Source organism: Raphanus sativus, chromosome 2 (assembly GCF_000801105.2).
Source record: "Raphanus sativus cultivar WK10039 chromosome 2, ASM80110v3, whole genome shotgun sequence".
In the NCBI taxonomy this organism is placed as follows: Eukaryota; Viridiplantae; Streptophyta; class Magnoliopsida; order Brassicales; family Brassicaceae; genus Raphanus; species Raphanus sativus.
This window is the reverse complement of record NC_079512.1, coordinates 6,615,508-6,741,302: the sequence shown is the minus strand read 5'-3', so window position 1 is coordinate 6,741,302 and position 125,795 is coordinate 6,615,508. Positions and strand designations below refer to the sequence as shown.

The 125,795-nt window shown below is 32.2% G+C and overlaps 12 protein-coding genes, 3 long non-coding RNA genes and 1 other non-coding gene across 29 annotated transcripts; 7 read left to right on the top strand and 9 right to left on the bottom strand.

Annotated features, from left to right (window-relative positions):
- The first annotated feature begins 11,595 nt into the window (after window positions 1-11,595).
- LOC108839993 (protein AE7) lies at window positions 11,596-13,102 on the top strand. The gene is made up of 6 exons (XM_056997544.1): window positions 11,596-11,741; window positions 11,867-12,011; window positions 12,102-12,205; window positions 12,293-12,392; window positions 12,634-12,679; window positions 12,831-13,102. Exons 2-6 carry the CDS (start codon window positions 11,886-11,888, stop codon window positions 12,935-12,937), a joined length of 483 nt encoding a protein of 160 aa, XP_056853524.1. The 5' UTR covers window positions 11,596-11,741; window positions 11,867-11,885; the 3' UTR covers window positions 12,938-13,102.
- A 6,023-nt stretch (window positions 13,103-19,125) lies between these two features.
- LOC108822688 (uncharacterized) lies at window positions 19,126-21,394 on the top strand. Of its 10 annotated transcripts, none has more exons than XR_008939660.1 (8): window positions 19,127-19,581; window positions 19,680-19,872; window positions 20,114-20,270; window positions 20,363-20,442; window positions 20,531-20,637; window positions 20,707-20,807; window positions 20,912-21,026; window positions 21,103-21,394. XR_008939660.1 is itself a non-coding variant. In XM_056996319.1 (3 exons), exons 1-3 carry the CDS (start codon window positions 20,726-20,728, stop codon window positions 21,219-21,221), a joined length of 342 nt encoding a protein of 113 aa, XP_056852299.1. In that variant the 5' UTR covers window positions 20,449-20,725; the 3' UTR covers window positions 21,222-21,394. The 10 variants fall into 10 exon arrangements, 1 of the variants encoding a protein (XP_056852299.1); XR_008939659.1 differs by having other exon boundaries at window positions 20,899-21,026; XR_008939662.1 differs by having other exon boundaries at window positions 19,128-19,581; window positions 20,531-20,596; window positions 21,110-21,394.
- A 1,268-nt stretch (window positions 21,395-22,662) lies between these two features.
- Window positions 22,663-24,137, bottom strand: LOC108836366 (uncharacterized pyrophosphatase/phosphodiesterase C725.05c-like). Its single transcript, XM_057003981.1, has one exon. The coding sequence runs from the start codon at window positions 24,029-24,031 to the stop codon at window positions 23,579-23,581; it is 453 nt and encodes a 150-aa protein (XP_056859961.1). The 5' UTR covers window positions 24,032-24,137; the 3' UTR covers window positions 22,663-23,578.
- Window positions 22,667-23,407, bottom strand: LOC130494545 (uncharacterized). Its single transcript, XM_057004027.1, has one exon. The coding sequence runs from the start codon at window positions 23,405-23,407 to the stop codon at window positions 22,667-22,669; it is 741 nt and encodes a 246-aa protein (XP_056860007.1).
- Window positions 24,138-28,643: 4,506 nt separating the features above from the next.
- LOC130494489 (uncharacterized) lies at window positions 28,644-30,602 on the bottom strand. The gene has a single exon (XM_057004026.1). It carries the CDS (start codon window positions 30,600-30,602, stop codon window positions 28,644-28,646), a length of 1,959 nt encoding a protein of 652 aa, XP_056860006.1.
- Window positions 30,603-34,937: 4,335 nt separating this feature from the next.
- LOC108841270 (uncharacterized) lies at window positions 34,938-36,012 on the top strand. The gene is made up of 2 exons (XR_008942911.1): window positions 34,938-35,336; window positions 35,599-36,012. It is a non-coding gene; the product is annotated as an uncharacterized LOC108841270 (long non-coding RNA).
- A 538-nt stretch (window positions 36,013-36,550) lies between these two features.
- LOC108831308 (uncharacterized) lies at window positions 36,551-38,820 on the top strand. Of its 3 annotated transcripts, XR_008939654.1 has the most exons (5): window positions 36,551-36,882; window positions 37,080-37,170; window positions 37,267-37,340; window positions 37,580-37,758; window positions 38,143-38,820. It is a non-coding gene; the product is annotated as an uncharacterized LOC108831308 (long non-coding RNA). The 3 variants fall into 3 exon arrangements; XR_001946334.2 differs by lacking the exon at window positions 38,143-38,820 and having other exon boundaries at window positions 36,553-36,882; window positions 37,587-37,960; XR_001946333.2 differs by lacking the exon at window positions 38,143-38,820 and having other exon boundaries at window positions 36,553-36,882; window positions 37,580-37,960.
- A 1,988-nt stretch (window positions 38,821-40,808) lies between these two features.
- Window positions 40,809-42,196, top strand: LOC108838380 (uncharacterized). The gene has a single exon (XM_018611329.2). The coding sequence runs from the start codon at window positions 41,045-41,047 to the stop codon at window positions 41,984-41,986; it is 942 nt and encodes a 313-aa protein (XP_018466831.2). The 5' UTR covers window positions 40,809-41,044; the 3' UTR covers window positions 41,987-42,196.
- Window positions 42,197-46,199: 4,003 nt separating this feature from the next.
- Window positions 46,200-49,265, bottom strand: LOC108832387 (myrosinase 4-like). The gene is made up of 13 exons (XM_056992887.1): window positions 49,015-49,265; window positions 48,828-48,888; window positions 48,605-48,663; window positions 48,438-48,513; window positions 48,264-48,341; window positions 48,084-48,171; window positions 47,682-47,925; window positions 47,463-47,581; window positions 47,108-47,319; window positions 46,988-47,019; window positions 46,791-46,887; window positions 46,585-46,693; window positions 46,200-46,512 (listed from the first exon to the last, which is right to left on the bottom strand). Exons 1-13 carry the CDS (start codon window positions 49,213-49,215, stop codon window positions 46,341-46,343), a joined length of 1,548 nt encoding a protein of 515 aa, XP_056848867.1. The 5' UTR covers window positions 49,216-49,265; the 3' UTR covers window positions 46,200-46,340.
- Window positions 49,266-51,723: 2,458 nt separating this feature from the next.
- Window positions 51,724-53,943, bottom strand: LOC130508489 (myrosinase 4-like). The gene is made up of 8 exons (XM_057004025.1): window positions 53,904-53,943; window positions 53,222-53,309; window positions 52,820-53,063; window positions 52,601-52,719; window positions 52,246-52,457; window positions 52,129-52,160; window positions 51,934-52,030; window positions 51,724-51,836 (listed from the first exon to the last, which is right to left on the bottom strand). The coding sequence occupies exons 1-8, from the start codon at window positions 53,941-53,943 to the stop codon at window positions 51,724-51,726; spliced, it is 945 nt and encodes a 314-aa protein (XP_056860005.1).
- Window positions 53,944-54,526: 583 nt separating this feature from the next.
- On the bottom strand, window positions 54,527-57,590 carry LOC130498928 (myrosinase 4). The gene is made up of 13 exons (XM_056992787.1): window positions 57,347-57,590; window positions 57,160-57,220; window positions 56,937-56,995; window positions 56,770-56,845; window positions 56,596-56,673; window positions 56,417-56,504; window positions 56,015-56,258; window positions 55,796-55,914; window positions 55,441-55,652; window positions 55,317-55,348; window positions 55,120-55,216; window positions 54,914-55,022; window positions 54,527-54,841 (listed from the first exon to the last, which is right to left on the bottom strand). Exons 1-13 carry the CDS (start codon window positions 57,545-57,547, stop codon window positions 54,670-54,672), a joined length of 1,548 nt encoding a protein of 515 aa, XP_056848767.1. The 5' UTR covers window positions 57,548-57,590; the 3' UTR covers window positions 54,527-54,669.
- Window positions 57,591-82,442: 24,852 nt separating this feature from the next.
- Window positions 82,443-83,504, bottom strand: LOC108840031 (uncharacterized). 2 transcript variants are annotated; one of them, XM_057004404.1, is made up of 3 exons: window positions 82,964-83,504; window positions 82,802-82,879; window positions 82,443-82,712 (listed from the first exon to the last, which is right to left on the bottom strand). In XM_057004404.1, exons 1-2 carry the CDS (start codon window positions 83,448-83,450, stop codon window positions 82,842-82,844), a joined length of 525 nt encoding a protein of 174 aa, XP_056860384.1. In that variant the 5' UTR covers window positions 83,451-83,504; the 3' UTR covers window positions 82,443-82,712; window positions 82,802-82,841. The 2 variants fall into 2 exon arrangements, with proteins under 2 accessions (XP_056860384.1, XP_018468345.1); XM_018612843.2 differs by having other exon boundaries at window positions 82,968-83,504.
- A 1,295-nt stretch (window positions 83,505-84,799) lies between these two features.
- On the top strand, window positions 84,800-85,458 carry LOC108832403 (uncharacterized). The gene is given in 2 exon segments (XM_018605894.2): window positions 84,800-85,052; window positions 85,055-85,458. Coding segments are annotated over 2 exon segments (492 nt in total). The 5' UTR covers window positions 84,800-84,863; the 3' UTR covers window positions 85,358-85,458.
- Window positions 85,459-85,612: 154 nt separating this feature from the next.
- On the bottom strand, window positions 85,613-85,714 carry LOC130508924 (U6 spliceosomal RNA). The gene has a single exon (XR_008943108.1). It is a non-coding gene; the product is annotated as a U6 spliceosomal RNA (small nuclear RNA).
- Window positions 85,715-103,912: 18,198 nt separating this feature from the next.
- Window positions 103,913-104,816, bottom strand: LOC108839828 (zinc finger protein GIS3). Its single transcript, XM_057004405.1, has one exon. It carries the CDS (start codon window positions 104,731-104,733, stop codon window positions 104,074-104,076), a length of 660 nt encoding a protein of 219 aa, XP_056860385.1. The 5' UTR covers window positions 104,734-104,816; the 3' UTR covers window positions 103,913-104,073.
- Window positions 104,817-111,216: 6,400 nt separating this feature from the next.
- On the top strand, window positions 111,217-111,882 carry LOC130505993 (uncharacterized). 2 transcript variants are annotated; one of them, XR_008941876.1, is made up of 3 exons: window positions 111,217-111,315; window positions 111,400-111,434; window positions 111,607-111,882. It is a non-coding gene; the product is annotated as an uncharacterized LOC130505993 (long non-coding RNA). The 2 variants fall into 2 exon arrangements; XR_008941875.1 differs by having other exon boundaries at window positions 111,400-111,480.
- The last annotated feature ends 13,913 nt before the right edge of the window (window positions 111,883-125,795 follow it).

Here is a 125,795-nt window from a genome sequence, read left to right as displayed (position 1 = left end):
ATTTTTAATTTTTTTAAAAAAAAATCGAAAACCGAACCGAACCGAACCGATAACCGAATTAATTTTCAAACCCACACCGAATTGAACCGAATTGAAAACCAAACCGAACCAAAAACCGAAAAAACCGGTTCGGTCCGGTTCGGCCCATTCGGTTCGGACAAAAATCGCAGGCCTACTAACAGCATTTCCAATGTCTTGTCCAGTTATAGAACTTTCACATGAATCTTTAAGAATTATTCTATTTTCTTAAGCTAAATTTTGGAGATTCCGAGTCTTTGATCCACAATTCTTTATTACAGTTATGATGCAAATCCCTCCCTACAAAAAAAGAGTTATACTAATAAGTACAAAATATTTTAAATAATACGTAGTAAATCAACATTAATAAGTTGCAGAGATTTATGTGATTTTTGTTAAACTACTCTAGAATATCACCTAAAACCATAGGATTTGAGTTTTAATTTTTTTAACTAAGAAACTCCACCCAAACACCCTAAAATCACCTCAAAACTTTAAGGGGGATGTATTCAACTGAGAGTTTCAGGTGATTTGTATTAAAATGACAAATTCACTGTTATTCAAACATGAATTTTAAAAACTTATTTAAAATCCACTGTTATTGAACTTGACATTTCGTAAAGTACTTTGAAATCCACTGTTATTGAAAATATTTTAAGTTGTGGGATTTTAAAGTTTTGAGGTGATTTTAGGGTGTTTGGGTAGAGTTTCTTAGTTAAAATAAATAAAACTCAAATTCCATTGTTTTAGGTGATATTCTAGAGTAGTTTAACAAAAATCACCTAAATCTCTGCAACTTATTAAAATCATCTAAAACTCCATTAAAAATCAAATCACATCAAATGCTAAATTGAATACATCCTCCTAAAACTCCACAACTTAAACTTTTTTCAATAACAGTGGATTTCAGAGTATTTTGTGAAATGTCAAGTTCAATAACAGTGGATTTTAAATGAGTTTTTAAAATTTCATGTTTGAATAACAGTGGATTTGACATTTTAATACAAATCACCTAAAATTCTCGGTTGAATATACCCCCTAATAGAATATGGTGGTGTATATTCTTGTTAAAATAAACAATTATTGTTGTGCGGATTTCACATTGCCACGACCATCACTAAACCTTGACGTTTCCTCACCGCTAGGTTTGTGTATTACTTTGTACCTTCAGAAGTATTGTTTCAACCACGTGGATGATCAGTTTAGTGGTCCAGATTCGATGAACTCTGAATATAATCAATCGGTGAAATAAGTTTCTTGCAGAAATAAAAAATGGTTTAAATTAAGCTTTGTAAAGGGAATTTACATTCAATAACCATAAAAGATACTATACTTAGTTCTATACACATAACCACTGCCAATGCATTATTTTGGGTTTCCATAGGAATTGTGTAAGCTTCGGGAAGCATTCAACATTTCAAACATAGTTTTTTTAAGTTAAAAGGACCTTGTTGGTTACCATTGTGGATTTTTTCCACATAATAACCTGATTTTGTCGAGTAGTTACGAGATTTCTCAAATAACCAAACGAGCTCATTTTCTAGTTGGTCTGCACTTAGAACCAATTTCATGCTCTGAGCTTTATATTGGGGCAGGTAGAGCGTAATCTCATCGACGTTCCAGACCGTCAAGTTGGGTATCATGAGGTTCTTAACTCTGAGATTCTGGTTCTGTTCCGTCAGTGGTCTTATGGGAGATAATTGATGTTCTCTCTCGAGTCATTTATCACTCCAGACCTTGATATTTTTACCATTGCCCACACACCAGCCCATGCCCTTCCTGAAAACTTTTCGATCCGCAAAGTTCCCTCTCCCTCCATGTGATGCAAAGTTTGGCGCTGAGCAGGATAGCAGGTCAGAACCTCGACAGTATTTGTTGAGCAGGGTTTATCTTAACAGAGAGGACGGGATTTTAAGCTGTCTCTAAGTATTCTTCTCTAGGAGGAAATCATTGAAAACTTCTATTTCTCTGAACCCCAGATCCCTCCCCCATGCACTCTTATGTCAATTTGTCCATGAGATTCAGCTCATCTTCCTTAACTCTGGTTTAACGTCCCACCAGAAACTAGTTATGACATATTATAATTGTTTGCACAGTGAGACCGGAAGTTTCTATTCACCTATCTTTGAGTTTGAATGATTTGTAGTCCTAGCAAAATTTTCTCTTTTTCCTACAATTTTTTTTTCTTCTGACTTTTGGATTTCTTTTAGAACCGGATGAAAAAACAAAAAAAAAATGGTTACCTTTTTTTTGTTATGTCTCCCGCGATTAACATTTCACAAATTAACTCTTTTGTAAATAACACAAACTAATTGTTTACTCAGAATCTAAATTTAGAGAAAAATTGAATTTAGACTCTCTAAGGCTAATAATGTGTTTACTCGATTTTCTCTATTGAAAGGGGAAAATATAATTGTTTCTTATGTTCTTTTAATTCATAAGCTATAAAACACTCCTCATAATTTTAAGACTGTAACTATACAATTAATTTTGTGAAAATATTAGGGAAAATTAGATTTTTAGAACACTTTGAACTAGGATTTGCCACATTGGGATTTTTACAAGATGTTTTGTCAAATTAGGATTTTAATTCTTGTAAATACTATAATGCCCTTAAAATCTCATTTTTGTAATTGAATTATAACTATAAATAATAATATTCGTTATTATAGAATTGAAAGACCACAATGGATCTATGCTAAGATCGTTAGATTTATTATTTAAAACATTAAGAAGTAAAAAAAAATTAAAAAGGGAGAACAAAATAGATTCCATTTATCGGATAAAAAGGATCGACACCCTAATTATTTTTTACCGTCTTCTCCGCCGAGCTTGCTCCCACGGCGATCTATGAGGTTTCTGTTTTCATCTTCTTCTTTATCTTCTGAGATTATTGTCTCCATCTTTGCTTGATGTCCTTTTTAACCTCTTTGATTTTGTATTGTGTCATGTGAAGATGGTTTATAGCCTCTTCGATTTTATTTTGTATTTGATTTGATAGCTTATTTTCTTTTGTTCTTGATTAGATCATTTGCTAATGGTGGCCATTAAATCGGAGTCACCAAATTTATTCACGTTTTTTAAGTTTTGAAAGCTTGAAACTGGAAGATACATGCTAAATCTACAAATTAAAACCATACCCAGCAAAAAAAACGCAAAATAATGGACTAAATCAATCAAAGAAAACATGGCGGTTCTGTAAAAACGTCTCTGTAACCCTAAAAACTGTTGAGGAAGATGATGACTTATTTACGGTTATGCCATTAGTGAAAATAAACGCTAAAAGAGCAAAATGCGTTACTTGGGTATCGAACCTGACAACCGGACAATGGAAGTTTTCATATTTTCACGATTTGCCTAGAATACGCATACTACCTACCCAGAACACTGTATAATAGGTGTGAACTGTATTCTACCTTCAGGCGTCATATAAGGTAAAAGGTATAACAGGTTATGACACGTAATGTAGCGGAGCTCTGTGACTGAGTTGTGGTTATATCTCGCTTTCTAGCTGAAGGTACACCAAAGACATCTTTCTTGATTATAACGTAACTGATTCTATCTTTGCCAGGGTATAGAAGAAAGGTTATATTATAGTATATAGCCTGGATATATCAGTGTTTTAAACTTAGAATCCGAAATAAACTAAGTAGACTGCCAGAATGAGTATTCTAACTGTAGCCAGAAGATAAAATAAAATATGATTCAAATTTTTTTTTTTAAAAATTAAACTTATATATTGTCATACTTATATTTCCTACAGTTTTAATATTTTTTATATTTTTAAAACTCTACCTACTATTTTTCTCATAAAACAATGGTAAAATATGTCCAAAATTACCAAAAGTATGAAAAGTTTTATTGTGACAAACAAAAGTTCAAAATGTCATATTTTTCCAATTCTCCCAAAATATTAATCTGTTATGTTTTTGTTGCCATATTTAACATGTTATACATCATGTCATGAAGTTAATGTGGGTGATTGGTTGAGATTTAACTTGGTACTTAACTTTATTTATTTTTAAAGCAACATATCTAACCAATCATGATGTAGTTTTAGCTTTAAACTTTAAAGTTACAGCAAAATTTTACAAATCAAGATGTAGATTTCTTTTTCAAAATTACAGCAAAAAAACTCTTTTTCTATTTATTTTAGTTCATAGTGCTACATCCCTATTATTTAGGTTGTAGAAGTTTTAGAAGAAAAAAACATTCGTATTTATTAGATAAACCTAAAAACATAAATTATCACTTAAAAAAATCAAACATCAAAGAAAGAAAACCCTAATGTAGAACTTATATAAGGACTAGTAATTGATCTTCTAATCTATCATCGTAAGATAGAAAAACGAGGGGTCGTTCTATACTTTTCAAATACAAGCAGTAAATCTTCGATTTTAATCTTCTTTTTTGTTTTCCGTAACCTTACATAGAATTTATTTTGACTAATTGTAAAACTCATTTTCTTCGTTAAGGTTTTGATGACGAGATTGCAATGAACTTATGGAATTTTGTAGGTAAAATTTATTATTATTTAAATAGTGGTTTTACTATTATTATATGATTTTTATTATAAACTATTAAGTTTCTGGGGATTTTAATTAATTACATAAAAGTTTTTTTTGTATATTACATTAAAATACTATAACCAAAATTTACAGCTACAGTTTTTTAATATATTGCCAATCATGTTTTATTTTGATAAAATTACAGCAAATAATTTACAGGTATAATCACCATAAGTACAGCAAAAATTTATGCCAAAAAGCTACAACAACAAATTTATAGTTACAGCCAAAACATCTACAACCTAAATTTTAAAAATAAAATTTTACAGCAACAACCCAACCAATCACCCACAATATATTCAAAAACACAATTCAGTCTGATGATGTTCAAAGTACAAACCTTCATGTGAGTGTTCAAGGGGTTAAATAAACATCCATAGGCCAGACTGAATGCACACATTCAAATTATTGTCAACTCGAAGAAGTATATATACCCAGATTTTTTTGCATAAATTAGCAGATTATTGCATAAACTGAAAGAAGAAATGGACAGTACATGATGTCATGTTTGATTTACACCAAGAGGAAAGTAGGAAACAGCCGATATCAATCGCATGCAAGGGCAAGACGATGATTCTATATTCAAGAAAAATTGACCGGCTTAGACCAATTGGTCTAACACTACTTATTAAGAACATTAAAACAAAATTTTGATTAAAATAAAAAGTTTCTGTTTTTTTTAAAAGGGCATAGAATTTCTAACTTTTATATCTTGATTTCCCTTTATCAAGATTTGTTTGAATCAATTTCACGTTTGATTTCTCTTTATCAGCAAGAATATTCCCTATTTCTTAGAATCATGGACCAAATCAATTCAGTAGGATTTTTCATTCACAAAGATTTGTTTGAATCATTTTCATGATTGACACCCCTGCAATAAATTCATAATTAATATTTTGGAAATAGAAATATGAATTAAAATTTTATTATGATTTTCCGTTTGCATGGAAAAAGTGTTTTATTTATAGAAATGAAAAGTCAAACAGGGAAAGTGTGTCAAACAAAAGAACTAACAGGGAAAGTCATCAGCGTATGAAATTTAATGTAGAAATAATTGGCATCTATAACCTTAGATGTGCCCATAATTAGGTCTCGATTGATATAGTTGATGAAGAAGCAATATCAAAATGCTGTAGAAGCATTATGCATTATGCTGCAGAAGCTGTATTTTTCATTAAATCTTTTAATAAAATGATTGGTAAAACAGTAGTATTATATAATCTTGTAATTATCAAAAAGTTAGTATATAATATATTTATTTAAAATAATGAATTTTATTTAATTTTATAAATTAAATTAATTTTAAATCTGAAATAGTATTATTTTAAAAAATAAAAGTAAAATTTATGGGTAGAGTCTAACTCATTATATGCAGTCAAGATGATTAACTCCAAGCCTTTTTAATACAAAATAAATTTGATATTATTAAATAAAATAAATAAATTATATATAATTTATTTAAAATTATCATTATTTATTTATTGGTAGAGCAGTAAACTATTCCTATATAATGTTATCACAAAAATTAATATATGACATTTAATTTATTTATTTCTAGATGATACAAATGTGTTATTTTATAATATTTATATATATATTATTTTATTTTTATTAAAAATAATGAATGATATATGTAATTATATAAATCTTATTATATTTTAATGTGAAATATTGTTATTTAAGAAAAAAAGTTAAAAATATTTAATCACAACTTTTGTTTTTTGAAAATATAAATTTATTTTTGATTATAAAAATAAATTTTATATTATTAAACAAACATAAATTAATTATCTATAATTAATTTTAATTTATATATATTTCTAGCTGCAAATGCTCTTCCAAAAGCTTCATATGAGAGCATTGAGTAAAGAGCATTTGGAGAGCATTGGCATCTTGTAAATGTTTTTCTAAATGCTTATATGATAAATGTTGATTGGATAATAAGGAGCATAATGTTAATGCTAATGCTTTGTCAATCAAGCTCTTAGAGAATTATCTCTCATAAGTAAAAAGTAATTTCGATTCTAATTTTACCCCTACAGCCTATGATCTAATCCTTACATAGGGTATGTGAAGTGTTAGGAATGTGAAGAGAAGGTTAGTAAATCAAAAGATATTATGAAATGAATAAAAACAATCGGTAAAGCCTTCATGTTCCTCCTGAAAAGATATAACGTTAACCAACTCAGTGATTTGAATTTGATATAACTAACTCAAAATACAATATTTAAATCTACACTAGTAAAACATGCATAATAAAATTTAACGTGTTACATTGACATATAGCCGATAACCAATTACTATATACAAATATGATTTATATTCCACTGAAAAACAACATGAAAATTAACAAATGATATATATTTTATTGAGTAAAACAAAATATTATATCTATGTTAATATGTGTGTTCGTTGTATATGTTACATGAGAAGTACCAGCTACTACCTATGTTAACAGCTACTATATTTTTTAAATGATACATCAATTATTAACAACCAACAATAACAATTATTGAATGTTAACTTAGTTGTATTACTCGGTAATTTAAATCTTAGTAACTAACTTATCTTTTAACGGATGAATAATATATTACATTAATAACTAATAATGAATTATAAGATTGTTATTATGTTACTGATTTGTTTAACACGCTACAAATAACACTTAACTTGATAATCAAATAAGTACTTTAAAAGATAGTATATAGTGTTAACATTTTTACCTTTATTATATTTCTATAATTATATGATAGTACATGTGTTCTAACTATTATTTACTAGAAACTCAAACATAAGAGAACTACTAACCTTCATCATCAATGAAATTACTGTCATGAAATTCACCTGTTTTTTCTAGATTTGACATCAGATTATCTTTGAATTTCGCCGGAACTTCAAGAAATTAATATTCAAAATTTCATATATTATCAAAAAATGAAACATCAATTAGCCAAAGATAAAAAATGAATAAAAATGAGAATCAAATAGGAAAAAAAGACTGGAGTTAAAAAGAAAAGAACAGAAATAATGAAGAGAAATAGATAGATCAGAAAGAAAAGGAGTGTAGAGTTAAAAGGGAAGAGAATGCCACAAAGAACAAACAATTACGAGAGAGAGAGAGAGAGAGAGAGAGAGAGAGAGAGAGAGAGAGAGAGAGAGAGAGAGAGAGAGAGAGAGAGAGAGAGAGAGAGAGAGAGAGAGAGAGAGAGAGAGAGAGAGAGAGAGAGAGAGAGAGAGAGAGAGAGAGAGAGAGAGAGAGAGAGAGAGAGGGTATAAATGTCCAATGAAAGCCAAAATAATATGAAAGTATGGCTTGTGTCAAATCATGTGCAATTATCTAATTTATGCATATTTTATGTATGTATGGCTAATTATCTCCTATATATTAATCTATATTAATAGAAAACATTTAAAAAGTTATAATATGTAATTTATACTAATTAAAAAAAATGCAAAACTGAGTTATCACGTAATTGGAAAACTAATTTATCTTACGTCGCGGTTCGAGAATCAATTGAGAATTTTGTTACTCCAAAATTAAATTGCTAGAAAATGTTATATTATATAGTATGTTCACTATATACCATTCATTTATCAAATTGAAATTTATTATCTATTCTTTCCTTCAATAAAACTTACAGAATTACCTAATATGATTAAAATATATATATATGAAAATTAGTGATTTTAAATAATAAAATTTGCTAAAAACTGTATACATTTTGTTTAATTCTTTATTATTAAAATAAATTACACAACTACTTTAATCATATAATAAAAATTTAGATTTTTGTATATATTGTATTTTGAATTTTCAAAATGAGTTTAAATTATTAAGACTGTTAAAAGTATCACATAAACTTTTATGATCAATGTTTAAATTTTATGTAATAAGATACAACGATTATAAAACCATATGAATAAATAATTTCATTTTAATAGGTGTTTATGTTAATATATTTATACTTCATATCGCTTAAATTAAACTATACATCATATGAAAATACATACTTATATTTTGATACTTGCATTAAACATATATTGAAAAGTTAATATTTTAATTTTGAAATCTTCATTGTTTTTAATGATTATAAATTATTGAACCACTAAATATCCCACATTAAAAAACAAGTCGTTGGTACAAAATTTTGTTACACAAATATACAAATAATCATAAAATCATACAAGTAGAAACCTCATTTAATAAATATCTATATTAAAAGTATACTATATATCTATGTTAATATCATTTAAACTTAATTATACATCATATACATAGATAAAATTGATTGTTTTGATATACTTACCCTAAAATGATTGCGAACAAACAAAAGTGACCGTTTGATTTATATGCACACACTAGTTTGTTACATAATTGTAACTGATTTCCTAGTTATTTAATATATATTTTTAATTATTTAATTAATTCATAATATGCAGAAAAACATAAAATAAGTAATAAATATAAAATATTTATTCTGCACCAGACGCATATCTTAACCTAAGTATGTATTTCTTTAATAACATTTCTAAATGTCAAAAAAAGAAACAATGAAAATAAACTCTAAAACCAATATTCATATCGAGCAATAACCAAAATGAAAAAAATGACATAAAAAGAAAACTATGGAAGATAGATAGGATTAGCACGTGAACGTAAACTTCTTATAACCATAATTAACTTTTAAATTGCTAAATCATAATATAAAACCGAACTGGCATAGTTTCATTGTAACCAAATAGTAGGCCGAAGAATCGTTAGGTTCTTATGCGATAAGTGATTTTTGACCTAAAATATTTTTAAAAATAGGATCAGTCATTAATAAAAGAAATTATGCAATTAACAAAAGAGTTTAAAAATTATTTAAGGACCAAAAATATTAATTCAATCAAGAATATAAATTTTACTTTTCATACGATATTTCTAAAATAATTTTCATATAAATTCACCTTACGCAAGGCACAAGTCTTATCTTAGTTACCAAATAAACTGAAAAGATTAGGTGGGATCCATGTTCAAAAACGCGGCCGAGTTGGTCGATTTCTCGCCGGTTAAACGTGATTCGGTGGTGTTCCTCCGCGAGTTTGATCTATTCGGACAAAAACTCGGATTTGGAAAAAAAATGTATATTATGGTATTTTCAGGCTCAAAATCGGTAGTTTAAATATAGATCTATCATATTTCATTGACAACAGTTAAGAATCAAAGCAAATTGTAGATGAAAAGGATGATTTGTGTTGAAAACAGAAAAAACAGCTGTATATTAGGGTTGGGAAGAAGAAAAGGTCGACATGAAGAAGATGAAATTTAAATTACGAGTTTGCCCTTTATTAATGAAAATGTTCAAAAAAAGTATTACGGGGTTTCGAACCCGTGATTTTGATATTAGTTTCACATATAATGTAACCACTAGGCTACTGCAACGTTTTACTGATGATAACTCGAACAAATCGTATGTATATTATAACAAAAACATTAAATTATTTTTTTTTTGAAAAGAATTACTTCCGATTACTCTCCGATTTTTCCCGAGTTTCTCTTAACTCGCTAGGCCCGAGGTGAACGTACATGTTGCGCCTAGCGCATTTTCGAACATGGGGTGAGATCAGTTAACCTCCCTAGCTGGGAGTGACCATCCTGGAGTCTGGACTTCTGCCCAGTGCCAGTCCAAACTTATTTCGTGCCTAAAGCGTATTAAAAATAATACTTTTAATAATAACAAAATTTTAAATGTATTTTTAAGTTATGTAGTGAAAAATAATGCAATCTATTATCAAAATCTTTATTTGTTAACATAAAAATAAAATGCAAAATATAAAATCATATTATTAATGAATCATAATGTTTTATGGATAAACTCCATATAACTAAAATATTTATGCCATGGCTTGGTTCTATTAAATATCATTGGGAAACCATTTGTTGAATACTAAACTTATTTTTTGTAGCAATTTCAGTAAATAAAAAGCATAAATTGTACAAATATGGCAACATATGATAAAAATACGTTAACATCAACATCATTTTTCCTTTGTGAATGTCTCACGTATTATAACCCTATTTATGTTAAATTTATTTATTCAGATTTCATAAATTCTTTAAAAAATTATTAAAATTTTCAAAATAAAAAGGAATAAATAGTATATCTTATTTACACAGCTATTTATGTGAAGATCGATCAAAAATGAAATGTAGAATATATATGAGTGACTGATAAATTAAGTACTTGGTTATAGTATATCTTGTGTACACAGCTATTTTATTAAACAAATAGAATAAAAATAACTAAAGTTTGTTTAATTAAATGATTTATTTAATATAATATTTGTTTTAAAATAGATTAAGTCAACTAGAAAGAATACTAAATCATTTATGGAGCAATTCTCTCCATAAAATAATTCTTGTATAGAAGTGCTAATTTCTCTAATTATTTTCATTCTCCAAAAAAAATGTAATAAAAAAAAAAAAAGGCACAAAAGCATAATTGATCTCGTCACCTATCACCTATATAACTAGAAGAGAATGACGCAAACCACTAAATTAAGGTAATAATTTTCGAAGATTTGGTGCCTAAACTCCTTGTTTTAGAGCATTTACAATGCCGATACTGATGGTACGATAACCTAGTAAATTTTTTTTATTATTTTATTATTTTCTTTTTCAGCTTTAAAAAAAATAGTATCTATTCGTGGGTTCCCACATAGTAATGGAGCCGCGCACAGTAACGTGTTTGCCTAACCAATGATTCTTAGCTAGATATTTTAAGAGGTAAGTTGGCACAGATTCTTAAATTGTATGAACCTCACAAATTATTTTAATAATTTAATTTTAAGGATTGTGGGTTAAGAATCAGCGTTGCTGATGCTCTTATGGGCCTTAATCCAGGACTGGCTCTGCCTCTGCCTATTTTAGAGAGTGACAACAAAGAATAAACTAGAGGAAGACGAGGAAGCGTGCCACCGATCACGTGATGATCCATATAGAAGCCCACGAGGCTCTACTTGGAGAATTCAGTTACATGGGCCTGGTCCAGCTTCGAATTTTCTGCCAATCATTATTTTCTCCAATAAGTTAATTATATATGCAAGAGGAGAGAGCTCCAACACCATCGTCTCCGTCTTCCATCACCCTCCTCTCGAATTACGCCAAATTAGGTATATAAAACTTTTGCATATATTTGATTTCGTCTTAGATATCTCTACCTCTTAATTCGATTCCTGCTGCTTAGTGTTTTTTTTTCAAATTTCAATTGAAATAGTCTTTTGATGTGACTCTGTAGTTTTGATAGTTAAATCATAATGGTTTCTGGGTTAATCAACGAGAACCCAACTGTCTACGAGAGAAAAGAGCGTCGTGTCCGCACCGATTCCACCAACACGGATGAGTTTTCAGTTGAACCTATCGACCAGCTCGAGATTTTTGATATCCTTTTTGTTCGATTTTCACTGCTTTCATCAAATAGTGTTCTTATGATTGAATTTTTAGTTTTAAATCTTTAACATTTGTAAGTACATCATATAAGAGATATAAGAGATCCAGAGCATCCTTACTCTTTGGAACAACTCAAAGTTCTTACTGAAGACTCTGTTGAAGTTGATGATGGCAAGAGTTATGTCAGGTAATTAAAAAAAAAAAAGAAAAAAGAATATAAACCTTTTTTTGGTTTTTTAATTGGATGGAGCCCTGAGGTTTGCTATTTGCTCAGGGTTACATTCACACCAACGGTGGAACATTGTAGCATGGCAACCATTATCGGTCTTTCTGTCCGCGTTAAACTTATGCGAAGCCTTCCTCCTCGCTACAAGGTACATTACTGAGCCCATTTTCCTACTGGTAGTATGTTTGATTGAACATAAGGAAAACAAAAACATTTGTCTAGATATCATGTTCATTTAGTATGCACTAAATAAAACATTGTGAACGGAACAAAGAACCTTTTTTTTTTTTAAATTGCTAAGGTATTGTTCTCATACTTGGTAAGAGAATATAGCTTGAGCCTCTACTAATGTTCTATGTGCCTCAATCCTTTGGATATTTTCTTTTCAGATTGATATAAGGGTAGCACCAGGTTCTCATGCAACAGAGGCTGCACGTATGTCGTTTTTCTATATCCTTGCTATTCTTTTTTTTATCGACCTTGAGTGACGGAGCATGGTTCAGTTGATTCTCAAAATAGCAAATGAAATATGCGCAAAAGGACTAGATTTATAGAGGTTTCTTGTTTCTTGTTTCTTGAAATGCAGTCAATAAACAACTAAACGACAAGGAGCGTGTGGCGGCTGCACTAGAGAATCCAAACCTCGTGGAGATGGTTGATGAATGTTTGTCTCCATCATTTGATGATGCTTGATGTTTTCATGGTACACTATCATAATATGTCTCTGCTTTAGTCTGCAAAGATTTTGATCCACTAGGACTTGCTTTCTGTTCAGTTTCTTGTTAGTTTTCATCTTGTTAAAGACTGAGAAGTTATCCAGATAACGAGGTATTGATTGGATCCTCTCTCATTGTTCCATTTGTTTCATCTTAAATCGCACTTCTGTTCACAACTGAACCTGTTTACCCACTAGTTCTTACACATTATTTTTCCATTAAACTAACAGTTCGCATATAATGTGGACTCGAATTTTACTTTAAACATGAGTTTGTAAAGTAAGTTGGTCCCAACATCGATTAATCAAATTTTTGGTTAATTTCAATTGGCAATTTAAATATCCAAAATTAGGGTTGAGCTATCGGAGTCCTAGTTGGATTTCAGTTCGGGTTTTGAGTTTTAGGATTTATGAATTCATTCAGTATTGTAAAAGTTTGGGTCAGGTTCCTTTTGGTTGGGTTTGGTTCAGATTTAGTTAGATTTAGTTACATGTCCAAAATCTGGTTGAATTAGAGTAATCTCGATTTTTGGATGATAACAAGTTACTAATTCCAAAAATATTGATTCGTACTTGATTAAATTCAATATAATTTTAATCGAAAATTCGGTCAAAAAAATCATGAACTTTGCATGAATTGCCATAATAAATACAAACATATTGGCTGGCCAAAAAAACATCAAACTATCGTTTTGAGATGGAATGAAACGACGTCGTTTCACCTATTTTTATTATCAAAAATATATTGGTTGCGTAGATCGAACTTGAGCTCATGGCCAAATGACGAGGTTTCTTGCTACTAGACTACTGTCACTTTTAAGAATATCCATAATATGTTTTTTTATTGAGTATCAAACAAATCTCAAAAATATAAATTCTTTTTAAAAAATTCCAAAAAATCTTAAAAATTCAAGAAAATTCTGAAATGTAAAATTAAAATTGAAATTACAAATAACTTTTTTAAAAAAAAATCAGTACATTAAAAATTTCAAAAAATCTAATATAATTCAAAAAATGCAACGAATTAAATTTAATGATTAAAAACTTGAAACATATTTTTAAATAAATTAACGTATGTAATATAAAATAAAAATGATATTTATCACACTATAGATTTTAGTATGAATAATTTATTTAAGATAAAATAGACAAATGAAAATTAAGATACAATAAACAAATGATATTATCACAAATTGTTTTTCTAAAATATGATAATAATTAAATGAAAAACATTTGTAGTGTGATAAATATCATTTTTCTATTTTATCTCAAATATATTAATTTATAAAAAAGTATGATTAATGTATTTAAGATAAAAAACTCAAATGATCTTAGATACATTAATTTTTATAAAAAAATAATGTTTTGATTTTTTTAAATATTTATAATTTCAATTTTAATTTAATTTTCAGAATTTTCTTGAATTTTTAAGATTTTTTGGAATTTTTTAAAAAAGAATTTAGATTTTTCGAGATTTGTTTGATACTCAATAAAAAAAACATGTTATAGATATTCTTAAAAGTGACAATAGTCTAGTGGCAAAAAACCTCGTCATTTGGCCATGAGTTTTTAGGTTCGACCCACGCGAACAACATATTTTTGATAATAAAAATAGGTAAAACGACGTCGTTTCATTCTATCTCAAAACGACGTCGTTTTACTTAACGTTGATTAACCACCGTCTTAACTGTTATTTAACGGTGTCTTAATCTGGTCGATCAATCAAAGTTTCTTAATAAACTGATAAAAGTCAACAAAAATTCAGGCTTTTTTGGCCAGCCTCGAGTTCATGTTTCTTTTGGTCATTCTTGCCATGTTCAGTGTTTTTTTGGCCGAATTCCCAATTTTAATCTTTTCAATAAATTTATTTCTTTTGGTCATTCTTGCCATGTTCAGTGTTTTTTTGGCCGAATTCCCAATTTTAATCTTTTCAATAAATTTATATATGAGTAATTTTCTTAAACCATATTGTTGTCATTCAAAATAATTTTAGAAAATTTGTCTATCAACCATACAAAACTTTTTCTTGAATTAAATGTGACAACATCATATATTGTGACAATCAAGACTTTGTACAAACGAAAAATAATACATAATGAAACGTAAACAAAGTATTTAACAACTATCAACTCTATAAATCTAAGAAACATTATTTCAGCTTTGAAAAGAACAACATTGTTTAAACTTCCGGAAGCAAACTTATTCATTGAACTTCAAAGCAACTGTCAAAGCATAAAAATATAAATAATGACCAAATACCAAAAATCTACATTGAAATAACTATTTGAGTTAATTATTCATGTAGTAAATTTTTTTTTAGATAATCAAAAATATTTTAGTGTATTTTGGATAGATATCTATACTATTAAAACAGAAACATTCTGAAAAATTCTACTTAAACAAGATTGTTGGACTCTTTTATTAGACTTAACATTTTTGGTCTTACCTTATATATTTGTAACAATTAATAAATAACTCCCATATATCTATCCGATGATTACTCATTTCTCTAACAATAAGATAGTATAAAATATCTTTACCAACGCAGAAAAAATTAAATTACAGAAACTCAGCCCCTCATGCATTTTTATGCATGCAACCGTCCATATATACTATTTATATAGTATTGTTTATACCTTTTGATTAAAATGAAATCATATCCGATTTACTACAATATATATATATATATATATATATATATTATTTTCATGATAGGCTGTCTATAATGTTATACACTATATTTTTTGCTCATAATCTACAATATTTAGATATTAACTTTTTTTTTAATATTTAGATATTAATTATTAAAATGAGTTAGCAATATAATTAAGTATATTTTACCATGTTATCTTACATTATATAGTTTCAATTTTTTTTTAAGTTGATAAAACATGTTCGCAAATCATATGTTAAAATAAAATCATATATATATAGTTTTTATAAAAAAAAAGATTAAACATTAGATTAAAAAAATATTAAGAGATTTAATAAATATAAAATGCCCTACAAATATGTCTATTGGATTAGCTAAACAATCTACCAATTAAATCTTAAGTCATATCAATTTTAAAATATAACTTTTATAAAATATGTACAAAATATAATGAGAGAGTATGTTTGGTTATTCTGGTCGGTTCATTTCTATCTTGATTCTTTGGCTCCTAAACATTCGGATCCAAGTAGATATTTAATTTTTTTACTCAGGTTTAAGTCGGTTCTTTTCATGTCTAGATCGATTAGGAATCATAATTCAAATAATGTAAAATTCATTAATATTTGGGTACAAAACAGGTCTAGGTCGGTTCAGACATTTAAGATCTGAAAAATATTAGAAATATTCGATAACCTGAAAAATTATCTGAATCTTGAAAAATATCTGAAAACCCAACAAATACCTAAAAATTTATTTCAAATACCTGAAATAAATCTCGAATGCTTCTTGAAATATAACCTGAGAAACCAAAAAATCCAAACTTTTATCTAAATATCCGTAATATATTTTAAAAATTTTAGAATTTTACCTAAAACCTGAAAGTATGACTGGAAACTCAACCCCCCCCCCCCAAAAAAAAGAGAAAAAAACATTTGTAATACCAAAAACATATCTGAAATACCCAAATATATCTAATATAATATATACAAAACATTTCATGTATTCAAGATACCTGCACGGGTCTTGGGTATGATCCGTACGGAACCAAGATCCACTGATCCAAAAAACCCAATATGTACATTTCTTTGGACTCGGATCTAATCGTTTTTTTTTGGACTCGAGTAAATGCCTAGGTTTAAAAGAGTGAGTTATATAAAATGTACATAAAATCTCAAATAAACTAATTCATAAATTATGTAATTTTAAACAGATTATCTTCTTCGATATAATAAGATTTTGTAATATAGCAATGTACAACAACTCCAAAATATTAATTTATATCAAAATTTGTTTCCAATCCAAAAAATTCACGCTTCGAAAGTGTGGACTAAAATATAGTCTATTCTATTAAAATATGAACATGACCTATTAATATAGGTGTGGTCTATTTATTTTAATACAATTATTAAAACTTCTTATTAATTATTTAAGAGAAATATTATACAAAGAAAAACACAAATATGACTAAAACGTATAAATATGAAATTAACTTTTTTAAAAATATAAAACAATAACTATACCCGCCATTTTAGGGCGGGTCAGAATCTAGTCTACTTTATTAAAAGGAAAGGAGTTTAAATAAATCTACATATGAAAGTTGTTTTGAACTCTTTCATTTAACTAATTAGATACATTGGTCTACCTATTATTTTGGCTAGCCTATTTGTTTCCATAAATTATTTTAACAATATTTTAATACATTTATTTATTATACCCATATTTTTTGGTAACCGATGATATTGTACCTCATCCCAATTCTATGCTTTTTAGTGGAATTAATATTACACGATCATATTATACCAAATACACATAACACTTAATCTATGCTTTTTAGTAGATCTTGTATTACACTATAATATTATACCTAATAAACATAATACTTCATTTAGTTGACGTAAAACTATCATCTAAATCCACACTATATTTATATTTTTATATAACACAAGCATACACTAATGTTTATATATTATAAATATTCACATATAAATCAAACCAATGAAATATAAATGCATTAGATTCTATACAAAATGTTAAAATAATGAAAATCATCAAAATTTAGATTCAATTTCGTTACTCTTAGCAATTTATCTCCGAAATTTTCAAATAATAACATGATCCATTTAACTAACTATATTCCATATTTTTAGTAAATAGTTAACATACAAACCACGAATACGTAAAAGTCAATAAATCATTTCGATTTTCTATGGTATATTATTAACCAAATATACCATCTTGAACGAACTATACATCGTTTAGAGAAAGTATATATACTATTTAAAAGAAAACGTTCATGTATCTGTGACGTATTAAGAAAGCTCAATCCAACAACTATAAATTTAATTTCATTAATATGTTTAAAACCATTGTATATTTCTAAATAAAAGAAATAAATTATCTACATTAAAACTGTAGTAGTATTGATCATTTCAAAACCTATAAATTAAAATGCATAAATACAATATATTTACATTATATGACAACTAAAATATTTTATGTAATTTTATTGACTATTATAAAGTGTATGAGAATTGTAATCATTTAGAAATATATATATATATATAAGGTTTTTCTGGGTATTTTCTGGGTCAACGATGTCGGTTCACGGGTTAATAATAAGCTTTTAGATTTTTATCCAATTTTAACTTAATAGGTTTACATTAAATCCAAATTTTGTGGAAACATACAGTTGGTTGAACCTATGATAGAATTCTACATGAAGAACATAAGCCGGTCTCGATTATATACAGGTTTGACTGAGAGTCCAGATGAGATATAAAAATACTACTAATATCTTGGTTTGTCTACAAATCACATACCTGAAAACCGAGATTAAACCGGTTTGAGCTTCGGTTCCTCGAGAAATGAGGAGGTCGATGTTTGGAGTCTCCGTCTTGATTTGGTAACCGAACCGGAAACCGTCGCTGGAGATTAATAGAACCACCGGTTTGGTGAGCTTCTTGGAGGGTAGGGATGATGGAAAACTCGAATCATCGGCAGTGGCAGCTACGACGAGCAAGAGGATAAAAGAAAGATTAGAGATAACTTGCACAAGGGGTAACCGGGAAAACCGTACCGGACATGCTTAGATTCCGCCATTGAGAGAGAAAGGTTTTGATGGTGATTGAGCTCAACAACGTTCATACTACTTATATAGCCGTAACTTTCCTTTGTATATAATAATCTCTTGTTTTTAGTTTTTCTAACTTAAACTATTCGTAACTTGTATAACAATCTAATCGAATTATATAAAAAGTTACCACATGTAATTTGATATGCGTTACAAACTTGAAATTAAATCTGTCAGGTAGAACCGTAAGTTGTAAACCAGAACACATATCTAATACAATAAAGTTGGGAAATCTATCTCCTTAGGCTATCCACGTCATTGTTTAGCATAGGGCAAAAGATGCCACGTGTCGTGTCCTTTAGAAAAACAAAACCAGCGTCTGTTATATATATATATATAAAGTTGACAATTCTGGCACTTCAAGCCACCCGCTTGCCTTTTCTGAGTGGGGGGAATGACGACACGTGTCACAACGACAATGGCTTAGCTTTTTTTTTCTCCTTGACATTTGACTGAAATCGCTCAATCTATTCTCCCCCTTTCGTTTGCCCTACTCTGTTCACATCCCATCTAATCTTTGCTTTGAATTCACTTCTCATCGTTAACTCACTCCTTCAATCTCTCCCACTACGCTGAATTCAGTTACCTCCTTCCCAATCGTTTAGATGACCTATTTTTTCTACAAATCTACAAATCTCGCTGCTTCAATAGAATCTAACCTATTTCTTTCTTACAACACTACCTGAAACAATGGGGTCTTCCCAAATCTTTTTCTCTGATGTTAAGTCGGGTCGTTGTTCCCATTTCGTCATCACGCCCCTCCTCCGCTTAAGGGAAACACATAACGTGAAGAAAGGTGGGGAGCAATGGGAGTTGACATGTTCCGCCTTGATCAAAAGGTATTTGTCCTTAATTCCCCTCACCTATTGGTTTGAAATTTTATATGATTGCTTCTCATATACTTTGAGACTCGCTTACTGTGTCCAATTCCTCACAGTCAATGCTTCTACAAGGGTCCATCAATGTTCATTGCTTTAGCAATTTCAGACATCTTTTGAAAGAGTGGGCAATTTACAAAATCAGTGGGCAATTTCAGACATCTTTTGAAAGAGTGGGCAACAGCCATTTCTTTGTTTTTTGAAGTCCAGACGTTGTTCTCAGACGGGGATGACGAGTCTCCAGCGTTTCTGGTAACACAAATCTGATTTTGACCATATCTAATTGTTTTCAATAATTAGTTCTCATTCAAAAATTGTCCAAAATTAAAACTGCATCGTAACCGAGCTCTCATCAGCCAAAACTGCATCTCCTGAAACAGTTTGTGATGCTGAGATTAATACTAAAGCAAGTTCCAACCTCTGCCGTTTCACTTTAGTCTCAGTTTTATAAATCTTAAAATTCTAAAAAAATGTTCTAATTGAAAAAATGCAGGAATCACTACATCTGATATGGTAGAAGAAATATTTGTGTCAGCTGAGGCCAACGTAATGAGTAATGTTCCTGAAAGCAAAATTATCAAAGCCCCAAAAGCTGGAGCCAAAGCTTCTAAAAAAGCAATATAAATATGGACAGAAAACGGTTTCTCTAAGTGAGTACTATATAAGTGTTTCTCTATAATTGAAATTTGGTTTCGGTTAATACATGTCGACACTGATTTGCAGTTTATTTATGGATGCACAGGTCCAAAACCCATGTAGTTTAGTTAAATAAGTATTCTCTCCAACTCTACTCCCTATGCAATATATCATCAATATTAACAGGTATGTGTCATAAGAAGAAACCTTCTCAGCATGTTTTGGTTGTTGTTGTGCATAAAAACATAATCTCTTGATGATGAAAATTTCACAGCCTCTGACAGAACCTTCAGTAAAGGAAGATGGCCATCAATATGCAAATAACAGAGCCGTGTATCATGTATCTTTCTTTGTCCCAATAGATATATCATTGGTCGAGAGGTGTTGTTGAGATATTAAAATTGGAACATGCCCAAAATGGAGTTGCTGACAACTCACCCTCACATGCAGATGAGCTCTTTTGGAGGCTATGTTCTCAGCGGCATCAGAGTCTCTGCCACTTGATTATTATCTCCAAACCTCATTCTCTTATTATATTTTCAATAACAGAGGTTTGCTGTTTGATCTTTACCCCATCAAAATATTGATTATTGGCATTTTGGCTCTTACTTTATGATTAATATTCTCATAATCTAATGGGAGGCTTGCCCGTCAGCAACGAAGAATAATCCGCGCAAGTTGCGAGGCACCCCAGCAAGACATACAATACACCCAAGACACTATCCTTCCTGCTCAAGATGACAACATCTATGTTGCTGACTCAGAGCGAGGTAATAACCCACCAAATCATCACAGATCTAAACCGTGATCCCATAACTCACTTCACTATATTAACTTGAGTTCCAGCTAACAGGAGGACATGTATTCCTCTGGAGGACATGTATCTAAACAACATGGCAAGACTCAAACCACCACGAAGTTGCGACCTCCCAAACGTCCAACATCTATGCAAGAATTGTTACTAATTCTTAAGACTGGAGAAATTTGTCCACTACATTACTCAGAGATAGAAAGTTATGTTTTTGTTTACTAACCTTTTTAAGACCAAGAGGAGTTTATAATACTTCTACAAAGTTGCTTTTTTTTGGTAAAATACGTCTACCAAGTAAATTTAAAATAAAGATTGAATTATTCTGCATTTTACTTCTTTGGAAAAAGTAATAATCCCATATGTATTGCCTCCTGTTATCAAATTTCCGTTAAAGATTCAACCATAAAAATATGCATTTTGTTTATTTTGCACGTTATATGTTAACCACCTTCGTTGACTTTTAAAAGTTTGTTTGTGTTTTATCATAAACAATTTGTACTGAACAGAAAGAATTCCGCATCACTTCCATTAGTAAAAACATTTTACCATTCAAATTCATCAGCAGGTGGCCAAAAATGCATTTACAAGACGTGCAAATCCAAGGTTTGCACTCTGATTTCTCTCAACAAACAATTTACTTCAAAAAAAATAATAACAAAAACATACATTTACACTTACACTGTTTTGCATTCAGAACCTTAAACAGATAGAACGTCCAAACCCGGCGCGTAGCGCCGGAATACCCCTAGTACACTATAAATATATAAAACTGTGAATTAAACACACAATATATAGAAAGATTTACACTTTAAGTCACATTTCATCTTTTATATTACACGTTGGGACACTTTTGTCTACACTTTTTCTTAAACATCAGCTGATTCTTAACCGATCTAGTCTGATTGTAGTGACTATTTCACTAACTAAAAAAATCAGTGTTTTTTTGTTTTGGCGGGTTGTATCCTTGGCCCTTGATTTTATTTCGATTGAAGGGACCAGATTCATCAGACAAAATATGATATGACATATATCCCAGGGCATATATCTACCATCTAATATATATATTATGTTTCTTCTATAATAATCAAGATTCAAGACAGCTGACTGTAGATGTTGAGTCTGTGACATATTGACATGTATCTTTTGGGGGTTAATTTGGAAGTTCTCGGTGTAGACGTCGTCTAGACTTATATATATTCCACAACGAGAATCAAATTCGTATCCTCCTAGAAATCTGCGTTTTTACTTATATGGATTCAACCACTAATTCGATTTCACGTGGTTATGTTCTTGTTACCTTTTGACACATAAAGGTAAAAAAGTATGACTTAAAAACTTTAGTATAAACTTTTGCTTTTAACCGCATTATGTATAAACTTGTATATCGAGAAAATGACAAGTATAAATATGTAGAAACAATTAGGTAATGGCTAGATATAATTAGCTGATCTTATTCATTTATTATTCGTTTCCACATGCAATAAAGAAAAATGATCAAGGCTAGGAAAGTAGATTAATTATAACCAATAGGAAAACACAATCATCAGCTAATTATCATATTCATGCATGAGTGCTTCCTGAGCAAAGGGCTGTGAAGCTTCATTCAACCTCCACAGTTCCTCCAAAGGGCGAGAGAATGTTTCTAGTGAACAAAGAAGAACCGTTGTTCGAAGCTGGTCGGAGTCCAAGAATCTCAGCAACAACATTATAGATCTGAACATTCTCAAACGACGGCACTTTCCTCCCTTTCCTAAACCTAGGACCATGTCCCATAAAGATAGACCTCATTGAGAAGTATTGGTTGTCGTATCCATGATCTCCGTAACATTCATGAACGCCTGTTCTGTTCTGTCTAACTACGAGACCTTCTCCAACCATTCCTATGATGGGTGGAATCCTAGAACTCTCGGAATAATGCAGCCTTTTCGGTAGCTTCTCCTTCAAGTAAACCTGCAAATACTCTCCGTTCTCTACCTTCCCTGAGCTCAAAGCTTCGTTCATCTTCGCCACGAGTTCTGCATTCTTCTCCCCTGGATTCTCCACATCTTTTCCCCAGCGTGGGTTCATCGCTAGCACCGGGCTATAAGCATTGATCCAATCCGCGGGTATCTTGACCCAATCTGCTAAATCCTCAATGTAAATTGTTTTTAGGTCACAGTTAGTCACCATTCCGTGATCAGCAAGCAAGATCACATGAACCTCGTCGAAGATCTCCCTCTTCTTCAGCCCCTGAATGATCCTACCGATCATTTTATCGATCCTCGCAACCGCCTTTGTAACCCTAGGATCATCAGGACCATAGCTATGTCCCGCTCCGTCCGGTTCATCGAAGTACAACATCATCAAGTCAGGGATCTCTTCCTCAGGGAGATCGAACTGCTTCAAGATTGTATCAACCCTTTCTTCAAAAGGAATCGAAAGATTGAAATTTGGACACAACTCTTTAGGGCAAGTCCAAGAATCTTTGGGAACTTCAGAGCCTGGCCAAAAGTAAGTCAGAGCCTTGCGACCTTAGTTTGTTGCGGTTACCCACAACGGCTCACCCAACCACCATTTCGGGTCTAAGCCTTTGTTAAACACTTCTCCGGTTCTCGGATCAGTGAACTTGTTCATGATAATACCATGGTAAGCAGGGTAGAGTCCAGTTGCGATCGCGTAATGGTTTGGGAATGTCATGGTGGGGAAAACCGGGATTAAACCGAGTTTGGCTTCGGTTCCTTCGGATATGAGAAGGTCGATGTTTGGTGTGTCGGTTTTAAATTGGTAACCGAACCGGAAACCATCGCTGGAAATCATTAAAACCACCGGTTTGTTGAGTTTTTTGAAGGGCCAGGGACGCCAGGTTTTGGACAAAGGAGCATCTAAACCATTGGTCGCGGCGGCTATAGCCGTGGCAGCTACAATGAGAAGATTAAGAAGGGTGAGAGATAGTTTGAGGGATAGAACATGATTGGATTTTGCCATTGGAAAGATTGTTTTGTGATGTGGTTCTTGCAGCTCGTGCTATAGAGTGAGCAACAAAAAGTCGTCTATTTTGTTTTTCCCCTTTTAGAAAATAATACTCCTACTAAATTGCTTTTAAAAGCTTGAAGCGTCGCCATATAGTAGTTATAATTTCTAAGTTAGGTATATCCGTGAGAGTTTCAAAAAAAAAAGGTATATCCGTGTAAACAAAATAAAAGTAGACGTAGCCTACGATACGGTGTTTTTAGTATTTTTTCAAACACTATATCACACTAGCGAATTTTCTAACACTTGATTATAACTAATGGTGGCAATATCCTCATTAATCCTCTTCTTTTAACCAAAAATACTAAGGGGATGTATTCAATTATGAGTTTTAAGTGATTTGTATTAAAATGACAAATCTACTGTTATTCAAACGTAGATTTTAAAAATCACTTTAAAATCCAATGTTATTGAATTTGACATTTTATAAAATACTCCGAAATCCACTGTTATTGAATAAAATTTAAGTTGGAGATTTTAGAGTAGTTTAAGTGTTCTAGAGTGTTTAAGGAGAGTTCCTTAGTTATAAAAATAAAAATCTAAATCCCACTGTTTTAGATAAGATTCTAGAGTGTTTTAACAAAAATCACATAATATTCTCTAATTCTCCTACAATCATCTACAAACTCATTAAAAATCAAATCACTTCAAATTTCAGATTCAATACATCCCCCTAAACTACTAGGTGAAGGTTCGCGAACTAATATATATATATATATATATATATATATATCCAACTAATTATAATTTTCATGTTAGTATTGCATTTATGTAAATTATTAAATTCGATAAAATATTAAATTGATATTTTATTCGTTCAGAGTTTTATTGGGTTTTAAATCTTAATTGATTGTTTGTGGATTGTTTTATTATTGTTTATGTTTGATTTTTCATTTTGAAAATATAAATTCTCATTTCATTGAGTACACGGATTAGGTGCGGATTAGGTGCTATTTGTAAATCAACAATTGTCTTAATATAATCATCACATGTGTTATTGGAATATAGAGGAGGTTACCACAAACTTAACGAACATCATCGTATCATCCTTGAAAAAGGATACTACCGCCAATTTGAAGTTTTAATTATTTTTCAATACCCAAGAATAAGTGCAGCTAGGGGAAGGCTGTTAGCCTGTTACTACCCACTTATGTGCTCCTATGTTCCAAGTTCGGTTAGATCCACTACTATGTCCACTCTGTTTTTCTTTCATGTAACTTGAATCAAGATCAGTTAATAAAGACATAGTTTTTAACTTGAAGAGTGACGGAAAGGTTGAGACATAATTTTCATTACGAGAAGTTCAAATTTTGAGAACATATACCGACCGAGCTACTCACTCTAAAGAAAGGTTATGTATAAAAGATAATATAAACTTTTTCTTAACATACTTTCTGGCTTACTCATTGCACTTGCAGGACATCACTAATCCTATATCATATTACATTTTCCTCAATAGAAGAAGAACATCCTTAAATATTTGGGCCAGTAAGTTTTATGGTCCCTTTGTAACATTTTTACATTTAAGCCGGCAGATACTGGTGTCAAAAGAATAAAAAGATAAATGCTGGCAAAAGAACAGTTAACTAATTACTGGTCGTTCTAAAATAATCGTAAGTGTATCGTCATTGAATTGAACCAAACAGTGAGTTTCCTCACTTTTTCGTTTGTAGAACAATAGCATTTTTTGTCGTTTTGGTATTTTTAATTCAATTTATACTTTATCGTTAAGCAATTTGATTTCCTTTTGTTGAGATATGCCATACAATCTTATTAACCTTATTCTACGCAATAATTTAGCTAAAATATTGTATTTCTTTGGTCTGCCCGATAAAAGAATTTTGGTTCATATATCAAACCAATATTGTATGGCCATAAATTTAAGTAGCAAACGAAACTTTTTTTTTGTAACACAACGAAACCTATTTATTGTTTAAAATAAACACTGTAAATACGCCTATTTGTATTATCTTTTGAAGATAGACGACATAAAAATGTGTATTTGTTTAGAAATACACAATCCAAATTTAAATTTAAAATTAAATTAAATTTAAAAAATCCAATTTAGAAATACACAATCCAAAAGTAGTCAATTCTAAAACATAAAAATGTGTATTTGTTTAGAAATACACAATCCAAATTTAAATTTAAAATTAAATTAAATTTAAAAAATCCAATTTAGAAATACACAATTCAAAAGTAGTCAATTCTAAAAGTATATTTGTTTAGAAATACACAATCCAAATTTAAATTAAATTAAATTAAATTTAAAATTAAAAGAAAAATCTCGGGCGTAACCCGGGCCGACCCCTAGTTAGAATAAAAACATAACATATTGATAAATGTTATGTTGTACTATGTATTTTATTTATTTAAATGATTATTTTATCAAATTAAATTTGATATTAAACATAAATATTGATTACAAAAAAATTCAAATATGAAAATTAAATTTTGTAGAAAAAAAATAAAACAAAAAATATATCCACTAGTCAGAATCTAGTTTGTTTATAAAATAGCTAATAGTAGAATACAATATGAGCTTTAAAATTTTACTAACAAATGAAAACTTAGGAAGATTCTTTGAATATTCAAAGGTCTGAAGGATATACTTAAAACAGCAGTTTTTGTTTTAATTTTGTTTTAATTTATAAACAAACTAGATTCTGACTAGCGGATATATTTTGTGAGTAAACTTTTAAGCTCATATTGTATTCTACTATTAGCTATTTTATAAACAACTAGATTCTGATTAGCGGGTATATTTTTTGTTTTATTTTTTCCTAAAATTTAATTTTCATATTTGATTTTTTTTGTTTATAAAATAGCTAATAGTAGAATACAATATGAGCTTAAAATTTTACTGACAAATGAAAACTTAGGAAGATGCTTTGAATATTCAAAGTCTGAAAGATATACTTAAAACATCGGTTTTTGTCTGAACCGAATGAGCCGAACCAAACCGAACCAAATTTTTTCGGTTTTCGGTTCGTGTATGGTTTTCAATTCGTTTCAGTTCGGTAGGATTTTGGAAAATAATTCAGTTTTCGGTTCGGTTTTTGATTTTTTTTTAAAAAGATCAAAAACCAAAAATATCCAAAATAACCAAAAAACCAAACCAAAATTAACCGAAAAATCAAAAAATATCCGAACTTAACCGAAAAACCAAGTTTAACCGAAAATATCCGATTTTAAAGAAAATTATACCAAAATTAACCGTAAACCAAAAAAAAAGTTTATTTTCGGAAATAAATCTGAAAAACGGAAATAACTGATAACCAAATCGAACCGAAATTTAATTCGGTTAATTTCGGAATTGATTTTAAAAAAATTGGTAACCGAAAACCGACAGTTTGGTTTCGGAAAACCGAAGTCGCAGGACTAGTTTTTTTTAGAATTATACAGAGGTATCCTGGTTCCACCGAAGTGGTCGCAGGGCTAGTTATACTATTCAAACTTCGAAGTCAGGATAATTAGCTGTCTTTCAGAAAATGGCGTTGAAGAAAATAAAATAGATGTCTTCTAGCTTTACCATTTACATCAATGTTGCAACTTTTTCTTTCCCACGGAAGATATATATTGATTCATACTCAAAAGTACCAAATTGAAATACATAAACTGGCGGAAGATGAAGATATCCCCAGGAACATAAGTCCATAAGAAGGACAGCTAGGACCCAACCATGGGCAACTGAAGAAATAACTAAAACCATTCAACTTTACTCTCAAGAGAAACAGTAAATTCTCGAAGTGGAAAGGAATTAGAGAAGATAACTAGAGTAACACCATTCGGCCAGAAGCTCGGACGAAAGAGCTATAGACAGAGTGAGGTAGGCCACCAACAAGGTATCAAAACCCAAACCCAAGAACCTTGACAGCCAATCCAAAAACCAAGAAAAGAGCCTCAGCCAAGATATATTGCTGAAGAAGCTAATTCTCATGGTTCCGTGACATGAGTGTCTACTGTTGAATGATTTTGCTGCTTTATGTTCTTTGCAGAGAACATAAAGTTTGAACCTTTTCTTGTTCCTTATGGTGGATAAGGTGAAATGACGTAATGTTTTGCCTCCTAAATCCTAATGCCATTGTCTCTGCTGGCTCTGCAAACTCCTTTTGTACTGCTAGCAAGTGACTTTAATCTGAACTGCCTTTTACATCGTGAGTTAGTCTTTATGTTCAGATATTTACTTTTCTGTTTTATTTTTGTCTTATGTCAAGATTACACTGATTGTGAGTATTGCTTTCTAACGTTTTGTAACTCGTTATGCAGTGGGTGGAACTTGCGTTGGATGGATTCAGGAAGCTTGCATCATTTTGTTGGTGCGGATAGTTCTTGCATAAGCTGGGGTTATCAGGCTCAGTGTGGAGAACTTGGTTATGGTCACTTGAGATGTTTCTTCTTTAGTCTTTTTTTTTTTTTTTTTTTTTGAATGAATGCTAAATTTTATTCATCAAAAAACTTTTTTACATCAAGTGAAACCTTAAACTAAAGACTGCTACTCCTATATCTCCTTTATTGCCTATACAGCTTCCTATAATCAAAACCCAACCAAGAGTGCAGAAAATATTTACATTCTTGTGCTAAACCAATATTGCAAAATTCCTTCATATCCCTTTACTCCTTTAGATTGAACCAAACTGAGCTTGTTCCTGATAGACTTATCCAGGAGCTTTGTCAAGACCAGCATTGGCAGAGCTTTGTCTCCATGATGCCTTTTGTTTCGTTCTCTCCATAGAACATATAGAGTGGCCTGAAATGCATATTGGAGACAGAACCGTTTTTTCTTCTCCATTGTTGGGAGGGTGATCAACCTAACTATATCAACCCATCGAGTAGAGAAGGACCTGTGAAGGATCCCTTTTGTGAGCAGCTCCCAAACCTGAGAGGAAAATGAGCATTCAAAGAAGAGATGATTTCTTGTTTCTGAGGTGGTTTTACACAGCACACAGGTAGTGACAACTCCTTGGTTCCAACAAGAAATTCTATCCATAGTGGATAGCCTATCTCTCATTGCAAGCCAGGCTATGAAGGCAAATTTCGGAGTAGCCTGCGAGAACCATATGCTTTTACCCCAGGGAACCCGAGCACCAGCCTCTCTAGACAACTGCCATGTCTCATGTGAAGAAAATTTGGTTTTAAAACCTGTGATCTCTCGCCACATATGTACATCCTGAGCTTCATTTGACTGCTGGCTTCTGATACTCTCCAGCTCCTTCTCTATTTCATAGAACATACTTCTTCTATGCCTTCTCCTCCTCCTGGTATTATTAATAACCTCCTCCACAGTGGCTTCTCTTCTTATACCCAAATCGATAACCCCTCTGTCACCTAGAAGGTCATACATCACACCCAAATCCGACCATTTTTCATACCAAAAGGAGGTATGTTTGCCATTACCCACAGCCTTCATATGAAAAGATTTTGCAACCTCCCGCAGTTTGAGCAGCTTCTTAAATATCCAGGAGCCTATCTGAGTAGTCTCCTTTATTTCCCAGAAGCTTTTCTTTTTAAGGAGATAAGTTTGAACCCATTTGCTCCAGAGCGAATCACCCGTCAACATTCTCCATATGAGTTTCAGCCCACACACCAAGTTCACCTCTTTTAACGATCTAATCCCCAGCCCACCTTCTGCTGTTGGCTTACTTACATTCTGCCAAGCCACTTTAGCACTTGTAGTCTTCAATTCCGGCCCCGACCAGAGAAAAGCCGCACAAAGCTGTTCAATCTCTTTGATACAACAGCTTGGGAACCGGAACACCGCTGACCAGAAGTTGACAATGCTCACCAGAACCGATTTGATCAATTGAAGTCTCCCAGCGTACGAGAGAAACCTGCTCGTCCAAGTACTTATACGACCCCGGATTCTTTCAAGCAGAGGGAGATAATCCTGCCTTTTCATGGCCTTAGTCATCAACGGAAGCCCCAAGTACCGAACCGGAAGATCTCCCACTGAAAAGGGAAAATTATTCAAGATCCTGCTCTTCTCAACTTCAGAAATCCCAGCCATAAAGATTGTTGATTTCTCTAGACTGATAGAGAGACCCGACCAGACTTCGAACTCATTGAATACCATGAGAGCACCTTCAACTGATTCCTTTGAGCCCTCCACAAACACTATCAAGTCATCCGCGAAGCAAAGATGCGTGAGATCAAGAGACTTACAGCGTGGGTGCGGACTGAACTTCTTCTCCCTCATTGCTTTGTCTATTTTCAGAGATAGCACATTCATGCACAGAACGAACAAGTAGGGTGAGAGGGAACACCCTTGTCTCAGACCCCTGGCGCTCTGAAAATAACCCGCAAGCTCTCCATTTACTTGCACTGAGAAAGAGGGAGAAGTGATACAAAGCTTGATCCAGTGTATAAACCTCTCCGGAAATCCCATAGCCAGTAACCCGTTAAGCAGAAACGACCATTGTACCGAGTCAAAAGCCTTAGAGATGTCTATTTTCATTGCACACCTGGGCGAGACTGAATCTTTATGGTAATCTTTCACGAGTTCTGAGGCCAGTAACACATTCTCCATCAGCAGTCTTCCTTTCACAAAGGCAGATTGGTTGACAGCAATAATTCTTGGCAGCAGAATCTTCAAACGGTTTGCAAGAATTTTTGACACCACTTTGTATAGCACATTGCAGCACGCGATAGGCCTATAATCTCACATCTCCTGGGCAGTTGGCTTCTTAGGGACCATTGCAAGGATCGTTGAATTAACACCTTTAGGAAGAAACCCCAACCGAAATACAGATTGCACCGCAATGATGAAATCCTGAGCTATCACTGGCCATGTAGTTTTGAAAAATTCGCAGGGAAACCCATCTGGTCCCGGAGATTTGTGAGAGGGCATGGAGAACAGAACCACTCTGATCTCTTCCGCCGAGACCTCCGCTTCCAGTAGGCGACAATCCACACCAGAACACTCAAAATTGATCAACTCCCTCAGATCCTCCACAGTGGCTCCCTGAAAAGTTGTTGGGACCTGATTCAGAACATCTGAGAAGAACCTTTCTGCCTCAATCTTGATCTCTAGATGAGAGTTCACAACTCTTCCATCAGGACATCTGATCTCTCTCATTGTATTTTGAGCCTGCCGAGTTTTGATAGAATTATGAAAAGTCTTGTTACTTTGATCTCCCACCTCCAACCAGTGTAACTTGGACCTCTGCTTCAGGAAATCCTCCTCCAACTCTGCAACATGTAACCACTTCTCATATGCCTCCGCTTCCTCACTCATTCTCACCGGAGTAGGATCAGCCAGTGTATTTTTCTGCTTGTCGCAGAGAATAGTATATGCTTCAGCGGTTCGCTTTGTTAAATCTCCTAACTGTTCCCTTCCCAGTTCCCTGATCAACGGCTTTAAACTTTTTAGTTTCTTCGAGAACCTGTACATGGCAGAGGTGGAATGGAATAGTTTTTCCGTTGCCTCCCAATACTCCTTGACCATAGGCAGAAAACTAGGCAGCTTCCCTATGGCGTTGACATATTTAAAAGGTCGTCGAACCTTGTCAGTAGCTTGAATAATCTGAACCTTACACCGCATATGATCTGAGCAGCCTCCCGGCTCGAACACAGAGTAAGCATTCACAAATCTATGCAACGCCACATCATTTATTAAGACCCTATCCAGCTTCTTGCAGACCAACCCTTCTTCTCTCTTATTACACCAGGTGAATAATGGCCCCTGATACCCCATGTCAGAGAGATGACAGTGCAGTGCCATCCTCTGAAAATCTCTTGTACCATTCGATATTCTCCCCAAACCATCAGCACCCGAGTGTTCACCACTGTCTAATATCTCGTTGAAATCCCCCATGATCATCCATGCTTTGTTTCGAAATATGGGGGAGTTGTGATGGTGACATAAGTCATCCCATAGCAGCTTCCTTTCCTCCACTGAATTGCTAGCATAAACAAAGGTGCAGAAAAAATCTTCCTCCTCCTCCAGAGCCACAGAAACAGTGATCAACTGCTCTGTTTTGTACACTGGAGTTAAACGAACAGAATCTCTCCATAGCAACCAAATCCTCCCACCTTTACTGTGCTCGTAGTTAGTCATAGAAGACCAGTCCCGAAACACCGAACTTAAGATTCTCTCTGCCTTTTTTTCCTTCACTCTTGTTTCCAGAATACAACCAAACTTCATCTCTGAATTTCTAAGCCACTCTTTCATCACGGAATGTTTTACTGGCTTGTTGAACCCACGTACATTCCAGAAGAAACTTGACATAATTAATGATGACGACGAGAAGACCTTGTGCTCATAGCCACTGAACTTGCATTCTGTGACTTTGCCTTCTTCTCATTTGCCTCCCGGGAATCACCTTCCACACACTGCTTTTCCTTCTCATGAGATCTGCTAGTCTGCACTACTAGCTGAGCATCAGAAGGAGCTTCACTATCCACCATATCCCTTTCTACGTTTTTGTTTCTTGCTGGCTGTATCTCTGTGTCAGGAGGCTGAACAATCAAATCATTTATTTCACCTTCCTCCTGTTCTTCATCCACACTTAACACTGAGAACTTTGATACTGAGATGTGGAGCGTTCCTGACTGGTTATGGGTTTCCTTCACTGGGGACCTCCCCACTTTCGATGGAGAGACTGGCAACCAATTACTGGCCATCTCTAATGTTTCATCTGCCCCTTTTTCTCCACTTACTTCTTCCCTTGGCTTCTCGGCTCCTAATTGCTTCACAACTTCCTGCTGCTTCACAACTTCCACAGCTGAACCTACATTTGTCACTTCGTCTACTGTCTGATCAACCAGAGGAACTTCAGGGACCGGACCATTTGTATCCTCCTTACCCAAGTCACGGGGTGAACCGCCTTCCTTACTCTTCCCTTTCGTCACACATACTTCTTCTGTGTGCCCCCACTTGTCACAACTCCCGCATCTAGTTGGGAACCAGGGAAAGTGAAAGTTCACCAAAAAATCCTTACCGTTCTTTGAGAAGTTGATCTCCTTTGGGAGCACCTTTGAGACGTCAACGTTCACAAAGACTTTCGCCTCTTCAAAGTTGGAGCAAGCGATGGTATCCGGGTGAAGCTTTACTGGAACCCCCACTGCACTCGTTATGAAGCTAAGCCCTTCCCAAGAGTACATGTGGAGAGGAACTCCCCGAAGGTGAACCCACATTGGTATTGCGTCTTCCTCTTGCTTCTCTTCCTCCGACCGTGGAGTCCACTTCGTCACCACCATAGGTACACCGGCTATGTTCCACATCCCTCTTTTAATGATCTTCTCCCTGGCTTTAGGATTGGAGACCCGGAACCTCATTGTTGTCGCATTAACTTCAAACACTTCAATCTTCGCAGCAAGTTCCCCATACTTCCAGATTTTATTCAACACCATGTGGACCTTTGCAACATGTGGAGAGATGTCGAGAAACTTCCCCACTACAAAGTCCTCCCACAGCGGTGTCGCATCCGTAATAATCTCCTGCAGTATCACAACTGAGCATAATCCATCTTTATCAGTGACTTCTACATCATATTTCCTCAGAACCTTCTTGTCTTGGACGATAGAGACCCAACTCGGGACAACCTTCTTCGAATCGACCTCCAAATCTGCTTTCTTAACTGTGGAACCCTCGTCATGAACTTCTGTTTCCTCCTTATCTCTCGTCGGAGAGATGGGAGAACCCGGCGGCGCAGCCGAATTCATCGTCGAACCCTAACTCCAAATCACCCCCAAAATCGCCTTCAGAGAGAAAACTAAAACGGTGCGTGTGGCTGATTATCACAGGTTCGAGCTATATTGTTGGATCCTCCTTACTCTGGCTCTGGAACCATTACAGATCGTCCGGTCTGGATCATCTCCTTCCTTCTCATTCAGCAGGTCTCAACTGATTCTTCTCTGTGTGTATGTGTGTGTTCTATAACAAATTTGTTCTTCCTTCTCCTTTGTCCTTCCTTTGCTCTAAAACAATTTGTTCTTCCTTCTCCTTTGTCCTTCCTTTGCTCTAAAACAATTTGTTCTTCCTTCTCCTTTGTCCTTCCTTTGCTCTAAAACAATTTGTTCTTAATATTTTTTTAAGAACCTTAAAATAACACTACAAAAAAGTCTACATTGATAGCACATTATTATAGCACATTTTACTGAACTGCTAGTATAGACGATATAATTTTTTCCGTATTATATCATAGCGTTAGATAAACGCTATAATAGAGCCGGACCTAAAATAACACTTAATTAATGCTATTTTAAAAATTAAGCGAGCGGGAAAATAAAAGCACTAATTCCGCCAATACTTACTGCGAAATTAGACTTAGGCGCCAAAAAACATCATTTTAGCGGCTTCATCAATGCTATGAAAAACATATAATAGCGTTTTTCTAATGCTAAGAAAAGTTATTTGAACCCCTAAACCATAAACATGTTTTAAACCCTAAACTCTAAAGATAACTCTTCAAACTCTAATTTTTTCATATTATAATTCCAAATCTTAAAATTAAACTCAAAATTTAATCTTCTTAATTTTAAACTATAATTTCTTAAACACAAATATCTAATCGTTAATCAAACTCTACTCAAATTCCTAACTTCAAACATAAACTACACATTCCATACTCTAAATAAAACTTCAAAAATTATTAAAAATTAACTACAAATCTTATATATAGTTTTCAAATCTACTTTTTCAAACTTTAATCCAAATATTTGCTAAAAATTAACCCTAAACCTCATATTCCAACAACCAAACCTTAAATCAAAAATCTATACTCTTAATCATAACTTTTTATAAACCATAAATCTAAATTTCAAACTTTTCAACTTTTGAATCAAATATTCATATTTATAAACAAATTATAAATCAGATTTATGTGTAAACATACCAATTTAATTATATTATAAACTCCAACACATAAATTTTATATTATAAAACCACTAAACAATAAACACACAAAAGCACAAGAAATACTTTCATTTGAATCTTTTTTTATCAAATCAGTTTTTAGATCACATAACCACAACAATTTAAATGCAAACTTTATTTTCAGATTTTATATATAGTTATTTAATTTAGTCATTTTTAAATAATTATAGATAAAGGAAAATATTGTTTTTATTTGTTCTTTTTTGGCCCTTGATTGATTTTGATCCAAAGGCTGAAAATCACTCTTTTGTGATCTTCGTACTTCCTTCTTATTGGTCCATTCTTCAAATCTCAGATTTCACTCTCTTCATCTCTCTCACGATTCATCTCATCTCACACACAAATATCTTCTCTGTATCACTCTCTTCGTCATCTCCTTTCTCTGTATCTTCCTGTCACTCTCGCTCTCTCTCTTTTTCCCTTTGTCTCTCTCTCTCTCTCTCTCTCTCTCTCTCTCTCTCTCTCTCTCTCTCTCTCTCTCTCTCTCTCTCTCTCCCTGTCTCGTTATCTATGTCTATGTCTCTCTCTCTATCCCTCTCTCTGTTTGTCTATGTCCCGCTCTCTCTCTTTTTCCCTCTGTCTCGCCCTCTCTCTCTCGTTATCTCTCTCTCTCTGTTATCTATTGAATCTAATTTTTTTCTGGTAGGTCGTGAGCAGAGATGCTGGTCCGCGGTTGTGACCAGCGCGGTTGTGGGCAGCGCGGTCGTGAGCAGCCCCTGAGCAGAGTCGCCGGAAGTGGACCTATGACGAATCAGAGACTCCGCCGGTGAGGATCAGAAGAATAGGAAGACGCGGTGGCCACACCACTCAATCTTCATGTTTCGTTGGTGAAGGAAGATGAAGAAGCTCAATGGACTTGGTGGTTGACGGCGGCTGAGTTAGAAGATATGGAGTTTTTTTTTTTTTTTAGGTTTAGATTTTTTTTGGTTTAGTGTAAACCTAAAATTAGGGTGGTTTGACTTTGTTTTTTAATTTTTGGTTTAGTTGTGTAAACCGGAATGTATATGTAAACCAATTTTAATCTATAAATAAAATTATTTTATTTTTAATTATAAAACAATATTTCGGCATAATTATCTATTATTGTATTTTAATTTATATTATTTTTGATTTATTGTAGAATGATTTATCATAGCACATAATAATGAATTTGTAACAAAAAAAATAGTGTTACAGTTATGTTAATAATAGCATTCGGTTATTGTTATCGTATCTGCATATTTTATAGCATTTCGAAAATGCTATCGTAGAAAAGGTACCTACGATGGCTGCCGATATCATAGCATTTATGAATTCGCTATGAAAGACCTATTATAACATATTTCTTGTGCTAAGAATGTACATATTTCTTGTAGTGTAAGAAACTTGCATTGGACCACACAATATTCCCATCTCTTAACTAAGTTTCTTAAAATCACTTTTTCAACTTAAAAGTATTTAAAATGATTAAGAGCCCTTAAATGTCTTTTAGGGATAATGATGCTCTTAGAGCACCTTTATCCGGGTATGCAACTCCCGTCTCTTAGCATTAATTGGATTTAAAGAAAAAGAAAATTAGCATAATTAAAAAGAAACGTCTATTAATTTGGGGAAATAAGAGACGTCTTCTGAGACACGTGTTGTGTTTTAGTTGTTCTTCTCCTTCTCTTCTTCGCCTTCAATTTCTCCTTCTCTTCTTCGCCTCATCTTTTCCTTATCTTTTTTCTGCTGCTTCGCTATTCATCTCTATTTCGTGGATCGAAAAACTAAAGCGAATGGACAAAGGCAAAGCAGTGATGGGTACTGGCCGGAGATGGGCCGTCGATTTCTCCGATCAATCCACCATTCTATCTTCCCGCGACATTCTCGATCCCCCTGACTTCATATGTGTATATCCTCCGCCTCTTCGAGACTGTCTCTGATGTCTGCGTCGTTGAGGTTAACGAGACCGGTTAGCACCTTTTCACCGATTCTAAAAGATCCTTGCTTTCTTTGTTCCCAGCTCAAGAAACTTCAATTTGGAGTTGTCCATCTTAGGATACTTCCATTGTTCTTTAATCGAACACTTAATTGGAAAACTAAAGAGGTAGATGATATTGTTTATGTCTGTATTGGTTACTGGTCTTATATGGTTTTGTCCTGTGGTAGGGACACGATTGAAGTACAAGCCTGGAATTATAATGGGAGGGAAGAACTTGGTTCACAATTGTGTCCTGTAAATCCATCAAACGCTAGAGTTGTAAGTAGTTGGCAGTGTGAGCAATCATTCTTTAATTTGATGATGATGATGATGATGATCATGATAGTAAGCTTATCTTTGTGTAAATGATCATAGGGCGGAACGGTTCGTGTTCAAGGCTCTGAGTTTTGGCATATGCCTAAAGTTCTAAGATTGAAAGCTGAAGACAGGTAAACAAACTTCATTCATTTGTATCATGCCTCAGTCTTGAATATTTCTTAGTTTGTTTGCTTGTTTCTACATAGTTCAAATTTTTTTCTTCCATCGTTATTATTTGTGGGTTTATATTTTGTGTTGATAGTAAATCAAGAAGCCATCGTTATATGAAAAAAAATAGCTTTGCAAGGGTAGAACTCTTTAATGGCAAAGGAGGTTTGGTAGAAAATAATAGCTTTTATTGTCTGTCTAGTGATCAGGTTACAGAGCAAGGGAGAATTGAGGTTTGAGAAGCACAACAGAACAAGAAGGAACCTAGTCATCCTCTGTAACTGCAGCCATGGCGCTTAACCCTAAGTTGATGCCGAACGGGATGTCTGTTCCCTTTGCTAATGAAATGTTTGTTCTTGTCCGAGATGGGGTTGAGTTTGGGTTTGTCTTTCCTTCTCATCTGCTTTATTGTGGGTTTGGTAGATTGTTTTTTGTTTATGACTGACACTCGTAGATAGATAGTCACACCACGTTAGGTATGCAACTCAATTTGTTTGCTTAAGGATAGAGCTTGGAACACAACATTATGACTGACACTCGTAGATAGATAGTCATCCTTAACTCATTCATTATTCATCAATCATCTTAATTTTCTTTTAAGAACCTCCAATTAAGAGATTTGCATTGGAGCACATAAATGTTGGGGTCTTTTAACGGTGTCTCTTAACACACGTTCATTGCTTAAAAGTAATAAAAAATAAATAAGAAACCCTAAATGAGTATGTGGGATAATGATGCTCTTAGTTGCTCTTTTATTTTGTCAAGGTTGGAGTGAATCCATCCCGTTTTTCCTCTGTTTCCGGCCATGCATCGGCTCTGTCGGTGGTGGTTCGGCGTCTGTGTCTGGGGCTGTACCGGTTCTTCCTTGGTAGTGGTCACCAGCTTTCGAATCTCATGGAAGTGTGTGAGCTGTGTTCAAGTTGTGCTTTGTGGAGGAAGGTGGCCGAATTCGGGTGTGAGATTGGCGGAGGCGCTGAAAGCTCCCTGAAGGTCGGGCCGTTGTGTGTAGACTCCGATTCCTTTCCCTCTGATATTGTCGTCGGAGGTGGAATTCGGTGGTCGTGATGAGTGTCCCGGTGGTTCCGGTGATTGAGTTCGTTCTTATACAGCGGTGACTTCTGCATGAGAAAGGAAGTGGTGATTCACGACTCCGGCGAGGTTCCGGGTTTCGGCTCCGGCGGCGGCCTCCGGCTCTGCGAGATGACGAAGCTCCCACCTTTGACATGCATCCCTGTGGTTGGTGTAGAGTCAACACGTGGGTCGTGGGTTGGCGGTGATTTTCTTTGGGCCTCGTTTCTTTATCTCTTTGGGTTTGGTGGTGGGCTTGCGCGGGCTTGTGTAATAGTATTAGTTTTTGTACTTTCTGTTTGGACCGTGTTTCGGGCTCTGTACTGTTTCTTCCTGTTAATAATAATTACTTCAGATGGCAAAAAAAAGTGGATATTACTGCGCTTGACAGATATATATATATATATATATGTAATAAAAAATGGGAATTCGGCCAAAAAATCATTAACTTTGCACGAATTGCCATAATAAATACGAACATATTGGCTGGCCAAAAAACAGTGAACTATATTTGACTATAAACTTTAATCAGTAAGTTATCGCTGACTAGCCAAATTAAACACATCGTTACAGAATAATTAAACGACGTTTGCAAAGATCGTTAAGTAAAACGACAGTCATTTTGAGATGAAATGAAACGACATCGTTTTACCTATTTTTATTATCAAAAATATGATGTTCGCGTGAATCGAACCTGAGAACTCATGGCCAAATGACGAGGTGTCTTGCCACTAGACTACTGTCACTTTAAGAATATCCATAACATATTTTCTTTTATTGAGTATCAAACAAATCTCAAAAATCTAAATTCTTTTTAAAAAATTCCAAAAAATCTTAAAAATTCAAGAAAATTCTGAAAATTAAAATTAAAATTGAAATTACAAATAAGTTTTTTAAAAAAAAAATCAATACATTAAAAATTTCAAAAAAATCTAAAATAATTCAAAAAATGCAACAAATTAAATTTAATGATTAAAAAACCTGAAACATATTTTTAAATAAATTAACGTATGTAATATAAAATAAAAATTATATTTATCACACTATAGATTTTAGTATGAATAATGTATATAAGATAAAATAGACAAATGATAATTAAGATACAATAAACAAATGATATTATCACAAATTGTTTTTCTAAAATATGATAATAATTAAATGAAAAACATTTGTAGTGTGATAAATATCATTTTTCTATTTTATCTCAAATATATTAATTTATAAAAAAAGTATCATTAATGTATTTAAGATAAAAAAACTCAAATGATCTTAGATACATTAATTTTTATAAAAAAAATTTAATATTTTGATTTTTTTTAATATTTATAATTTCAATTTTAATTTTAATTTTCAGAATTTTCGTGAATTTTTAAGATTTTTTGGAATTTTTTAAAAAAGAATTTAGATTTTTCGAGATTTGTTTGATACTCAATAAAAGAAAAATATGTTATGAATATTCTTAAAAGTGACAGTAGTCTACTGATAAGAAACCTCGTCATTTGGCCATGAGTTCTCAGGTTCGACCAACGCGAACAACATATTTTTGATAATAAAAATAGGTTCTCAGGTCTTAACTGTTAGTTAACGGTGTCTTAATCTGGTCGGTCAATCAAAATTTCTTAATAAACGAATAAAAATCAACAAAAGTTCAGGCTTTTTTTTTGCCAGCCTCGAGTCCATGTTTCTTTTGACCATTTTTGCCATGTTCAGTGTTTTTTTTTGCCGAATTCCCAATAAAAAATTATCTATGATATGGCAATGATCAAGTGCAATGTATCAAATGACACCGTCGGGCTATTAATTATAATGTATCAAATGATACCCTGGGGCTATTAATTATTGTGGTACTACGTAGAATCCAATACAGATACTATGATCATATGTCATTTCCAACAAAAAGGTAAGAGATAAACAGAAGGAATCACTAGGTAATTGTATAGTTTTGCTATTCGAGGACCTCAAAGTGATCGACATTCAGTGTATTCGTGCGACTTACAGCATAAGTGTGGGACACATTCTTCATTTTTAGCAAGTAAAATATAAATAACAAACAATAAAAAAATTAATCTGTCAAACGGTTACCAATATTTACTAAAGTCGGTTAGATTCGATTCATCATTAACAGTTTGATTGAATTAATAGTTTGTTGCTATATGGATTCTGCTGAACACATCAACAATATTTTATGTCGCATAAACTGCCTAGCTACGTTTTAAGCATCTTTCACGACCAAAGACAAATATAATAGGTATCTTTTTATATTGGTTTGGGCAAACATATCAAAATCTAGACGTTACTTTTTTTTTAATTTGTTCTTTACCTCCCTCCACCTTTATCTTTTCTTCTTTTTCTTTTTATTTTATTGTGAAACCAAATAGGGTAAACAAACATCTGATTAATCCTTCCATCTCATATTGTCTCCTCATTATTCTTAAGACAACCTACAAAAAAAAGGTTGAAGCAGCCATTTTTGACTTTAGAAGCTTCATTTTTCTTCCTCTATACTTTGACTTCAAAATATTCATCATTCTCCATTCTTTTAACGCTCTTTTCAAATCATCAGGGTCTCTTTATACTTTTCCCGGGCATTGGCTCTTGAATGATACCAGAAGAAGGCAGGTTAAAAGAGAGAGAGAGAGAGAGAGAGAGAGAGAGAGAGAGAGAGAGAGAGAGAGAGAGGAGAGAGAGAGAGAGAGAGAGAGAGAGAGAGAGAGAGAGAGAGAGAGAGAGAGAGAGAACGCGTAGGGAGGTTATGGCTATTGAGGTTTCTTGCTCGGAGGCTCCTGGTTCTGGAACCAGCCCAAGAAACTCTTTTTCCTACGATTTAGACTCGACAGACGGTGAAGTCAGATTAGACTCAACACTTCTTGATTCAGGTTCGGAGATTGATTTCTGCTTTGGCTCGAGTTGTTCTGTTCAAGAAGTGTCTCCGGCTGATGAACTCTTCTCCGATGGCAAGATCCTTCCCGTCCAGATCAAGAAAGTAACCTTTCAGGTTCAAAGATCAGCTTCGCTCTCATCATCATCTTCTACCTCTTCCTCCTCTTCTTCATCATCGTTCTACAACGAGAGATCGGCACCAGAAAAGAAGATCATGAGACTCAAAGAGCATCTGTTGGATCCTGACTCTGATTCTGAAGACAAGCCAAAGGGACTGTTCTTGCAGTTCAAGAGAAGCATCAGTCTCAACTACGACAAGAGCCGAAATAGCATCAGATCGCTTCATTTCCTGTCACGAAGCAACTCCACAGGCTCTGGTCTAAACCCTAAACATAACTTGCTCCCCAAGGAATCTCATACCCCTCACAAGACCCACAATCTTCCCAAACAAACTTCTCTTAGAAGATCATCTTCGCTCTCATCTTCACTCCCTTATAAGAAACCACCCGCCAGAAACAGCTTCGGTAACGGAAACGGTGGCATTCGAGTTAGTCCGGTCTTAAACTTCCCGCCACCGGCGTTCATCTCGAATGTTGCCGACGGATTTTTCAGCATTGGATCACTCTGTAATGGTAACATGAACAGAGAGACAACATTATGAAAATATCTTTTGTCTTTTGTGGCCTGAGAGGAGAGAAAAATGTAAACAGAAAATCTCTATTTTTATTTTTTTTTTATTTTTTTTTTATATTTACTGTTTATTGTATAATGATGGAATATCGACAGCGCATGTGAAGATTAGACATCATGTGAGTTTTGTCTATATTTCCAAAAAAAAAAAAAAAGAATAGGAACGCCTCGTTTGATTGGATCTCTGGAATTTAGATTATAGTATTATTAAAGGGAAAATTCCCAAAAGAGAAAAAAAATTAGGTTGCTGTATTTTTGGTATAAAACCATTTTTATCCTTTTTTATCTTTTGTATTTTTGAAAACTAATGAAATAAATAATTTTGTGAATCAAAAAAGTTATTAAAAATATAAACAATCAATAAAACACCCACATACACAAGTTGGTAATTTTTTTTGTTCGAAAACTTGATAAACAAATTTTTTAAAATATGTTATACTAAAGTAGAATGCGTCTTCTACGAAAAATGGTTTAGTAAAAAATAATTTATAAAATAAACACATTCATCTACTTCTTTTAGAACGTCCATTATACTATTTACTAAATTTCTAAATAAGAGGAATCCTCATTTTACTAATCGCAAAGATATCCACTTTCCTTCCGAATGCATCTTCTACTTTTATAAAGTGTTCTAAATTTCGGGTAATGTGTTTTCTACAATTTACTCTTACTTCTACTCAAAGTAGAAAGTATTCAGGATTTTTATCATTCTTCTAAACTTTTAGATTGCGCCTTCTACGGATAAGAATACCTGATTATTTTTTTGCGAAAATTAGTGAAATTTCAGTTAAGAAAATATTCTAAAAATCTCATAAAAATATTATAACTTCCTAAAACGTGTTATGGTCAATTTTACTTGTGAAAAAATGATTTTGCATTTTTTCTTCATCAATCTATGATATCCCCATAGTTTGTCTTGTGATTTTCACAAGCTCTTGTTCTATTTTTTTTACATTTTAATAAAACTAACAAATTTACAAATGTTTTAAGTTTTTTATAAAAAATAATTTTTAAACGTTTTTTATAAAGTTTATTTAAATTTTTTTACTAAAAACTTTTTGTAAAGTTTTATTTTTATTTTTATAAAGTTTACAAAGTTTACTTTTATTAAAAGAACTAAAATTTTTTATTTTTATTAAAAGTTTGATAAAATTAAAAATTTTACAAACATTTTAAACTTTTTATAAAAAGAAATATTTGAAAAATATTTTTTTAAAGTTTGTTTAAAGTTTTAATTAATTTTTTTTTTTAATTTTTATTTTTATAAAGTTTACAAATTTTATTTTATTAAAGTTTTATCAAAAAAGTTTTAAACTTTTTATAAAAATAAAAAGAATTAAAAAGTTTTTATAAATTTTATTTAATGTTTTTTATTAAAAACATTTAAAATTATTTTTATTTTATAAAGTTTATGAATTTTATTTTTACTAAAAAGTTTTATTTTTCTTTTCCCTTTTTAAAACGTTTTTAGTTAAATTTAAAAAATTGGATTAGTTTAATGTGTTTAATTAGATTAATCAAAAGTTATTTTTGGGATTAATAAAAAATATACTAAAAGAACAATTAAATGATGGTTTTATACTATAGGGACAACCATGCTTAATTTTTGTTCTTTTTTGGCCATTTTCCCACTTCTTTTTATATAAATCAGAGTTCCAAAATGCGGTCTAGATGCCTGTTTATACGGCGCTTAGGCGCTATTTGTTTGTTAACGTACTATTTTCATATTTTACAATGTTTTATGCAGATTTATATAATTAAGATGAATATTATAGCTTGGGCGAACCATGCTGTCTACACATATTTTAGGTGAGTTTTAAGCATTGATACTAAGACTTAACTATTAATATTATTAATAATATTTTGTTAATCATATTATTGATATTAACTGTTATTAATTTTATTTATTTGTTTATATGGTTGTAGCTATTAGTTTATTTTTTTGAAAATAATTTTAAAATTTCTACATTTATTATCTTTATAGATTTAAAATGTTATTATTATTTTATTCAGTTTATAATTTAAACCTATATATATATAATTTATTATTCTACATAAAAATTGCCTTAAGTAAATGTTTTGTTCAGTTTTCTAAAAATAATGTATATAATATGCGTGTATCTCCGTCTATGCTCGCTTAGATGATGACACGTTAGAGGTTCATACGTCGCGTAACAAGCACCTAGCACATTTAAAAACACTCTAAGACACTTATCGTTCTTCACTTAAGGGTGAAATGATTAGTTTAAACATAAGTTAAATATTTCAAGACGAACTTTAAAAGTCATGTTTTTTCCTTCGCATAATTTGTAGTAATGTCTAATTTATTATGCAATAAATAAAAATTTAAACAACTATATTAGATTTAGAAATCGTCCTTAAATATATTGACCATCAAAAGTGTTAACCAATTGTAAATTTATCAAAAACCATCGTTTTGGATAAACTCTGTAAACAATTAAAAATTTGTTACTTCTCGACTTAAACTCGCACATTGAAACACAAGTAATAGCATCTTCACCGCTAAAATAATATTCTTGTATATTGGGGTAAACATTAAATTATATAATTTTTAGTTTTATCAGATAAAACTTAACAAATTCTTATTTTTAAGTCCTATATAAATTAATAATTTATAATCATTTATTTTAAATTTACAAATCCTTAAAAACAAACTCCTTTTGTTCTAGCTTGATTCTTATCTAGTAGATTCGTAGTATAACCTTGGTCTCTGAGGAAACCAATTCCTACTATCGTGCACTTGCAGTTGGTTTTAGTGGTAAGACCTGAGTACATAAATGTTGAAGAAAGCAAAGATTTTATGGGGGTTTGTATTTACTACAGAGCCAACGATAAGTAATCACAAATATGCTTAAAGAGAATTACTATAATAAAAAAAACAAATTTAGAAACAAGAGACTTTATAATTGCGTATGAGCGTTCTAGAGAGATTATCTTGGATGATGTTCGTCCGAAAGAGAGATTGCACGGAAAATCAAATAGCACAGGCAGTAAAATTATATCTAAGTTCGCTAGAATAGCCACCAATATCAAGAAAAACCAATGCGAGTCACAATTCGTTTAACAAAAGATGAAAATAAAGCCTAAGTTCCTAACTTTAGAGAGTTTCGGTAGCTAATTGAATTTATAATTTATAATCCTAATCGTCCAATCTAACAAGTTTAATTTTTTCACAAGTTCCCTAACAACAACTTTCGTCGGTTATGAATACTTGCTCATCTAGATTCGTTTCAAGAGTTAAACATTCACTTTCGGTGCATTAAACAACTAAGAGATCATGAACTAGTCGCGCAATTCAGTTCAAGCAATAATATTAATCTAGATGAACAACCAAATGATTTATTCCCTCTCTAACATATTGGTTTGAATGATTCATGGATTCCTTAGATTCACCCTAGCCTAACTGATGTATTAATTACACATGGAATGAAGAACACATAAAATAACTGAAGGATTCATTGATAAATAGAGTAGAACGAGGGTTCAGAAAAGCTTCTCTATGAAGAATTTAGATTTCCCCGCCCTAATGCTTACAATCTCCGAATCCAAAGAAAATCCGATCTAAAAGTAACGTATTCTGAAAAACTTCTAGGAAAACTGAAAATATAGGTCTAAACACGCCTGGCACGAATCTCTAGGTTAAACCGGCTCACAAATTGAATTAAACAAAAATATGGTTTTTGCTCACGTAGACCGGTCAGGATCGACCATTCCAGAATGGGATCGGTCTGGATGTAAACGATCAATTATTCTTCTTTTGGTCGATCAGAATGTACTCCAAAAATTTCACGTCGAACTGGATCAATATGGATTGATCGTTCCATAAGTAGATCGATCGATCGATCTGGCCTTAAAATGTCTCCTTTTCAACAATTTTCTCCAATCCTTGATCCTTGTGCCCAAAACTCCATCCTAATGCATTCCAACCTGAAAAGACTCTATAGCAAAAAAAGACTAGAAAAAAATGAAAACATGTGTTAGAATGCGTTAAAAACGCAACACATCAACTATAAATTTGATGGTGCCAATTTTGATTCCATTACCACCGAGAGGGTGATAAGATATCAAATATATTTAGAAGTTATTCTTGCGCAAGAGTATATATAAACAAGAGAATAAAACATAAGTTTTTTTTATTAAATTGACCAAAATTAAGGCCTAGTTATTACAATGTATGACCAACACATACATATCACGTAAACTTTAATAATTCTTATTTTAAAAATAAAACAAACAATACATAGATAGAGTAATTATTAGATTCAATAGGTTGGATGCACATTTGATTTATATGTTGATTCTTCTTATTGTTTGATTATGAACTTAGAAAACCATTTGCCAGAAGCTTTTTCTCTTCGATCAGCAGGATTGGTGAAATTGACCCAATTCATACCAAACCGGAGAGTGTAACCATTTCCGAACTCGTAGTTGTCCATCAGTGACCATGCAAAATACCCTGCTACGTTGCATCCATCACTGTAATATATTTTGAAATAATGTTAACACTTATAATAATCCTCAAAACTATGTCAAATAAAGTTAACTCACTCGATAGCGCATTTGAGACATGAAAGATGGCTGCAATGATTTTGAATTCGTCCATTATCGGCAAGAGCAACTGGCAGTGTTAGGTTTCCGGTATCAAGATCAGCAACTCCTGATAATTTGAAAAAAATATTTCCAAATTAAACACAAAACATATAAAAAATTTCATTGGTTAAACATTTTGTATTGGTCTGCTGATATGTAGCTACCGTTTTCAGTGATATAGGTAAGTGGATTTCCATAATTGTTTTTGATATAATTTAGAATCTGTCGGAACCCTGGAGGATAGTAGACGAAGCTAGGCGCCTGTACAATAAGGGAAGAAAAAAAGAGAAAGAAAGAAAATTCTAATAAATGATGTGATGTCCATAAAAAATGATGATTCTAAACCGAATTCGATAATAACCTGAACACCAATAGGTACTCCGTTGCGATAGACTGTAGCCAAGTAGAGACAATTATATGAGTTCAGAATGTTCATAAAGTTATATATATAGTATAAGAAACATAAATTATTTTTACATACATCCAATAGTAACTCTTGAATCTGTGATGACACTAGGTTGGGTGGAAGGAGGTGCGTTGGTGGCATACTGTGTAACATAATATTTCAACCCTAGAAAATCAAGTGATCCTTTGACTAGCTTTGATTCTTGAGGTGTGAATATTGGCAATCTGTGTCCAACCATCTGTCGCATTATCTTCGGGTATCTTCCGTATACCAATGGATCCAAAAACCTTCATATATATAGAACAAAAAGGATAAAATGAATATTACAAGTATAGTTGTTACATTTAAGGTCTTATAACCAAAAAATCATATATGTGTGTTTATATGCATGAAATCTGAGAGTCAATTAATTAACAGATAATATTAATACCATCCGACAAAGAAATCAAATGCTCGCTTTGCAGCAGCCTTGTCGCGGATGCTGTTTTCGTTTAAAGGGGTGAACCATCTCCCGATCAAGGTTGTTCCTATCTTACCACCTTGAGATTTCTGCATGCATAGATTGTTTTGGAATATAAGTTACATATATATACTACATACAAATAGTCTTGGAAGAAAAAAATTATGACATATGTGGTAATAGCTGAACCTGGTATCTTTTTCGGTATAATGCAACAGTTTGTGCATGAGCTAGAAGTTGGTTATGTGCAACTATATAAGGTTCGGTTCCGGAATTTCCTCCAAATTCACAGCCAGTGCACCGTCCGGGTGGATATGATCCGTCTCCATAACCTTTGGTTGCGAGAGAGTAAGGCTGGTTTAAAGTGATCCAAAATTTGACTCGGTCTCCGAATCTCTGGAATAGAAGGTCGGCGTAGTTTTTGACGTCCTCACTGGCCATGTATCATACATATATTAGATAAAAGATAGATCTGATGTGATGTAAGATCTACTATAAAATAGATCTAAGACAAGGAAAACAAGTTTAATATAAAGATAGACCTAAGACAAAGTAAACAAGTTTAATATAAAAATTATTTAATGCACTTACACTATACGCCGGCTCAAGAAACCTCCATATTCATCTTCTAGAGTTTGGGGAACATCCCAGTGGAATATTGTTACATACGGTTCTATGCCTTTACTCGCACAAAAAAAATTTGATCATCGAACAATTACAACTAGCTTATATATGTATTATTAAGAACACAAAATTATATATAATATTTACCATCTGCTTTTAGCTCATTGATGAGGTTATTGTAGTATTTTATCCCGTTCTCGTCAATTCCTCCAATCAATCTTCCCTCTAAAGGTAAGCAAATATACAATCACAACATTAGTCAAAAAATAATTATATTAGTAACAATAATAAAATTCTGCTCAGCTTATCATCTGCACTTACTTGGTAAGACCCTTGACCATGCTATTGAGAATCGGTAGGCTTGAACCTTCATTCTTTTCAGTAATTTGACATCCTCCTGTTAATTATATGAAATTTGAAGAGTTGAATTACATTTCTGAAATGGCAAACATCATGTATATACATATTCATCATTGAAAGCCTCTCACCTTGTAAAGATCATACGAATCACAAGCAAGGTCTCCGGAACTGCGATCTGGAACTTTTTCTGTACATATATATAACATATCGAAATATGAGCATGACTTGGATATATATATGTATGAGTGAAATAGTTCCATTCGTCATTTGTACACATTATTTTCCCTACATCGAAGTGAATGTTAATTAATTAATTATAAGGGTAAATTTTAATGAGTGATGTGTTGTGACCTGGATATCTATGAGTGAAATAGTCCCATCCGTTAAGTGCTCTATGTGCAGCACCTTCAATCTGGTAAAAAGTAAATATAAATCATGTAGGCCGGGTTAAAGATTTTCCGTACGTAATAGATGAAAAATAATCTTCATAGATCGCTATATTTTATGTTAAAAGGTCAGTATCAAAGAGATATGTAACCTGGTAGGCGGAAGTAGCCGCACCAAAAGTGAAGTTCTTTGGAAAACTAGTTCGGTTGAATTTAAGGGGATTGTCGCAGTTGAAGGGTTCTTTAGCCTTACAGGCAGGGTTGCAGACATTTTGGCTGCTTGAAACAGCAAAGAGAATGACAAGAATTGCCAAAGAGAAGTGAGCTTTTAGAATATCCATGGATAAGAGCATAGTATGGCTTGCTTTCTTTAGTTGTTAGTTGTTTCAATTTATTTTTGTTGATGGTAAACTTGATGATGATGACTAAATAATGAACTTGGAAGGGGTTATATAAGAAAAGTTGCGTGCATGAGAATTTGCATGGGGTTTGAAGTAAACTCGTTACGTACGAATATTTGCAATGAGTTTTAACCTCTACGTTCTCCACCTCACGTCTCGCTGTCTCTTTTCTGAAGTAATATTTACATCATATGCTCATAACAATTTTTCAATTTTTATATAGTGTTAATTATCTAAGCAAGAACGATTAATACCCTAAAGTTGATTTATTACGAATAAACAAGTAGCAATGTTGAGTTTACGGCATCATATTCCTCTTGCTTATATATGTAATGTCAAATACGTATAGCTTCACACACGATATATACCTGCACATGTCTAAAATTATGAAACGAGAACATATATGTTAATTAATGTTCTTTATAAAATTCATATGAAATTTGGTTTATAATAATATTTTAAAGCTTGTGGTTTCTTTGGAAACACATTCCCTTTTAGCTTATTGTTCAGTTAACTCATCTGTAAAGATCTATGTTTCCCTAATTAAGCAAATTAGACTTGTTTCATTTTAAGTTTAACGCATCCAATATTATAGCAAAAAAAAAAAAAAGTTTAACGCATCCAATATTATATTAAGAAACTTAAAACCCTAATTTAAGGATTACAAGTACTAATGTGAACCTTGTATTACGATAAATAACCTTGATTTATTTGGGGAATTTTCCAAAAAGAAAACAAAAAACTAGGTTGTTGTATTTTTGGTAAAATCATTTTTGTCCATTTTTTATCTTTTGTATTTCTGAAAACTAATGAAATAAATAATTTTGTGAATCAATTTTTTTAAAAATATAAACAATAAATAAAACACTCATATACACAAGCTGGTAATTTTTTTTTGTTCAAAAATTTGATAAATAAAAATTTTAAAATATGTTCTACTAAATGTAGAATGTGTCTTTTACGAAAAATGGTATAGTAAAAAACGATTTCTAAAATAAACACATTATCCGACTTCTTTTAGAACGCCCATTGTACTATTTACTAAATTTCTAAATAAGAGGAATCTGCATTCTACTAATCGTAAAGGTATCCACTTTCCTTCCGAATGCATCTTCTACTTTTATAAAGTATTTTTAAATTTCGGGGAATTATTTTTCTACAATCTACTCTTACGTCTATTTAAAGTATTCAGGATTTTTTTTATCATTCTTCTAAACTTTTAGAAGGCGCCATTTACGGATAATAATACCTGATTTTTTACGAAAATTAGTGAAATTTTAGTTAAGAAAATATTCTAAAAATCTCCTAAAATATTATAACTTCCTAAAACATGTTATGGTCAATTTTACTTGTGAAAAATGATTTTGCATTTTTTCTTCATCAATCTATGATATCTCCATAGTTTGTCTTGTGATTTTCACAAGCTCTTGTTCTATTTTTTTTTGCAGTTTAGTAAAACTAACAAATTTACAAATGTTTTTAGTTTTTTTTATAAAAACAAAAGTCTTTGTAAACGTTTTTTTATAAAGTTTATTATTTTTTTTACTAAAAACTTTTTGTAAAGTTTTTATTTTTATTTTTATAAAATTTACAAAGTTTACTTTTATTAAAGAAAAAATAAAAAGTTTTATTTTTATTAAAAGTTTGATACAATAAAAAGTTTACAAAAGTTTTAAACTTTTATAAAAATAAAATATTTGAAATATATTTTTGTATAAAGTTTGTTTAAAGTTTAATTAAAACCTTTTTTTTAAGTTTTTTTTTTGTTTGTATAAAGTTTACAAATTTTATTTTATTAAAGTTTTATTAAAAAGTTTTAAACTTTTTATAATAAAATTTTTTAAATTTTTTAATAAATTTTATAATGTTTTTATTAAAAAAAATTTTAAATTATTTTTTCTTTTATAAAGTTTATGAATTTTATTTTTATTAAAAAGTTTTATTTTTCTTTTCCCTTTCTAAAACTTTTTTATTTAAATTTAAAAAATTCGATTAGTTTAGTGTGTTTAATTAGATTAATCAATAGTTATTTTGGGATTAATAAAAGAATTATACAAAAAAACAACTAAATGATGGTATTATACTATAGGGACAACCATGCTGAATTTTTGTTCTGTTTTGGCAAGTTTCTTATTTCTTTTTATATAAATCAGAGTTCCAAAATGCGGTCTAGATGCCTGTTTATACGGCATTTAGGCGCTATTCGTTTGTTAACTACTATTTTCATATTTTACAATGTTTTATGCAGATTTATATAATTCAGATGAATATTATAGCTAGTGGCGATTACCATGCTGTCTACACATTTTTTAGGTGAGTTATTAAGCATTGATATTAAAAAACTTAACTATTAATATTATTATAAATATTTTATTATCATTTATTGCACTTATTAATTGTTATTAATTTTGAAATAATGTTTACATTTATAATTTCAAAACTATGTCAAATAAAGTTAACTCACTCGATAGCGCATTTGAGACATGAAAGATGGCTGCAATGATTTTGAATTCGTCCATTATCGGCAAGAGCAACTGGCAGTGTTAGGTTTCCGGTATCAAGATGAGCAACTCCTGATAATTTGAAACAAAATATTTCAAATTAAACACAAAACATATAAAAAAGTTTGTTGGTTAAACATTTTGTATTGGTCTGCTGATATGTAGCTACCGTTTTCAGTGATATAGGTAAGTGGATTTCCATAATTGTTTTTGATATAATTTAGAATCTGTCGGAACCCTGGAGGATAGTAGACGAAGCTAGGCGCCTGTACAATAAGGGAAGAAAAAAAAGAAAGAAAGAAAATTCTAATAAATGATGTGATGTCCATAAAAATGATGATTCTAAACCGAATTCGATAATAACCTGAACACCAATAGGTACTCCGTTGCGATAGACTGTAGCCAAGTAGAGAAAATTATATGAGTTCAGAATGTTCATAAAGTTATATATATATAAGAAATATAAATTATTTTTACATACATCCAATAGTAACTCTTGAATCTGTGATGACACTAGGTTGGGTGGAAGGAGGTGCGTTGGTGGCATACTGTGTAACATAATAGTTTAACCCTAGAAAATCAAGTGATCCTTTGACTAGCTTTAATTCTTGAGGTGTGAATATTGGCAATCTGTGTCCAACCATCTGTCGCATTATCTTCGGGTATCTTCCGTATACCAATGGATCCAAAAACCTTCATATATATAGAACAAAAAGGATAAAATGAATATTACAAGTATAGTTGTTACATTTAAGGCCTTATAACCAAAAAATCATATATGTGTGTTTATATTCATGAAATCTGAGAGTCAATTAATTAACAGATAATATTAATACCATCCGACAAAGAAATCAAATGCTCGCTTTGCAGCAGCCTTGTCGCGGATGCTGTTTTCGTTTAAAGGGGTGAACCATCTCCCGATCAAGGTTGTTCCTATCTTACCACCTTGAGATTTCTGCATGCATAGATTGTTTTGGAATATAAGTTACATATATATACTACATACAAATAGTCTTGGAAGAAAAAATTTATGACATATGTGGTAATAGCTGAACCTGGTATCTTTTTCGGTATAATGCAACAGTTTGTGCATGAGCTAGAAGTTGGTTATGTGCAACTATATAAGGTTCGGTTCCGGAATTTCCTCCAAATTCACAGCCAGTGCACCGTCCGGGTGGATATGATCCGTCTCCATAACCTTTGGTTGCGAGAGAGTAAGGCTGGTTTAAAGTGATCCAAAATTTGACTCGGTCTCCGAATCTCTGGAATAGAAGGTCGGCGTAGTTTTTGACGTCCTCACTGGCCATGTATCATACATATATTAGATAAAATATAGATCTGATGTGATGTAAGATCTACTATAAAATAGATCTAAGACAAGGAAAACAAGTTTAATATAAAGATAGACCTAAGACAAAGTAAACAAGTTTAATATAAAAATTATTTAATGCACTTACACTATACGCCGGCTCAAGAAACCTCCATATTCATCTTCTAGAGTTTGGGGAACATCCCAGTGGAATATTGTTACATACGGTTCTATGCCTTTACTCGCACAAAAAAAAATTTGATCATCGAACAATTACAACTAGCTTATATATGTATTATTAAGTTCGCTAGAATAGCCACCAATATCAAGAAAAACCAATGCGAGTCACAATTTGTTTAACAAAAGATGAAAATAGAGCCTAAGTTCCTAACTGTAGAGAGTTTCGATAGCTAATTGAATTTATAATTTATAATCCTAATCGTCCAATCTAACAAGTTTAATTTTTTCACAAGTTCCTTAACAACAACTTTCGTCGGTTATGAATACTTGCGCATCTAGATTCGCTTCAGGAGTTAAACATTCACTTTCGGTGCATTAAACAACTAAGAGATCATGAACTAGTCGCCCAATTCAGTTCAAGCAATAATATTAATCTAGATGAACAACCAAATGATTTATTCCCTCTCTAACATATTGGTTTGAATGATTCATGGATTCCTTAGATTCACCCTAGCCTAACTGATGGATTAATCACACATGGAATGAAGAACACATAAAATAACTGAAGGATTCATTGATAAATAGAGTAGAACGAGGGTTCAGAAAAGCTTCTCTATGAAGAATTTAGATTTCCCCGCCCTAATGCTTACAATCTCCGAATCCAAAGAAAATCCGATCTAAAAGTAACATATTCTGAAAAACTTCTAGGAAAACTGAAAATATAGGTCTAAACACGCCTGGCACGAATCTCTAGGTTAAACCGGCTCACAAATTGAATTAAACCAAAATATGGTTTTTGCTCGCGTAGACCGGTCAGGATCGACCATTCCAGAATGGGATCGGTCTGGATGTAAACGATCAATTATTCTTCTTTTGGTCGATCAGAATGTACTCCAAAAATTTCACGTCGAACTGGATCAATATGGATCGATCGTTCCATAAGTAGATCGATCGATCTGGCCTTAAAATGTCTCCTTTTCAACAATTTTCTCCAATCCTTGATCCTTGTGCCCAAAACTCCATCCTAATGCATTCCAACCTGAAAAGACTCTATAGAAAAAAAAGACTAGAAAAAATTGAAAACATGTGTTAGAATGCGTTAAAAACGCAACACATCAACTATAAATTTGATGGTGCCAATTTTGATTCCATTACCACCGAGAGGGTGATAAGATATCAAATATATTTAGAAGTTATTCTTGCGCAAGAGTATATATAAACAAGAGAATAAAACATAAGTTTTTTTTATTAAATTGACCAAAATTAAGGCCTAGTTATTACAATGTATGACCAACACATACATATCACGTAAACTTTAATAATTCTTATTTTAAAAATAAAACAAACAATACATAGATAGAGTAATTATTAGATTCAATAGGTTGGATGCACATTTGATTTATATGTCGATTCTTCTTATTGTTTGATTATGAACTTAGAAAACCATTTGCCAGAAGCTTTTTCTCTTCGATCAGCAGGATTGGTGAAATTGACCCAATTCATACCAAACCGGAGAGTGTAACCATTTCCGAACTCGTAGTTGTCCATCAGTGACCATGCAAAATACCCTGCTACGTTGCATCCATCACTGTAATATATTTTGAAATAATGTTAACACTTATAATAATCCTCAAAATTATGTCAAATAAAGTTAACTCACTCGATAGCGCATTTGAGACATGAAAGATGGCTGCAATGATTTTGAATTCGTCCATTATCGGCAAGAGCAACTGGCAGTGTTAGGTTTCCGGTATCAAGATCAGCAACTCCTGATAATTTGAACAAAATATTTCCAAATTAAACACAAAACATATAAAAAATTTCATTGGTTAAACATTTTGTATTGGTCTGCTGATATGTAGCTACCGTTTTCAGTGATATAGGTAAGTGGATTTCCATAATTTTTTTTGATATAATTTAGAATCTGTCGGAACCCTGGAGGATAGTAGACGAAGCTAGGCGCCTGTACAATAAGGGAAGAAAAAAAAAGAAAGAAAGAAAATTCTAATAAATGATGTGATGTCCATAAAAAATGATGATTCTAAACCGAATTCGATAATAACCTGAACACCAATAGGTACTCCGTTGCGATAGACTGTAGCCAAGTAGAGAAAATTATATGAGTTCAGATTGTTCATAAAGTTATATATATATATAGTATAAGAAACATAAATTATTTTTACATACATCCAATAGTAACTCTTGAATCTGTGATGACACTAGGTTGGGTGGAAGGAGGTGCGTTGGTGGCATACTGTGTAACATAATAGTTCAACCCTAGAAAATCAAGTGATCCTTTGACTAGCTTTGATTCTTGAGGTGTGAATATTGGCAATCTGTGTCCAACCATCTGTCGCATTATCTTCGGGTATCTTCCGTATACCAATGGATCCAAAAACCTTCATATATATAGAACAAAAAGGATAAAATGAATATTACAAGTATAGTTGTTACATTTAAGGCCTTATAACCAAAAAATCATATATGTGTGTTTATATTCATGAAATCTGAGAGTCAATTAATTAACAGATAATATTAATACCATCCGACAAAGAAATCAAATGCTCGCTTTGCAGCAGCCTTGTCGCGGATGCTGTTTTCGTTTAAAGGGGTGAACCATCTCCCGATCAAGGTTGTTCCTATCTTACCACCTTGAGATTTCTGCATGCATAGATTGTTTTGGAATATAAGTTACATATATATACTACATACAAATAGTCTTGGAAGAAAAAATTTATGACATATGTGGTAATAGCTGAACCTGGTATCTTTTTCGGTATAATGCAACAGTTTGTGCATGAGCTAGAAGTTGGTTATGTGCAACTATATAAGGTTCGGTTCCGGAATTTCCTCCAAATTCACAGCCAGTGCACCGTCCGGGTGGATATGATCCGTCTCCATAACCTTTGGTTGCGAGAGAGTAAGGCTGGTTTAAAGTGATCCAAAATTTGACTCGGTCTCCGAATCTCTGGAATAGAAGGTCGGCGTAGTTTTTGACGTCCTCACTGGCCATGTATCATACATATATTAGATAAAATATAGATCTGATGTGATGTAAGATCTACTATAAAATAGATCTAAGACAAAGAAAACAAGTTTAATATAAAGATAGACCTAAGACAAAGTAAACAAGTTTAATATAAAAATTATTTAATGCACTTACACTATACGCCGGCTCAAGAAACCTCCATATTCATCTTCTAGAGTTTGGGGAACATCCCAGTGGAATATTGTTACATACGGTTCTATGCCTTTACTCGCACAAAAAAATTTGATCATCGAACAATTACAACTAGCTTATATATGTATTATTAAGAATACAAAATTATATATAATATTTACCATTTGCTTTTAGCTCATTGATGAGGTTATTGTAGTATTTTATCCCGTTCTCGTCAATTCCTCCAATCAATCTTCCCTCTAAAGGTAAGCATATATACAATCACAACATTAGTCAAAAAATAATTATATTAGTAACAATAATAAAATTCTGCTCAGCTTATCATCTGCACTTACTTGGTAAGACCCTTGACCATGCTATTGAGAATCGGTAGGCTTGAACCTTCATTCTTTTCAGTAATTTGACATCCTCCTGTTAATTATATGAAATTTGAAGAGTTGAATTACATTTCTGAAATGGCAAACATCATGTATATACATATTCATCATTGAAAGCCTCTCACCTTGTAAAGATCATACGAATCACAAGCAAGGTCTCCGGAACTGCGATCTGGAACTTTTTCTGTACATATATATAACATATCGAAATATGAGCATGACTTGGATATATATATGTATGAGTGAAATAAATCCATTCGTCATTTGTACACATTATTTTCCCTACATCGAAGTGAATGTTAATTAATTAATTATAAGGGTAAATTTTAATGAGTGATGTGTTGTGACCTGGATATCTATGAGTGAAATAGTCCCATCCGTTAAGTGCTCTATGTGCAGCACCTTCAATCTGGTAAAAAGTAAATATAAATCATGTAGGCCGGGTTAAAGATTTTCCGTACGTAATAGATGAAAAATAATCTTCATAGATCGCTATATTTTATATTAAAAGGTCAGTATCAAAGAGATATGTAACCTGGTAGGCGGAAGTAGCCGCACCAAAAGTGAAGTTCTTTGGAAAACTAGTTCGGTTGAATTTAAGGGGATTGTCGCAGTTGAAGGGTTCTTTAGCCTTACAGGCAGGGTTGCAGACATTTTGGCTGCTTGAAACAGCAAAGAGAATGACAAGAATTGCCAAAGAGAAGTGAGCTTTTAGAATATCCATGGATAAAAGCATAGTATGGCTTGCTTTCTTTAGTTGTTAGTTGTTTCAATTTATTTTTGTTGATGGTAAACTTGATGATGATGACTAAATAATGAACTTGGAAGGGGTTATATAAGAAAACTTGCGTGCATGAGAATTTGCATGGGGTTTGAAGTAAACTCGTTACGTACGAATATTTGCAATGAGTTTTAACCTCTACGTTCTCCACCTCACGTCTCGCTGTCTCTTTTCTGAAGTAATATTTACATCATATGGTCATAACAATTTTTCAATTTTTATATAGTGTTAATTATCTAAGCAAGAACGATTAACACCCTAAAGTTGATTTATTACGAATAAACAAGTAGCAATGTTGAGTTTACGGCATCATATTCCTCTTGCTTATATATGTAATGTCAAATACGTATAGCTTCACACACGATATATACCTGCACATGTCTAAAATTATGAAACGAGAACATATATGTTAATTAATGTTCTTTATAAAATTCATATGAAATTTGGTTTATAATAATATTTTAAAGTTTGTGGTTTCTTTGGAAACACATTCCCTTTTAGCTTATTGTTCAGTTAACTCATCTGTAAAGATCTATGTTTCCCTAATTAAGCAAATTAAGACTTGTTTCATTTTAAGTTTAACGCATCCAATATTATATTAAGAAACTTAAAACCCTAATTTAAGGATTACAAGTACTAATGTGAACCTTGTATTACGATAAATAACCTTGATTTATTTGGGGAATTTTCCAAAAAGAAAACAAAAAACTAGGTTGTTGTATTTTTGGTAAAATCATTTTTGTCCATTTTTTTATCTTTTGTATTTTTGAAAACTAATGAAATAAATAATTTTTTGAATTAATTTTTTTGTAAAAATATAAACATAAAATAAAACACCCATATACACAAGCTGATAATTTTTTTGTTCAAAAACTTGATAAATAAAAATTTTAAAATATGTTCTACTAAATGTAGAATGCGTCTTTTACGAAAAAAGGTATAGTAAAAACGATTTCTAAAATAAACATATTATCCGACTTCTTTTAGAACGCCCATTGTACTATTTACTAAATTTCTAAATAAGAGGAATCTGCATTCTACTAATCGTAAAGGTATCCACTTTCCTTCCGAATGTATCTTCTACTTTTATAAAGTATTTTTAAATTTCGGGGAATTATTTTTCTACAATCTACTCTTACGTCTATTTAAAGTATTCAGGATTTTTATCATTCTTCTAAACTTTTAGAAGGCGCCATTTACGGATAATAATACCTGATTTTTTACGAAATTAGTGAAATTTCAGTTAAGAAAATATTCTAAAAATCTCCTAAAAATATTATAACTTCCTAAACGTGTTATGGTAAATTTTACTTGTGAAAAATGATTTTGCATTTTTTCTTCATCAATATATGATATCTCCATAGTTTGTCTTGTGATTTTCACAAGCTCTTGTTCTATTTTTTTGCAGTTTAATAAAACTAACAAATTTACAAATGTTTTTAGTTTTTTATAAAAAACAAAAGTCTTTGTAAATGTTTTTTTATAAAGTTTATTAATTGTTTTTACTAAAAGCTTTTTGTAAAGTTTTATTTTTATTTTTATAAAGTTTACAAAGTTTACTTTTATTAAAGAAAAATAAAAAGTTTTATTTTTATTAAAAGTTTGATACAATTAAAAAGTTTACAAAAGTTTTAAACTTTTATAAAAATAAATATTTGAAATATATTTTGTATAAAGTTTGTTTAAAGTTTTAATTAAAAACTTTTTTTTAAGTTTTATTTTTGTTTGTATAAAGTTTACAAATTTTATTTTATTAAAGTTTTATTAAAAAAGTTTTAAACTTTTTATTATAAAAATTTTTAAAATTTTTTTAATAAATTCTATTTAATGTTTTTATTAAAAAAAAATAAAATTATTTTTTCTTTTATAAAGTTTATGAATTTTATTTTTATTAAAAACTTTTATTTTTCTTTTCCCTTTCTAAAACTTTTTTAGTTACATTTAAAAAAATTGATTAGTTTAATGTGTTTAATTAGATTAATCAAGAGTTATTTTTGGGATTAATAAAAATATTATACTAAAAGAACAACTAAATGATGGTTTTATACTATAGGAACAGCCATGCTGAATTTTTGTTCAGTTTTGGCAATTTTCTTATTTCTTTTTATATAAATCAGAGTTCCAAATGCGGTCTAGATGCCTGTTTATACGGCGTTTAGGCGCTATTCGTTTGTTAACGTACTATTTTCATATTTTACAATGTTTTATGCAGATTTATAATTGCGTATGAGCGTTCCAGAGACATTATCTTAGATGATGTTCGTTCGAAAGAGAGATTGCACGGAAAATCAAATAGCACAGGCAGTAAAATTATATCTAAGTTCGCTAGAATAGCCACCAATATCAAGAAAAACCAATGCGAGTCACAATTCGTTTAACAAAAGATGAAAATAAAGCCTAAGTTCCTAACTGTAGAGAGTTTCGATAGCTAATTGAATTTATAATTTATAATCATAGTCGTCCAATCTAACAAGTTTAATTTTTTCACAAGTTCCCTAACAACAACTTTCGTCGGTTATGAATACTTGCTCATCTAGATTCGTTTCAAGAGTTAAACATTCACTTTCAGTGCATTAAACAACTAAGAGATCATGAACTAGTCGCGCAATTCAGTTCAAGCAATAATATTAATCTAGATGAACAACCAAATGATTTCTTCCCTCTCTAACATATTAGTTTGAATGATTCATGGATTCCTTAGATTCACCCTAGCCTAACTGATGGATTAATCACACATGGAATGAAGAACACATAAAATAACTGAAGGATTCATTGATAAATAGAGTAGAACGAGGGTTCTGAAAAGCTTCTCTATAGATTTAAAGTGTTATTATTATTTTATTCAGTTTATAATTTAAACCTATATATATATATAATTTATTATTCTACATAAAAATTGCCTTAAGTAAATGTTTTGTTCAGTTTTCTAAAAATAATGTATATAATATGCGTGTATCTCCGTCTATGCTCGTTTAGATGATGACACGTTAGGGGTTCATACGTCGCGTAACAAGCACCGAGCACATTTAAAATTCATATGAAATTTGGTTTATAATAATATTTTAAAGTTTGTGGTTTCTTTGGAAACACATTCCCTTTTAGCTTATTGTTCAGTTAACTCATCTGTAAAGATCTATGTTTCCCTAATTAAGCAAATTAAGACTTGTTTCATTTTAAGTTTAACGCATCCAATATTATATTAAGAAACTTAAAACCCTAATTTAAGGATTCCAAGTACTAAACCTTGTATTACGATAAATAACCTTGATTTATTTTGGGAATTTTCCAAAAAGAAAACAAAAAAAACTAGGTTGTTGTTTTTTTGGAATAAAACTATTTTTGTCCATTTTTTTATCTTTTGTAGTTATGAAAACTAATGAAAAATAATTAATTTTGTGAATCAAAAAATTATTAAAAATATAAACAATTAATAAAACACCAATATACACAAGCTGTAATTTTTTTTGTTCAAAAACTTGATAAATAAAAATTTTAAAATATGTTTTACTAAAGAGAAATTGCCAAAAATACCATTTTCATAGTACCATTTTTCATGTTTACACTAACCACTTTTACCACTACTTTTAATAAAGGGTTTAGATTTGAAGGTTTGGGATTTAGAGTTTAGATTTGATGTTTTAGGGTTTAAGGTATATAGGTTAGGATTTAGAGTTGAGGATTTAGGGTTTAGAGTTGAAGATTTAGGGTTTATAGTTTAGACTTTAGGGTTTAGGGTTTAGGATATTGAATTTATGGTATATAGTTTAGGGTTTAGGGTTTAGAGTTGAAAATTTTGGGTTTAGGGTTTAGAATTGGAAGTTTAGGATTTAGAATTTGGGATTAGAATTTTGAAAAGCATATAAAAACAAAGATATAAGAGTCTTTACCATTTTAATAAATAAGGTATTTTTGAAAATGTGTCTTTAGTGGTGGTAAAGATGAATAATGGTACCTTGAAAGTGGTATTTTTGAAAATTCCCCTTTACTAAAAGTAGAATGCATCTTCTACGAAAAATGGTATAGTAGAAAACGATTTCTAAAATAAACACATTCATCTACTTCTTTTAGAACGCCTATGGTACTATTTACTAAATTTCTAAATAAGAGGAATTTGTATTCTACTAATCGTAAAGGTATCCACTTTCCTTCCGAATGCTTTTTTTACTTTTATAAAGTATTCTAAATTTCGGGGAATGTGTTTTCTACAATGTACTCTTACGTCTATTCAAAGTATTCAGGATTTTTATCATTCTTCTTAAATTTTAGAAGGTGCCTTCTACGGATAAGAATACCAGATTTTTTTTGCGAAAATTAGTGAAATTTCAGGTAAGAAAATATTGTAAAAATCTCCTAAAAATATTCTAACTTTCTAAAATTTGTTATGGTCGATTTTACTTGTAAAAAATGATTTTGCATTTTTATCTTCATCAATCTATGATATTTCCATAGTTTGTCTTGTGATTTTCACAAGCTCTTGTTCTATTTTTTTTTTTAAGTTTAATAAAACTAAAATATTTACAAACGTTTTAAGCTTTTTATTAAAAAAAACTTTGTAAACGTTTTTTATAAATTTTATTTAAATTTTATTTCGAAAAACTTTTTGTAAAGTTTTATTTTTATTTTTATAAAGTTTAGAAAGTTTACAAAGTTTACTTTTATTAAAAAAAATTAAAAAGTTTTATTTTTATTAAAAGTTTGATAAAATTAAAAAGTTTATAAACATTTTAAACTTTTTTATAAAAATGAATAGTTGAAAAATATTTTGTATAAATTTTGTTTAAATTTTTTTTTAACTTTTTTTTTTTAAGTTTACAAATTTTATTTTATTAAAGTTTTATCAAAAACGTTTTAAACTCTTTTTTTAAATAGAAAATTTAAAAAGTTTTTTATAAATTTTATTTAATGTTTTTATTAAATTGTTTTTGTAAATTATTTTTATTTTATAAAGTTTATGAGTTTTATTTTTATTAAAAAAATATTTTTCTTTTTTTTTAAACATTTTAGCTAAACTTAAAAATTATATTCATGTGTTTATTTAGATTAATCAAGGGTTATTTTTGGGTTTATGAAAAATATTATACTAAAAGAACAATTAAATAATGATGATTTTATACTATAGGACCAACTATGCTGAATTTTCGTTCTGTTTTGGCTATTTTCCCATTACTAAATGTATCATCTCGTGTAATTATTTTGTTTTTGTCATCAACATACAATAACACTCTCATCCGGACTCTAAAAACTATGCCGGTAACTCTGTATCCATGTGAACAACAAAAGACGGTTGTGTCCTGACACTTCGTGCTAGTCTATCCGTCTGCATGTTTTGTGGTCGTGGTACATGAATAATATCTGAGTTGATGAAGACGTCTTTGAGGGTCTTTATATCTTCTAAATAACTTGTAAAAGCTGGCAATTCCTCTGGTTCTGAAACCATATTTACCAATTGGGAACAATCCGTTGCAAACGTAACCCTGAACTGACGTAAATTTATCATACATTCCATTGCCCATATCAGAGCCTCCACTTCCGAGTGAAGGGGAGAGAGGCTCGCTCTAACATTCCTTCTAAAGTACTATACCAACTTTGTCCCGAAAATATGTCTTTATCTTTCCACGAACCATTTGTGAAACACCACCGTCCTGGTCTTGACATTTGATTGATAACATCGACATGTCGTACCTGAACTTGTGTATTCAAATTTTGTGCATCAATCCGTAGTGCTGATTCTGTCTCCGCCAATTTCAACGTGTCCCTCGAGTCAACATCTAAATTACTAAAAACTTTATTATTCATTCCTTTCCAAATGTACCATAGAATCCAAGCAAACTGATGATTTTTCAACTTCGGATCAATTCTCCAAAATAAATAATCTATATTTGTAAAAAGAGATTGACAAGGAAAAATAGCTGGATTGGAGGGGATCTGTGAAAGAGTCCACACCTAACGCGCTGGTGGACACTAAAAAACACATGATTTATGGACTCCTCGGAAGCGCCGCATCTATCACAACATATATTTCCTTTTAGCCCTCTTGCTTGCAGATTCTTTTTAACTGCTATGCATCTTGATACCATTTGCCATAAAAAATGCATCATCTTTGGTGGACATCTTACTTTCCAGCAGAATGCTTTCAGAATATCGACTCTAGGTCCAAACACTGTCATTGGTTTCTCCTTATCAGGATAAATTCTCTCCACTTGATATCCTGATTTCACTGTATATTTTCTATTGTTTGTAGAATGCCATCAATCCCTATCCCCCAAATGAATCCTACTCAGAGGTATACTTTCGATGATTTTGACGTCCTGAGGGTCCACTAACGTCCGAAGTGCCTGCAAATTCCAAGTTCGTGAAGTTGAATCAATGAGAGAATCAACTGTCAGATCAGGGTAAGTAATATTAAGATTTTTGTTTGCTGGTCTCGGGCGGGTGGGTGGGATCAAGGGATCATTCCGTACTGAGATAAAAGATCTTGTTCCCACCCTTTTAATTAGTCCTTTGCTAACTAGAGATCTATCGGAAATAATACTCATCCAGCCATACGACGGGGAATATGATCGGATCGGTTCTAGGGGTGAAGCATTCCTAAAGTACCGTCCTTTGAAGACTCGTAAAAATAAGGTAGTGGGTTTCTCTATCAATCGCCATAGCTGTTTGCCAAGCATTGCCGTATTAAAATCCGTAAGGTCTTTGAATCCCGATCCTCCTTCCTCCTTACTTAAAACTAACTTATCCCAAGATTTCCAATGCATGCCCTTTGTACTCCCGCCTGGACACCACCAAAATTGTGCAACCGCACTCGTTAGTTTTTTGCAGTCGCCTTTGGTTATCTATAACATGACATCGCATGATTTGGCAAGCCGTTATCACTGATTTAAAGATCACCTCCTTCCCTCCTTTGGTAAAAAACTTAAAAGTCCAACCATTTACCCTACTATTCAAACGCTCTTGGAAGAATCCAAAGACTTGTACTTTGGACCCACCAATATTCTCTGGTAATCCCATATAAGATACCATTCCTCCTAGATTCTGAATTTCCAAAATATCTTCTAACTCCTGCCTGCTGGATTCCTCTATTTTGTGTTCAAATTGGATTGAAGATTTTTGGAAATATATTTGTTGACCTGAAACTGCTTCATACTCCTTTAGAATCCTAAGAATGGTTTAACATTCTTCCTTCTACGCTTTACAAATGAAAAAGCTATCATCTGAGAAAAGCAAATGAGATCTGGATGGACAGGTTCTAGCAACCTTCATTCCAGTAAGTTGTTTCCCCCCTCTCAGCCTTCTTTATATTAGCAATCAAAGTTTCAGTACACATAATAAATAAACAAGGCGATAACGGATCCACTTGTTGTAAACCTCTGTGGAGAACTATGAAGCCACGAGGTTGGCCATTTAACAAGACCTGGTACTGCACTGATGATATACATCCCATCATCAATTTTAACCAATGAGAAGCAAAATCCCATTCTATGCAGAAGAGCTCGTGTAGTTATATTTAGAGAAATTATTTAGAATGGTTCTAATTATTTTACAAATTACAGTAAAAACTCTATAAATTAATAATATTGAAACTATAATATTTCATTAATTTATAGAGTTACTAATTTATAAAAAATATTTTTTAATTTTTTTCTATATTTTAGAATATATTTTTTTGTAAGATAAGGAAAACGATAGTTGATTTCATTGTTTTTAAATTCATTTCATATCGTTTTTACAATACTATTTGCTGTATATGAGATATGTATCATACACTTTCAGTGTGTTTTAGATATAATTTAATATTAAATATCATCAAAGTATTATGAAATTAGGAAAAATAGAAATAAACACAATTAAATATAAAACAAATAATGCAATGTATTGTCATACTTATATGCATTATATAAATATAAACTATTAATTTATAATTTAAAAGTGACTATATTTACATGAGATATTCAAAATCATTATATCTTATTATCTTATCGATTTCTGTCATATTTTGAATTGGATTAATAGGACCAACAAAATTTATTAATTTATCACATAGCAATTTATATAGTTTTTACTGTACTAAACTAACTCATATTAAATTGTAATTATTAGATTAAAACAGAAAACAATTAAATTTATTAAAAACGATTCTTTTACTAGACTAACCACAGGTTTGCCATTAAAATTAATTTATAAAAATAGAAGTTAATATTCTAAAGGGGAATATTTAACAAAAATGGAAGCTTTGTCAGGTCTTCGTCTCTTTCTTGTTTGAGGAAACTGAAGCCGGAGTCATCTCTGCCGTTCCATCTCCGCCACCTTCTTCATAGTCATCTCTTCCGTTCCATCTCTGCCACCTTCTCCGTCGTTGCAACTGTATACAATAGTAGAGCGTTCATAGTAGTTATCATAGTATATTTTTCATCTTTCGGACTATTCTGATAATAGATAACACACTACAAGAAAACATATTTTTTACGAGGGTCGTATTCGTTGTAAATTCGTCGTAAAAACCCATTTACGACGAATTAACCTCGAATGGCGTTTCGTTGTTAATCGTTCATCATAAAGGAAAATTCATCGTAAACGCCACGTAATATTTACGAGTAATGGAATTCGTCGTAAAGCAAAATGAAAGGTTTCGTCGTAACGCCACGTATAGTTTCGTTGTAAATAACTCGTAAAAATTGGATGTAAATACGTTGTAAACTTTACGAGGACTTTACATGTCCATAGTTGTAAAGTCGATGTAAATGTTTACAATGTATTTACGACTACTTCGATGTAAATTCGTTGTAACCTTTACAACGAATTTACATCTTTTATCATTATTTATAATATTATTTTTATTTATTATTATTTATAATAAAATTGAAAATTTAAAAATTTCAAATTTCAAATAATAAAAAATTGTTTAGAAAATAAATATTTCATAAAAAAAATTTAAGTTTTAATATTTTACAAAACAAAATTATATTAAAAAAGCTACGGGGAGCATCACATCATCGAAGTAGTAGGTTCCGCTCAGTCCCGCAGAGGCTGTTGGATCGGTAGATTTGGGATCCCGTTGTTGCATCCCGAGAGCTTTTTGTCTGGTCGCCACTGCTCTCTGCATGTTTGGGTTTTCCACCGCAATAACATCCAATAGGTTCTCGAGAGAGTCCAAACGGACCTGCTGGCTATCCAATCGAGCCTGCAACTGAGAAGTCTCCTCGTTCCATCTCGAAGAGTATGACGAAGTCGCCCTTGTAACTTTGTTAACAGAACCTATTTCCACTGTCCGTCCCTTCTTTTTGGAGCCACCTACAAAAAATAATATTAAATAGTTAATTATGTTGAAATAGTCAAATTAATATATATTAGCTTTTAAGTTTTACCTCTTCGGAGATCCTGTCGACCTCTTCCGTCGTCAATTTGACGGGTAACCCATCCGGAGACTGTTGGGTTAGTTGCGTCTCTCGCTCTTCACTGTTGGGTTAGTTCCTGAATTCGTCGTAAATTTACGAGGAAAGTTTCAGTCCCGCGTTTTTGGGTTTACGACGAAAATACCAAGCCCGTGTTTTCTGGTTTACGACGAAACTACCAGACCCGTGTTTTTTCATTTACGAAGAATTTCCTGAGCTCCGTAATAATCAATATCTCATTTCTTCACAGTTTCCTGAGCTCCGTAATAATCAATTTCCTCCTCGATCTGCTGGCAGGTGAGATATGGAGGAAAACTGTCTCTGACAACTTTGTTTTTTCTAAACAATGTCTTATTTCTTCTGTAGGGATGGGCAATGGGAAGAAATCGACGATGACAATCAAACCAACAACTTTTCTACCATTCTTCAGTTGAAAATCATCTGTAGATCCAAGACAATATGGACAAGATAACCTTCCATGAGTTGTCCAGCCAGACAACATTCCATAAGCAGGAAAATCACTTATCGTCCACAGCAGAACTGCTCGCATCGTAAAATTGGTTTTCGTGGAACAATCATAAGTTCTTACTCCTTCTGGCCACAACTCCTTTAGCTCTTGTATCAGTGGTTGAAGAAATACATCCAACGACCGTTTTGGATGCTTCGGCCCAGGGATTAATATGGTCAAGAATATAAATTCTTGTTCCATGCACATGTTCGGCGACAGGTTGTACGGCGTAAGAATAACTGGCCACAGAGAATATTGTCTCCCAGACATACCAAATAGACTAAATTCATCGGTGCATAACCCAAGATAGACATTCTGAATATTTGTAGCGAAATCTGGGTATACCTTGTTGAAATGTTTCAACGCTCTTGCATCTGATGGGTGAGCGACCTCGCCATCCTTCTGGACATGTTCAGCATGCCACCTCATCTATGCAGCAGTCCTCTCCGATTGGTATAATCTTTTTAACTTGTCTTTAATTGGTAGGTACCACATCCTTTGGTACGGTACACTATTCCTCTCACGTCCTTGCGACTTGAATCGTGGTTTCTTGCAGAATCGACACTCTTCTAACTTCTCATCATCCTTCCAGTAGGTCATGCAGTTGTCGATGCAAACATCTATCATCTCCGAAGGCAACCCAAGACTATAAACCAATTTCTGAATCTCATAATAAGTTTCAGCTGACACGTTGTCTTCTCGCAAATACTCTTTGAACAACTTCGCCCAAGCATCCATGCAATTCTCATGTAAATTATGATCCGTTTTAATGTTCATCATCCTAGTTGCTAGAGACAATTTAGAGAGACATTCTCTACAACCAGTGTAGATTGGTTGATTTGTAGCATCTAGCATTTCATAAAACTTTTTGCATCCAAATTAGGTTCTTCTACATTTCCAGTTTCATGAGCTATTGTTGTAGTTGTTTCTAAAAATGCATCAGTAATCATGTCTTGAACCCTATCATGATCTACCATCTGCTCTTCCTGATGATAACTAGATTCATTATGCAAATGATTCGGTTCTTCACTATTACCAGCATCCTCAAAATTATTATTACTACTAGCTTCATTTCCACCATAACCCTCTCCATGTTAATACCAAATATAATATTGTGGTGTAAATCCTATGTTTACTAAGTGCTTCCATACAGTTTTACTACAAGCAAATTTTGATTTTTTGCATTTTTGACAAGGACATAACATCTTACCGCTTTCCTGCGTGATCGGTGTACAGCCAGCCTGGTGCATGAATGTCTCTAGTCCGCTTAGAAATGTATCTGTCACTCTACCGGCAGAATATTTATGCGAATACATCAAACTTTGTAACTCGTAAATATTACAGCCATCAACCATTTTTTCTTTTTTGATTTTTTTCTGAATTTTTTTCTTTGAATTCGTTTATGTGTTTTTAGAATTGAGAATGACCATATATATAGACAATTTTCGAATTTAGTAGGTGAAGGTATAACATGGATTTTACAACGAAAACTTTTACTACGGTCTTACATCGTTTTTAATCTCAATTACAACGAAGTTAGTTAATTTAAACCCCACAAAATACACTTTTCCACCTAAAATAACGGTAACATGATTCGTCGTAAATCACTCGTACATGTACAACGAGTTTACGACGAATTATCCTTTTCCACGTAAAATCCTCGTAAACTTACATCTGTTTTACGACGAAATAGTTTCGTTGTAATTTTACATCCCCTTTATGACGAAAATTTATTACTTCGTACTTCGTCGTAAACACCACGTAGATTTACGAGGAATTATTTTCTTTGTAAACTGTCGTTATTACAGACGCGTTTTCTTGTAGTGACATCGGTTCTTCTTAGCAGAGACAATTGTTTTGAATGTTATACAAAGTTTTGAAGCTCTCTTCAAACTAAGCAAAGGATTGGGTTTATTGAGGAGACAATTGTTGAAACTTCTTCAAATCCTAAGCCTGCTCACTTGATAGCTACAAATTCTATGATAATTGGTTGGATTCGTAACTTCACCGATCTTACAGATAGTTTGATTGTTACTCATATTTCTGATGCATTCATGATTTTTGAATTACTTCAATGTAAAAAAATGTGTCCGCAAATAAGGACGAAATCACTAATTGTAAACATAACAAAAAATCAGCTCTACAATATTGTATTCGATTTTCATTGTAAGTTTTTTTATATTAAAGTTAATATTAAAATTTTATATAGGTAAATTAATCATTTCTTGCATTTAAATAAAAAGTAAAAAAATATTATTTTAAATCATGTTTAAAACAGTCATTGTAGTTCGATTTGTGCATTCATGATTTTTGTTTTGTATTTTATTTACAGATATGTCATTTTAGTTTAGGTGTCATCACTGCATCCTTTCTCAGTTTCAAGTTTTAACAACCCTTCATTTACTAGGAGAATTACAATATATGTCATTGATATTCATTAACATAATCTTTTAATAAAAAGACTACCATATATATAAATTATATTATACTTAAAACTTTAATTTTCTATTTAACCTATCATACATGTAACGACATCTTGGAAGATAGGTTCTTTAGCGAGACTAGGTCGCCAATGTTGTCGGTATCTTGCCGGAGATTGAGTTTAACGACAAGTTTAGAGCTTTAAGGTTGAAGGTTGGAGAGCAGAGTAATTGAAGTGATTATTGATCCTCTTATTAGATTTTCTGATAAATTGTAGAATCTGAGATTCAAGTGGAACGTTTTAGGATGGTGCCGGAGACATTCGATTGGAGCTGGTGAGAGAGACGATCTTGTGCATGTTTCCGTGAAGACGGGATGAGACGAGGGAGGCAGAGTCCTAAGAGGCAGTTGCGGCGGCGGAGGAGTGGAGTTAGTCAGGAAGGCGAAGTGGTGTGGAGAGAGAAGGGTAAAGGAGGAAAGAGAGAGAGATGAGAGATGGGGAGAGAGCTTTGAGTGTTGTGGAGGAGATGGAGAGATCGGAGCAACAGTTTGTGAAGGAGATAGAGGTGACATGCAGAATGGGGAGCTGGTGTCGCAGGTTACGATGGTGAGGATGTGGGGTTTTGGAAGAGGGACGGTGATCGCAAGAGTTTTTGACGGTGGGAAATGGGGATTGTGAGAGATTCGAGAGCTCTGAGCTGTTGGGGAAGAGGAGGTGCGAGGAGTGGAAGAGGTGCATGGAACGGAAAAGATGGTTGAGAATGAGTTTGTGCGAGGGAAGGAGCAGCGAGGATACTGGCTGAGAAGAGGAGGAGAAGTAACGGTGGGAGACGAGGAGAGAGCGAAGACCCTAGATAATTGTGTTTTGTGTTAACTATTTTACTTTGTCTGATGAAAACCTAGCAACTTAGAGTCAGGGTAATGAATCCTTCTGCAGTCATAATGACATTTTGCACGGGATGAATGTTCTTGAATCTATGCTTTAGGTGTTGAGTGTGATGGCTTTTACTTTAGAATTTTTCTTTTAGAAGTCCAAAACTCATTATATCACTCATTCAGTTGTTCTTAAGACTGGGTTTTAGTTTTTTTTTTTTTTTGGTAAAATGTTAAATGACTGGGTTTTAGTTGCTAGAACTTTATTTTTCTTAAGATTGACAGCTCTTTTGCATACAAATTTGTACTTGCGATCATAAATTTTTTTAATTTTAATCTCTTGATGTACAAGAAGCAAGTGTTGCAATTTCAGAATCGTGGTCATATAAAAGTGAAATTCAAGTAAGGTTCTGCTCTTCAGTGTAATACATTTTTTTGCTGGCTGTAAATTGTAACTTTCTTGCTGCAATGGACTGACATTGCAGAATGGTACATCTGAAGTTTTTTTTTATTTTTTGAGAATTGCACATCTGAAGTTGCATCGAATAAGATTGAAACTAAGAGTTGAAATGCAAAAGCCCTTTCTAAATGGTAAATATCATTAATGAAAATGAAGGTAAAAAAACGTGTGAAGATCTTATGTTTGTATGTGTAGTCTAAGTTCGTATCATTGAAACTATCGTATAGTTTAGTCTTGTGTTTGGTTTAGTTACGATTCAGTACCATTTATCTATTCTTCTTCTTTCATGAATTTTGTTTTCATTGAATTTTTGTTGCATTAATGCTAATGATATCAAAATATAATAACATTGACACCAATTCGGAAAAAATGTTAATGAAATGTGCATATAATAGCTTTTTATAAAACACAGAACTTTGTATTTTTATATTTTCAAAATAATTAATTTTATTAGTAATATTCTTATTATTTAAAAAACCATAAAAAACAAAGCTTTTAGTCATCATCCAATCAAGTTTTTAAGGAATATAAAACTAAAACATACACAATAGGTTTACTTAATTTTTTTTTAACATATATAATATGAAAAATAAAAAATAAAAAGAAACACTTCAAATTGTTTTGCGTGTTGGGTTTGAAACACATGCAACTGCAAATCTTACGAACAGTTAAAGAAGAACATCACCATTGGTTAAGAACTTTCTCTAACGATAATTTTAACATTAAAAGCTTAACTATTAAAATTTTTACCAAACGATAGTAGTCTCTCCAATGATAGACTACTCTCTTTTTGTCGGATAGTTTTCCAAGTAGAGTTGCCTTTATTGTAAAGACGTTTTGAATTGAATAAATTTAAGGGAAAATAGTTTTTAGGGCCAAAATATGATAACTACTAGGGCTGGCCCGCCCTACGGGCGGGATGTAAATTTAAAAGTAATTAAAATAATTAGTATAAATATTTAATATAAATTTTTATTATTTAAAAATATAAATATTAGCTAAATTTTGTACATGCTATTGTATTTGAAGACTAAATAAACCACACTATCTCGAAAATTTTGTTATGATTTTTAACATATTTTTTCTTGTTAAAAGGTTTCAAAAAAAACTTGTTAAATAACTTATGTTTTAATTATACATTAGTTTATGGTTTGGCCCGCCCTATGGAAAAGTTAGTAACTGGAAAATTGCATAATATATTATTAATTTTATTGAGTGTTTTAAAATGATTAGTTTGCTATTTTTTAATATTTTCACAATTTTTTTTTCAATTTCAAATCTATAGTCTTTAACTCTAAATGTATATGTGTATACTTCTTTTTGTTTAAATATTTTTTAAGGAATAATACTTTGTATCGGTGTATTAATAAGCAATTTTATAACCAATAATTTTAGCTTGGCTGATTTAACAAATAATCAAATAATGTTATTGTACCCTGGTATTTATATTTGATGTGGTTTGTACTTTGTATACAGTTGCCAAATGCCAATATATCACCATGCCTTATTTATTGTTTTAGGTTTTGTTATTTGAGTTGGTAACGTCTTTTCTAAGCTATACATTTTTTTCCTGCAATCTTGGTTTTAGTTTTGGAAGAAAAAAAAGTATTCTGACTGTAAATTTTCTGAAGCCAATATATAAGTGATGTAGTATTTTGCTTTCTAGATCCCATGTAACAATAGTTTTAAAAATCTTTGTAACTCATGATTGGAAGAGACTTACTTTTTTTTTTGCTAAGAAGAGATTTTGAAATTAGCTATGAAAATATTTTACATCTCTTCTAAAGAACTTGCCAGTCATCACCATCATTAGTCATATCACAAAGTAATAATAAAAATATACTCCAAGCAACATATAAACTTTTAGAGGAAGTTGAAGAAAGCTAGAATCATTGTTTCAGAAGCAACAAAAAGGTTTACAATTAAGCCAGTGAAGGTTCATATCCACCTTAGATGGAATTCAAGATAAGGAAGCAAAGATAGTATTGAACAAAAGATCTGATTCCTCTCCAAGTGATTGTATTCACTACTTTTAAAAAGGTCTAGTATATAATCCACCAAAATATGTGTTGAACAAAACTATGTCAACAACTGGCCAGTGAACAGTATCATTATCTCAATTATATTGTGGAAGAACCGGTGCATAATAGAATGCCATGGCTGCATCGTAATCCTACACAAGATTGATTGATTAGTATCCTAGCAGGAAAGTCCTGCAGGGCTACTTCAACGGATGCCCAAATATGAAAAGTTACCTTGAGAGAGAAGAAGGTGAAGGAATCAAACATGTCTTTGGATTTTGAACTTTCTGGGATTTGGAATCTAAGCATAGAAAGAGAAATACATTCTTCGGGTTCAAAGAATCACTGACGAACATCATCTTATTTTAAACTCCCCATCACCATCTTTTGTCAAACCTAAGACACCACAGAGACGCATAAGAGAAGCTCATGAGGGAAGCTAGCAGGACACAGGATGTCAACTCCATGAATCATAGTCACTATGGAGAGGACATTGATAAGAACTCTTTTTCAGCATCTTAAGCAGACTAAAATATGTAAGAACTTGTTTCAGCATCTTAAGTATGTAAGCAATCCGAGCCGTTCCTGTCCCCCGGCCGATCCTGGTACGCGAGACCTGCACCATCAGAATACTTTCAGAACAGCTTCAAGTTAATCAAGATGAAACTGATACACGATCAGTCCTAAACAGTCACTGATGAAAGCTTCTTGATATACCAATTCTCTACAACATATCTGAAGAAAACATATCAAATTTAAAACCTTGACTAACGGTAAGAGAGATCCAAATACGTCTCACCAAATTTAGCCAACCTAACATAAGTACTACTCTGAGGATACACAACTATCACATTGGAAGAATAGAACAAATATAAGAGCAACGCTTATAAACACAAACATATTAAAATCAGACAACCGTTAGCATCTTCACAAACTTATCTAAACATCGACAAAAGTTCCTACCAAGTTCTTATTTCTTCTCCTCCTCTCCCTCTCTTTCATCTACCGCTTCTGATAATTTGGTGGGCTCGTTTTGGTTCATCAGCTTTATAGATCATCTTTGAACTCTGTAGCTGAAATATGGGTGAAAGCGTGTTTTTACATACATACACATAAATCACTAAATAAAATAAAAAAAAATTAATTAGACCAACCTGTTTCATACCAAGGAACCTGCACCACCGACTACTTGGCCACTACCAAAATTCAATCTTAAAGAAATCAAAACATTACTAAGAAATAAAAATCCTAAACCACAACAGACAGATTAGGAAGACAAAGAAGAAGAGAATGCACAAACCATTTGTATCAAAGAGCTAGAGTGTGAACATTGAACCAGCCTTGAGCGGCGAGACGGTGAACCCTTACGGTGGCTCTACTGAAAATTGTGAAAATAGAGCATAATCAACAAATGGTCTCAAAATATTATATAAACCAAAAGAGATTAAAAGAAGATATGGGGAAAAAAGTTTGAAGCTTATGAATGTGAACACCGAATAGTTCAAGAAAAATATGATTATAAGAGCAAAGATCGGAAAAACGTTTGAATCAAGGAGGAGCATCTCCACTCCCATCAACGCGCCACCGTTTGATTTTCACATGAGAAAAACACCTCGACAATAAAAGATCAGCGGCGGCCTTCAAATATTGTGTTTATTTTGGATTTTCATGAACTGGGAGGAATGATGTTCTAGGTATGCAAATACCTTTTTATAGATTGAGAAACACAGTCTTGAAGAGATAAAGGATCATTGAATTCATTGCGCTTGATTTGAGTTGATGGAGTTAAGAATTTTCATAGAGTTAACGAATGAAGAAAATGAAACGACAAAAACATGACGCTTAGTTCCTTAGTTCCGTTTAAACCGTAATGCAGAGTTTAGTATACAAAGACATGTGTCAGCCTGTTAAGCCCAATAGTATTACACAAAGCCCAGACGGTAGCCTAAATAATGAATCGCTGCGTTTCATTAACGCGGACACGTGTCAACCGCTCGACGACCGAATTTGTGACATGTCAGCTGACGTGTAAGCAGGAGAGAAACAATCATTTCTTTATATATATAGATGTCTTAGTAGGTTAATCTCATATATTTTATGTTTTATTAGGCTAAATATTTTCAAAAGAGCAATATTGCCTTTAACTTCAATTAAAATTTTGAAATTACAATTATCAGAAAAGTTGTTAAATACTAAAATATAATTTTAACCAAAATAATTAAAATATTAAAAATCCATTTTTTAAATCATGTTTTTTCTTCTTTTTCTAAAAATCACTTTTCTCTTCTCTTTTTCTTTAAATCGATTTTTTCTAAATCTTTTTTTTAGATCACATTTTTTTTTTTTTCTTTTTTATAAACCGTTCTTTTTTCTTAAAATCATGTTTTCCTGTTTTAAAAAAAAACAAATTAATAAAAATAAAGAAACCAAGTATTTCCAAATATTATCTTCCCATATTTTTCGGAACTAATTATATTTATCCGTAGAATCTGTATTCTACTATATGTAGAATACATCAAACATATTTGAAATTGATTTCTACTAGTTTTAGATTTACAGTTAATGTGTAGATTTCGATTTCTACAGGTTTTAAATTTATAGTAATGTGTAGATTTTGAAACAATAAGTTAAACGCAGAGTGTATTTTCTAAATAATTTTTTTTTTTTTTTTTTTTTTTTTTGACAGCAACAAACAGACTCATATAGACTCTGTTATCCAAACTGGTAGCTCTGCATCCATATGAACGACAAAAGACGGTTGCTTCCTTACACTGCGTGCTAGACTGTCCGCCTTGTTATTTTCTGTTCGTGGTATATGAACGAGCTCTGAACTGTTGAAACTTCTCTTCAGGACGAAGATATCCTCTAGGTAACTTGCAAAGGCTGGCCACTCTTCTGGTTCCGAAACCATCTTCACCAACTGAGAACAATCCGTTGCAAACGTAACTGAAAACTGCCTTAGATTCCGCATACATTCCATTGCCCAAATAAGGGACTCTATTTCTGAGTGTAGGGCCGAACTAGCCGCTCTTGTATTCCTTGCTCCCATAAGTCCATCAAAACCTTCCAGTGTGCTATACCATCCTTGGCCTGAAAATTGGTCATGTTCTTTCCATGAGCCATCCGTAAAGCACCATCGTCCGGGTATATTGGGTATCACTGGATCTGACAGGCTAGTACTGTCTAACTCCTGAGTCACACTCGCTTGTGCCTCGTCCCATAATAATGCCTCCTTCTCTGCCAGTTTAAGGGTCTCTAAAGGATCAATATCCAAATTACTAAACACTTTATTATTTCGTGCTTTCCATATGTACCATAAGATCCACGCAAAATGATGGTCATTCCATCCTGGTGGGATCCTCCAAAATAAATAATCTATGTTTGTAAACAGCGACTGTGTCGGGAAAATATTCAGATTTGAAGGGATTTTTGACAAAGCCCAAATCTGAACTGCCGGTGGGCACTCAAAAAACACATGGTTTATTGATTCCTCCGGTTCCCCACATCTGTCACAAACGGTATCCCCTTTCAAACCTCTTCCCATTAGATTCTTCTTAACCGATATACATCCCGAGACTAATTGCCATAAGAAATGTTTCATTTTTGGTGGGCACCTTATCTTCCAGCAGTGAGCCTTCAAAGAATTCACCGAAGGGCCATACTCCTGAATGATTTGACCTCTGTCCGGATAAACCCGCTCCACTTGATATCCTGATTTAACTGTGTACTTCCCATTCAATGTAAAATGCCAACCATCCCGATCATTTTGCCCAGATCGGCTCAGTGGCAAACTTTCGATAAGTTTTGCATCCAGTGGGTCCACCAGTGTCCTTATAGCCTGCAGATTCCAGGTTCTAGATGTTGCATCAATAAGAGCATCCACCGTGAGATCTGGATAAAGAGTATGATTGTTTTTATTTGCTGGTCTCGGGCGGGTGGATGGGAGCCAAGGGTCGTTCCATACAGAGATAGATGATCCTGTTCCCACCCTTTTGATTAGTCCTTTGCTAACCAGAGATCTAGCAGAGATAATACTACGCCATCCATAGGACGCCGAGTATGATCTAATTGGTTCCAAAGGCGATGCATTCCTAAAATACCTTCCCTTGAAAACTCGAGAAAACAAAGAAGTTGGTTTCTCGATTAAACGCCATAGTTGTTTCCCCAACATAGCCGTATTAAAGTCCGAGAAATCCTTGAATCCCAATCCTCCATCCTCTTTGGGTTTACACACTTTGTCCCATGATTGCCAGTGCATTCCCCTCGTATTGCCCGATGGACTCCACCAAAATTGAGCAACTGCACTTGTTAGTTTCTTGATAATCGTTTTCGGAATACGAAAGCAGGACATTATGTGATTCGGTAAGGCCGTTACCACTGATTTTATGATCACCTCTTTTCCTCCCTTAGTAAAAAATTTAAAAGTCCACCCATTTATTCTGTTATTGATACGCTCTTGGACAAAACCAAACACCTGTGTTTTGGGACCTCCCAAATTCTCCGGAATTCCCAAATATGATCCCATTCCTCCCAGATTTTGTATTCCCAAACAATCCCGAAGTTCCTGACGAATAGTCTCGTCAATCTTATGCCCAAACTGAATTGACGATTTATCAAAATTAATCTGCTGCCCTGACACCACTTCATATTCCTTTAGAATTCTTAAAATTGTCTGACACTCCTCCTTTTGTGCTCTGCAGAAAAAAAGACTATCGTCTGCAAAGAGCAAATGAGAAATTGGTGGGCATGCCCGTGCAACCTTTATTCCTGTCAATAACTTCTCCCTTTCCGCTTTGACAATATTTGCTACGAGAGCCTCTGTGCACATGATGAACAAATAAGGGGATAAGGGATCCCCTTGCCTAAGCCCCCTCTGTGGGATTATATTTCCTTTTGGTTGACCGTTTAAAAGAACTCTATACTGCACAGAGGAAATACCCTGAGCAATTAGAATATTATCCGAAATTAAAACCCATCTTAGTGAGGGGCGCTTGAATAAAACTCCATTCAACTCTATCATATGCTTTACTCATATCCGTTTTGATAGCCATAAATTTACCCTGACATGATTTATTTGTCCTGAGACCATGGAACATCTCCTGAGCAATTAGAATATTATCCGAAATTAAACGTCCAGGTACAAATGCCGATTGTGTTTCCGAAATCAATACTGGGAGGCACGCCTTTAATCTTTGGCATAAGACCTTTGAGATAATCTTATATCCAACATTACAAAGACTTATAGGTCTGAGTTCCGTCATCCTAGTCGGCCTCTCTTTTTTAGGAATCAAGCATATGTTTGTGACATTTAGCCGTGAATCCAGTTCCCCAGTGGTCAAGAAACCATTGACCATATCCAGTAAATCCTTTTTTATTATGTGCCAAGAATGTTGGAAGAACAGAGCTGTCATTCCGTCTGGTCCCGGAGCTTTCTCTGGGTGCATCATAAATAACGCTTGCCTGATTTCCTCTTCAGTAGCCAACCGAATTAAGCGTTCGTTCATCTGTGGCGTGATCTTAGGCGTGATCTCTTCCAAGAAACCATCGAACTCCGTAGGGGAACTTGTTTCAAACAATTCCGCAAAATACTCCACAGCTACCTTCTCCACCCCTTGTTCCTCAATTATCCAATTTCCATTATTATCATAGAGTCCCACAATCCGATTACGAGTTCGACGCTGTTTCGTAAGGGCATGATAGAAAGCTGTACTTCTATCTCCTGCTATATTCCACATATTTCGGCTTTTTTGGTGCCAATATTCCTCCTCATCCTTGTAAGCCTCCTGTAATTTCCTTGACACCTCTATAATATCTTCTTGAGTTCTGCTATCATCTGTTTGTACTTCCTCCAGTGCCTTTTGAAGCTCGCCTATTCTCTCCTTCCCATAAGGTGGATTATTCTTTCTCCAAGTAGAAATTTCATGACGACAGTTGATTACTTTTGATACAAAATCTGCCGAGTTATCCCGACCAGCTCCTGCCGTGTCACTCCATCCTCTCCCAATTGTTTCTAATAAGCCTTCCTGACCTATCCATCTCTTGTCAAACCGGAATTGACCCCTTTTTTTCTTAATTTTATTTTCCATAAACGCCACCACTGGTCGATGATCCGATCCCACCATCTTTAAATATTCGGTATAAGAACACGGGAAAAGTGTGTGCCAATCCTCATTTGCTAATGCGCGATCTAAACGGCATCTAACCATCTTTTTATTTCTCCTTCCTTGCCAAGACAATTTATTTCCTCTAGCTTGGAATTCCAATAATCCAGTATTCCTAATCATGTTATTAAAAGATAAAAAAGTATCTGCACTCCGTAAATTGCCCCCTTCTTTTTCATGGTTTCCGGTAATCTCGTTCAAGTCTCCTATTATAAACCACGGATCCAATCTTGCCAAGCCATATCTAGTCAATCTTTCCCATACTTGATCCCTCTGCTTCTGAACCGGATCACCATAAACAAATGTCATGAAAACTCTTTTCCCCAGCATTACTGCCTCCACGTCAATCATTCTGTTACTTGTGTATAGTATCTTAATTTGATGCTCATTATTGTAGTAGAGAGCTAAGCCACCACTTGTGCCAATAGGATTCACTGTAACCAAGTTATCATAACCAAAATGAACTTGAAACCCCTGAAGAAATATACGGTCTTGTTTGGTTTCCGATAAAAAAAGAAAATCTGGTTTATGGAGTTGCCATATCTCCCGTAAATAACTTATCGTCCATTTACTTCCCGCACCTCTACAATTCCAACTAATAACTCTCATTTAAAAAAAAAACATTTTAATTTGCTCTTCCGAGCGAGATATCGGGTATAAGGACACCCTCTTAAATTCCCAAGAAACCATCTGCTACCAATCATAAAGCCTCCAGGAACGCACAAAAACCTTAGTTTACTATGCCCATAATCCAGAACCTCCCCTGTATATGGATCCTTTCCTTCAGGCTCCAACCGTAGAGCATTTTTACAATTATCCTGTCCAGCCTTTACAAAAAACAAAACTACTAATTTATTTTTTCTCCGCATTTCATCTAAACACCTGCGCCTTACCGCATATTGTATCAGAACCCCTTTTAACCAAATCCATAGAGGCATGATTGCTACTAGGTTTAAAGAGACCCAGTGCAACCATTGTTGCCTCATCATGGACCAAAACCTTCCTAACCACCGTTGATACCATTTAAAACACCATAGCCATATGTTCTCGTGTAGCACACCATAATACCTTAACCATAACAAACCAAAATCCATACAATTTATTAAAATATCAGAGAGTTCCATCCAGCCCATCCAATACCAGCAACAAAAACTTTCAACTTTATTCCTTTTTAAAAAACCACTTCGGGACACACCCGACAACCAGAATACAAAAGAAAGGCAAATTAGACATTGTTCCTCCATTCTCCACCTATATAATTCGTGCCATGTATAATCCAATAATGCCAATTTTATCTTTAGTTTCGTTTGGCCTCTACAAAACTTCCCCTTCTCGTTTCCTATACCATTTGTCCCTGTGAATAATACCAAATAAAAATGATTCCTTATGTGTTTCCACCACCAGAAAGTCACCGTCGTTTCTATCCAAGCGTTAGTGAAATCCCACACCGCCTTATTATTTTTTCCTTCTGCACTAATCATAAAACTCCAAACTCCACACTGCCAATTAGTAAAGAAACCAACAGAACCTTTAATTATATCCCTTCGAGTAATAAAATTCATTATACAAACATTAACAAGACCAGAACCTTTTACATGCCTGAATTTAGCTGTAATCCCAACCACTCCTAGGTTTCCCAATATAATTTTGCACTCTTTCATTAAAACCTCCAGTGTCAGTACAAACCCAATAGTCAAACCCAACGTATCTTCGTATATAGTTCCCCTACCATTTTGCCAATCTCTTAGCATAAAACTCGAAGAACCAAAGCTACCATTTTTATTCCATTCCAAATGCAACACAGAGTAAGACTCTGAACACCACAACCACAAACCAAGACACTTTGATAACCAAAACACAGAAACAGAACTAATGCTTAAAAAGCTTATTTCAACCAAAACAAACACATAATAAAAAGGAAACACCAAAGCCATAACCAACCAGCTATCACATCGCTCTTCACACCAAAGCTTATTTCCTTTCCCTTTCTCTGAGTTGTGACACCACAAGATTTGGATTTGAAGAGATCCATCTCTTGTTTCCTTTGTTGTAATCCATGAGTCTCCCGCCGCTATTCTCCCCACTCTTGATCGATTCCATATCAAAACTCCTGATCTCGCCGAATCCCAGATTGATCGTAGCCATGTTATCCTCCGTCGATTCTCATAGTACCTCCGTAATATCGTAGTGATCTTGCCCTGATAATCATGAAAGCCCTCTGTTTCCGATTCGTTTCCCGGATCCCAATCGAACTCAACCATCAAACCCTAGCACTCAGTCACTATCGCCATCGCCGCCATCACAGAAAAATACTATTGATTCAGATTTTTCTAAATAATTTTAGATTACTATTTTTTACGTAAAACACGTAATCTAAACATAGTAGATATTATGAAAAAAATTAGATTTCATTTTCTACTCTGTAGAATGTCAATTCTACTTTCTGGAAAACAAAATATGAAATTATGATTTAAACATTTTAGAACTGGAAAAAATATATCACTACATATATCAGTACTTACTATTTTTCAATTTTTTATTTGTAAAACTATTTATTTTATTTATTTTAGAAAATACTAAAGAACATTAAAAGAAAAAATAGTACAAAATAAAAATTAGTCTAATAGGAGATAGTTATCATTTTTTTGGCCTAAAAACAATTTTCCCATTTAACACTCGTTCAGAAAAACAATACTAAACTTTTTAGTTATAAAGTTTATGATAACTATTTGGTTAACTGAATTGAACCAGACCGGAAACAGTAAACCCGTAGAGAACGAGTCAGGCTCAAGGAAACAATGAAACGCGGGAAAAGAAAAGAAAAAGCTCTCCACACGGAACAATTAGTCCACTTTTTCGTATAGCACACACTCCTTGAACTAATGACTCGTACACGCTTCGGAAAAGACGTGGCAGCATCTTACATAGGATAGAATGCACCAAAAACAGACTCATGAACGCAACGCATACACACACCCTAAAGCTAAGGCGCTTGAATAGTCACAAAAAGGCAAGGCTTGGTGGAAAATGTTCATCCTTTTTATTGATTTCTATTGGCTGTTCCGTTTGATGTGATATGCTGAAAGAAAGAGTATGTTCTAATTACATCAGAACCTACTTACATGTTATTTCAGCCGATTTTGTAACACGAATAAACCAAAATAAACTAACAAAAGAATAGCTAAAAAAGAACAAAATTGTGTAACTCCAAACATCAATAGATTCCACAAGTCAGCAAGATAAGGCTAACTGGAACTTATCCTCCATCATTCATGACACCATCATCTCTACAGAATCAGTAAAAGCATAAATTAGCAAACAGAGTTTTTGATTACTTGTGAGAATCATCAAATCTGGGGACAGGGAAAGACGATACCTTTCTGGTCTCTGCAGCATCTGGAACTTCGTAGATATCTTCAGTAACTTCGGTAAAATAAAAAGCTGGATGCAACAACTGTAATTGAAACAAGAAGCAAAAATCAGAAAATGGAAAAAAATTGAATCAAATGAAAATAAGACAAAGATTGGTCAGACAGACTTACATCGATCTGTTTCTGAAGTGTTCTGGGACGCTTCTTGGGCCGCCGCGGCGGTCGGCGGCCCATCATCGTCATGTAATCATCTTCCATCTCTTTCTTCGACAGCGTCGACATGAACTTCGCGCCCTCGAAGTTTCCAGATTCTGTAACCGGAGCCTTGCAAGCTGCTCTCCTCTTCCGTAAATTCCACGGCTTCACCTCCGTCGCCGCCACTCCCGGCGGAGAAGCCTCCCTCTCCGTCTCCGTCTCCGTCTCCATCATCTTCTCTTCGTAATCTACAACTCGTTCCTTGAAGATTGAATCCTTCATCTTAAGATCCGACATGATCTTCTCCCCGTACTCTTCGATCCTTTCCTCCGATCGGACCTTCATGCACCTGAGACTTCGCTGAACTCCCCACTTCAAGTCCGGGAGGGTGAAACTCTGATGAGTCTTGGGTCTCTCACGTCCCGAGTTGTAGTCTCCTCCTTCACAAGAAAACACCATTGATCCGGAAGATTTCAAACTCTTTGCTTTCGATTTGGTTTGCGAAAAGAAGAAAGAGTTTGTTATTTGTATATGAATGTTGAAGGAGAGAAGGGTATTTTTGGGAATTCATTTAAGTTGATAGATAGCTTATCAACCGTCCGATTGTTTGACTTATCTTCTCATTCTCGCCGTAGATATTATTATCCACCGTCTCTATAAAATCTTGAGGGGAGGATATATTTGGGCCTTCACCGTTTTAGTCTGGGCTTGCGCTACAAATGCTGTGTAGCGTAACAAATCTATTGAGAGATGATCAGATGAACCAACGTTTTCAACGGCCATAGAATCTACGATCCACTGCATTGCTTATACCTTTTGAGAGGGTTTTATCTGTATTCTTTCGCAGGTTGCACGAGGAGAAATTAAACACCACTTATTTCACACAACCCATGGAAATTAGTGTAAAAAATAGACAACATATGTCATCTTTTCTAGAAAGCCTACTAGATTTCTTTTTCTTTTGTGAATATAAGATATTTTGGGTCGAAGTCCATAATCTCTTTAGGCCATGGATAAAGAGCGGCTGTTTAATCCCTTCTATGCAACTGCTGAGATTCGAACTTGACATTTCTATCTTTCGGAAAGAAAGCTTTACCATTAGAGTTAGCAGCTCCGTATAGCCTAGTAGATTTTGTAACTTTTCTTTCTGTATGTTCAAAATTCTAAAGAATTTTGTTTCTCAAAATTTTGATTTATGTTTTAGGAGGTTTGGAGAAAACTTCATGGGTTGCATTATGGATGTGTACACGAGAGTAAAAAAGTAAAAGCGGATCCTAAAAGATGAAATATTATTAGGTAAAATGTTATCGAGTTTATTTTTTTTTTAAATATTGTTTCTTGCTAGGAAAATTGTTATTCTTATCTCTTAACTAGGAAAAGAAACTCATTTAAATGTTTATCATGCTATTTGAAATTGTTGGGAAAGAGAATATCCATTTTTAGGTCGTTACGATTTTTATCAAGTATGTTTGCGTTGCAAAAAAAGAAGAAGATACAAATATGTATAACAAATTGAGTTTATTAAAGTTGTCAGTATCCATGCTGAGTAAAGAATATATACAGCAAAACAAAAGGCTTACACCATAAACGAAAAGGTAAGTATTAATTTAGCATTTATTTTATTATATTTGTATTTCTTTTGAACCTTGAAATATGATTATATTCTTCCAACGGCTACTTAACACATACATACATACATACATAAAACTGAAAAGGTAGGTTCTAAAAAGGACAACCGACCATGACTTTTCACAGGTAAGCTTGGCGCTCCTAGTCCTTACTAGATCTAAAAATTCAAAATTCATTTGTTATAACTTATAAATCTTGAACACGAATGTCCCTTCTAAGAAACCTTTTGAACATTCGATCAAAATGTTCCAAAGAAGAAAACCCATTTTCCAGAAGGTCTCAAAAATACTAAAAGACTCGATCTTGAGAAGACCAATTATCCCAAGACTCAAGCTTCCCATAAAACAAAGTAGATCAGCCAAGAGGGTCAAGCTCCTTCAGCAATACAACTACAAGTTTCTTCAAGAATATCTATTCTCACCTTCACGCACATTCCTTATATGGGATACCGTAGGAAGAGAATTCGTATATCTACATCAGGTCTTAAACACATTTACAGTTTATTGTTTCTTTCATGGTGCATGGGCCAACGCAATGATGAGTGTAGTGTTGATACACTATCACAAAGTTGGATAGAGATGGAGCCTCTGCATTGTGCCTGTGGAGTTGCTTCTCCATCAAGAAAGCTTTCAAAGCCTTTTGATTATTTTCATGATGATTCGATTGACGTGAAGGCTGAGAGATTCATCCAAAAGTTCTATCATGAGATGAGGATGCAAGAGCCAGAATTTGATTGACTGAGTGATAATTATTTTTGATTTTTTCCGACTATTGTTTTGAATTATGTAATCATTTTATTTTTGTATTTCCTACCTTTCCACTTTGTTTGTATCTGAATATACAGTAATACTAATTAAGAAGTATTTTTAAGTTATAACCTTGTTTATTTAAACCACATATTCTTAATATTTAAGGTAGTCCTGTTAGTCAGCGGGGATCAAATTAGAGTTTTACCATATTAGGTTTTTATTTTCTTCAAACATCGATGATTAAAAAATTTAGACAATTTCCGAATTTATGTGTGCCATCGTTGTCCAGAGTTCATGCTAATATTCTATGTATTGTTCCAATTTTATCAGATGTCCCGAAAGGACAAAAATTCTTTCACATGTTTACCAAAATACCTTTCGACCCAAGTCAGTTGTGTTTCCTACAGGGCACAACGTTTATGATACAAAGAACACGCCAAACAAACTATTAATTCGTCTTTATATATTAAAGCAAACACAACTGACAAGGTTGTACTTACTATATAGTTTTCGTTAGTTCATCCTCTAATCATGTATAGATAAGAGAACGTGGTGAGTCATGTTACACAGATCTCTTTAATCCTTATTTTTTAGTAATCACGTCTACATCTTTCTCTTCTTGGAGCTGACAAGAAGAAAACATAATAAGTTCTCTGTGTCCTTTTAGTTTCAGCGTAAAGTGACAAAAATCTGTTCGTATATCTGTGAGAATGGAGAGCAATAAAGAGGTGAAAAACATAGCTGATCACCAAGAGCAGCATCACGCCGGAGCTGATAACCCGCTGCAACCACCACAGTCACAGCAGTTAGCGGCCAGTGGAGCGATGGTGGGAGATGGAGGAGAGAGTAAACAAAGACCAAAAACGGAAGAAGATTATAATTGGGATCCCGAAATATGGTGAATTGATCTTTTCCTTGGTATATATATTTATTCTTAGTCGAAAAGTTAATCTCTCTGTTTATAAATATCACAGCTGCTGTTGGGGCCTTGGTTGTTTTCGTAGAGCGGTGCGTTATTCCCATCTTCCGCTCTCCTTTTTCTAGTCTCATTTTTTTTTACTTCAATTAGTCCAAAATTAATCCCTTTTTTAATCATCCCAGCTGATGGAGGATTTTGATGAATGGTTCGTTGATCCCATCTCTCTCTCTCTCTTCCTTTTTCAAAGTCTATCAGTTTTTATTTTGTTCATAGCCCACAATTAATATGTACCTCTTTTTCTATACAACACAGCTGCTGCACCAACGTATGTTTCAGTATCTGCTTGTTCCTGACGATGGTCATTTGTTCTTGCCGCAATCGATGTTGATATTTGTTATATTAGTAATGCATTTGCAAATAAAATAGAAGACATTTCTATTGTTCACAATCTTGGTTTGTGTATGCTGATGGAACTACAACATATATAACTAAAAGTTTGGGGAGATATGGAAAGAAAACCAAATTTTAGCAAAAAAAATATATATATGTAAATAAAAGACAGATACTCTTTAAAAATTAGGTATGATATATTGTATGAGAACTCATTTACAATAATAACTAAAATTTGATTCGCGTGTCCGCGCGGATAGAAATTATTATTATTATTTTTTTTTCATTTCAAATGTTATGTATTTTAGCTGTTTCAACATAATATGAATTGCATATTATTATATTTACAAAACATATTTCCTAATGTAAATGATGATCATATTATTTTTTGTTTATAATTGGTGGTTGTATCGTATATTCCTCATAATCTATTAGTTATATTGAAATGTTTATTATATACTAAATAATAATATGCAAAAACTTTACTGATGATTTTATAGTGACAAAATCTATATTACTCCACTGAATTAAATGTTTTTACAGAATTTAAGAAGAATTTTCTATTAACAATATGTAATATAGATTCTTAAGTGATCTAGTGATTTAAGACTTTTTATTTAGACAAAAAACTTTATTTATCTCTACAAAAACAAAAATCCAGACCACCAATGTGATATTATTTAATGTGAGTGAAGTATATGATTAAAATCCTACAGTCAAGTGGTAATAGATGCTGGTTTAATTCAACAGTTCCTTACTTCGATCCACCCGTGATGTTTTGGTAATTTTTTCATCGCCTTCCCCAATCTCTTTTTAAGGGTTACGACTGTGAAAGCCACTTTCATGGCGGCCATCATCTGTAAATAAACAAATTGTTGAGCGATTTTGTTTTTTTGTCCCAAATACATAGACTAGTCATTAAACATCAGATTTAAACATTCAAAACTCAAAAAAATTGCTACCTCCAATTTGTTCAATGATTATGGAAAAATCTCCACAGTCTAGATTTAATCGGGTGTCTCAGATGAGTTTTTGAATACAGTTTGTATCTATCAACATCAAATTCAGTTAGATGGTTTTAAGGTGATGATTGTTTATTTGGTTTTTAGATTTTAGTTTTTGGTTTTGGCTTTTGGATTTTAGATTTTAGTTTTTGATTTTGCTGTAGCTTTTAGTTTTTGGAAAAACTAGATTGGTGATTTTAGATTTTGGTTTCTGTTTTCAGATTAAAATAAAATTTTAGTGATAAAATATTTTTTTTTTTAAAACAACAAAATAAAATATCGTTAGTATCACTAAAAGGCAATAAATTAATATAAATTTATTTTAAAATCAAGAGAAACAAAATATTATTAAAACCAATAGCTGTATTTTAAAGTATATTTAATTTTATATTTTCATGGAAATACACATAATGTTTAAACTTATAAAACAAACTAAATAAATGTATTTATATTTCTATAAATATGGTATATAAATAGCTGATAAAAACAATGAACTGTAAAACCCATAAAATTTATGTAATTCATTACTCTCTTTTTGTACTGGATAGATACTATATTATCACTAATCTCTTTTTATTTTTGGGTATGATCTTCAAAAACTTAGTATTAGGCTTGCTGAGGCCCTTACTGAGAACTTTCCTTTCACAAACTTTTATGGGCTGTTCACAAACTTTTATGGGCCTAGAGAAATGTACCCTTTCGCCATTTTATCGGGTCTTCCAGTTCCAGTCGTTGCATGTTCGCGTAGAGTCCATACGTAGGATAATGAGGTTATGTAACATGCAAACATGCAGCCAGAGCCGTGCCTACAGTGCAATGAAAAAGGCATTGGCCATAGACCCCCAAATAATATATAAATTCTAGGGCCCCATTTTTTGCAACTTTTCTTCTATGGTATAGTTGTTAAAGATTCTTTGTAGGAAGATGTCACAGTAAGTTCGAACACAGGCGTTGCTTTTCTTTTTTTTCCAATAGTTATTACCTAAAGCTCCCATGATTTATAATATATTTTAAAGGTTATTTAGATTTTTTTTTTGCCAAGCATTGTTTTCTAGAATTTTGATTTGTTTTATTTTACAAAATTTTCTGTATGTAGAAGAAATAAATTATTTTTGTGTTAAAAAAAGATGACAAATAGAAAGAACTTATTAACTCTGCTGTGTAACCTACCCTTCTAATGATTTGGAATATATATTTTCAAAGGTTTCCTTAGATTCTTTTTTTGCCACAAATTGTTTTCTATGATTTTTTTTGTTTAAAGTTTATAAAAAATGTGTTTGTAGAAAGAAAAACATTTATATGAGAGATTTTTCTATTGCTTTTTTAAAAAAAATTATGTATTTTAGGAATTTAAATGCTCTAAAAAAATTGGCCTTAGGCCTCCTAAAGTGCTCGCACGGCACTGCATGCAGCAGACGATTTGAATCAATAAAAAAAGGAAGAGGTGATAAAGCAACGAGAGATTGACAGGAATCAGATTAAGAAATGTTTATAACCGCTTTTGCGTCGTATTGATGTCTGAAACTGGTAGGACAGTCTTGTACGATAGTCCACTTCGAGTGTTCATAATTAAGTATATATGTATCGAGAACGTACATGTACTTTTGCTTTTAGTTTTCTTGGGTCCGCAAGTCCCTTCAATTGCAATATGATATCTTTTTGGGGACCAACGAGTTAAGAAATAAACGCAAACGAGCACATATTATGCCCCATGTGAGTTAAACTCAGAGATTCATGGGTTGTATACTTAAATGCAAGGATTACTAATATTGTTTTAAGCTCGAACAGGGAAAAAGTGGAGTGTGTTTTGGGATAACTAGGTCACCAGATCAACTTATCCGATTAATTCGTTTATCATTTTCTCATACAAAATTATGTAATTCATGACACATTAGAAACAATTCATATCTTACACTTATTGCAGCAAACTCCCAAACACCATGGATTTTAATCATATATAGTTTTTGTATTTCTAAATTCAAATAGGCCACATTGGTAATTTTCATAGGAGTTGGCCTTTTTCACAGAATGCTATTCAAATCCATATACTTCAATTACGTTTGGAGTTTATCGAGTGGTATCCAATCGATAGAGCTATGTACTTGCAAATGCCGACTGTGACTTGTTACGGACAAGGCCGGCTCTGCATTTTTATGAACGTTAGGGTAAAAATTAAACTTTTAAATTTTTATATTTTTGAAAAAGATTGATAATTTGGTTTTCTTAAAAAATTATTAGTAATATTTTATGAGTTTTGTGATGAAAAAAACTACATATATAAAAATATTTTGGGGCCTTTTACAACTTAGTCTATTAAACTTAACTTAATCTATTAAAGTATTATATATAATTGAATCCGTTAGGGACGCATTCTTGGGCCTCGGGTACTCTTATCAGCCGGCCATGTGGACGGAAATTTGATACCCACAATATTATCGATTCAGCTTGTTCTAGGCCTAGATTGATTTGGGGTGGTCCAGGGAACGAATATTATGGTTTACCAAAACAAAAAAAAATATCGTCTAGCAAATTAATAGAACGCATGAGTTAGAGCTCATTTCCGTTGATTTGAAGTACATAGTACATGCAACCTTTAAAGCGGATAACAAATTTCTCTCTAGAAATTCCTCCAACTTCTCTCTAGCGTCATCTCATTTCCGATCAATTTTCCGGCCGACGGTTTGGCTCTTTGAGCCACCGTCGGTCGGGTTCGTTTCCTTTCTTTAATTTAGCTTGCATCGTTTAAGTTTTAAGTTTTCTGATTATAGTTCTAGATCTAGATTTGCATGTCTGGATTTCAGAGATGAGCTTTGCCTTTGGTGACTTTTTTAAAAGTGTTCATACGCTTTGATGGTGTCTCCTTTTTCTGGTTCTGTCTCAGCTTCTTTAGTCAGTTTGATTTGCATGTGCTTGTTGTTTGCTTCTTGCGGCGGATTCACCGTTGGAGAAAAGATGTGCTTATCCTTGTAGGCTCTTGCGACGGGTAAGTTCCGGAGTAGTGTTCATTGTCCTATTCCGGAATTGGTTTATCCGGCTCGTTTTCAAGGATTTGGAGCTCTGTCTCTTTGCACCTAGCGTGGAGGTTTGATTGTTAAAAAGCTTGGTCTTCATCATCCTCCAGGGTTCGTGGTCTGTGGTTTCTTGTGGCTCGTCAGACTGTCGTCGGAGCAATATCTTGCGAAGCAGTACACCCCTAATAAAGTTCGCTCTGTGGTGTGGCGCTTATCTCTTCGGTTCTCCTCCGGTGCATCCGTTTGCTTAGGTGTTTTGTTTATTTGATCTAGTTACTATGATTAGATTTTACTTTTAACTTCTGTTCATATGTTTTGTTCTAGTCTTTGGAGATTTTGGTCAAATCTGCTGGCTTTTGTTTCCAGAGTATGTTGTTGTTTACTGCTGGCTTTAGTTTGATATTTCCCTTGTATAATGTGTAGTTTCATCAATGAAAAGTTTCAGTGTGAAAAAAAAGTACATAGTACATGTAAATGCCTCATCTGTTTAGAAAATGGTGGGTGTGGTTTAGTAAAGGTCTAGGACTCTAGGGACACGGTTCTTTTCTGTTTGGTCGATGATCTCTTTCACTCTCATTTGACGAGTCTAAATGGTGTCGGTGAGTGTATTACTCTACATGGGATTAGTCGGGTAATAGAGGGAATAGTCCAGTGATAAAAGTTCGGCCGCCCTAGTTATCAAAGAACAAAAAAAAATCTCATCTCACAATCAAATTTTACAAACAGACGAGAACCTTGAACAGAAATGGAAAAGCTTAACCTGACAAGATCTAGTACTTTTATTCTTATCCTATACTTGAAATGGAAAAGCTTAACCTTGAACAGTTTTGTTGTTTTTATTACAAGAAAAGACAATTTAAGCTATTGAAGTACTTTTTTGTAACTAAAACCAAACAATTGCTAACTAAGTGACCAAGATGGTCCCACATCTAACCACTTGCATTTTCTTTCCTCTCTCCTTCTTCATTTTGAGAATTATGTTCGACTTCTTCTTTTTTTTTTTCCATGTAACCCAAATAATTTCTGCAGTTTATTATTTTTCAACATCATAATTTTATTTTCTCTTTTATTTTATATATCATTGATTGAGTTTTTTTTTCTGCATAACTACAGATCCAAAAAAATAAATACAAAGAAAAGGCAAAAGAATTTGAAGCCTCCATAGAAAAATTTCTTCAATTCAACATTAGTGCCTCCGCTTCCTGTAGCCACCTCTATCTCCGCCTCCGTCGACTGGAACCTCTACCTCCATCTCGTATGTCTCGTCGCTGCCTCTTTCTCGTCACCATTGTTACAAAAGCTTGATAGGAAACAAAGGCCAATTTTATATTTATTGCACATTTGGTCCCTAGAAATTTTAATATATTCATTTCTGATCTATAGATTTTTGATTTGCAAATATACTCTTTTAAATTGATTTCATATTTTTGAATTGTGTAGATCATACCTTTCATAATTACACGAACATATATGTTTACATATTTCGTGTACATTGGTACATGATGGTATATGTATACAATGCTAAAAAATCAAAATCTACCACTATATATACAAGTTTCCAGTGTTGTACACATGTACACTACCATATTTGTTGGACACATGTATGTCATCAACTTTTAATGTACACACGTACACTAACGAAGGCACACAATTTTACAACATATTGGATATGTAACATGTATCTCAAACATATGTCTACATATTGGACATCTAACATGTATCACAAAACATACTGACTTTTAACATGTTCCCATAAATCAGGTAAGTAAAGATATTTCAATGTTTTAGTCACTCCACTTAGAAATATATAACATACATTTGTAAGTTTTAATTTACATTTAAATAGCATCTGAATGTACACACAAAATCTTGTTGTCCACATGTACAATAACTCACATGTACACTGGTGTATGTTAGTATATTATCCATATTTGTATGTGTTGCCTCACATGTGCAATGACTCACATGTACACTGGTGAATGGAACATACATATATAAAAACTTTTCATGTACAATGACATGTATTTCAAACATGTGTTACATGTGAGTGTATATGCATCGGTGTACACGTGGACACAATTATTCAAGTGAATCATTGTACATTATAGTAAAATTTGTATGTACACATGAATATTATTTGGTTGTACATCATTTGGTTGTACACATGAACATCATTTGGTTGTACACATTTTGATGGTGTACACATGTAACACTGATGGATACATTATGTAAGGTAGACAATTGTGGTCGTGTACACATGTGTACATTTGTGGTTATGTACACTTGTACAATCGTGGTTATGTACAATATCTATATTATTAAAAGAGAGGTACCCATATAAATTGTCCCTAAGTTTTCAAAGTTATTTACACTACTATGCCACTGAAAATTAAATAGCTTATCTATTTTAATGCTTATCTTTTTCAGTTGAGTTAATATGATGTACTAATATAAATTAAGTTGCCTATTTTAATGTTTGTCCTTTTCAGTTGAATTAATGTGAGGTCCTAATATAAATTAAGTTACCTATTTTAATGTTTATTTTTTTCAGTTGAGTTAATGTGTTGTCCAAATATTACATTTAAGTTTCCTTCTCTATTAAATCAATTTCAAAATTATTTATAGTTTTATTAATTGCTGTCTTTTCAGTTTAATAAATACATTTCCTAATTCTAAATTTACCACACTTAATGATAATAAAAATCGCATATGGTAGGAAAATTATTGTGCCATCACTATCTTTTAATATTCGAACCAAACCAATTTTTTATGTTAATTTTAAGTTTTTTGGCATACATTATTCAAATTTATTTATATATATATTTCTTACACATACATCTAATCATAGACGTTAGATTTGTTTAGATGATCTCCAGTGTCAGTGATACATTTTATGTTAAACGCAAAATTATTAAATTACTTAATTTAATATGATTACATTTACAAATATAACATTTAGTACACACAAAAATTAAAATTTAAAATTTAAAATCGAGTGAGATTATTTTCTTAACAAATTTATATTAATAGAAATTCCAAATATTTGGAATTTGAAAGCATTATGATCCACACCTATACTATTTTAATTATGATAATTGAATTTATATAAGAATATTTTATTAAAATTTTAATTTTAATTTTTTTATAACTGCAAAAATTATTTTCGATCTAAATTTATGATCAAATATTACAAATATATCATTTAATACAAACAGAAAACTAAAAACATAAAATAAATAACTGTGTGGTCGCACATGTCAAGATCTAGTTATATATTATTTATGTACACATATGTTCAAAACATGTTTATTGCACATCAAAATTATGGTTTTATATTACAAAGATTTTACAAAATGCACAACCCATGTGTACACCTATTTTCATGTACACCATATTCGGTTTGACATATAATATAAAATTAGGTGTACACATGTACAGTCTAAAATTAATGTACACACGACTTTTTCACTAATGTTGCAAAATTACGGAAAAAACCTCATCTTCTTCCTTAGCCATGGTCGACCAAAAATCCTAATCTTCGCCTTTCTCTCCTATTTTCTACGATTCTTTGCATTCTCAACTTGTTTTTATGTATTTTTATCCAGATGTGATAGCTTCCAATCTTAATTCACATCTTTAATCTTAAAAATAACAAATAAGTTTAGGGACCAAATATGCAAAAATATTCAAATTAGCAATTGTTGCTCTCAAACTTATTGTGTGAGTTTTAGAGCACGTAGGAGCACAAAGATACCATGGTTGAAGCTTCAGTCGATCTCTGCCATTAATATTGTTATGTACATCATCTTTGCACCACCATGAGAAATATAGCTTGACATATCTCAAAAGATAGACATAATGATAAAGATAATAAGTAAACAAAGTTTTTTTGAGAAAAAAAAAAATTTGAAGAAACCGAATTCATTTCACAAAACGGTAGAAAAATTAAGAAGAATGAGACAAAGAAGAGAGAGAGATGTGACCCCACTTTACTTTATTTATTAATAAAATAATTTTCTAGTTAAAATTTAGGTTAAATCACGAAAATCTAGACTAGTTTAGTTAGTTTGTAACAAAGAAATAAATTTGGTTAAATAAAACTACCTTAGTAGCAACAACTGCCTTATAGTGTAATAATAATCTTGAAACTGCTCTACAATGTAACTCTTTCTATTGAATTCCTCCTTCGACATCATAATTGCAAAAGGTTTATAAAGAAAATAACTTTCTTTGGGCATACAAAGTTATAGACTCACTGAGAACCAACGAGACTTCGACACAAACACAACATCATCTTTCTTCTCTGTCTATATTTCACGTCAAGGAAAGCCCAACCCTACGGATTGTTCTTACTCATGTCCTATCACTTTCCACGCAAGCCCTATCATGTTTCTTAGCGCTTGTCCCTAACCTACGAAAACCTCCATTGTACTTTGACATTACCTTGTCTCCACATTCGCGGGGTTGATTTTGATTAAGTCGATGTGTACTTATATCTAATTAATTAATACATCACTACAAAAAAAACATTGTTTAGCATCATTTATTTTAAATTTTTGCATTACTTATAAATGATGTAAAAGAATTTTGCATCACTTAAATAAATGACTCTGAAAGTGGCGATGCAAATAATTTGCATCAAAAAATGAGGCAATTTCTAAAATAGCACTTTTTAAGTTTTTGTCACAAAATAGCACTCAAAAAATAAAATGACCAAAATAGCACCTTTTGTTTTGAAAATTTTAATATTTATTTTTTATTTTTAAATATTTGAATACATTACTAAAACTCCATTCCTTAACTATAAACCCTTTAGTTAACCCAAATGTTATAAATGCATATTTACCCTTCAATAAAACTTATTTTGGTCATTTTCCTCCTTGTGATGCTATTTTGTGACAAAAAGTTGGGTTGGTGCTATTTTTATCTTTTTCTCATAAAAATGCATACAATTTGTATACACAATAGATATGGAAATTTGTTTCAAAATATCAAATTTACAATACCATGTAAACAACCATAACATATACGCATATATGGTATAGGTTCAGTATTCAAAGAGTCGAGGAATCACTCTCTTTGAAAGTTCTAATTGTTTTTTTGATAAATTTTTAAAAATGCATGATAAAAGTAAATTAGAATATGATTTATGTTTTTTTCCTTATGTGATCTAACACTTAAACTAGATTCACAGCACTTGGATACAATCGGATCGCACCTCAAGTGTGATGAATACTACCCCAAATGCTTTACTTTCTTTCACATGTGTATGTATTATATTTTGCACATGTTATTCGAGATTTTGTTATTGCTGTTAAAAGTCTAGATTACTGCTCAGGTTTGAGAAAAGTAGAAACCATTGTTGTCTTTTACTTAGTGCTCAGTGGTCAATGGAGATGGACATATAGATGCATGATACATTATTAAATAAAGGGGAATTGGGCTGTATAACCATCAAATAAAAGATAATTCACTCACTATCTAAAAAAAAAATCTCACCTATATAACTTGCTTCTTATACATAATAGTGCCATATTACCCTCACATGCAACATGTGAAACCTGCAAGAAAAAAAAAGATTAATTATAATAATAATAAAAAGTAACTTGTGGTTACCATTGCTTCACATATCTTCTCTTCTTCTTCTTCCTCTTTTACCATATCTCTATTTTTTTCATACGTACAAAAATACACCACCACATCTATTTTTTTTCTTTTTTGATCAAGCACACCACCACATCTCAAAGCAAGGAAGAAACAAAAATTATGGACTTACAAAATTGAGTTTGGAAGAGAAGATGGCACCGTAGAGAATGAGGTGACATCACGATTTTATACTATGTTGTTGTTTTTGTTTTTGTTTTCATACATTGTTTCTGTTTTTATATTATGTTTTTGTTTCTGTTTTTATACTCTATTTATGATCCAATGGTGAAAAATAACAACGGCGGACCGGTAGAGGCGTCGTTGTGCCGGAAAAAAAAAAGAAGAGATAAAGATGATCTTTATATGGTGGTGAAAAATAACGACGGTGAACGAAGTGAAGATGTATCAGCACGTTTGAAAAAGAAGAATTGAAGAAGATGAACTCGCCGTCTATACTATATTCGGTGAACTAAAATTACTATATTATATCCATCATGTAGATATAGTATTATGAACCTGGTGAATGTCATTATTTGAAAACAGGGGAAACTATTTATATCTCGGATGTGGATTGACATTTCCGGGTTAGGGTTTAGTGTTATCATCAAACTATTGTTGTTCCATTATTCTTTAGTGAAGCTATTTATGTAAGGTTACCATACTATTTGAGACATATTTCTATACTATTTCTTAAAATTGTAATAATGTGGTGACTGTCAATATTTGAAAAGGGGGAAACTGTTTATATCTCGGATGTGGGTTTTACATTTCCGGGTTAGGGTATATTTTTGTCATATGGGTTGAGTTTCACTAACTCATTCTCGTTACTCTGTTACTTGTATTAGTGATATGACCTCATTTATACCGTAATGTCAGTATATTATATTCAATAATATAGTAGTACATCACATACATATAACCTTGCTACTAAACTCCCATGAATTATTGAACAAGAACTAAGGTTTAGTTCCCTCTACACTCTAAAAGTGCTATACTATATCCACCATATAGTATAGTATTATGAACCTGGTGAATATCATTATTTGAAAATGGTGGAAATTGTTTATATCTCGGATGTGGATTGACATTTTCGGGTTAGGGTTTACTGTTACATTTGGGTTTGGGTTTAGTGATAACCATTTATGGGTTGGCATTTAAAAGTTGGGTTTAGTGATTATCAAATTTAGTGATTAAGATTTAGAGTTTAGTTTTTGGAAGGTGGGGTTGAGATTTGAGTTTAGTTTATTCAATTCTATTTGGGTTTAGGATTTATACTTGGGTTTAGGGTTTAGTGATTAAGATTTAAGGTTTAGTATTTGGAAGGTGGGGGATGAGATTTGAGTTTAGTTTGTTCCATTCTATTTGGGTGGGGGATGAGATTTGGGTTTAGTTTGTTCCATTCTATTTGGGTTTATGATTTATACTTGGGTTTAGGGTTTAGTATTTGGAAGGTGGAGGTTGAGATTTGGGTTTAGTTTGTTCCATTCTATTTGAGTTTAGGGTTTATACTTGAGTTTATGGTTTAGTGATTAAGGTTTTGGGTTTAGTATTTGGATGGTGGAATTGAGATTTGGGTTTAGTTTGTTCCATTCTATTTGGGTCTATGGTTTATACTTGGATTTAGGGTTTAGTAATTAAGATCTAGGGTATGTTTAGTATTTTTGGGTTGTATGTGGGATTATAATCCTATACTATTTCGACAATAAAGAATAGAATAACCAATACATATATATGTGTGGTTAGTAAATATTTACGTGGATGCTTTTTTTTTTATGTGCAATATTTTACAAATATTTTTTGTCTTTTGTTTTATCTGTCACCTTGCTTATTTTCTCTTATTGACTTGTTACCTATAAAGAAGAATGATAAAACCAGATAGATTATGTCACAAATGTTAGATAATGAATTATGTCAAAATCAGTGTTCTGCACTTAATTTCATTCATGTTTTAGGTTATTCAGCAAATAAACCCTTAAATAAAGAAACAATGTTGAGATTTGATAATGTACGAAGATGAGAGTATATGCAACGTATAATGCGTAGTTGTCAGAGTGGTAAAGCAAAAGCAAAAATTAAGACGCACCCTCAAGAGTTATAACTTTGACAACGAGTTATAACTTTTCTTTTTTTTTTTTAAATTTAGATTAGGGTAGATACATTGCATGATTGATTGTGTGATGGGTACTTTGATGATTCCTTAAAGAGGACACATGATGAAGCAAAAGAGCACGTTTTGGGACTCTTGAAAAAGTTCCCCTCCAAAAGGGTACCTTTTACAGATACGCACATGCATGTAGTTACCAGACCACACAAAGCAAGTGGATTCAATTTTTGTGTGTAGTCATTGACCAATAGTAATTTGAGTTTTGTATTCATTGCACCTCAAATTACTTAGACGCATATGACTCAGTCAAAGCTGAGTGGACCAAGTGGCATCTAGAAAGCTAAACATAAGCTTTTGATAATCGCAGTATTGACAAAACAATAACAAAGAGCCCATACGACATGGTTGTTTTATAGTCAGAGAAGCTCCTTAGCAACTATGAAAAGCCAATTTCTCCAAGTGGTAGAAAAGTGTCTACGTGGATTGTTCTGATACCAAGCTTAAAATCGTTCCATCCAATCCTCTATTTCTCTAACTAATCAATGTTCAAAAGTACTTTCTATTTCTAAACCTTTGTTTAAGTTTATTACATTCAGGTTATTATGGGTTTCAACTTAAAACCAATTGACAATTAGTGGATTGGTCCTAACCTTTTATATATTACTTAATTATTTCTCCAATTACCGATGTGAGACTTTATTCATTAACATTCCCCTTCATGGACATGCGTGGACAACTGTGGGAATACCATCCACGGAATGGTCCAACATCAGGTGGTTCTTTTTTTTAATTTCACTTTGATCCACAAGGATCGACCGCTCTGAAACCATATTAGATTCGGGTTGTTATGGGCTTCCAACTTAAAACCAACTAGAACTTGACCCGTGCGCCCGCACGGGTATTTATTCTTGGTTCTTATATATTCTAATTTTTGATAATGTCGTCAACTTGATTCTTGTGTTCATGTTGTAGATTAATATGTTATTTTCTTTTGATATTTTTGTATCATGTTCAATTTGCTTAACTTCCAAATTATTAGAAATTTTGTTTTTACGTTCTGTAGACTTTAATTCAATTATTTTGATATATTAAACAGCAAAAATGTAATATTAGAGACTTAGATATACTTTTAAGTTTTATTAAATTATATTCCAAATATTTTGATTTAAATATATATATATATATATATATATATAAAGTTCATATCTGATTTTTTGATTTTTTAATAAATACATGTCTAAAGTTTGACATACACGCTGACAAGGCTATTTATTTTAATTTATAAAAATCGTTGTTATCTTATAAACCATTGGTAATTACTGGATTTTATTAACTGTGGTCAAACGATATTAGATTATTGTTTGATTATTATCGTATTGAATGTATTTATATCACAAACAAATGATTACCAATACATTCAAATATTTATTATTGTTTTTGTTTCTACTAATTTTATATTGTTTTCAAACCCTAATATTTAAAATGGTAATTCTCTCAATATCATTTTTTAAGTTTTTATCACCAAAATGTCTTCAAAGAAAAAAAACTTATTAAAAGACGTTTCAGAGAATATTGTTTAAAAGAGGTAAAAAATTCTTCTATCCAGTGGTTTTTAATATATAAATCTAAATTAATATAGAAAATTTCTCTATTTTAAATGTTAAAATTAGTAATTATATCTATACTATAAATGGACAACTTATTTTTTGACAAAAGTATATGTTCAATATTTATTAAATATTAAAAGGAGTCATATTGATTTTATATATTAATATTTGTATGAAATGTTTATTATTTCGTATAAAACAGCTAGTAATACAAAATTTTATTCGAAACTTTTCGTTTATGTCAAATTTATGTTACTCATATACAAAATTATAATATTTTTCAATTTAATTATTGTGAGTAATCACACATAGGATCTACGTGATCAATATATTTGGATAATAATAATGGCAAAATAGTTTATTTTGATGAGAATTATTAATCATGTTTTAGATTAACATGGCAATATAGTTTAAATAATATCAAAATATATGGCAAGTTAATAAATACGTTTTTGATTTATATGGAAATGTGGTTAATTAAAGCGAAATATATGTTAGAGAATCACGTTTTGGATTTGTATGGCAAGATAATAAATATTATTTGGGTATGTGTTATATTTAATTGGATAATCTTTAATTAAAAGGAGTAGCATGCCTTTGTAATTTTTGTGCAACTCTAAGGGGGGTGTATTGAATCTTAAATTTGAAGTGATTTGATTTTTAATGAGTTTTGAGATGATTATAGGAGAATTAGGGAATTTGATGTGATTTTTGTTAAAACACTCTAAAATCTTATCTAAAATATTGGGATTTGGATTTTTAGTTTTATAACTAAGTAACTTCCCTCAAACACTCTAGAAACACTTAAAATACTCTAAAATCTCCAACTTAAATTTTGTTCAATAACAGTGGATTTCAGAGTGTTTTATAAAATGTCAAGTTCAATAACACTGGATTTTAAAGTGTTTTTTAAAATCCATGTTTGAATAACAGTGAATTTGTCATTTTAATACAAATCACTTAAAACTCTTAGTTGAATACACCCCCTAAGAGTTAAGTACTATTTGTACTTCAATTTTAATATATTAGATTGACAATTAGTGGATTGGTCCTAATCTTTTATATATTACTTAATTATTTCTCCAATTACCGATGTGAGACTTTATTCATTAATAAAGTTCGTACTGGTTGCTCAGCTGCCCCAGTTCACCATAGCATCTATAGAATATATTTGTGCCTCTTGCATTATTAAACTTCCTAAAACAAAGATACTTTGTGTCTTGTATATAAATTATTGGGCCATCGTGAGTAGGATTCCATTTCATGTTTAAACTTGAAATGCGCTGGCCTACCTTCCTACATATTAATATATCATATGGTTGATTATAATTAATCATTTATTATCTCAAATTCCGGTATCCGGGGATTCCTCCCTAACTTGTGACATGAATTATTTTCTAAATGCTACGCCATGCATTTCACAATAAAAAAATGTTCAACTTCTTTTGGTAATAATACACATCTATATTTTTTTTTTTGAAAAAGAAAAAGGTTAAACCCGGATCAATGATGACACAAACCTAGTCCCCGGGTGGAAGTACAGCCACGGATAAACCCTCTCCTAAACATTTAAATGGGCCGAAAGCAATAGCTTATATCCGTGTGACCGGTAGGGTTTGAACCCGGGTTCGCCTTATTGAGTTTTTTCATATGAATATATCTATGTGTATATATTGTTTACAAATATCAGCTTAGGGGTAAGATTCCTCCACTATACAAAGTGTGTGTGTTTTGTATCCTTCAAATTATGACATAAGGGAACTCTGTACTATTTAAGCCGCACAAACATACTATGATTATCATCACCTCTAGTCATACAACCAACTAAGAAATTGGCATCTTCCGGCATGTGTATGTTTTATGCATGCACACTCATACATTCATATATGTTTTATTGAAGGACCAGACTAATCCGTAAAGGAAGATACAGTCTACAAATAAACTTTTTCTGGATATTCAAATAGATCATAAACAATCGACACATATCCGCACTATCACATGTAATGTAATAGAATGTTTTCGACCACAGATTGCTTAGCAATCCAAAATTCGTTTGCCACTAGACCATCAAGTACAAGCTTGTACATACCATACAAGTTTAATTCTTCCATCCACCTTATATTTAAAAGAGAATTCTCCGATGTATTTCTGAAAAGATTTTTTTAAAAGCCTATATAATTTACAACTAATAATATTCGAAAATATCTATATATATTATGAATTTTTATCTCTTTTATAGCCGTTGGTAGCAAATGCTCTCAACGAGAAATAATAATCAAACTTAAGAATAAAGAGAATTTGACTTTGATAAGTTGGAGTTAAATCATATCTAATGCCCATAATTGAACAAAAGATTCACTGGTCCTACAATCCCCATACATGTAACCAAATTGTGTTAGATTGATTGTGTTAGATTAGTACGGTAATCGACTAACATGGACAGAATCTGCCATATTCTAGAATTTATGAGCTCTTACTTTCATTTTGGTTCAAAGAGTCTTGACAAAGTTTGACATATAAATATTTATAACATTCCCTAAATGAGAACCAAAATGCGACAACTCCAAAAGTAAAGACACCAATTATAAATTGACTGATAATGATATGTTTGTTTAGGATTAATACAGAATAAAATAGCTTGTGCATAGACTTCAGAACTTTGGAGCCGTATCAAATATCAAACGCCCAACAAAAGGTCGAGTGTGGCCCTTTTTGACTAATTTAAGATAAGTTTTTCTGCATAACTTGTAAAATTTTTATTTTCTGAATTTATCATACCCACCATCTCCGGTATTCTAGTGGCCACTATAAAATGGTTAACACAAGGTTTTATTAGGATTACGATCCAATGGATCTGAAACCATGAGTTAATTATATAGTTTTGTAAGTTCAAACATTCTATAAAATCACTTTTAACCATCTGCTGAAGTTTAGTAGCAATAAAAAATTCAATTTTCCGAGATATTTATAATTATACTATAATTTCATATTTTATTCAATATATGTTTTCTCTATAGTTATTTTATCCCAAGCGTTATATATCATAAATTCAAAATCACTACCTTTTTAGAATAATGTTTGTTTAAACAAATGATTTTTAGGCCAACTTCACTTGAATTCTAAAACATGAAATTTCGTATGATTCATTTCCGATGGAAGTCCGAAAATCACACCATTCCATTAAAACTGTTTTTTCGAATAATATTACACCAAACACTATCCTTCACATGCTAAAAATATATTTTATTATGTTTCATTTAATTATATAATTAAATTAATACCATTCATTAATTTAATTTTGTAACTAAAGTAAATATATAAATTGACTGTTGACAAAAAATATAAATTTACTAAAATTAATAATATATATAAATTAGTTAAAATAAAATATTTTTATAAAATATATAAACACGAAAACAAAATTGTAATATTTTTTAAAATATACATGAATCTAAATATAATAAATAATAATAAGTCTTTACATATAGCTAAAGTTCTAAAAAAATTAATATAGAATATTTGTTTTACAAATCTGTTGATGTGGTTGAATATAGAAATGAAACCAAAACAACAAATATAAACTTTGATGTTATTTCAATACAAATTTTGATATTATTTCAACACCAATGTAATTAAGAGTTATCCTAAATCTTTTAACTCAGTTAGATCGGAGAGTATCTGCAGTTTTATTTCTATTATTTGCTTGTCACGTCTGCTTATTATTTATTTATATTATTTTGTTAATTTACTAGGTCTAGACCGACAGATTCGGACCCAGAGCAATTCTGAAATCTTAACAAAAAGTTGTATCTTCTTGAACTTCGTTCATCAAATTGGTTAAAGCATTCTGAGGACCGAGGAGTACTTTCTTGAGTGTGAAACATGATTAAAGGCTAAATAATTTTGCTAGACAAACAATTACTGGAATTTAAAATCACTAAATATTTAATAAAATCAACTAAAATGTAGAAAATTATACACGATCTAACCTCCTGCCATACTTGCAGGGGGCATGATTAAACTTTAATGACCAGCTGGTGCAAGACTCAGATGCAAATCCAACCCTAATCCATCATCAAAAGTTGGTCCTACTTCTCTTGAAAATCCATTCACTGATGGTCTCGGCCCATGGGTCTGAGCGTGTCTCATCTGAGACCCACTAAACCTGAATCCTGAATCATAAGAGAACCCATGTGGCACGTGAAGCTGAGACGGTGATACACGTGGAAGATACATCCAAGGACCTCCTCCCCCCGGCGGAGACACGGCTGAAGATAGGTGATGAGGTTGAGGAGCGAAGGCGGAGACTATAGGATTCCTTAGGAACGGAGACGCTGATCCAGCGTTAGAATAATTAGCGGCAGCGTTTCGTGTAGCTTGAAGCTGAGCGCGTTTGAGTTGCTGACGCTCCTTCTTGTGAGCGTTTTGGTGACCGCCCAAAGCTTGAGAGTTACCGAACTCCCGACAACAGTATTGACACTCATACTTACGTTCTCCTCCTCCTCCTCCTCGGCTTCGTACACCACCACCACTTCCTCCCGCCGGAAACTCACTAGTCTCCGATACAGATGATTGGTTAGTTTTTACCGACTGATCGGAGAAATCTTCTTCTCCGTTGACGCTGAATCCAAAGAGCTTTAGACAAGAAGTTGATGTCTTTGAGCCAAAATCAATTTCCTCCATTATTATATATGTAGAATTATTATGTTTTAGAGAGAGAGAGAATGAGAAATTGATAGAGAGATGGGTTTTTAATAAGAGGAGGTGGATGAGTTGAAGGCATATATATAAGAAACGTGGAAGAAACTGAGATGTGAACTTTGTACAGTAACATGGGAGACACTGTGCAAGACTGCGAGTGTGGTGTGTCATGTGTGTCAAATATATGATTTTTTTTTTTTTTTTTTAACTTCGTAATCGGACATCCCTAGAAGTTAAAAGAATAGTGAAAGTGGGAGTTTGAGGAACACGGACCGAGACGACATGGATAATGGGACCCAATCTATCTTATTAAAACAGAAACATTCTATTGGACCTAACATTTATTTTGTAAGTTTTTAAATTAAATACACTTTTATACTTTATAGTTAAACCTACATTAAATCACTATTGTTATTTTTTTTATACTACTATCCATGTTTCCAAACAATATACTTATTTCTTTATACTACTATCAATGTTTCCAAACAATATACTTTTTATACTACTATCAATGTTTCCAAACAATACAATAATTTATCTTAGTTATTTTATACTGCAAAATAATGAACTTTAAAATTTGGATTATAAGATTACAAATTATGAAACAATTACAATTTAAATCAAATTAGATTACATATCGGTCATCCATCAGTTCAATCGGTTAGTCTCGGGTTTTAGTAATTTTTTTTTAATATGGATAATTTAAAAACCAAAATTGAATTGTCAGATCTCCGGATTAACCGTATAATCACAATCGGGTTGAATTTAAAAAAACTGCTTTAAATGCAAAAATATTTTAAATATACACTCTTTTAAAAATACCAAAATATTTATTAAGTTATTAGTGAAATTTTTCATCGTAAAATATTCCGCGCTTCTAAAGCGCGGGTCAAGATCTAGTTGCCTTTTATTTTGTCTAGTTATTCTCTAGGAAATTGGATGGTATAACACCCAAAAAACCAAAATTCATTCACTAGCCAAAATAACATTCTCTCACTTTTTTTTTTCTTCCTATTTCTCCCTACTTTCTCCCTACAAAACCAATTTCTCCTTTTTTCTTTTCAGTTTTTAGAAGTTTCGAATTTTTTTTAACGCTGATTTATTATTACAATGCAACTATGAAAAATATTACATAGACGATTCGACAACCAATAATATTACCTGCCTTATGAGATCTACGCCTAACTGTATCATCTGAGTCGTCCTACGAAAATCCACTCCAGACTAGATTTACTTGCATCATGTTGAAGATCTCTTGTACATCTTTTTCTGTGGTCTGCATTAATAAATTTTTCTCTCCAGGATTTAAAACCTGAATTTCCTGTAATCTCCAAAAAATTGCATAGTCTATGATTCGAACCCCAGACATGGGTGTGGAAACCTTTAAAACTTAACCACTAAGCTACAATGCTTCCACGAAACGGCATAGTTTTAGGAAGTTTCGAGTTTAGGCTTAAACTTTTTGTGTGTTATTTTTTCTACTCATTCCTTCGTGTAAAATCAGGCGTTAGAGCTTTTTTAATATGCCTAAAATTTTAAATCAAACACAAAAATAACTTATATATTTTAATTTTTTTCTTTTATCTTATTCACCACTATTTTATTTTCAAAATACATATTTTATCTTTTCATTCGCATTTTCACCAAATATTTACAATCTTGTCATTGTCATCAATACACCTACCACCAGGAGCGGATATACATAAAAGTTATGGGGTCACGTGCACCCGTCTACTTTTTTAATTTCTTCAATAATTAACTTGATTTTGTACATGTTCCCACAATAAAAAAATATGTATAATGAAAAATATTGTTTGTGCCACCAATTGATTTTCATCTTAGATCCAACCTGCCTACCATCATGAACAACCAATTTGAACTCTCAATGCACAAAAGTTTCGAATTTTACTCTTCATATCTCATTACTTATGGACGCAAATCATATCTCTTTAACTTTCTCTTTAAATTCATCCAAAAAATCAAGATTTTGATTTCAAACTTTATGAGGTTCATAGAGATATTAAAGCTCATGATTCTTGTTCATTAACAAGTTGGTAGTTTCTTAGTGAAGTTATGGGTGTTTGGAGAGGCAAAGGAAGTCATCTCACAGATTCAAGGTATGAAATCGTTTTTCTTTTTCAGATCTGTTCGCGAAAATTTTCATAAGACTTCGAAAAGACTTTCAGAAGACTTCGCTAGATGTGTTCTCCATCGTGACCAAAGTTTGTCAGAAATTTGAATTTTTATAGAAAACTTTGAGAAGTTTTCTCACTGTTGAAAGAAATCTATGTGAGCTACTTTTGCAATTGAAAAATAATAGTAAAACATTTAATATTAATGTGAAGATTTCTCTTCTGGAAGAAGACTTCTTTAGAAGTCTTCTCAAATTTCATTCTTGGATTTGGTCAAACCTTCGATTACGAGAGAAGATTTCTTTAAAAGTTCTTTAGCAAAAGATATCTAAAAAAGTCTTGTCTGGAAAAGTCAAATATAGTCAATTGCAAGGAAGACTTCGGAAATACTTTCTTCAGACATATAGAAGTCTTCCTCGAGAAGACTTCCCGAGATGTCTTCTATAAAACGTCAAGTTTCTGACAAAATTTTGTCAATTACAAAATTAACATGTTTATCCAAGAAAACTGCTCGAGAAGTCTTCTCAGGCATTTTCGAGAATTTTTCAAATTCAAAAATAAGTCAATATTACAAAGGAAGACTTCTCAAAATGTCTTCTGTAGAGTAGACTTCTTAAAAAGTCTTCCTTCGTAAATTGCAATTGCAAAAATGATGTAAATGAAAGACTTCCTAAGAAAACTTCTGAAGAAGTTCTCTACATCAATCTTTATTAAACTTCAATTTTCTCTAAACTTAATATGAATTTTGAATATTTTCTTGTCAATTCATGTTTATTAGTCAATATTATGATTCCAAGTGTTAAGTAACTTCAAGAATATCAAGTCATGTGGTTTAACGTGTTTTCTTAGATCATAAGATATACTTTTTAATTTTCATGAAATTAAAAATTTCATCTTTCACTTAAAATTTAAGTTTCCCGCTTAAATTTCTCTCTTATACTTTAGTTTTCCGCTTAATTTGCGGAGAAGACTTAAGAAGAAGTTTTTTTGAGAAGTCTTCCGAGAAGACTTAACTTGTTCTCTCATTAATTTTTAAAGAATTTTCTTAAGAAGTTTTCTGTTATTGATAATATTAAAGGAATAATTCACATAAGCCTTTTAGTAAAGTCTTCCGAAAATTATTCTATTGAGACTTATGTATTGTTTGATCTTTTGTGAGTTCTACAAAGTCTTTTGAGAAGTCTTCTCCCTTAGTTTTGGTAAATTTGTGCTATGTATTTTTATATGTAGTATCAATTACTTCAATGATATTGTAAACATCCACATATTTTTACCAAATTATTTTCATTAACATCTTTTCGAGTTTACAGAAGAATTTACAACTAAAAGAATATACATAGCTATCGTAAAACAGACCATAAAAAAATATTACAATTGGATCTTGAGACCATTCATTGACATAAATAAGCTTGAACTCCATTTAGTGAAGAAAAAATCGAAAGAATTCGTAAGATTTGAGAAGACTTCAGAAGTCCTCACTTTAGCTTTGGAAGACTTCGTAAGATCTCAGAGGATTTCAGAAAATGTGAAAAGACTTTATCAGACTTCCAGTAAGTCTTCCGAGAAGTCTTCCAAAGTCTGACTCAGATCTGGAAAAAAATCGGCAAATTCAAAAACATTCAAATATGACAATAAAACAAAGAAAACTTCAAAAAAAATATTCTATGTTTAAATAATAAATAAAACAGTCATATTATGTTAAACTACAACTATTAAAATCTAACATATAAACACACACAAAAATACATATTTAAAATTTATAGATGTACCTTTAAAGTAGTAAAAGATGAGAACCATGTAATGAAATACCTGCAAAACAAGATAAATTAGTGAAAAATACATAAGAAAAATAAAATTTCAACATTAATTGATCAAACTTTAAAGTAGTGAATGATGAAAACTATGTAATAAAAAACCTGCAAAACAAGATAAATTAGTGAGGAAGACATAAGAAAAATAAAATTGATATAAAATTTTGTGATTTCAAGTTTAAAGGGATTAGATAGAGGTTAGAGAGTTTAAGAGTGAGAAACATTATATTTTTTGTTGCAACTATTTGAGAGGAATAGAGAGAATGTGTAAACTTACTTTATATAGGGAGACAAAAAAAAATTCAATTAGATAGAGGTTAGAGAGTTTAAGAGTGAGAAACATTATATTCTTTGTTGCAGCCATTTGAGAGGAATAGAGAGAATGTGTAAACTTACTTTATATAGGGAGACAAAAAAATCTAATTAAGTTAAATATTTTTGATTCAGACTTCTAAACCAAAATTTACTACTCGCCGAAAAGAATTTCATAAATGTCTTCTAGTGCATTATTCTCATGGAAAACTTTTGGAAAACTTTGATTTAGATGGAAAACCTAAATTATTCTAAAAATTTAGCCGGAAACCTTAAATTTTACTAAAATTTAGGCATGATATGTCAAAAAATTTCCCAAGAAATCTTGTATGAGTCTTCCAGACCATATAATCAAATAACTAAGCAAAAAAATACATTCTTAAACTTATAATACACTTAGAAAGTGTTTAAATCAAGTTATTAGATAGTCACTAAACATATATAGAAATTAAAAAAAAATCAAAATCTAACCCTAAAATTATTAACAATACTATAACATATGTTATCAAACCCTAAACCAAAGACTATTATAACTCAATATATATTTACTCATCTATCTTGAAAATAATTCAAGTTTAGTAAAACTAAATTTATATCATTTAGAAATGTTTATTATTACATGATTTCAATTTTTTATCCATCAAATATTTTATAAAAATTATTTAATTACTTTTAAGAACTAATACATGAGAAAACTTCCCATGGAAGACTTCTCGAAGACTTCGATTTAGGCGGAAAACCTAAATTCTTCTAAACATTTAGGCGGGAACCCTAAATTTTTACTAAACTTTATACATGATATGTCAGAAGATTTTTTAAAAAGTCTTATGTGAGTCTTTCAGACCGTATAATAAAATAATTAAGCAAAAAACACATTCTTAAACTTAAAAGATACTTAGAAATTTTTTAAATTAAGTTATTAGATAATCATTAAACACATATATGTCAAATTAATAAAAAAGATAAAATTTCAAAATCTAACCCTAAACATACTAACAATACTATAGCATATGTTACCAACCTTAAACCAAAGACTATCATGACTCAATCTACTTTCACTCATCTATCTTGAAAATAATTAAATTTTAGTAAGACTAAATTTACATCATTTAGAAATGTTTATTAATAGATCAATTTTTTATCAATCAAAATATTTTTTATAAAATTATAAAATTATTTTACAGATCTACCGAACTAGAATACTTACGAATAAGTCTTTTTGAGAAGACTTCTTTGTAAGTCTTCTCAGAAGGAGGGTTATAATTATAAAACTCAGTACATGGTTTTTTTTGTTATAAGGAGGTTATTGTAATTTCATTAGTCTTTAAGATTACTTTTACATTTCATTGAATTTGGGATATACTTTTGTATTTAAAATCAAGTTTAAATCATTTTCGGAAAATTTCCTTTTTTTTTTACTAAAAAACATATGTTTTCCACCTATTTGTATGTTCTCTTTCATTTCATGTGATTCTAGATATCTCATATCTCTGTTTGTTTTCTTTCCATCATTTTTTTTTTTGGTTTTAGTACTGTAGGTTTTCTCAAATTTACAACCTCATAAAAATAACATTATCGATTAAAACACCCCATTGGGTTTTTAAAAGGCAAAATATTATTTTAAATAGATTTTAGGGGAAATTTCAAAACTACACTTTGTTTGGTACCACTTTTCAGTTTTACCACCACTCTAAAGACATTTTCACAAATACACTTTTCATTAATGAGCAAATTACAAAATAACCCTTTTATAATCCTAACTTAATTTCATCTCTTTGTCTCTCAAGAGAAATCTTCGACGGCGTCGGCAATGTAATGAGATCGACGACGGCGACGAGATCGATCGATGAAGGCGATGATGGCGACAAGATCGAGCGAGTGGAACTAGATCGAGTGTATCCTATCTCAGAAGCAAACGAGATCGAGCGACTACCGCGACGAGCGGTGATGGTGACGAGATCAAACGACAGAAACGAGATCGAGTGTATCCTCTTTCACGAAGCAGACGAGATCGAAACTCAAAACCTCAAAATGTTGAATCCTCAGCAAGAATCACAACTTGTAAGTATTTCTCTCAGATTTTGTTGTCTTGATCTAAGAGAAAGTGTTATCTGTTAATAGTCGGATCTAAGAGAAAGAGTTTTGATAGTGAACATTGAGTTTTTGAAAATTTATAACCCTTTGTAAATCTAAGTTATTTAGTTATGTAATTGACATGTTCAGTTCCCGACACTCATGGAAGAAGTGTGTGTTCAAGCTTATATAAGAGCCACAACCCTGCCAACACACATTTTCTTCGATCTACAATGGTAATCACCATATTCATCATTGGCTCTTACTTTTTTCTTAAGTCTTATTAACCAATCACTCTAATGTTTTTTGTTTCTTTTTAGACTGCAGAGTTTCTTCCCTTTAGCAGTGTTAAAAGGTATGCTACAACGAAAGTGAAAGCTCCACCTCAGCTGCAGAAAACAGTGTGTTAAATAACTCAGTTTCTGTTGCTCTTTCTTGCATTTTTGTTTCATATGTCAGTTGTTTCCTATGATTTGATGAGTTTTTTTAAGAACTGCAAATGAGTTACAAGTTTGTTGTTTTTGCAGGTGCTTGTATGTGTCATTTGAGTCTTTGAGAAGTCTCTATTCCACACAGGAGCTTGATGGCGTCTCTGTGGCCGTAATAAATTTCCTTCAAAGGATATAATCCAACCTGTCCTCTGATTTTTATTTTGCTGAGTTAGTATCCCTGTATAATTTGTATCTTCTAGTTTATGTTGCAACTAAAGGGTGAATATTGTCTGATTAGGTTCTAGATAATTTTGTAAACAATTTATAAAGACTTATAAAAATTGTAAAGTCTATAAGCAATTTATAAATGTTTATGAAAACGGTAAAGTTAATAAAAAAGTTATAAGGTCTACATAGGTTTACGAATCAATTAAAAAATCTCTAAATCATTCGTAAGAATCTATAACCATTTTGAAAGGCTTATGAAACAATTTATAAGAGTTTGAAACATAATTTATAAGGGTTTACAAGAATATAAATAATTAATAAGAGTTAATACATCTTTGTAATGTTTATGAAAAACAGTTTATAAAGTTTGTAAATCATTTATAAATGTTTATAAATTATTTGTAAGGGTATATAAACCATTTATAAATGCTTATAAAAAAGTTTATAAAGTCTATAAACCGTTTATAAATGTTTATAAGTTAGTGTAATCAACAATATCAGTCTCAAACCCAACTTCATTCATCTGAACCAAAACATGCTTAGCTTCCATCATCTTCCCTTCTCTACACCAACCATACAACAATGAAGAAAAATACCTACGATCCGTTGGAAAAAACTGTAACCTCATATCCTCGAAAATCTTTGCAGCATCCTTAATGCAACCGTTCTTACACAAGACATCGAGCAAACACGCGAACACATACTCGTCCAGTTCAGGCATTTCGTCGAGCACCTCGACAGCTTTCTTCACCATATTCGAACCCTAAAATCTCCTCGCGAGAACAACAAACAGCTTCGACTCGATTAGGTGAGGATTCTCCTTCCTCATCTCCTCGATTAGACTCCAAACGGCTCCGAACAGCCGCATCTTATAAAGGATTATAAAACAATTTATAAGAGTATGTAAAATTATTTGTAAAAGTCTATAAACCATTTATAAAGGCATATAAAACAAGCTATGAAATCTATAAACTATTTATAAATGTTTATAAGAGAGTTATGAAAGTTATAAATAATTTATAAGGGGTATGCATACTATTAATAACGGTTTATAAAAATGTTATAAAAGATTATATTCAATTTATAAGGGGTGATATAAGAGTTGTATAGTCTATAACCATTTAGAAAACCTTATAAAACAATTTATAAGTGTTTGTATAATAATTTATAAGAGTTTGTAAGGGTATGTAAATAATTTATAAGAGTTTATAAAACTAATTTATAAAGTTTATACACCATTATAAAAGATTATAAAAAAATTATAAGGGTATGTAAAATTGTTTGCAAGAGTCTATAAACCATTTATAAATGCATATAAAAGAAGTTATAAAATCTATAAAAAAATAAGAAATCATATAAACCTTTATTAATAGTTTATATATATTCCTATAAATGATTTATAAACCTTTATAAAATCACTTATAAGAATATACCAAATATTCAGGGTTTGATTCGAGTGGACCTTTCTGCAAATCTAATAGTTAAGGGGTCAGATCGTAAATATTCAAAAGAAGGAGGACCAGATGTGCAAAACATCTCAAATCCACCATTATTGCTCCGTGTTTTCTCCGTTACGAGAAGACTGCGACTCCTGACGACGGTGGAGCACGAGCTCGACCCAGAACATGACTAAGCTGAGTACGACGAATAAGACAGAGCTGAGTGTAAGGCGGATCGAGCAAAGGAGAGATATATCCGAGTTTGACGACGGTTCCGGAGTTTCCATGGCGGACTCACAGCGAGGATTTCAGTAGAGCAACGACTCCAGAGCTTCTAGACAGGCTACCACGACTCGAGCTGGGGTCACAGCGGCGATACCTGACAGCGAGTGAGGATTGTGAGCGTTTCGAGCTCCGATGCGTTTTGAGCTCCGACGCGTTTCGAGCTCCCGGAGCCGCTCGCTGGATCTTCACTGCTGGATTTTCACCAGACGAGCATGGCGATGCAGTTGATGAGAACAGCTATGGCGAAGTAATTGGGCGGCAACGGACTCGACTCGGACTCGTGAAATGTAGGAGAAATAAGATATTAGTTTTATGCTTGATTAGTTAGGGGTATAAAAGTACTTTATCAATTAAAAATTTAGTGGTAAAGTTGGTTAGTGTAAAAATGAAAAGTGGTATCATGAAAGTGGTATATTTGATAATTTCTCTAGATTTTAATTAATTAATTTTATTTTTTTCTTCCTAAAGAGAAGACAGTTTGAGCTAGAGTTTCTGAGAGAGCTTTTGAAATATCTCAATTGAAAAATAGTTTTCACTTTTTCTCTTTTTCTTTGTTTTTAAAATATTTTTTTATAAAACAGTTTTACAGTCTTTCTCTGACTATTTACAATAAGCTTATTAAAAATAATTTCAACTGTTAGATTGGTGCAATAAAGTATTGAATAAAAAGTTAAAAATAAGGTGGATTAAACTGAGTTGAACAACTGATGCAAAAAAAAAATTGTGTTGAATTTATTCAACCCATTGAAGTCAAGAAAGAGGAAAAAAACAACAGCAAATGGTAGTTTATCATTGGTTATTAACATGTTTTTATCTTCTTTTTCACCTACTTGTTTGTAGTTAACTTTTATATATAGTAAATAATTTTATTTTATACTTTTATACCAAATTTATCATCTTTCTTTGCTTTATAAATTGACTTGTTTTATTTGATTATGATAAAAAGATTGATATAACTTTTTATTAGTTTTAATAAATTAAACTTTATTTTTAAATAAGTTTTTACTTATTAGAGTTGCATTAATGTGTTAATAGATCATATAAATTTAGATGACAAAAAGAGCATATAACTAAAACTAAATTGGATTCAAATTATACTTATATTCTAATAGTATTTTGATATCTTCTAATCTTCTAAAGCATGACTAAATCAAGCGAAGATATTAATTTACTTTTTCTTTAATAATATTTATTGAACCAGCCTCATTACCGTCGTCTCATAAATCCAAGAAACTACACACCGCTTTAACTATTCTTTGTTGGAGTGAGGAGACTGCACCGCAAGGATTACAAACCTAGAAAAACTACCATCTCCCAATAAGTTCCTACGCCGGTGATATCTAACATAAGATTCGGCATGAAACCCTAAATCTCTAGATGACTGATAAACGGACTCCGCCGTCCCTCCATAGCCCTCGATAAGAGCATCAGGTGAAAGATCCAACGAGCCACTGAGACTTCGAACTTCTGTTTAAATCCGATGTATCATAGTTTACCATGTCTTCAGATTACCCTAACGTGTGTCTAGGTGACATGGGTGTTTCATTCCATTTGCGAACAACCGTATTTGACTGGCACTGGTGGTTAAACATCTGAGAATTAGTCTATTTAATCTTGGTTTCGTTTATTGAATTAGAAGAAAAAGACAAACATATGGGATGTGATGTGACCCCTCACGGGAAGAGTTGTGTGAAAAAGGAACATGAACCTAAGCGAAGATGTGAAAACCAAAAGGAAATTAAGCGGCTCCCATCTAACTTCTGCGGAGCCCACGTGCCAGCGGTACATTATCAGATATGATCTCAAATTTCATCAAAGTCATATAGCATTTTATCGAATACTATTGCAATATTTTTCTTACATCTAGCAACGCTCTCTTGATGATGACTACATAGGAAAAAATTGACACGATCGGTAAGTTCATCAAAGTCAGATAACTACATTTTGAAATTGAGTTTACGTATCTGTTTACTGATTACATCACCAAAATTCATGAGTATTTAATTTAATTATATTATAAATCTAGTGACAATCAAATTAATTAAAGACTTTGAATGCATGTGACTAATAGAGTAAATATTTATTTGAAATTAAACTTACTCCAGATTCAATTACAAATTTAATATTTATTTGAAATTGAACTTACTTCATATTCAATTACAAATTTACCAATCAGGTAAAAATGTTCTTTACTATTTCGGCCATTTATTGTAAAAAAAAGATAATTACACTTGACTTTTACTCTAAAATTTACAAAAAAAATATTATATATTTACCCTTATTTTCTTTTTCTCTTTCTTCCTACCATCCCATGACCCATCTGTTTTCCACTCAATTCACATTTTTACTTAATCAATTTTACTCTTTTTACCAATCACAAACAAAGTATATGACTATAATGCACAATAATAACAATTTCACAGCATGTTTTTTAACTGAACTTTACAGCATAGTTCTTTTCGAAATAGAAAAAAATAGAAAATATTCATTTAAAACTACTCCAACTAATTTTTTTAAAAAGCTTATTAATATTCAATTTTTTGATCCAGTATCCGCTCCGATACGGTCCGGAAAACAGGTATCCGGAGAGTCCAGATCCGGATAGTGCTTCTGCGGATCGGGTAGTAAAATTTTAGGTCCAAATATCCGGATCCGGACCTATTATATATTTGAAATATAATATATTTATATATGTATACCATATATAGTTTATATATAAAATAACTAAAATTTTAGTTTTTGTTAAATTTTAATAACTTTTCAATTTTTTAAAAATAATGTTAAATAGACTAAACAAATGGTTAATTAGCTAGTTTTAATTTAACTTTTAATTTTTTTAATTTTTTTTAAATGTTCGGATCCGGATATCCACGGATATTCAGACTTTAGTTGGGATATTCGAACCCCGGATATCCAGAAGGTCTGAATCCGGATCCGAGTAGCAATTTTACAGCTCCGAAAGATCCGGATATACTAATATATCCCATATACCTTGTCCATCCCACCCCTTTGTATAACCTTATCACAAAATTTGTTAATCAAGTCATAATAAATTAATTTATATAATGTATTTCTTTTAAGTAAAACATTTCAGGGTTTTTCACATATTAAGAAAACATATTAAAATTTTAATAAAATATATTATCTTCAATCATTAACTATTTTAATAAGTTAAAACTAATAATATTTTAATAACTTTTAAAAATTCAAAAGTATCATTACTAACTGATAAAATGTATAAGACTTAAAAATAATATATTTAGCATTTTCTGAATATAAAGAATAATAATGATGACGCCATATATTAAAATATTGAAATCCAGATTTGAATAATGTTCCGTTTAATCCAAAATAAGTAAGATGGCTTTGGAGAAAAGCATCAGAAGACAAGTAATGTAAACACTACTTTTTTTCTCAACATAATGTAAACACTACTAGGTCTAAAAGTTGGGTTTTTTTTTTCTTTGATCAGCAAAAGTTGGGTTTTAGTCAAAGAAAAAAAAACAAAAGTTGGGTTTGTTATGGAAAGAAAAAAAGAGGAACGACCAAAAAAAAAAGTCTCAGATGTTAACATGTCCCCCACGATTTACGTACCAAATGACGACTCCTTGTTCCACGAGTACGTTTGCGTGAATAACGTTATCACACGCACACACTTGTATACATCAAATCGCATTAAGTATATATATGATAAAGAGGGCTCACAGATTTGCGAATCTTACTAACTCAATCAAAAGCTAATTGGGTGGTTTCAAATCTGATTAAGCTTTTCTTCTGTGCAAAAGTAATAATTGTGTAAACCCTTGTAAACTAAAAGTCTTCGTTAAGGGCTGGAGAAATGTCCCATCTTGTCTCCCTTTTAATCATATATCTCCAGGCGAATCTGCATTACTCGTTTTCGCTGGTTGTTTCTATCTATCTTCTTCTAATCTCTTCTCACACCAAAAGTCACTTACAAGTTACAAAGTCGAATTGATTTTGGCATTCATACGGTGACATAATATTATAAAATTAACTCAAATATGTGTTGAAGATGCTTCAATTTCCTTTTGAAATCTATTAGAGATCTCTGTCTGATGAAGAACACGATCATCAGAGAATTCGTTCCAACTAAGTTATTTGCGGAGTTCGATATTGGTTTTGCAAAATATATATGGTTTTAAAATTTGTCAAACTTTGATTATGGAAAACCTGGAAATTAATATAATTTTGTTTTAAAATTAGTAAGCGTTCAACTTGTAGCAACATAATATGCGTGATTCCACCCAGGCCCGTCTCAAACATAAAATGGACCCTGAACTACAAAATTTTCGAGATCACATTTCTTAACACAATTTTTGTTTTAAAAAAATCAGACCCTAATCTATGCTGAAAAAAAGTCAAAAATGAAATGGACCCTGTGCAAATGCACCTCCAGCACAGCGTCAGAGCCGGGCCTGATTCCACCCCTAGATCGATTAGTATTTACATACTACAATTTCGTTAAACTAGAACTAATTTATTTTAGAATTGTAAAACTGAAAACATAGATAATTAACTAATCCTAAGAATCTCAATCGTACGCTCTTCGATATGCAATATATACATGTCATGTGGACCTACAATTAACTTACGCAAGTAGATTGTTTTGTCACTGTTTTTTATCATGATAATCATGTTATACATCAAATATTTATTATTGGAAATAACTAAAAGCAAAATGATGTCCAACATGCAATTAACTTTCCTCTTCTTTTTCTTACTTTAGCGAATCCAATGGAACTTTGTTTTTGACTTTTTATTTATAATGTTTTGTGCATTGAGTAATATGTTCCTCGTTTCTATATGCAACTGAAAGACTCTAATAATGTTTGAACAAAAAAAAAAGACTCTAACAATGTTTGTTTGTTTTATATATCAAACGGTTATTCTATTACTCAAATTTGACATTGTCTGGATAATCAGATCAGAATAAAACTACCAATAAATAAAATTTTTTTATGAAAAAACTACGTAGCCCTACTTAAAAAGTCTGAAATCTGATTTTGCATTCGTGAAATTTGGATGATCTTGAATTCGGGAAACAAATCTACAGAGTATGTATTATCTCCAATTCTGTTACAAAATTTGGTCAAAAATTAGGTTTCTTAATCATAACGATCAAATCTTTCAAATCCGTCATAAAAGTCATATATATATAAAGCTGAAGCATATTCTTCATTGCTGATAGTAGCGCTTTCTTAACGTGTGTATTGTTTAAAAACACATACAAGCATATATATATACTCTATGACCAGAAAACAAAGATTGACAATCCTATAATTAACTTTATAATGTAATTTAAGAGTTTAAATGTCATAGTTTTTTTTCTTGCTGGGGGACCAGATCTGCTTGGTGACCACTTGACATAGTCATAGTTAGGGCCTTAGGAGCTAAGAGAAAGGTTCCAAATATGAGAAAGTGGGTGGACATAGGCACTTAGATTATCTCCACTAATGAAGGATTATACATGTGATTATTAAATCCACATTTTCTATATCTCTTACTACCTTCTCCATTACAGATTTGAAAAAAGAAAAACAGAAGAAGTTTATATATATATATGTGGATATTAGAGATTACATGAATCATATCCGGTGTTAGCCCAACTTTGTTTAACGCATCTATAATATTTCCAGAATTTTTAAATAAACTTGCATCTCATTGAGATGGAAGACAGACTCACTAATCTTGAGTCTTAAGACAGTTGAGAGCTTGTTTCACCAGCAATTTTCCAACTAAAATTTGACAAAAAATCTATGGCATAAAACTTTTCTTTAGATTACTTCAGAAAACAAGTTTAGGCTAAGACTTAAGCACTCCAGAATATAATATACTAATGAAAGACAGGTTTTAAAAGGAAAAGAAGGATAAAGTATTGGTCAACCTGCTTTGAATATAAAGTTTATAAACTGCTAGGATTTACAATTCTTCTTGAACAAGTCAAATGTTTCTATGTTTCAAATTTAAAGCGATTGAATGAAAATTTGGTCCATGCGAAAACATATAACGATATTTGTATATGAAATCTATTTTTCCATCTTATCAGGTGGTGGTAAACGGACATACCAATGAAATGGAGCTGTAATTCATGTGATTATTTAAATTTCTGTGGCTACAATTTTTAAAGAGAAATTGCTTAAATTACAATATTCTTAATGTCACTTTTAATTATTTACCTTAATCTTATTTAATTTTAATTAATTTTAAATAGAAAAACCATCGTGCCTCTCATTAATTAAAGAGAAACTCTATATAATGATTAAAATGTTTTATTAAAAAGATAAATAGACATTTATATCTTAGGGTTAACTAATATAAATTTATGATTTGGATTTGAGGGGTTGAGTTTTGGGGTTGAGGTTTTTTAGGATTTTGTTTTTTTTTTAAACTTAAAAATAAAATACTTTTTATATAAGAGAAATTTAATAAAATTTAAAATACTTTTTTTAAATAAAAGAAATTTAGTATTTAAAAAATAAAATTTCGAAAAAACTTTGAAAACAAAATTTGAATTTTTTATAAAGAATAAATAATTCAAAAAGATATAATTAAAAAAATATTGAAAACTTTATTTATATATTTATTTATTAGTTACTTAGTCATTTATAATCCAATTAATGACTTTATGTATTTGTGAAAAAAAATTCGTATGAAAGTAAACATGGAAAAAGGTACAAAATGAGGTAAACATATAATTCTCCTTTTTAAATTAGTAAACGTTATGAGTTTAATAGACAAACGACAGACTGGTAAAATGATGTAATAAAAATATCACAGGGCTTTTTTACCAACGAAATTATATCTGTGTTCTTCATTACGTACTTCCACTATAAAATAATGTTAAAAAAAGAAAGCTAAAATCATATTCCTTAAATCATGTAACTAAATTAAAACAAATGTGTCCTCTGATTCTCTTATATCCACAATTTTAAAAATTTCACAAGTCGCCGTCGCAGTTATGCGTTTATAAGACATTATAATCAAACGTATATAAGTATGAAGCAGTTCTTTCTTACCACATAACGGGTTAAACACAATGTTTTGAAAACCGACCCGGACACTGAACCGGACTACTTACCGGGTCACTGGGTCATTGGGTCGACCGTGGGTGAACCGCGGATAAACCACATATTAAAAAATAAATTAATTTTATTATATAATAATATATTAGTTATGAAAATAAAAATATAGAAACCAAAGTTAATATTTTCTAAATGTTTTTAAAACATAAAATAGTAGTTTGGATATGTAAATATTTTATGTTTTAAAAAATATTAAATACTCAACTTTACTTTTTATATTTTCATTTTCATTTGATATACAAATTATCAAAAAAATAGCATAGACTATTTAAGTTAGAAACATGTAAAACAAAAAAAATTATTTGTTAATTGGCAAAAAATAGAGTTGTAAAACTTAGAATTTAGAATAGATTTTACTACAAATTTATAATAAACAAAATAGTCAAAAAGAAAAAAAAGAAGAAGAAACAGAAGATACAGAGTCAGTAGAGGCTAGCAGAAGAAGAAGAACAATGGAAAAAAGTCCGAAAGAAACCTAATTTTTAATTGAAATTTTAGAATATAAAAGATAAATTAAAAAATAACTAAAAGTTTTAGAAAATTTAAAAGTTATCTATTGGTTCAATCAGTGGTTCAACCGGTACCGGGTTTCGGGTTTTAATGGGTTTTTGCGGGTTTTTGCGGATTTTTAAATTTTGGGTTTTTCATAAAACCTGAACCGGATTTATCTCGGGTCACCGGGTTTACCGGTTCAACCGCAGGTCCGGGTCGGGTTTCAAAACACTGGTCAAACATATTTTCCATGATAAAGAAGGGATGTTTATAGATCCAAAACTGATGGCAACCATTAACCAATAGGTTGACAATCTGATAATAGTGATGTTTAATCTCCTGAAATTCATAATTAATCACGAATTTGGGCATAATACAATTAATCTCTCCATTCAATCTATAGTACCGGCAAAAGTGATATTATTTGACAAATAGAAGTACCAGCTGTCTATATCTTGATGGTTTTGTCTAGCACCATTAAGGTATTCTTATCAAGTCTATCGATTTTGACATAAATGATGTTTATATTATCATTACAAGATCTCCGAGATCAATATTATGACCCACCATATTTTGATTAGCAGCGAAATTCAACCAATGGGGTTTATAATAAACTAATACTTTAAAATAAAGTCGAACCCACGAAAGATTTTGACATAAATGATGTTTATATAATGTAGATTTTGGTTGATAAATGCGATTAGTTTAGTCTTGACCCATACATCAGGAAGACTCCACAAAAACCAAAATTAGACATTTGATTATTCAAATCCCAATCTCCTTTAATAGATATCTCCTAAGCATCGTTATGAAGCCAACCAAAGATGGTGGGGTGTGATGATTCATCACAAAGCCCCATCATATATTCCAAGTGACACTTGATCGAGCAAATTAAATGTTTTATTAATACTAGATATAGCTTTTGTTTTTTTTTTTTGATCAAAAGATATAGCTTCTTCTCTCTTCTGTTCTTGGTTTTTCCTTGGTGTTCTTGAGCGTTTACTCCGGCGTTGGTCTCTCCAGCGTCGGAAGCTAGTTTTTTTCCCCAAAATTAGTTTTATCTTTGTTCTCTTGTTCTATCAAGATCCATCTTCGATATGTTTTGGAGCTCTGGAATTTTCTTCGTCGGTGTGTGTTTCCTTGCCGATTGTTTGAACATTCTGGTGTTCCGACGAGTTGGTGTAAGCTTGGTTGAGCACGGGATTCATTTTTTTTATCTCCGATAACTGTATTTTGCGTGCTGTTTTAGATCTTGTTTCTTTGGATTCGTGGGTCTGGTTCGGTTTGAGCCATGGTAGTAAGTGTGTTGATGGTTGTGGCTTAGCAGTCTCTTGATTAGGGTATTTTGTCATTTGGTTGCTTGTCATGTGGCAAGGCTTCTTTTGGGTGAGATTCTCTCTTAGATTGTAGCGTGTGGACCGAGTTGTGTGTTCCCCTACTTGAGGTTTGAAGTCTCTGGTTCTTGGACTTATCGTTTAGCGGGCGAGGCAGCAACGATAAGGGTGGTTTCGGTGCAGAAGTGGAAGATTCCGGGTGTCGGGCTATAGGCAGCAGCGGTATCTCTCAATCAATGATGTTTTCTCCTCTCCAAAGACTGCTAGTTTTATAATGTGGCTCTTGCGCATATATTATTCGTTTCTGGTAATTTTGTTGATGTTTCTTTGGTGTGTTTATGGTTTGTTTTAAGCGACCCCGATGTGGGTTATAGTTGTCCTATATGGGTTTAAGTGGTCGCTTCTTATGGACCTTTTTGTTTGTTTTTTAAGTCGCTCTTGTGTGAGCTCTAGTTGCCTTTCCTATAGGCTCTTGGTTCTGGGTCAATTCTGTTTGGCCGCCAGCTTTATATGATTACTAGTATTTGCAATGAAATAAATAACAATTTGGGGGAAAAAAAAAAAAAAAAGCAGAGAGGCTTTAGGCTACAAACTTACAAATTAATCGAGTGGGAGTGTGGGACACGTCAAGTGGTTACATAAACATGCACGCACTGTCACACATACATCTGTACTCTAATTTCCATTTTTAATCAGGCTTTACTATTCGCTATGAAATATAATCTAGGAAGCATCTGCCACAGACATGAAATGCAGAAACTATTTTAAACTACTAGTGTACAATTGTAAGAAGAAAAAAATATCTAATAAGAATCTTAATACATATATACATGTGTATTCGTATACATATTTTAAAAGAAATTATTATAAAATAACAAAATATGTGTATGTATTTTAGGACTGAGTCTTATTATCCGGGATTCGGATCTGATTCGAGATCCGCTCCATATCCGATCCGAGATCCGCTTCGGATCCGATCTGAAAATAAGATATCCGGGATGTCCAGATCCAAATCCAGATAATAAAATCTCAAATCTGTCAAAACCAAATCCGGATCCGGATATCCTAATTGTTGAATTCGGATATCTAGATTCGGACCCGTGTTTTTAAAATATATTAAAATTTTAAATTTATTAATAATTATATTTGATATATTAATATTTATAAATAAAATCACTCATATATTTTATATCTTATTTTTAATTATAATAATAATATATGCATAAATATATTCACAAATTTTATAAAAATATTTAATTTATGTGATATTTTTAAATTCTTTATTAATTTTTTTTTTAATTATTTTTACGAATCCAGATACTTTGGGTATCATAATTTTTAAACAAATATCCAATACCTAGATATCCGGAAGGCACAAATCTGAATTCGGATACCAAAATCGTGGATTCGAATCCGGATATCAAAATCACAGACCGACGGACACGGATCCAGATACCCCAAATATTCTGGATATCTGGATTCGCCTATGCCTAATGTATATTCATATATATGAAAATTCTACGCATATTATCTATTATATTAAAATAGAATCATGGTTAACAGCTACCCTTACAACTATCTGGAATATTACTTTTGTGTCTTTGGACTCGCTAACCTAAATAATACTAGAGAAATTGCAGTCTATATATACAGATAACACCATAATTTGCAAATATGAAACTTTCACTATTCAACTTTCTATTGACATTACTGCATCTATTGTTTCCAATCCAGATCTATTAGCGTAAAATGATGAGTGATTGTAAAGTGGATACTGTCAACAACGATCTGCATATGTTCTATGTTTTTTCTGTCGACATTGTCATTCTCAGATTTAAGCCTCACCGTCGTGCTCATCCTCCCATCTCTGTCTCGTTACAGAAGATATCGAGCAACAATGGTGATTTCTTATGTTTTACAACACAAGTCCTCTAATCTTTGGAAATTCTCGAGTTGTCCCCCAATATTTCCAAATGTGAAAATAGCTTCATGAATCGGTCCCAGACTTTCAAATTCTACATTTTAAACCCTTTCTAAATTGCCCGAATGGTCTTTTGAGTCTTAGGTGTTTTCAATTTTACAATTAAAGCTACAATGTTGAGACAATTAGTATATATTACCGACTAAATATAACAAAAAGTCAAGTAAAATCTTCACTGAATATTTCACAAATAACATCATTAATTAGTATACAGTACCAGCTAACTATAACAATGTAGAGATAATTAGTATATATTACCGGCTAACTATAGCAAAAAATTTAAGTAAAATCTTAACAGACTAAACAACCATTTTTAATCATTTGCATTGTGATTTATTAATGAGTTAATTTCATGTTTAGCCGAACATGTAAATTTAATTATATGTTTTGTGATTTATTAGAGAGTTAAATATAAATTAAATACCATCTAATTGTAAAGTATCCGAATAAATCAAAATATAACAATGCTAAAACAACAAAAGATGGATCCTCAGCTGCCGTGAGCTTGCATCAATCGAACTGAGAAGATCCTCAGCTGCCGTGAGCTTGCATCAATCAAACTGAGAAGATCCAACCGCTCGATTTATCATGCTCGAACTACAGCATTCGATTCAGCTCGAGACGGGGAAATTCATCACTTGCTGAAAACTGGTCTACTCAATTTAATCTTCTCGGCCTAAGCCTCACCCCGTGTGCCCAGAAATGAACGATCAGAGAAAAGAGAAGATGCAAACATAGCAGAAAGAAGAGAAGATGGGGGCACGACAGCGCCATAGTGCGGTAGAAAAGTGGTCACAACGGTGAAACATAGACATGCGAGAAGACACACTGGTAAGAAAACCACCGGTGATTGAAAAAAGTGCAGCAGCAGAGAAGCAAACTCAACAGGAAATATTTGTGTTACAAAATGTTTTACTTCACATTTTACTGTTTTTCTACTTCTGCAAATTATCAATTTATGCTATATTTTCTCTGCAAATGGCTCATAAAACTATTAATACATTTGGATTTTATTTTTTTTGTCGACCAATTACAGACTCATATTGACTCTGTAAACCATGTTGGAGGGGTTGCATCCATGTGAACAACAAAAGACGTCTGCCTTCTTGCATTATGTGTGAGACTGTCCGCCTTTTTATTTTGTGTCCGTGGTACATAGGTAACCTCCGAGGACGTGAAACTTCTCTTCAGACTCTTTATGTTTTCTAGATAACTTGCGAAAGCGGACCATTCATCAGGTTCCGAAACCATCTTCACCAATTGAGAACAATCCGTTGCAAAAATAACACTATATTGCCGTAAATTCCTCATACATTCCATTGTCGACATAAGAGCCTCAATTTCTGAGTGAAGAGGTGACTGACTTGATCTTGTGTTTCTTGCTCCCATCAATCCATCAAAACCCTCCAAAGTACTATACCAT

Coding starts and splice junctions, on each gene's coding strand:
- LOC108822688 (XM_056996319.1), top strand. CDS start 20,726: ATGTTCTCAGCGGCATCAGAGTCTCTGCCACTTGATTATTATCTCCAA. Junction 20,808..20,885: donor TTATATTTTCAATAACAGAG/GTTTGCTGTTTG, acceptor TAATATTCTCAT/AATCTAATGGGAGGCTTGCC. Junction 21,027..21,102: donor TGTTGCTGACTCAGAGCGAG/GTAATAACCCAC, acceptor CTTGAGTTCCAG/CTAACAGGAGGACATGTATT.
- LOC130498928 (XM_056992787.1), bottom strand. CDS start 57,547: ATGCTTTTATCCATGGATATTCTAAAAGCTCACTTCTCTTTGGCAATT. Junction 55,217..55,316: donor GAGTACCTATTGGTGTTCAG/GTTATTATCGAA, acceptor CTTATTGTACAG/GCGCCTAGCTTCGTCTACTA. Junction 55,023..55,119: donor TACCTATATCACTGAAAACG/GTAGCTACATAT, acceptor TCAAATTATCAG/GAGTTGCTGATCTTGATACC.
- LOC130494489 (XM_057004026.1), bottom strand. CDS start 30,602: ATGGAGAATGTGTTACTGGCCTCAGAACTCGTGAAAGATTACCATAAA.
- LOC130508489 (XM_057004025.1), bottom strand. CDS start 53,943: ATGTTACTTTTAGATCGGATTTTCTTTGGATTCGGAGATT. Junction 53,064..53,221: donor TTCTTGAGCCGGCGTATAGT/GTAAGTGCATTA, acceptor ATACATGGCCAG/TGAGGACGTCAAAAACTACG. Junction 51,837..51,933: donor TACCTATATCACTGAAAACG/GTAGCTACATAT, acceptor TCAAATTATCAG/GAGTTGCTCATCTTGATACC.
- LOC108840031 (XM_018612843.2), bottom strand. CDS start 83,450: ATGGTGTTTTCTTGTGAAGGAGGAGACTACAACTCGGGACGTGAGAGA. Junction 82,880..82,967: donor CACTTCAGAAACAGATCGAT/GTAAGTCTGTCT, acceptor TTTCAATTACAG/TTGTTGCATCCAGCTTTTTA.
- LOC108838380 (XM_018611329.2), top strand. CDS start 41,045: ATGATACCAGAAGAAGGCAGGTTAAAAGAGAGAGAGAGAGAGAGAGAG.
- LOC130494545 (XM_057004027.1), bottom strand. CDS start 23,407: ATGTTGTACTTCGATGAACCGGACGGAGCGGGACATAGCTATGGTCCT.
- LOC108839828 (XM_057004405.1), bottom strand. CDS start 104,733: ATGGAGGAAATTGATTTTGGCTCAAAGACATCAACTTCTTGTCTAAAG.
- LOC108839993 (XM_056997544.1), top strand. CDS start 11,886: ATGGTTTCTGGGTTAATCAACGAGAACCCAACTGTCTACGAGAGAAAA. Junction 12,206..12,292: donor GATGGCAAGAGTTATGTCAG/GTAATTAAAAAA, acceptor CTATTTGCTCAG/GGTTACATTCACACCAACGG. Junction 12,680..12,830: donor TCATGCAACAGAGGCTGCAC/GTATGTCGTTTT, acceptor CTTGAAATGCAG/TCAATAAACAACTAAACGAC.
- LOC108832387 (XM_056992887.1), bottom strand. CDS start 49,215: ATGCTCTTATCCATGGATATTCTAAAAGCTCACTTCTCTTTGGCAATT. Junction 48,664..48,827: donor TTTCACTCATAGATATCCAG/GTCACAACACAT, acceptor ATATATGTACAG/AAAAAGTTCCAGATCGCAGT. Junction 46,513..46,584: donor TGTCTCAAATGCGCTATCGA/GTGAGTTAACTT, acceptor AATATATTACAG/TGATGGATGCAACGTAGCAG.
- LOC108836366 (XM_057003981.1), bottom strand. CDS start 24,031: ATGGCAAAATCCAATCATGTTCTATCCCTCAAACTATCTCTCACCCTT.